We start from the raw sequence: 144,179 nt of genomic DNA, 5'->3' as shown, positions 1-144,179 counted from the left end.
ACTCTTAATTTCGTTAAAGGAGTAGTTCACTTTAAAATAAACATTATCCCATGATTTGCTCACCCTCAAGCCATCCTAGGTGTATATGACTTTCTCCTTTTTGATCAACACATTCAGAGTTATACTAATTAATATCTTGACGCTTCCACGCTTTATAATTGCAGTGCTGGGGTCCGTTGAGTTTGAAGCTCAAAAGTGTATCCATCCGTCATAAACAGACTCCACATGCCTCACAGAGAATAAAGGCCTTCTGAAGCGATGCATTTGTGTAAGAAAAATATAATTAACATGTTATGAAATAAAATATCCAGCTTCTGCCAGACCGACTTCCATATTCAACTTATGAAAAAAAACGAACTGGCATGATGTATGACGTCAGACGTAGCATAAGCGCTTTGAACTGCGAGAGGCATTACACTTTCTGCACAAGTTGAATATGGAAGATATTTTACTTTATAACGTGTTAAATATGGATATTTTTCTTACACAAACACGTCGTTTCACTTCAGAAGGCCTTCATTAATCCCCCAGAGCCGTTCGTTTATGATGGAGGGATGCACTTTTTTGAGCTTTAAACTTGAGCTTTGGCCCCATTCACTGCCATTATAAAGCTTGGAAGCGTCAGGATATTTATTAATATAGCTTCGACTGAGTTCATCAGAAAACAGAAAGTCAAATACACATAGGATGTCTTGAATTAAATTTCATTTGTGTGTGTGTGTGTGTGTGTGTGTGTGTGTGTGTGTGTGTGTGTGTGTGTGTGTGTGTGTGTGTGTGTGTGTGTGTGTGTGTGTGTGTGTGTGTGTGTGTGTGTGTGTGTGTGTGTGTGTGGCCTGGTAATCCCTTTGTTATGGGGACAAAATGTCCCCACAAAGATGGCAATATCTGAAATCCTTGTCCTTGTGGGGACATTTTTAGGTCCCCATGAAGAAAACATCTTATAAATCACACAGAAGGAGTTTTTTTGAGAAAGTAAAAATGCAGAATGTTTCCTGTGATGGGTAGGTTTAGGGGTAGGGGCAGTGTAAGGGGATAGAAAATACGGTTTGTATGGTATAAAAACCATTACGCCTATGGAGAGTCCCTGTAAACCACATAGACCAACATTTGTGTGTGTGTGTGTGTGTGTGTGTGTGTGTGTGTGTGTGTGTGTGTGTGTGTGTGTGCGTGCGTGCGTGCGTGCGTGCGTGCGTGCGTGCGTGCGTGCGTGCGTGCGCGCGTGCGTGTGTGCGCATGTGTGTGTGTGTGTGTGCATTCTGGTCTTATGGTCTGGTCAGTAACCTTGATCCTAAAGGTCATTAGGCAGCAGGGTGACCAGCTGTCCATTTTAAAGATGCTATCATAAGGGCAAAATTCATTTTATCTATACACACAAATATGCCACAGATAAAAATACACTAATAGGTAATTACATACACAAACATACCATCTATTAATTCATTAATTCATTTGTTCATTCATTCATTCATTGTATTCTGTTTTAATTTAAGTGCCTTTCTAATATTGTGGTGCATGTGTCTTATAATGGGCCCTATTGAGAAATGCTATAAGATTGTAAGTGTAATGGGAGGACATTTTATGTATAGAGATTTAGTAAAAGACTCTCATCTCTTGGGTCCCTCTGAGCAGGTGTGCATCTCACTCTCTCTCACCCTCTCTCTGTATCTCTCTTTTTCTCGCACTCTGATTGCAAATAATGTCTTCTCATTTCTCTCTGGGTCGCTGTAAATGCAGTAGATTACTGTATCACAGCCCTTGAGCGTCTCTGAGCGATGCGATGATTTAATTTCACTCTATGAGGACCAGAGAGAGTCAGTCATATAGACCCGATTCTTTTCACTCAAGCGTGCTTTCAAATGCTGTCCTTCTATAGCTTCACTTTCTTCTCATTCACTCATTCTGTTGCTTTTAAAGGCTCAGTGACCCTCAAGGAATTTTGGGAAGAAAAAAACTTGTTTAAAATGTGAACTTTTTATTTATTTATTTATTTCCTGTATTGGGAAATATCCTATATGTTGGTTACCTTTGTTTCTGAAAAAAAATTGACTCTGACAAATGGTGTTTCTATACACCTTGAATGCATAGTGCACACATCTTAATCATTAAGGTTTTTAACTTAATAAATAGAAAAATAGTTTTACAGTTTCACTTGTCTATTTGCCACTTGACCCTGCCATGTCTTAAAATGTCAGATTGCCATGAGGGTCTTTGTCTCAAATACCTTGTCTCTGTTTTCATGGACTCTTATTTTGATAGTCATTCGTCTTGCCTAAAATGTCCCTATGTTTAGTTCCTGTGTTTTCAGTTCCTGTTTTCTGTGTTTCCATTGCTATCTTGTTAGTTTTCATATGCCCTGTCCAAATACTGAAAAGGTGGTCTTGGCCACTTGAGAGCGCATGCACATGACAGGAAGTAAGTGTGCAATATTGTTTCATGTCTTAAAAATGCTAAAGTGCAGTGCCCTTAATGCACACTAAACCCACACTATCTCAAATACCAGTAGCAGAGGGTATGCATTGACATTACTTTCCTGCCGGAACACGCCCGGAACTCAGCCGGACTGAGTGGCAGAAAAGCTGCTGCATAAATGGATATAATACGATAAACTGTTAAAGCACAAGAAAAACATCACACACATCACATATCACATATCAATGTTATATATAGTTTAATATTGTCCAGCCCTAAAACTTGTATAGCATTTGTCAGTGTTTATTTAAAACATTCAGTTATATATATATATATATATATATATATATATATATATATATATATATATATATATATATATATATTTAACTGATGAGTTGTCAATACAATATACAAGTTATGATATATTCCACATTTTGCTTAGCCTGACAAGCCAGATCCACATAAAGATGTTTGGTCTGGAAACTCACCATTGACAGGGCTCAATCCGAGGGGCGGGATAAACGGTTGTCTTTCAAACTCCCTCTGTACGCGATAGGATAGCGCTACAACCAACCAGAGCAACGAAGGTGAAACGGAGCTCATTGATAGATTAAACGTTAGCCATATCCGGTCGGTAAAACTCAGAACACATCTTCCCTTCTAAAGAATGACTTCAGTGCTGTTATTTGTTCTTTTCTCAGAGAAAAGCTTAACTCCAAGTCTTCCAGAGTCGCGGTCAAAGCTGATTCAAAAGACCGCCGTTCTCCAGTTTCTGTGTTTACTAGAAGCACGCAAACGCAACTCGGCCGTCGTCATTATGTTAAGCCCCGCCCACCAACTCTATACACGATGTGATTGGCCCGGCAAGAGTTTGGCGTTTACAGCTCAGAAGAGTATTGAGAGTTGCTAGACGACACTCGCGGGCAGATTAGATTTGCTGCCGCTAGGGTGTGTCTAGATTTATAGGCTACGTTTTGCTGCCTAAGTCCAGTTGTTTCTGTGAATTGCAGCAGTCCTTTGCTTCTCTTTTCTGTAGCTTTTTAGCCGAGAAATCTAGACGCACCCTAGCAGCAGCATCTAATCTGCTGTGAGTGTAGCGTCTAGACATTTAGACGTTTATTTTAAAATACAAAGTATTTAAGAAAAAAGCTCTGTAAACACCTGTATTTTTATTTATTTTTTCAAACCTGTGGCCCTTACACACAGAGATGCAATTAGCTATATAGGCAACGTTAAACTTCTGTATCACATATGCATTTCGTCGAGACAGATCCGCCATTTTGGAAGCCTGAAACTGCTATTTTTTGAAACCATGTCCCAGAGTGGATAAATCTGAAAACGACACCCCTGCGTTTTCGTGTGTACAGCCAATCTATATATGTCTTGAAACGATGTTGTCATTACACCATGTATCGACCCTGGCCAGAAAGTCGTCTTCTGTGTTTTTGGTGTATCTCTGTGGAAGAATTACAGCGCCACACACAAGTCGGCATGACCACCATATCGTTTTGAGTCGGTTTCAGTGGTTTCGTGTGAACGCAGATATTTCTTGAGATGAGGAACAATTAATTGGATAGGTAATATAATAAAAAAATATGGAAAAATTTGGTGTTTTGTGAAGGTTAAAACTATTACAATACAAATAATTATCTCTAATGTTCAAGAATCCTGACATGCAAGCTAAATCCAGCAGTGTAGAGTCATCATTAATTGACGACGCTTTGAAGTGATGCTAAAGGGAGCGAGGATAGTATGGCTGGATCCCAAACTTATGTGTACTTTCGGTTTTGTGGACTTACAATGGCTGTCTGTTAAGTCCACGAGACCGTAGGGTGGTGACCCATTCATCATTTTAGGTTTCAGAAGGGTGCCCTTGATGCCTGCTTCAGCTGAGCACACGAGTTTGAGGGGCTACCTCCTCAAATGACCCCAAAAAAAGTCAAATAAAAATCAGAACTAGTTTAAATTCCAAAATTTGGTATACCGTTAACTTAAATTAAAACCTTAAAAGAACTTGAGATAAAGTTTTTTAAAAAATCTGCTAGCTTCTAAAAAAAATCATATGTAATTAAAAACACTCCATTATATGAATCTGCCCTTAAAAAAAACTGAGAGCCATAATAATAGACTCTCAAACTGATTTATCAGTGCAAGCACTGAATGCACACATGCTCTGAAATGCTTTAGATAGGGTATCCGAACTTGAATTGAGCTGAGTCAAGAGGTTCTCTACAGCTGGAGCTGTGAACACTGTGAACATGTTAACACTCTAGCTCGCTCTGTGGGAGGCGGAGCAAAGAGGTCGCAACCCTGATTTCAACGTCACACTACACTGATAAGAGCTTATCAGTACAGAGGTGGTAGAGGAGAAGAGAGGAGATGGGAACCTGCTCCTCGACACACCAACCTTTAATTGGACAGTTCCCAGGCACAAAACAGTGCATTTTTTTCTGTGAATGCGGTTTCTAATTTCTCCCTTTAATGTGAAGCTAAATAATGGCAAGTGCACAGTATGTGACTCCATCTTGTCACCTTTTGATGTTTTGAGTCATTGACTAGTATGACAGGTCCAGGATTGATGCACCCATTCTGCAGTAATGTAGTGTTTGTGCACCAACACGCCTGCAAAACAAGTCGATCAGTGTGTGCAGGGTAATATCTGTAATGTTCACTTGCCTTAAGTAAGACATACTCATACTTTACCAGTGACACATTGAAAGTGGGGTGAATCCATTACTGATGTGCGGAAGTTGAAGTTTGTATGTGACCAGATTGATCTGCTGCAGGTTGGTGAAGGGGCCAACGAATCTGGGACTCAACTTCTTGCACTGCAGACGCAGTCTGATGTCCCGGGTTAACAGCCAGACCTTCTGCCCGACCTGGAACGTGGGAGCCTCTGAGCGGCGAAGGTCTGCTGTCACCCTGCATCTGCGAACAGCCCGCTGAAGTTGATGGTTTGAAGAGTCCCAGACCCTCTCACTCTCCCGGAACCAGTAATCGACGGCAGGGACATCGGAGGGTTGTTTTGACCACGGGAAGAGGAGAGGTTGGTAGCCGAGTATGCACTGGAACGCGGTGAGGTCGGTGGCAGGCTGGCGGAGAGAGTTCTATGAGTACTCGGCTACCTGCCTGGGGTGCTTGTAACAAAAGTATAAATAGCATCTAATTACTATTTACACATATTGCAAAGAACTACTGTTACATGGTGTAAATTGAATAAATCACTGTTTTTTACATAGTATGTTATGGTAAATAGTTGACATTTACATATTTGAAAAAGAAAAAGGCGGGGGGGAAAGGGAGCTTAACACAAAAGAACCATTTCTGAATATAAAGGGTTCTTCAACAAAATACGGTCCTAAATAGAAGTTACTACGTGTAAAGAATCTTTAAAGAACCATTTATGTGAAATATTTACATAATAATATGCAACTGAATTATTACTCACAATAAGACAAATGTGTATTAAAAAGTAAAAAAAATCAATTATTATTAAAAGATCATATTTGTAACGCTGCATTCACACAAGGCGTGACAGAAGGCGTGTGTGAAGCTGGGTGCTGACATGATTGTTATTGTGACAACAGCTTATTACTTTTCTGATGTTGCATGAATGCAGTTGGCTAGCATTCACGCTGGGGTATTTGCATAGGCGATCTGATTGGCTGACACTTGCATTGGTGCTTGTAAAGTTGAAGACTTTTCAACTTCTGCTGTGAGCAACGGCAGTAACGTGACACAACAGAACCCACAATTCAGTTTGGCAACGCATGACTTTACCCATTTCAAATAAACGGGAAGTGTTGACGCCGTCGCCCCATGTGAATGCTGCGTAAGGGGAAATGATTTCTAAATATTAAATATAAATAAATGATTTCTTGTTTTGAAAGTGGCATATGAAGCCAAGTATGGTAACACTTGGAATTTGTCCTCTGCCTTAACCCATCCAAGTTAGTGCACACACATTAGGAGTAGTGTGTAATGAACACACAAAAACTTATATACACAGTTCCTGATGGTGAAAATTGAGAATCTAGGCTATAACCTTTGGTTACCAGTCTGACTCTCTAACCATTTGGCCAGTTAGGTAATGTGGAAAAATGCTGATGTATTACAGATACATATTGTGATTTAGTACAAAAATAAGATAACACTGGCACCAGGGTTAGTGTCGTTTTTAAACGTGACCATCTGCAACTACAACCTTTTCCTCTAATGCACATAGAAGGTCATCCCAAGACTTGATTTTAGAAGTGAAGACTTAACTGAATTGCTCTAGAACCTTCTGATATTAGCATTTCTGGAAATGCGGTCTTGAGTGCTGTTAGATGTGTAATTGTGTAATCGGAAGGAAGCGTTCCGCTGGCAGGAAGACAGAGCACCGATGGGACAGCAGGAAATAGATGGGCCACTTCCACCCGCTCAGCATTTCAGTGTGTGTTTTGCCTTTTTATTGGCCATGGCATCATGATGGATAATCACAAGGGGAGTTACATGGACTTTTTGTGAGAGATTTATTTGTTGTTTCTGGTGTAGTTGCATCAGGGCCACAATAAATGATGCTGCACTAACAAACAAACTAATGGGTTGGTAAAGAAATGCCACGGGTTTGTCATTCTGGTGATGAATACAGTTTCTCTGCAGATAGATATCTTTTCTCATTCTTTCTCAACTTCCTAACAATATTGTTAAAGCATAATGCCAAACACAACCCAATACTCACACCAAACGTTTCCCAAAACTATCACCAAAAAAAACGCTCTTAAACACTCTCAAACATTCCACCTAAAATTTCATCGATATTCCAAGGTGTTTAAAGGGGGGGTGAAATGCTGTTTCATGCATACTGATCTTTTTACACTGTTAAAGACTTGGAATCCCATACTAAACATAGACAAAGTTTCAAAAGTTAAGGTGGACGTTTGATGGGAGTATTTCTTTGTCAAAAATACTACTTCCGGTTAGTCATAAGTTTCGGCAAGTTTTTTGAGATCATGCGTCCCCTTTGACGTTAACGGGGGCGGAATTTCCTTGTATGGGCCTTACGGACAATTCTACCGGAAGCGCATGAGAGAGCGTGAGAGAGAGAGCGAAAGCAACAGGCTACGCCCATCAAAGCGCTGGCTCGTAGGCTGCGCTGCACAGGTAATGTGCACAATTAACAATGACATCAAAAAGTGCGTTTTTGGTTGCCAGACCAAGACAGTCCTGCACAGATTCCCCAAAACCCCGCGTTAAGGCAACAGTGGATGTAATTTGCTTTTCCGGATCAGCAACTGAGTTGCGCGAATGTTTATATCTGTTCGCTGCATTTCGGTGCCGACTGTTTCATAAACAAGGCCCAGCTCGACGCCGGATTTTCCCAATCGCCTAATGCTGAAGGATGGAGCAGTCCCAATGTTAGAAGGGTGAGTGAGACTGCTTCAAATGTCTGTGTTTTTGCCTATGCCCATCAAGTAGCCCAAACATGATCACGTATAGTTAATTGATCAATGGAGCATGCGATGTGTAGTGCGTGTACATTTGTTTAGCTGGCCACTATATGTGTAACTTTATGTTTGTGTATTGTAAAAGCACTCCAAACAACAATACACAAAGAGGGGGGAAATATGTTGAACTAAATAAGCGCGCTTATTCATTCAAATGCGCTACTATTCCGTGTCTTTCTATGTAAACACTAACTAATCCTGCTGTGCAAAACCGGTCCGCTTACTGTCTACACAAACCACGCGTAAACACACAAAACACACGTGCACAACTGCACTTCCCACATGTACACCTTCAAAGACAAAAATACGACGATATAATTCAAGTATAAATATGTAAATAACACAAGCCGCTAAGCATATTATATAGTTAGTGTATAACTTGTACCACATAGAGACGTCCTGCTCTAGTCGTTTTTGCTGCTGCTCCTGTTCAACTGCAGCCTCTGGGTCTGATTCCGGATCATAGATGTATGGCTGTATCTGATTAAAAGCCATATTTTTATTTTGAATAAAGTTTTTTTCCCGCTGTTAGGGATGACGCACTTGACTCAACCATAGACCGTAAAAAAATATGGACGACTCGACATCATCCGTTTCCGCTTGGCAGATTTGAAGCTTTCAGGCAGCCTTGCACGGCGCGGACATCTTGGGACCGAGTCTGCGCAGTAGCGATTTCGGGACCGGAGTTGCGCAGTAGAGCGCAGGAAGTAGAGCAGGAAGTACAGCCGCGATTTTAAAAGCCCGCCCACACTCTCGCAGATGCAAAACAATTAATTATGTTGGTGTGAAATAAACAGTTATGGAAATGTAGAAATTAAAGCTAAAGCTCTAATCTGCTCCCAAAAATGTCGAAAAAAGTCCGTTAGTGCCTCAGTGGCAACTTCACTCAGAGAAGCCGTCAGTCTCAGCTGTCAATCATGACGTCACACCCCCCGTTTTTATAGCATCAAATAACTAACTCAAAGTAAACTTATTTTTAAAACGAACACCTGAAATGAAATCATCGTGATGATAACTGCCTTCAGTGACATAAACTAACTTTGGGGGAAAATTTTTGAAGTGTAATTTTATTATTTAGTTTGCCTCGCGTCCATTAGAAAACACAGAGGGGCGGCTATACTGGGACCGGTCACCGGGGGGCGATCGAGGCGCGAAAGCTTCAGTAAATGAGAGGGAGACTGCAGGCTTGGACTCAACACACAGCGCGCTGCTGCACACGTCATTATTTAGCTCCGCTCACACGACACGCCCCCACCCGCTCGGCTTTTTTCGGAAAGACTCGGAACAGCGCATCTTTCTTATATAATTATAAAAAAAATAAAGACTTTTCGGAGATATGCAGGATGCAATGCTACTCTATAGGTACTCAAGATTGACATGACACTGACTGAAACTGAGTGTTTCACCCCCCCTTTAACTTCTAGGGTCGCGGGTACCCTTACAAGGAAAAAAGTATAATATTAATTTGATGTTCAAGTATATTTTTATGTATACTTTATGTATTAAGTATACTAATATCAATGTATTAGTAGTAAGTGTAATATTTACAATTCTGCTTGGGACTAAACTGACCCACTTTTTTGTATAGTTTACGTTTAAGTGTACTATAAGTAATAGTAGTACACTTTAAGTGCACAACTAGTTTACAACTACATTTCTCATTTGTACTCTATCTGTACTACAAGTTAAATTATAAGTATACTAGTTGTTTACTATCGCAATACTTATAGCTATTTTTTTGTTTTGTTAATGAAAGTACACTTTGAAGTGTACTCTTAGTAAGCTACTAGTTTAGTGGTTTATACTGCAAGTGTACTTGTAAGTTTTCTTTAAGTGAAAATTACGTCATACTTATTGTTTACTATTTATATATTGTTTTTGCACTTTAAAGGTGCCCTATGCAATTTTCCGTCCACTGGAGGGCACCTATTCAAAACAAATGCATAGTTTGATGGTGCAAAGTTTGAGCACAGCATCTTGGGATATGTGGTCTTCACCTCACAGCCGGTGGAAAATAGGACTCGGGCAGAAATCACGTTCATGCATGCGGTTATTAACGTTACTGTAGTGTAAAGCAGAGCAGGACCGAGTGTTGTGGAGCTGAGCACGGCCGCTGGAGCGATCGTTACACAAATACCCGCCTCGTGAGCACCGGGACTTTTATTATGACAGGACGGGACACAGTCGCCAGGCGCCTGCAGTATTTCCGCTCTTCCGGTTATGATTATGAGGTAATGCAGCTCTGTTTATCATATTAGATACATTTAAGTGTGTTGAAAATGGCGTTATGACGTTACTCCTTGCATTCACTTGTTCACACTGCTAAGAGTAAAGCGCTCCTGCCAAATAAAACCGAGGGTAGCGCAGATATGACCAATTGACAGGCGACTTCCTCAGACACTATGCTGACACCTTCCGTTCCTTGGTTAAAATTTTCTCACAATTTACAAATAGTTGGAAACATTTGTGATATTGTAAGTACTCAACTGAACAAAATATATAACACTGGCCTAGTGGTTTTTAAATATTTTACAGCAAAAATACTACATAGTGCACATTTAAAGATACTACTATTTGTGTATAACAAAATTGTAAACTTGAATTATACCTCTAACTGTACTTTAACTATTTTCATTTTAAAAACATTTTATTCTAGCTCCTTTTTATCAAGACTTGAATGTAAGTTTCAATAAATAAAAAAAATAAAAAAACAATTTAAAAAGTAAAATTTGAAAGAAAAATCTTAGAGATTCAGAGAAATTTTCATTTGGATCGGATTCAGAATAATGATCAAAACAGATGTAGTAAATCGAATCCATCATCACCTTCAAAGCTTAACAGTCGGTTCCTTTTCATGGGTTTGACATTTCACTCTGCGGTAACGTTAGGCAGTTTTGATTTACATGCTGTTTAATGTTTGATGATCGTGTTGATTTACATTTGTGTGAGCAATCTTCTATCACTTATTTCTGCTTCTTCTTCACTTGTGTTTTGATCCAGTGAGTCTGTACTAGAAGATGCATAATAGCTTCCCTACCGTATAACAGTGAAAACATAAATAGCTGGAAAAATCAGTTTAAAAAAACAGGCTGGGAAAGAGTGAAGTAGTTTTTAAGTAAATTCCTATGGTGTGTCGCAAAAGTAAGCTATAATTAATAGGCTACTCAATGAAAAGATTGACCACAACTACAAGCCAAGTAGGCTATACTTAGAATACATAATTATACTTTTAAGTATATCTTGATCAAAAGATTGAGTACATCTATAGTTCAAATATACATAGACCTGTCTGACAGTTTAAGTCAAGTATTTAAGTGCAATTTTAAGTATATTCTGAGAAGTACATAAAAGGGAGACTGAAAGTATACTTTTTTATTTTAAGTTTAAAAGACGTATAGCCAACGCCATCTCACGACTTTCACGGATATAGGGAAACGAAGACAGCTTCACAATAATTAACAAAGTTTAATGATAGGCAGGTGGAAACATAATGTACAACACAAGAATTTGAGTGTACATGAACAATAAATGAGAATGAACAGGAAACAGGCAGGAACTTAAATAAACAGAGAGTGAGGACATTAACCGGGAACAGCTGACAAGACTTAACTAATAATGACGGTTACTATGGTGACAGATGAGATATAATGCAGCAAGACAGAACTGAACAAAACTGAACATACATGTGACAATATTAGTACGTATTTTTACGAGGTGGCTAATTCGTACAAATTCGTATGATTCGTCTAAACTGACGGGTAGGTTTAGGAGTGGGGTTAGGGGGTAGATCATTCAAACTAAATCATATAAATTGGGCAACTTGTCAAATATATGCGATTAAGCAAAAATTAGAGTGAGGTTGTACAAATTTGTCCCAATTAGCCACCTCATAAAATACATATGAATTGCTGTGAGATCGGGTTGGTATAGCATATTAATAGCACACTTAAAAATGATCCCAAACGCACTCAAACTCACTCATCACAAACCTCTTACCAAAAACAGCTTGAATTCATAATTATAACGAAAATATCTTACATTCAATCCTATTGAATATTTCTTTGAAATATTTTTTATTTGAAACAATATTTTTCATTGAGTTCATTGAAATTACAAATTTGAGTTTATACAATGAACATTTTTGAGAATCGACAACCTTTATTCCAATATTTTTTAAAGATTTTATAAGAATATTGGGTAATAGTGTGTGTTTTGTTTCTGATGACGCAGTAAAGCATGCCAAATTGTGCTATTTTCATGATTTATCAAAAAAAAATAAGTGGTTCAGATGCAAAAATATTTTGAGTTTCTATTTATTAAAACAATTTCCTTCATTTTATCAACTCAAATTTTTAATTTCAATAAACTCAACTTTTTAAGGCAACCAGATTATTTACTTTTTTAAGTTAAACCAAAAAAATTGTTTACAATGTACGCTGTTTCATTTGCCAGGCTAGTCAGCTCCTGAGAAACTAGGCTTATTTCTAAAGAAGACTAAATTAAATTACTCGAAATGAAATGTTGCAGTCCAGCCATATCGAAGATTAAGTCAGCCGGGCTAAAATCAGAATCCTGCATAAAAAACAACACAGATCTCCAACATTCACTTTAATTCAATCATAATTGTAAGTCAACAAAAATGTTGCATGTTGTTGCTTATTGAATTATGTCAATCTTTGACATTATAAATATAGGATAATAAACGATTTCTGCTTTATGCTGTTGACTGTTTGTTTGTTTATAGAATCTTTCTTCATTAGAAGGTTTTCCAGACCTGCTTCTGTTACAGTGCTGATCCAGATGTGATGGTCCACCTCGATATTTCAGTGGACTCTAGACTGAATGCCTGAAGGCCGGTATGTGCGTATTGATCGGCTTTATCATCCCTTCTGGGAAAAATAACATCTCTGTGGCACAAAGACACACAAGCTGTGCATGTGTGCCTCAGTTTCACAGAGCGACATACATCTCTCTGTCTCACAGGAATGCAGAACCTACAGTATGCATTAAATTCTCTACATGCTCGCTATCATTTATTCTAAAGTGAGATGTAACATTTCATCTGTAATGGTATAATTTTAGATCTGTCTTTACTTATTTTCTATTTTCAGTGGAAAGGCAGTATATTCTGAAGAACATTTGGTATCACTTTACAATACGGGTGCGCTAATATGCATGAATTCATGCTTAAGTAATGCACAGATAATCATGAGTTAATGTATGACTCATGAAGAACTAACCCATTTATTAATGATTACTGCATCAACAACAAATAACGAGTCTGTATGATTAATAGATTAAGTAATCATTAAATTGTTATTAGTTAAATTTGTCATAATGTATTGATGCCCCAATTTACAAAGGTTTCATGACTACTTGTTGAGGCACATGACTATTAATTAATAGAAAATTTATTCAAAACCCATACGCACAATTACATATTACTTAATCAATAAGTTAATAGTCATGTGCCTCCAAATAAAGTCATAACATAATGATACCTTTTTAAATCATTAGATAATGATTAATTAAAGCAGACAACTGGAAGTTGAAATGCATGGCTTTGAACCACTGTGGTAATTAACACGTTAATTTACGTTATTAGTTAATATAATATGTTATTAAGGAATGAATACATGATGACACATTTCATTAAAAGAAAATCATATATTATTTAAATCATATATTAATCATATGAATACATGGAAGTCAATGGGGCCTACACTGTAAAAAATGTTTGTTTTTTGTTGGTTTAACTTTAAAAAGTAAGTAGCCTGGTTGCCTTAAAATTTCAAGTTTATTGAAATAAAAAAATTAAGTTGATATAATGAAGGACATTTGTTTAATAAATAGGAACTCAAAATATTATTGCATCTGAACTGAAGTGAAAATAGCACTATTTGGCATGTTTCACTGCGTCATGAGAAATAAAACACACAATTCCCCAATATGCTTACAAAATCTTTTAATAATATTTTAATAAAGGTTGTCGAATCTCAAAAAAATGTCATTGTATTAACTTAAATTTTTTATTTGAATAAACTATTTGTCATATTTGAATACTTTATATTCTGTTTTTGTTTTGTTTTTTTTTGTTTTCCTTGCAGTATATGACTTAAATTATAATTTGTCTACCTTGTACTTTTTGTGCCATCGCCTGGAATAAATGAATAAATAAAAATAAAAATAAAAATAAAATAAAATAACTCAAAATTTTAAGGCAACCAGGAAACTTTTTTTCTAAATAATTTTTTACAGTGTATCATCTGTTGGACCTGAGTTACCGATTGTAGCATCTGATGCAGACGGCTGGTCTCGTCTTGCTTTTCACAGTACTTGATGGCACACGTGATTGTGACCCGTGAGCGCCGCTAATCAAAGATGGACAAACTTTCTATAACCAGGATGCATTGCATTGTCAGACACCAATCAGTCTGCACGACGCTGCATACAATTGAACTCACCTAAAAATCCTCTCCAGTGACGGTGATGTGTTCTACTCCGCTTTTGGACATACACACTGTAAAAAAAGGTTTTAAAAAGTTTGTTTAACTTAAAAAAAGTCTGTGTTGCCTTAACATTTTTAGTTAATTGAAATTAAAAATTTGCTTTGATACAATGAAGGAAATTGGTTTAATAAAAATAAACTGAATATTTTTGCATCTGAACCACAAACAGGCTTTATTCAAAGAGCTCCATAGTGGTTTCCATGTGATCATGGCCTTAGTGCATTCAATTTAAATCCGAGTTCCACCAGTAGTGGGCACTCATGCAACATAAGCAATGATGCGCAATGAGTCTACGAGATGGATGCATAAAAAAGTAATTGTTACTTGGTATTGTATTGGTATTTTTCGCCTACTGTTTTATACCGTCTTGGTAAGTCTTTGGTTTGATTTTTCTAACCCTGAATAATCTGCTTGCACAAAACCTTTATTTTTCTTGCACAAATTAGTTGTTCCACAAGGTTGCAACACTTATTGCTAACATTACTACACTGTAAAAAATTATTTAGAAAAAAAGGGACCTGGTTGCCTTAAAATTTTGAGTTCATTGAAATTACAATTTTGAGTTAATACAATGACAATTTTTTGAGATTCGACCACCTTTATTAAAATATTATTAAATGATGTTGTACGCATATTGGGTAATTGTGTGTGTTTTATTTCTGATGATGCAGTGAAACATGCCAAATAGTGCTATTTTCATGATTTATCAAATTTTTTATGTGGTTCAGATACAAAAATATTTTGAGTTTCTATTTATTAAACAAATTTCCTTCATTGTATCTACTCAAATTTTTTATTTCAATAAACTCAAAATTTTAAGGCAACCAGGTTACTTACATTTTTAAGTTAAACCAACAAAAACAAACCAAATTTTTTTACAGTGTATCAGCAATACTAATTACTATCATGCGTTTAAGGGTCCTATTTTAATAATCTGAGCTCATGGTCTGAAGTGTATGACGCAGGTGCACTAAGAGCATGTCCGAATCCACTTTTGCTAGTTTAACGACAGAAAAAAATGTTCGGTACACAAGGCATATGGTCCAAAAGGATTGTACCTATTTCTCTTAATGAGTCGTGGGTGTGTTTTTGGCATAACACACAATAAACCAAACAGAGTCTCATCTACCATTCCGTTTAAAAGCCACTTGTGCTTGCACCATGGCGGATCCGCTACATGGCGGAATTTGCAAGCGGAAAGCTTTTTTTTAGGATTTAAAATGTTTGTTAAACAACGTGGCGGTGGATGTGAAAATGATAATTGAGTTGGGCTAAAACTAGCAAAAAAAAACAAAAAAAAACAGTATTGGCGCGCCTGGCGTCGCATTGCACCAGGTGTAAGATAGGCCCCTATATCACAACATACACTGATAAGGCATAACATTATGACCACCTTCCTAATATTGTGTTGGTCCCACTTATGATGCCAAAACAGCCCTGACCCGTCAAGGCATGGACTCCACTAGACCCGTGAAGTGTGCTGTGGTATGTGGCACCAAGATGTTAGCAGCAAATCATTTAAGTCATGTAAGATGCAAGGTGGGGCCTCCACAGATTTGACTTGTTTGTTCAGCACATCCCGCAGATTGGATTGAGATCTGGGGAATTTGGAGGCCAAGTCAACACCTCAAACTCATTGTTACGCTCCTCAAACCATTCCTGAACCATTTCTGCTTTGTGGCAGAGCTCATTATCCTGCTGAAAGAGGCCACAGCCACAAAGGAATACCGTTTTCATGAAAGGGTGTGTATGGTCAGCAACAATGTTTAGGTTGGTGGTACGTGTCAAAGTAACATCCACATGAATGGCAGGACAGAAGGTTTCCCAGCAGAACATTGCCCAAAGCATCACACTACCTCTGCTGGCTTGCCTTCTTCCCATAGTGCATCCTGGTGCCATGGTTTCCCCATGTAAGCCATGCACACGCACCCAGCCATTCAAGTAATGTAAAAGAAAATGTGATTCATCAGACCAAGCCACCTTCTTCCATTGCGCCGTGGTCCAGTTCTGATGCTTATGTGTCCACTGTTGGTGCTTTCAGCATTGGACAGGGGTCAACATGAGCATCCTGACTGGTCTGCGGCTATACCCATATGAAACAAATTGCGATGCATTGTGTATTCTGACAGCTTTCTACCAGAACCAGCATTAACTTGTGAGCAATCTGAGCTACAGTAGCTCATCAGTTTGATCCGACCACATGGGCCAGCCTTCACTCCCCACGTGTATCAATGAGGCTTGGACGCCCATGACCTTGTCACCGGTTCACCACTGTTCCTTCCTTGGACCACTTTAGTACTGACCACTGCAGACCAGGAACCCCTCAAAAGGGCTGCAGTTTTGGAGATGCTTTGACCCAGTCTTCTAGCCATCACAATTTGGCCCTTGTCAAACTCACTCAAATCCTTACGCTTGCCCATTTTTCCTGCTTCTAACTTCTTACTTTGAGGACAAAATATTCACTTGCTGCCTAATATATTCCACCCAGTAACAGGTGCTATGATGAAAAGATAACCCTTGTTATTCACTTGACCTGTCATTCTGTACTCTATTATATGCTATTAATTCTCAAAATAATTTATATATCATAAACTGCAGTTAAGTATAATCATCTGTGATGTCACCATCAAAATGAATTGTGGGATATAGAGCTGCTTGAAGTGTGCATCCGAGTAGAATTGCGTCCTCTGTCAAAATCAAGGGGACCAGGGCCTATCCACGTAAACTTCCCTTGCCCGTTTTATATTGGTGACTTTTAGCAAAGACTAAGACGGTTCACTCCTATACTTATGAATGAGTAAACTGCAACGCAACATGGCAGAATAGTCCTGCCTTCTAAAGTAAAAGAGCCTGATTGGCAAAGTCATTGCATCACTGCAGCATGCCATTAAAAGTTCTGGTTCCGATAGATCCCTAAAACTCGAGCTTAGGACTGTGCAGGTGCATTGGCTAATCTATCCTGAAAAATAAGCCTTTTTAACGCTATTTGATAATAGGAAACAACATTTATGGACAGTTCATGTTAGGTTTTCTTATTTCCAGGATTCCCCCATTCAGGACTTGGTCTTGTATGCCCGAAATAGCATTGCAAATATGGCCAACGAGTGAACAGACTTCCCTTAAAGGACAACTCAGATGAAAATTGAACCTAGGGGTAATTAACAGATGGTTACCAAATAGATCGTTCTCTGCGATGCGTTTTCATGAAAATCGAATGTAAAGAGTTTAGTGGCTCGACTTGTTGAGACTGTTTTCCAAGAGGGCTCTTGTTTGTATCCACGCAATGTACTGTCTTTATAAAGTATTTTTGTTTGTACACTTACAAAGTTCTCAGTGCTTCGGTTTGCATGTAGGGACATTAAGCTACCGTGTTAGTGTGAGGATTTTGAGCCTTGTTAGTGGTATTAACTAGCAATTTAATTTTACTTATCCTATGCCGCATACACTAGCAATATAAGCTAATCTGTTTTTAGAGATAAAACCCTTTACATGCAATTTTAATGAAAACGCATCCCAGAGAACAATCTACTCGGTAACCATGTGTTACGTATTTACCCCTGGGTCCATTTTTCACTGGATTTGTCCTTTAAAGGGACTTTGCTTTTTGGTCACACAAGAACCAATGTTGATCAGAGAACTCTGGCTAGGATTTTCAGTGAATAATGACTTAAATTTCAGTCTGTTCCTCATGCAAACCTTTTGTCTAATCATACACACACATATTATAATAAAATACATCTTAAGGAATATTTTTGGAGCTTCATGGAGCTAGTTACAAAACGAGTCTTCAAAATGTTTCATTTTGTATTACACACAACAATAAATAAATACATAAATAAAAAAATGTTTATTTAAGTGAACTATTCCTTCAAGAGAGCAACATTATATATAATATCATATATAATTATACATAATATATATATATATATATATATATATATATATATATGTGTATATAATCTTTTTTTTGTCTTTTTTCTGCATTTAGAAGAATTTGTATGAATGTGTGTATTTTGATATAACTTCCCATTTCAATCCTATATATTTCTTTATTTGTTTTTTGTTTTTGACTGAGATATAAGGAGTCTTTCTCAGACTTGGCAGCACACAAAAGCAGTTGCCCCCATGAGAGTGGGAAACTTTTACTTCTTGCAGTCTTCAGTGTGTTTACATGCCACTAGTTGTTTTAGTAATGTTTTAACCACCACACAGATTAGTTGAACAATGGAGAACAATGAGTGCTATGATAGCAGCATTTAACAGGGTTTGCTCAGAGACACCTGTGGGCAGAGCAGAACACTCACATAAATTTGAGGATGTGTGCTGCCGATGACAGATCCATCAGCGTCTCGTTTTCTCGGCAGTAAAGTTTCTGCATGCAGGCGAGCGGCCGAGTGATAATTTATCTCCAGGGCTTTGTAGGTAATTGTTTGGAAAGCTGATTTTCTAAACACTCTCAGCACACAGGAATGCTCTGTGGTTTTCGAGTGCTCAGCTCTGCTGTGAGAGGGAATGGAAAATAAAAATGCCCTCGCTCACTTTTTCAAACAGAATGAATTATTTCTCCTGCCCATCATTTCGTGACTTTTAATCACAGACTTTGGAATCCGGACAAATCTGAGCACAGATTGAGACGTTGATGAGATTTCTAAAGGTGACGTGAGAAAAAGAAGCAAAATTTAAGGATTTCATCTTGAAGGGATAGTCAACCCAAAAATACAAATTCTGTCATTAATTGCTCAACCTCATGTTGTTCCAAACCCGGTAAGACCTTCATTCATCTTCGGAACACAAATTAAGATATTTTTGATGAAATCTGAGAGCTTTTCCTCTCCATTACAACTTGTTCATAAAGAGATTGGAAAACTGATCCGTATGAATTGAGTGGTTAAGTCCACGTTCTGAAGAGACACGGTCGCTTTAAATTATGATTGAATTTATGCAGATTGAATTTATGCAGATTGAATTTATGCTTTTATTCACATATAAACATTCATCGACTCACACATCAGTTATGATAAAAGGAAGCTCAAGCATGTTCCCTTGACGTGCGAGATCTAATGAGGCTCTCGTGTTACACACAGCACGTTTGAACTTCAGCAAGAACCAATGAACCAAGAACCAATTGTTCTCTTGCATCAAGCAGGTTCGGTTGAGCTTCTGTTTATATTCGCTGTTCAGCATATAAAGCGATCAAGCAATTTGAACTAAACCGCTCAATTCATATAGATTTGTTTTATGATCTCTTTATGAACTTTTTAAAGCGTCAACGTGGTAGTTGCGTAGCTGTCAATGGAGAGTACAGAGAGCTCTCACATTTCATCAAAAAGATATGTATTTGTCTTCCGAAATGTCTTACGGGTAAGTTCACCCAAAAATGAAAATGCTGTCATTAATTACTCACCCTCATGTCGACACCCGTAAGACCTTCGTTCATCTTCGGAGCACTAATGAAGATATTTATGTTGAAATCTGATGGCTCAGAAAGGCCTTCATTGACACCGATGTCATTTCTTCTCTCAAGACCCATAAAGGCACTAAAGACGTCGTTACAAAGCCCATCTCACTACAGTGGCTCTACAATAAGTTTATGAAGCGACGAGAATAGTTTTTGTGCACAAAAAATAAATAAATAATGACATAGTGATGGCACGATTTCAAAACAAAGCTTCAAACGGTTATGAATCAGTGTATCGCCAAACTCACGTGATTTCAGCAGTTTGGTGGTTTGACATGCTATTCGATTCATGAATCGATACACTGATTCCTAAAGCTCTGAAGCTTTAGGAAGCTTTGTTTTGAAATCGGTTCATCACTATATAAGTCGTTATTTAGGGTTTTTTCTGCACACAAAAACTGTTCTCGTCGCGTCACAAAAAATGATTGTAAAGCTGCTGTAGTGAGATGGGCTTTGTAATGACGTCTTTAGTGTCTTTATGGGTCTTGAGAGAGGAAATGACATTGGTGTCAATGAAGGCCTTTCTGAGCCATCGGATTTCAACAAAAAAATCTTCATTTGTGCGCGGATGAACGGAGATCTGACGGGTGTCCAACGACATGAGGGTGAGTAATTAATAATAGAAGTTTAATTTTTGGGTGAACCAACCCTTTTTTTTCTTTTTTCTTTTTTTCGGTAGGTGAGGTGAACTATCCCTTTAATTCTCACTGGGAGCTGCTGTCCCTCCATTTGTTTTCTAGCTAATTTATGTCAGATTAGTACTGCCGTAATAACTGGTTGCAATTAATGCAGGAAATAACTCACATTCGTCCATATGTGTGTGCATGAGTAATGTGTGTGCATATACCTCTGGCACATTACGTGTAGCTCACAGCAGTGGCTGAGATAGTGTCTCCACTAATGAAGGTTATACTAAACAGAGATCTATACTCTGTGTGTCAATATGTCTATAAATGGCAGTCAGATGGCTTTGAAAACTCTTTAATCCCTTTCCAACAGAGACTGGGAGCTACTCAGCACCATATTCATTCTCCTGAGGCCATGCTTTTCAAAATAACCTTTCAAATGTTACCGAAATATTGTCCACACTAGTGACCCTCAGGTTTGTTGCAGTCGGCAGATCAATTAGTAAGTATCTATCTATCTATCTATCTATCTATCTATCTATCTATCTATCTATCTATCTATCTATCTATCTATCTATCTATCTATCTATCTATCTATCTATCTATCTATCTATCTATCTATCTATCCATCCATCCATCCATCCATCCATCCATCCATCCATCCATCCATCCATCAGTTAATTGAATTATTAATACATATTTCAGACATTTATGCTAATGTTCTTGAACAGGGCCAGTGCCTGTAAGGCTGGACGGAGTTGCTAAATTAAGTCTCTGTACAGCTCAGGCACCAAGCTGCCTCCTGTTAATTAAATATTAATGATGAAAGATTATCATGGCCAAAGCCTGATTTATCAACAAGCTCTGGTCTGCTCTGAAACCGCACTGTGGTTCAGAAACAGCACCGGTATCAGCTCTGTGACCAAATCTAAATAATTCAGATATTCCACTGTGTGTGTGTGTGTGCATATGCGTGCATGCGTGTGTGTGTGTCTGTGTGTGTGTGTGTGTGTGTGTGTGTGTGTGTGTGTGTGTGTGTGTGTGTGTGTGTGTGTGTGTGTGTGTGTGTGTGTGTGTGTGTGTGTGTGTGTGTGTGTGTGTGTGTGTGTGCATATGCGTGCATGCGTGTGTGTGTGTGGGGGCATGTTTTTGTGACATATGAGGACACAAATGTGTATAATGACATGGATATGACATAGGTATTACAAGGAGAGAGGAGAGGGTGTAATATGAGGACATCGGCCATGTCCCCCCTTTTCAAAATGCTTATAATTCAAACAGGATGAGTTTTTTTTTAAGTAAAAATTTAATTATTAAGTAAAAATGCTGAATGTTTCCTGTGATGGGTAGGTTTAGGGGCAGGGGCAGTGTAAGGGGATAGAAAATACGGTTTGTACAGTATAAAAACCATTACGCCTATGGAATGACCCCATATGTCACAAAAACAAATGTGTGTGTGTGTGTGTGTGTGTGTGTGTGTGTGTGTGTGTGTGTGTGTGTGTGTGTGTGTGTGTGTGTGTGTGTGTGTGTGTGTGTGTGTGTGTGAGCCTGTTTATGTGGTTTATGAGGACACAAATTTGTATAATTACATGGGTATTACACTGGTATTACACTATAAATGTGGTTTATGAGGACATATCAAATGTCCTCATAATTCAAATGGCCTTAAAAACATACTAAATTATGTTTTTTTTAGAAAGTAAAAATGCAGAATGTTTCCTGTGATTGGTAGGTTTAGGGGCAGGGGCAGGGGCAGTGTAAGGGGATAGAAAATCAGGTTTGTACAGTATAAAACCATTACGCCTATGGAGAGTCCCTGTAAACCACATAGACCAACATGTGTGTGTGTGTGTGTGTGTGTGTGTGTGTGTGTGTGTGTGTGTGTGTGTGTGTGTGTGTGTGTGTGTGTGTGTGTGTGTGTGTGTGTGTGTGTGTGTGTGTGTGTGTGTGTGTGTGTGTGTGTGTGTGTGTGTGTGTGCTATAAATTGACCCAAAGCCAAATTTGTATGCAACCGTAGCAATTCTCCATCCTTACAGTATGAATGGGAATGTGTGTAGTTGTTAAGGTAATATGCAGCATATCCATTTAAATGATTTGGTAAAAACAATCATGATTTTCAAGATAAATTAAGAAGAACTGAGACTGGGGTTCAATAGAGTGACCATTGCTTGCCATTTGAACCCTGAGTTAGTGACCCTTGACCCATCATCCTAAAGCCCATCTCAATGGCAGATGGCCTGCAATTTCAACATGAAGCTCAAATGCATGTAACAGTTCAATATTAGGGTTGTCTCTTTCTGTGATTGTTATTCTGGATGTACTGTCGCCATAGCAGTCCTCAAATGCAGTCACAGGCAAACAAATAAACACATACAAAAAAAAAAAAAAAAAAAAAAAAAGTACTTGCACTGATTTATTACAGAAATGCATTAGGCACACTATGGATCATGACCAGAGGCACTGCAGTTTTTTGTTTTTTTTCATAGGAATTTTAGATATATTTTAATACGTTAAAATGCATAAAATGCATGCATTACCATCCCATTTTTTGATAATAAAGAAATTGGAAAGGCATTATAGCTCTGACTCACTTATATAGTCTGTGTTTTATGCGGATTATTATTATGCTGTGGTTCAAATTTCGTTTTTATGGCTTTCTTACCGAATATTTTAACAGAAAAGGCAAAGAATATAATTACGATATTAGGGATACGGGATATTGTCTGTAATTATAAACAAGGTTTATTGTTTATATAAAGTTTATTGTGTTGTGTTCGTGTCTGCACTGTTTTACAATTATCAATGTGCATTATCATATTGGATCTTTTGCTTTAAGCCTCCTGATTTAAAAATATGCTGAATAATCTATTATGATTTAATCGTGTTTCCAAATACTTTGAACATATTCTGTTTTGTTCAAATTCAAGACCAGCATTTTTTTTTAAACAATACAAACAAACTAAAAATTATAACATGCATGTAATATTTAAAATGTTTATTAAAAAAAAAAAACACTTGAGTTTAGAGAAATGGGTTTTAAGAGGGCTATGAATTTGAAAGAGAGGGAGAGGGAGAGCGAGAGAGAGGCGAGTGCGCAGATCACAGATCGAACATTTCGATTGTTACTGAAATAATTTGCATACTGATTCCCTTTCAGCCCGCGCCGGATCCATAACTGCTCGCGCGGCTATTCAAATGCACGCGCATCTTTAAATGCACGGATAAGACAGAACCAAGAGCCGAGAGACAAGCAAACAACACCGACCGAAACGGAGTTTTTGCCCGTGGATGCTGTGTGATTCGATCGTGGAAATGGTGGAAAAGCGATTATCCTGCTGGACAAGACCCGCCGGATGGATGCAGAAAGCGCCCTAAACCACGGAGCACGCCGAACATATTATGCACTTTAACAAAATGACTGCTTTCCACGACAAACTGTGGATAATACACAAAACTTACAGGTACATGTCTGTGCATGATTTGGCAACGATAATATCTTTCGCGGTGGGACCGCTGTATAATATAGAGAGCGCGTCGTGTCGGTAAGCATGGGAAGGTGTGCGTGTGGAGAGAGGGTGAGCGAGAGAGATAGAGAGAGCGAGAGAAAGGAACGCTGCATGATGAGTGTATATGTTGTTTTACTGGATGCAGTGACATTTGGCGTCCTGCGGAGTTTCCTGAACTTGAAAACAAGGTTAAAGTCAGGGGTCACTTTTATGCACTGTCAAATTGCTCCAGTGCTGTAAATCATACGCCATGCCATGATTCCCATAAACCCGATTCAAAATAATCACAGTGTAATCATGTCAGCGCTGCATTCACGCATTGAATGGTGTTACTTGAAACAGGGTGTGTCTGCACATATATCTGAGCTTTAGGTTTATGTTTCACCGCCTCATTATAATTAGATCAAACTACATGATGGTGCCCTCAAAATATCTGGCGCGCTGAAGGTCACCTGTTATACTCATTAATTATGATAATTCATTATCAAGTGAAGGCTCGTGTGTTTATGTAGCTATATCTGATTGGATTAAGGGCTGGCTCGCCCGCCCATTTTACACTATAATCACACTGTAAGTTTCTTAAAGTAGAGGGAAAATGAAGGGAAATGTGAGGTGTAAGCATTATGAAATGTTGAGACAGATTGTTTGTTTGCTTGTCACTGCATTCATTCACTACATCATTACAGTTTACGCTTTCTAAATCTAATCGAATTTTGTCACATATCGAACAAAATATATCAAACCTATCAATATATCAAAACAGATCTTTCTACGACCTATAGGATACTCTTAATTAACATAATGTGTGTTCGTATTATTACATTCGTCACTCTAAAACACACATTCACGCGTATTGACTAAGATTTGTATTATTTCAAATAAAGATAATTACACTATAGTCCTACAAATAAAAGAAAAGTTTTTGAATTTAACAATAGTTTTGGAATTATATATATATATATATATATATATATATATATATATATATATATATATATATATATATATATATATATATATATATAAAGATAAGAGAATATAAACTTGTTGCATCAGCTGGGATGTTGATTTAAATTGACTTCTTATATAAACATGAATTATACTCTCTGGTGGTTGAAAATAATTATTAATTTATTTTATAAATGCTCAAGCAAGTGCACATGCAGGGCCAAGTTTTAAATCAGATTTGAGTCTTATTTATTTCTTAGGACAATGTCATGGAAAATGCAATAACGTTGAATTTTATCTATTTGGCTTTTTAAAAATAAACTCACATTCATCGTTTTTATTTATTTATTTATAGGTAATACATATTTTATTTATTATTAGGCTATTTAAAACGTGTGCCAAAATGAGTTGTAGCCTATGCAACATCCCCACTTCCTGTTGTACCGAACGAAACAGCTGTGAATGGGATACACATTTGTAATCGATTTATTGATTCCGCACGTGGAGAAAGGAAAAACAAAAACAAAAAACAAATATCTTAAATTAAAATCGGCATGCTGAATTTGTTGCTGCTTTGGTGGACACGCTAGTTTGAAATGATCTCCAACTGATCCTCTTAAAACAATCAATTAACACTTTCAGTTACTTATTCCATCCCGAGTGTTGTTGTAATTGTATCTTTTCGCTCTTCTTTCAATTGGAAGAAACTGATCCGCTAATGTAATCCACAATCGATTGTTGCATATTTCAATCATCCCCTGTCCAGAACACTCTGAGATCGGGAGTCTTCCAACAATAATCTGGAATTCTCAGAATATTTCAGAGGGCCTTTTTTTTCTGAGATCCTAAAATGGCCTACATCAATTCGTTTCCAATTTAATTAGACTTTTAATGTATAGGGTCATACATTAGGCTACTAAACACATCTATATCATAAAACAACGTTATGGTATTTGTATAGGCTACCCTATCATAAACGTTAAAGATCCAGTTTTAAATAGGCTAATAGGATAATAATAATAATAATAATAATAATAATAATAATAATAATAATAATAATATGCCTAATAATAAACATTTCACAATAAAATAATATTTAACGGGTTGTTTAAATAATGTGTGTTCAAACAGTTGCGTTTTTTTAATTCAACGAATATCTCCAAAATTAGCACTAAATTGTAAATATATTTATTAGATAAATATAATTGGATATATTTAAGAGCGCATAAAGATGTGGTTTATATTATTCATATTTTACAGTATTGGCTCATTTAAAACATCACACCTGATCCTAGATTATTTTTATTTTTTCCTGAATTGTTATTTGGATAAACATTTAAATTGCCGGTTTATTACTACAAATTTATGTCCTTGAAAAACAAATTGTAGTTCTGTTTATTTATAAACGTGTTAATATTTGACTCTGTATTGATTTGTGCTTCTGTATGTTTCATATAGCCTTCTGGCATTAGAGCTCAGGTTTTGCTTTAATTCACGTTTAAAGTAAATGGGCTCTAAATGTTCTCCACTTATGACGATTTGAGGAAAAGTTCAAGGGCAAAAGTCTTTAAATAATTGATTATTCTTTATGAGTGAACGCACCTATGTCCCATTAAGAAATGTTAAGCGGAGAAGCAATTTTTATCATCAATATTTGTTTCATTGGCACTGCCTTTCAGTCTTTGTTACTGTCTTTAAATATAATAAAACGTATTTGAGAATATTAATGACTTTTGATTTTATGATTTTTTTGTATAGTTTAATAATTTGAAGATTATCATGTAAGCTATAGCTACGGATCCATAGCCACGGATAACTGATCAATATTATTAGTCTCAGATATAAATCTAGATAAAACAATTATAACAAAATATAATTTAATATTAAATTTGTTTGGCCTGCGCCTTTTTGTGATATTGATTATTTTAAGACGCGTTTATGCGTTACTCTTCTAATAATATCCAAACTGCTCTTTCCGCCACTGCTGTATACAGTTAAAATATTTACAAACTCTGGTTTCAGATGCAAAGAGAGACGACTAGGTAGGCCTCAACAGAAGAAGAAAAAAAAACATCTCCCCCAAAGACACACACACACACACACACACACACACACACACACCGCTGCGCACGTCACGGAGACACGAGTGCGAATGAAAAATATCGACCACTATGAGAATGTGCGCAGATGTGGCTGGCTGCTAAATTTCGTGCTTGAATACGATCTTTTTCATCAAATTAATGGTCGATGGTGATAATGCAAAGTCTGTGACCTGCACTGTATGGCTTTCCATTTTTGTTTATGTGGAAAATAAATGATATCTTGAGCCGGAGAGTGTGTTACCACTGTAAATTCCTAAAAAGCGAGGGCCTAAAATGTTTTTAGCGCATTTATGTGGTGTTATATTTCAGCGGACAGTGTTGCTCTTTCATTGTAATTTCAGTCGTTGTTAATCATAATAACAATGCATGCATTTTTGTCGTTTTAATTATTATTATCAATCTCGTTACGTTAACCACTTGTCAAATCCTCACAAATGATCCGAGTTGACTTTTAATTTGTCGTAATTTACATTGTTCATTTTTGTCTGTTCTTCTTAACTCGTTAATCCGGACGGCATTGTTCTTGACCCTGACAGATGTATGTGTTTTGTCACTATAAGCAGGTCCCTAAGAAACAAGGAAAAGTCTAAAAAAAGTTAATCTCTCTCCCTCCCCCGCAGCTGTTAGCTTCAGGAGTCTTGAAGCGTCACCTTTGACATGTCCCCTATGCGCACGAGCGGGGCCCAGGGCTGGGGGCCCCAGGACTGACCACTGCAAGCTGTCACCCCACCCGGGCTTGGACGCTTTCGCCGGGCTCCAACTGTCCACTTATCCCATTCTTTCGCTTGACTGATTATGAAACTGACTTTTTGGAGTCGATTTTGACTATAAACAATGTGAAGTCGTGCAAAGTGATATCTCTGTAATGTGTGTGTGGGGTGGGGTGGGGCTCTATTAAGGGGCTTGTAACTGCCTTGGTCATTTTTGTTCTGCCAACTTTCAAAAACTTCAGCATGTCAAATATTTTTGGTATTATTTTGCCTTTTTTGATCTGTCTTTTACACAATCTGCAGTCACTGTATAGCTAGTTTTTTTTATTATATTTTTAAGATATGTCTGTTTACTATATTTTGCAAAGTTTTGTAATTAAAAAAATAAACATGACGCGTTTTTCAACACGTGAATTGTGTTAAACAATGCATTAACTGTAAAATACACGTATGTTTGTACATTGAATCTGGTATGGAAGTGCGTTTTGCCTATTCATTTGTGTGCAGAATGAAGTTCATCCATGAAACGTAATGTGCTGTGTCATTATACTGGCAGGCCACGGAAGCGGGACACACTCCTGATGGCTTGGTTCGTTACTCTTAATAGCGCAACAATAGAAACATCTGTCCAGCCTTTCTCTGCCTATTACCAATCCGTCTGTCCTTGATCCCCAAAACACTCCGACTCTGCATGGTACAGGATGACTAACATTCAGCAATCTGTATATTTGCACAATTTTCTGCAATTAAAAAAAAGACATTTATAAATTGTGTGTGTCGGTGTGGATACTTTCCTATTTCAGCTGAACGGCATGGCTGTTTATAGGCTATATTGATCATATCTGTTGTCATATGTAAAGATTGCTTTGAAGTTTGGAGAAGCAACTAATGAATATGCATATTAATGCAAGCAGAGGCCCCCAGGTGAACCCGGAAGTGTGTTTTCGGCGCCGATCGCATTAAGGAGGTTCTGCCAAACAAATTACCTTTATTCATGCATTATTCACGCGTCGCCTATACTGCGACTTCGTTTGGTCACCTGATTATTAATATTAAGCATAGGGTAATTGTCATAACACGAAGGGATCCATTCCATTCCACTGACTTAAAATAGTAGCCTATTATTATTATTAGATATAACAGCGTGAGGTGGATCACGCTATACATCCAGCAGGAGGCTTTCCTATTTAATAGCAATGGGGTGCATCGTCCTTAATAAGTGACGTCAAAGGAGCCGAGATCAGCGCGCATGCGCGGGAAAGCGGAGCGGCAGCCGCAGCACGGAGCAGTGCGCGAAACAACAGCAGACATGGCAAGAGATGGCGAGGGACGAGAGCACACCGACACCATGCACTGCTGAAGGGACGGGGGCCTTAACATTAAAAAAAAAATACAAAACTTTATAAAACACAGAAAAAGCGAAGGGGGAAAAATCAGAAAAGGAAGCAAAGGGGAAAAAAATATTCAAGATAAGAACAGAACTTTTCCAATGAGAGCACTTCTGGGGACACTGCTCCGCTATATCAGATAGATGATTTGTCCACACGCTTGCACGTATAATGAACGCCCAGCTGTCGATGGAGAGCATTGGCGATCTGCACGGAGTGAGCCATGAACCGGTCCCCAGCGCGGCGGATCTCATGACCGGAGACAGCGCTCATCACAGGAGCCATCGGAGCAGCCTGTCAGCCCATGCGCGCTCCATGGGCATGGCATCAATCCTGGACAGCGGCGACTATCATCACCACCGGCCCCCGGAGCACCCCGGGCTCGCCACGCACCTGCACCCGGCCATGAGCATGGCGTGCGAGGCTCCCCCCGGGATGAGCATGAGCAGCACCTACACCACTCTCACCCCGCTGCAGCCCTTACCGCCAATCTCCACCGTCTCCGACAAATTCCCGCACCACCACCATCATCACCACCATCACCCCCATCATCACCATCACCCGCACCAAAGGATCCCGGGGAACGTCAGCGGGAGCTTCACCTTGATGAGGGACGATAGGGGTCTAGCCCCGATGAACAACCTCTACTCTCCCTACCACAAGGATGTGGCCAGCATGGGACAGAGCCTGTCGCCTCTCTCTGGATCCGGACTGAGCGGCATTCACAACTCCCAGCAGGGGCTGCCGCCCTACGCGCACCCCGGGGCCACCATGCCCGCCGAGAAGATGCTCACACCCAACGGATTCGAGGCACACCACCCCGCGATGTTGGCTCGACACGGGGAGCAGCACATGAGCGCGTCTTCGGCGAGCATGGTGCCGATCAACGGCATCCACCATCACCCGCACGCCCATCTCAACGCCCAGGGCCACGGGCAGGTGCTGGGCTCCACGCGGGAGCAGAACCACTCCTCCGCGCCCGGATCGCAGCTCAACAACGGCAGCAATTCGGGCCAGATGGAAGAGGTCAATACCAAAGAAGTAGCCCAAAGGATCACCACGGAACTGAAAAGATACAGCATTCCGCAAGCCATCTTCGCCCAGAGGGTGCTGTGCCGCTCGCAAGGGACGCTCTCGGACCTGCTCCGGAACCCTAAGCCCTGGAGCAAGCTCAAGTCTGGTCGGGAAACCTTCCGCAGGATGTGGAAATGGTTGCAGGAGCCTGAGTTCCAGAGGATGTCAGCGCTCAGGCTCGCAGGTGAGAGAACAATAGGTAATACACACTTATTATCCTCTCCTCCACAGTATATCACTCTCATTTCATTTCCCTTCAAAATGCATTTCACGACAGGCCAGCATTCGTCGTTTTCGCGACGCTTTTTGGAGGTTTCATACGAAGCGTACTTTTTAGGTTGTGCGATTGTATTATGTGCTTGATGTGCCACCTTGATTTGTACTTCAACGCCTTCAAACTTGAGGTTGCGCTCTCGATGTAGACAATCGACCGCCTATAGGTAAAGTGATCCCGTGCGATGGGGTTGTTTTGGCTTTCTTGTTTGTTTTGAGCTAGAGAGTCCTCAGACTGAGTTGCTCGCAGATAACGGACGGGTCAATAGAAATAGTTTGATCAGAAACGCGCGTCTGGAAGCCTCGGTGGCCTCCGTCCATTGTCTCTATGTGAAAATGGATGCAGTCTCCCTGCGTCCACTCGTATTTGCAAAACGTTAATAACCACTGATCTACATTTTGTATTGTGGTGGAACGACATGTATATTGTATCGTAGTTGTTGAACTTCTCTGTGCGCGCTACTGAAATGAGCTCTGAGCGCGTGTCGCAGTGTGTGTGTTTGGGTTTGCAAGAAAAAGGACGTGTTTTTCTTCTTCTGGTTGGATCTCTTCATCTATTGTCCAGCTCCCGTGACGTGCTCTCTGTGTATGTTTTCATAATTAACTGATTGGGGCTCCATTAATTTGCCTCACGAGAATTAGAATCAATTGGCGTGCGGCTTTTGGGGGCCACTGATCCGTTCAAAGCCAGCAGTGAGGGGGAAAAGACAGCATCCTCCACCACTCCATCATAACTGTCATTACAGTTACTAGAGTAATTTATGTATGCATCTGAGAAAAAGCCACCTTGAGAAAAAAAATACAAAAAGAGAAAATAACAAATACCATGATATACCGTGGCAAACCAAATAATAATAAGTATAAGGATAGGTTGTTTATTTGAAATGTACGCTCTCTCTTTGTGTGTGTCTATCTTAGTCTTGAGCGAAAACACCATCAGTCTACTCTTTTATTTAAATGTCATTGTTTCCTTTCTCTACATCAAAGTTTCGCTTTTATTATAAATATCAATGTGAGGGTATTATGCAAACTGAGGTTGGGATGATGTTTGTTTGAATCAGGTTCGGCCTTGCTCTGTAATGGATTTTTGCCCCACGTTCGTAGTAAAATATGAATTTACATCATACTATAAAATGTGTATTACACACGTTTCTGCACAGGATTATACGTTTACATTAACGTAATGCATTTTCATGTGCGGTGTTTTTGTTTTTCTTGGGTCGATAAGCTTAGAAATCCAGTAATTTTGCATCTGATTTTGCATGAGTATTATTAAATAATAATAATAATAATAATAATAATAATAATAATAATAATAATAATAATAATAATAAACTACTGAACGTAATTCGAACGAGATTATTTTCATATTCCGTGAAATGATATTGAAATTAGTAAAGGTTTCCAGACACAGTGATGTATATTATTGATCGAGTACACATGGTTGAGGGTATGTGATCGGCCTACTGAGAGGTAAATATAGAATTGGTATATTGATTATTCAAATTCAGTTCCCTTCTCCTTTTCCTTAGTAATTTAAGACAGTAGGCCACTCAGCAGTCTTTCACATCACTGCTTTTACACCTTTTTCACACGCGGGATTTTTATTATGCTTTGAATTTCTCGTCCGCGCTTCTATATTCAACTGCATTTTGCCTCAGCTCTTTATATTTACATTTTGGCATGCAGTTGTTTATTATGAAGAATTACCGATTTATTCATTTTAAAAGGTCATCCTGGTCTAATTTTATTATTATCGACTATTATTATAGTGTTGTCATTATAGCGAACCTTAAATAATTAGCATTTGCGTATTTTGTTTAATAAATGACTATACATTTGATTAAAAAAACAACAACATTATAATCGTTAATCATTTTCTATCGATGTTATTTGTGAATACATAGAAAGAAAATTAAAAACTCAGGTCTTGCATGAAATAAATTATTGTAATAGCTATTATTTAAAAAAAGTTGGCCACTAGGCTAGTGAATATTAAAATGTATCAAATAATGTATTGCATTTTGTGTAAATTTACATCTACGTAAAAAGCTACGTAAAGGCACGAGCCATTTTATGAAGTCTATTTAAACTGTGAATGTCTGAACCCAATGCGCATGCGGCTTCGCTAATCTTCAACTAACTTTAAATCAAAAACTATAATAATAATTCATTATTACATTATAACATGTGCAACAGACCAATAGTTGATATAGGCTATATATAGCCCATATCTGAATTCTGCTTCTGTTATATATTAGGCCTATAATATTACACTTGCTATATATATAACGATATGCTATAATATTGATTTATTAGGCCTGAGCGTTAGATTAGGCTGGAGTTTTGTTTTGTTGCATGGAGCCACTGTGAAATGAGTGACCGTGGGCGCGCCCTCGCCCTCGTGTGCGCGCTTATCTGGCGCCTGTCTAATGATTTGCAGACAAACAGTACCTATATGTGATGATCAAATGGGCTGAAGGATAAAGAGAGGTTCGCTGTTATTTCCCTGAGAATCTGCTTGGGTCTCGTCACAGTGGCCTTGTGCATGGACACACTTTTGATTTATGACACATGATAGCGAGCTCATTTGCTTTTTGTTAATATTTACCCAAAGTTTCAAACTGCTTTCCTTGTGCATAGTTTCGTTCTTTTTTATGTGCACGACTCGAATGTAAAGTATCATTTAATGTGTACCTCTTATGAAAATGCATTATATCAACTTTTGGGATATTTATAGTTTTATTAATTATTTAAGAAACGATTTAACTACTATTAATATGTACTGTTAATTTATTTGAATATTAAATATTCAAATAAGAGTATGCCTATTACTTGTGTAAACTTTTGCACGTGTAGGAAATGTGCTTAGAATGAACATTATAGAAATGAGATGCAGATTTGTTTTACATATTAATGATTTGAGACGGTTATTTGTTTAAGGAAGCAGACTGCCTTTGACGAATCAAGTGTGTGTGTGTGTGTGTCTGTGTGTGTGTGATGGTTCAAGTAAATGCCTGCTCTGCGGTTTCGCGCCGTCTTTTAGCGCCCCCTTGTGGTTTGTTAAAACGTAACAGTTATGCCGCCAAATGGGAATTTACGCGCACAAAGAAGGAACACATCAGTTGGTTTCTTTATTCGAAATTACCGTTTAGTGTTGATTAGTGTTGTTTTTTTTTTATTAATATTGGCATTCAGTAAGTGATCATATTGGTTCTGATAGTGTATCTGACATGCACGTGGCTAGATTTAAGCACCACGGACAGCAACATACCTTGTTATAGTGTACGTGAAATCACCATACCCTCCAAAAAGCAACATTGTTTTTGTGTTGTTTTGTCTATTCCGTGTTTTTGACTTATTTTCGTTAAGAACCATTTTAGAAAAACTCATAGGCCTACATGACAAATGTGGGCCTGGACCACAACACCAGTCATAAGGGTCAATTTACATAATACATATAATATAATATACATCACATGGATGCTGAATAAATAAGCTTTCCATTGATGTATGGTTTGTTAGGACATGACAATATTTGACGTAGATACATTTGAAAATATATATACAATCTAGATGAATCGAAATACTGAGATTATTGCCTTTAAAGTTATCCAAAAGAAGTCTTTAGCACTGCATATAGCTACTAATAATACATTTTTAGATATATTAAAGGTAGGGAATTTACAAAATATCTTCATGGAAGATGATCTTCACTTAATATCCTTATGATTTTTGGCATAAAAGAAAAATAGATCATTTTAACCCATGGGCCCTTTTCACAGAATGTGTGATGATGCGTTTTAACGGTCATATCTTAAATTCTGCAAAGTTTTGTATTTTGTATTTTTTATTTAATGTATGTGCATTTATAACACTTATAGGTTTGTCAAAAAAAAACAAAACAAAAAACCACCGCTGGTGTAAGGGTGTTTATGATAGGCTACAGCGTCTATGCGAGTGATGATAAATTAGCCTAACATCTTTCTCTCTTTTTCCCTGCCGTTATCAATCTCACTCTATTTTCTCCCTCTTTTTGAAAGTTGCGAACTCACTATTCTAGAGTTTTTATTTGAGCAAATGGGGACACAAAAAAATATATTTAATGTATACTCTCATTCACCGCTATAAAAGTTAACCCAACTATGACGACTTCCGCTTCTGAGAAACCCGGAAATGTGAAAAGGGTCTATTGCCACAAATATGTCCATGCGACTTGTGACCGGTTTTGTGGTCCAATGTCACACTGCTTTAGAATGTCTGTAGGTTCTTGTACATGTTTGTCAATTTTGTCTGACTTTTGCGTGTCGACCTTTTGTTCTTTCAGCGTGCAAGAGAAAGGAGCAGGAGCACGGTAAAGGCGAGCGGGGGAGCATCTCCAAGAAGCCCCGGCTGGTCTTCACTGATGTCCAGCGTCGGACTTTACATGCAATATTCAAAGAGAACAAGCGCCCGTCCAAAGAGTTACAAATCACCATCTCTCAGCAGCTGGGCCTGGAGCTCGCCACCGTCAGCAACTTCTTCATGAACGCGCGTCGACGGAGCCTTGATAAGTGGCTGGACGACGGCAGCTCCAACTCGGCCAACTCCTCCTCCTCCAGCACTTGTACCAAAGCATGATGGAGTAATGGCTGCATTATGGAAAAAAAAAAAAAAACTTCGGTGGAAAAGCTTTAAACAAAGAAAACTTAAGAGACAATTTTAGACAGCGTTTGCCCTTAAAACTTGTACAGTACCGATATTTATAATATCCAAAGATAAACACCAAAGACTGCTTTGACCCCCATTTAGGACTTTGTTCGTTTATGTCTGACATTCTGCAAAAAAGAAAAAAGAAAAAAGATGTTACACTCCAATCACTGGCCGTTCCCCCATCTCAACACACTCCCCTCAAAGTCTTTCTTTTTTCATGTGATCGGTTGCTTTCGAGGACTTTTTCTCATCAATGATCATCTCAAAAGTGGAGTGATTGTTATTCACTCTGTCAGATTCGAGTTTTCGTGACATCTTAGGTGTAATGCCTAATGTCGCAGGCTCACCTCTGTGTTTTCAAATATGATCAGGTGGTGTAAAATCTTGACAAAGGTTGCCTGAATGTCACCCTCAGGATAGTGCTTTCTTCCTAATTGTTGGAAAAGCTACATAGGAACCTAAAATACATGTGAACTTGCCATCTTCTTATCAATCACAGATGGTAGAACCAAAGAAACATGTGTATTTTATCATGATCACTTTTTAAATCAGGCAAAACTATGTTGATTCCTCTTCTCAAGACACCTGTGACAGTTCCATTCAGGTGACTCCTGTATCCATTTAACATATAATTAAGTCTCTTATTTGTCCTATTGAACAAACTAGTAGTAGTCAAGCATGTCTCTGTGAGGACACGTCTGTGCCCGCACCCCATTCCTGCCTCGGTCCTTTCTTGTGATTATTTCAGGGAGATTTTTGCTAGCTTTAACCTGCCTTTTTTACCTGTATTTAAAATGTTTCAATGCCAGTTGCTGAAAACCAAAGATAAAGATACGCTAACTAGCACCTGTCGCCGTTTCATACCCACATCCATCAGTCGAACACAGCTTATAAGGAGATATGATTTCCGCAGACTCTCATTTAATGAGGTTGAAGAGACGTCTGGGTGACATAACTCAACTTGATCATAATTAGCTTTGTCTGGAGCAAATGCATGCATATGTTAATTGTCATTAGAGGAAGCAGGGGGAAACTCGGGTTGCTTTTGTGTTACATTTCATTTGAAACGTTTCACTTTCTCATTATTAGAACGTTAAGGCTGTCAGCATGCTTTCACAAACCCATAAGTCATGCGCCGTCCGTCATATTAGATTCATCGCTTTCATTTCCCATTAAGCTCAGTTAGATGCTGTTTTTATTTCTTGATAGAAGGCTGTTTCATTTGTTCTCATGGCATCGACCATCAACACCGCCGCAGTGTCCCCATCCGGGCCTGAACCCAGTACCCCAGTAAGAGAGAGAGGGAGCGCATTCTATGCATTTCACAACTAGGAAGAAAGCATTATTGAGACTGAAGCAGGGTGATGCGTTCGCTTCATAAAATAGACTCACTCAAACTCACAAGATATCTGGCCTTGTTGTCTCTTGTGGTGTGTTTTAGCTTTAAAATATATTTGGTATTTACGACTATTACAACATCGAAGCATAGCCTATATAAAAGAGTGCTGCTTCCTCATGTAGAAAAGCAGAAAAAAAATGACAAAAAAAAACCTGCTGATATTTATAGTGTGAACCAAAGATGCTACCTCAGTCCGTTTCCATTCGTGATTTCTATCAAAGTAATGATACCAAAGAATACCAAAGATTTGTTCTCTTTGCACGGCCTAAATGAATGAAAAGGTGGATGAATAGAAGGTGTGTTTCCAGTCTTTCCCCTGCCTCCCTTCCTCCTCCACTCCTTCGCTCTAATGCTCTCTATCACTCATCCGTGCTCATAACAGCGCCCTCGGCAGACATGTTTTAAACTCACAGGACGAGTGCCTTGCTTGAACCAAAGTGTTAAACCGCCGTTGACCTCTCGACACCCACCTTTTAACTCTCGGAATACCTCAGCCTGTGGAAGGGCCACTGACGAAGAAAAAATGGAATATTTCTTCTCTCTCACCGTGGTGCTTTTGCCAGTGCAACCATGCAATGAAAACATACCAAAGGAATTGCTCTTGCTTTCTCCAACTCTCGCTGACAAACCAAAGCTCCTGCCACCCCCCACCCCCCACCCCCCGCCAGATCTGCCGCTTGCCCCGCCTCCCCCCTCGCCACATCACCAGTGGGTGTGTCCACCGATTAGGCCGTGCACGTCTTTACCAATATCTGAATACCTCATAGTAATAAATTTTCACAGTTCTGTTGTATAGAGAGTTTATGTGATTAAGGCAGAACTAACTAGTTTGGTAATCGTTGATGTTACTTCGGGAAAAAAAGCTTTACGAGTATTTATTTTGACGGTTTTGGCTAAAGTGCTCAGTTTTAGTCACCAAAGGCGAGTGTCCGTGATAGCGGACTGAAACTTGCAGAAAGAAAAAGAAGCTTATTTTTTTTAAAGCCTTGTGTTGTTCTGATACTCTAAGGATGTTTGACTATTCTTTTTTACAGGGTAAAACCAACTGCTGTGATTCTGTGTCTATTCGTTCACTTTCTTCTACTACGGTGTTGTGATTTCCGTTTATTTAATTGCATTTTTGTATCGCTTAACCTCTGTTTTAATTTATGTATTTGTAGAAAATATAGATTTGTACATAGTAGGTTTTTTTGGAAAAAAAAACTAAAACAAAAAACAAAACAAAAAAAACGGACATTCATTTTATTTTACAGCCTTATGTCTGAAGTGTAGATATATCGATGAATTTCCATTCCTCTGTGTTTGTATGTTAGATGGCACTTTGGCCCTTGTATTAATACACTGCCAGACAGACAGCCGCGGAGGACTGACATCGTTGCGGCAAAAAAAAAAGCAGTGTATAATGTTTTTAGTTTATTTTTTTTATGTTATTTAAATGTCCAGAATGATTTGTCCTTTGTACTTCAAATCATTGTTTTATGGGTATTGCTGCACATCCAAAGATTTTCTAACCAAACCAAAAAGTGGAAGGGGGGAGGGGGGACGAAAGAACGAAAGTAGTGTAATTTTTGCATAAGCACTGGCGTTTGTGAGGTTATTTGCTGTCTGCACGGGTACGAACCAGGGCATAGTGGGACAATGTAGACAAGCTTAGTCAAACTTATTGGGGCATATACTGCTAAACAGTACAATCTGTGGCTTTCGGGACGGAGGGCTACAAGTCCTGCTCACTTTGCCGTGTCGGACACTGAGAGGGTGGAGCGTGGGCGGGGCAGCAGGTCTGCCGGGGGCGGGGTCACGTCGCTGGGTTGATTGTTAATTGACGTGGCACTGCTGCCTATCCATCTGATATGTCAATTTTGGTTCGAACGTGTGTAAGTGACATTGAGCAAAGTCTAATAAATCTGCAAAGAAAACAGGAATTGGTGTGTGCATGTTTGGGGAGGGCGGAAGTGTGTGTCTAATTTTGTTTGTTGAAGGTGACGTAATATCTCCTCCACTAGTGGCACCAAACAGGTTTCAAACAGACTTACATAGTTCGGATTAGCGTCTGATTGGGATAGAGCGGTCCATGTTAATGTTAAAGGAAGTGTATGTAAGATTGTGGCCAAAACTGGTACTGCAATCACTTTCAAATGACTAGAGCGGTGTATCCTCTCTCCCCCTGACTCGAGGTTGCCAGATAGGCAGCAGGATCCAGCAGGACCGTTTGTAGCTGCAGCTGTGGTAACTAGAGCAGAGCTGGCAACCGGATTCCCAAACACTATTGCCTTTGTGATTGGTCGATAGGTGGAGGGCGGAGCTTCAGGCCAAAACACAACATGTCAGCATCAGTTGAGGGCTGCAACAACAACTTTTAAATGACAATATCCTGGCTGAACTACTGTTGTCAGTATTTGTAATTAGCACGATTTCTCAACGTCTAGTGACATATCAGGGCCATTTTATGATTCATTGAAATACATTTCTTACATACAGTTCCTTTAAGATCCCTCCAAAATCCGGTTATTGGCTAAACGTGTTGTCAGAATACATGGCAACTCTTTAATAGACAAATGCTTTGTGCCTGCCTGATGGTAAACTGCAAAATCTAACAAGCCGAACTGGGACCCCTCAAAATCACAGCATTGGTTGAACCTGTATTGATATTTCAGCAGTTTCCATTTCTGTTTGATTCTGCTAGTGGTTCGGACATGATTTTGTACAGTTCACCTTTCAATTGGATGCATTGTGTGCATCTGCTTTGGATTGAGGACACCACTTGGAAACATCATGAAAAGAATGAAGCAGAACGATGTCCCTTATATTAGCAGGGCTGAAGAGAAACCCCATGATAGCAGCGCTTTTCGTCTCACTATGCTGTACAATCAGAATTGTTTCATTTGCTGCATTAGGTTTGCTGGCCATGGGTTTCCGGTGTCGCGTAAGGGATATCAGATAGATGACCCAGGTGCAGCGTTTAAGATTTGTTTTGTACAGAATAAAAGAGTGGTATAAATCAAGCCCAAATGTGAGTCAAGATCTACTCTGCCCACAACACAGTCAAAGACCCAGAAGCGTCACAGCAGCTGTCTGCATCAGAATACTCAACCCTTCTCCCAAACCCTACGCTCCGTCCCGACCCAATCCTCTAATGTAGTGTCTAGCTTAGATAGCTCGATGTATGTGAATGTTGGGATTGCTCTAATCATTAATTCCTATCCCAGTTGGTTGTCGTGGAAAAGGAGTTCCTATTTGATAGAAGGCTTGGCTCTGTGTGCCGTATAATACTGAGAGCGCCTAAGACAATCAGCTGGAAAACAAAATCATGTTTTTCATTTTTTTTAATATTTATTTTTTTGTAGGTCCAAGAGGGACTACTTCCAGCGATGATTATTATAAAGAAGGAGGAAGGTTTTGATAAACTGAAAAATAAACTTGCTGACATTTTCTTTCGCAAAAGTAGTGCTTGTTTCCATTTTGAACAGTGCATCTTGTATCAAGCTGGTTCTGTTTTTACACTTTTCTTTTTCTTCTCTCTTTCTCTCGGCCTGTTTTCTCTGTATGTCGTGTCTGTTTTTTCAGTGGAGGAATGCAGTAGGTATTACTCTCAGGTTGTAATGCGTCATGCTTTTCATTTGAAATCTATCCAATTGTTTTTTTTTTCTTCTTTCCTGTTAGCTACTGTTCTCTATATGCCGTGCAATATCATCTTCTGTGTTTGCTAAGCAAGAAAAAAAATAGACAAAAAAGATGCAAGTAATGATGTCACCATGCTTTTTTCAGTGTTAAAATGTTTCAGCATTTCTGTAGTCACAAAAATGTAGAAAATAAAAAGGTTGGGTTTTCCAGCGCATCACAACCAGACTTCTTGACTTTCTTGTCTTTTATTCAACATCTGAATAAAATTTAACACAATGTGGTTACAAATGTGGCTATTCTATATCCTTAAAGTCAACAGGAACTCAAAATATTATACTCAATATATACGTATTTCTGTGCCAAATACACTCCTTCAGGAATTTCCGAAGTTTCGGAAAGTGTATGATGTCATAAAGGCGGAATTGGAAGAATAAAAGCAAGAGCGTGCCCATCAACAAGCATCATTCAGGTTACAGAAGCCGTCGGCAGTGCTGTCATTTATTTTTTAGACCATGAATTCAACAATGTCACTAAAAAAGTGTGTTTATGGTTGTGAGGGAAAGATAACTTTGTTCTGCTTCCCAAATAACCCAGCATTAAGGAAACAGTGGATGCAGTTTGTTTTTCTGGAGTTCTGCAAGTGTGTTCCCGGTCCCAGTCGAAACCGCAGGTCAAATGTCTGTGTTTTGTTGGCAATCGGCACAAACATTTATAGTTAATTGACAGTGAGCCATAGATTATGCCATGCTGTATGTTGTGTGTGTGTGCCCGCTCATGAATCTTTAGCTTTGCCCACTGCACGCCTGCACAAGAATCGGTACAGTGTATGTGTCTCTTATAAATATGATAAAACTAAGTAACTTCATTTTTGGTCGAAAAAGAGTTACTGACATTCAAGACCAAATTTATCACGTGGATAAGTATCTTGTGTCAATTCTGTTGTTTTATTGATAAAATAATGGGTTGTCTTAACTGTAACTTCCAAAATCCCAGGACAATCCGAGACAGAACTCCTTAACACCAGTTACTGTTCTTTAGAAGTTACTGTGTCAGCCTCAAATTCACCCAAAAAATGAAAATTCTGTCAATAATTACCTACCCTAATGTTGTTCGACACCTGTAAGACCTCCGTTCATCTTCGGAATACAAATGAAGATATTTTTGTATTATTTTTATCGGACTTTTATTGACACCAATGTCATTTCCTCTTTCAAGACCCATAAAAGGCACTAAAGACGTCATCACAAAGCCCATCTCACTACAGTGCCTCTAAATTAATTTTATGAAGCGATGAGAATAGTTTTGTGTGCAAAAAACGACTTATATAGTGATGGGCCGATTTCAAAACAAAGTTTCGAACCGTTATGAATCAGCATATTGATTCATGATTTGGATCATGTGTCAAACCGCCAAACTGCTGAAATCAGGTGACAATGGCAATCCGAATCATGAATTGAATGATTCATGATTAGTTTAGTTTGAAATTGGCCTATTACTATATAAGTCTTATTTAGTTTTTTATTTTTATTTTTTTTGCACAAAAACGAATTCTCGTCGCTTCTACTCTATATGTAAAGAGTAACGAGATTTTTGGCAGAAACTGTGTGTGTTATGTACACTTTAAAACTTGCAAACAGTAAAAACAGTAAGTTTAGTCATTACTGTATTTGGTCACTACTTCTTCCATAGACCTATTTTTATATAGTATGTGAACATATGTTTAATATGCTACACTGTTCGGTTTAACATGCCATAAGGAAAGATGGATTCCAGTGGATTCTGCGCCAGCCGAGCAATTGCCCTTCAGATAAACAGGAATTCTAATGGATAGGTTTCCCAGGTATCTGCTTGTAAAATCTGACATCACGTGTCACTTGTCACGTGACAAAACATCACGTGTTTTCTGGTTCCAAACACTGTATCAAATCCAACAGTGCTAAAACATTCATATTGCGCTGTAATACTGAAAAATCGTGATCCTAACCTTCATCTCCGTACTGAAATCTCAGATGGTCCGACAGTGATTCATCTTTTCGGAATCGTTAAAATATTGGTGTCCATTACCAGACACCTCAACTTGTAGATGACCCTGCATAATTCTCTTCTTCTGAATCAAATGAATTAAATCAATATTTCCACTTGCCATTGTGTAGCTAAAAATGATTTTGTGAAGTAAATACTATAGAAAAAAACAAAAGCAATTTCTTCATGAAAAAGTTAGTTCAGGCAAGAATTAAAACAACAAAGTAAATTCTTAGTACTCAATTCAAGCTTGTAGAAATTAAAGCATAAATATCAACGTTATAAAATTAAGTAAAAACTACTCTACAGTAGCTTTGATACTACACTTTTCTGACACAGGTTTTTGCATCATGCACTGGGGCTTGAATAATATATATATATATATATATATATATATATATATATATATATATATAATAAAATCACTTAATAGGGTGATTTTGCAGATGTATTTACACTGTTTTATAATTTCTTTTTCGTTGTTAGGTTTACTATTTTTCATTTTTGCGACAAGGGTATGATGAGTAAGAATGGGTTTAACAAGAAGGTTCCTGTGTAAAAATCAGGGAATAGTGATTAAAATGGATGTTATGAACATGTTTGAGAAAGAAATGAATGAGAGGTGTTCTAATAAAGATGGTACATGTATGTAGGCTGTAAACTGAAGAATATTTTAATTTCATATCAGACCATTATTGTGGATCTGACCATTTTAATTTATTGTATCTTATTTTTTTTATATAATTATTATTATTATTTATTATTATTATTATCTTTACAACTGTTTTAACTATGCTTGTTTTAAAATTTTTATTCGTCCATATGGTATTCTTTTTTCTCATGCATTTGTTAACACTGTTTTAATTAATTTCTATGTAAAGCACTTTGAATTGCCATTGGGTATGAAATGTGCCATACAAATAAACTTGCCTTGCCTTGCCTTGCCTAAAAGTTGTAACTCATTCAATAAACGCATTCTCACAAAGTTCCGCAGTGATGTTGGTATACAATGAATCTCTTATTTTCACAAAGTCTGCACTTACAGAGGATTGCTGCGCGTGTTTAACTGAACTCAGCGCCTGGACAAATGCTCGAGCGGTGAGTGATTCCAAATTGAACACCGGTGATTGGTCAAATCCGTTGTAGAAGTCCACAAACATGTCTGTGATTGGCTACATTACTCACCGAAGCGAAAACATGTTGGAAATGTAATCATTTAACGAGTGCAAATACAGATACACACTGGATCTTTTGCTAGCTCCTTCGCTGAAAATATGCAGTTATTACGAATTCTTACAGAGGATTACATATCCTAGACAAGCAGTTATGTGCAGCGTTTCACTCTTAAAGCAGAAGCTGCAGCAGTTGGCAGTGGTTTGAGTGAGAAAATTCCACGCTATTATCAAGTCCGTCTCAAGCTCAGAACAGCGATGACTATGCGGTCCGTGGACAAGCCTCCCCCTACCCCCCTTCTGGCGCCGGGCCTGGTTTTGTGAGTTCCCTTTATCGAGGGAACTTGCACTGCGTCGTCGAGTGACGACACTCTGGGGAACGCCCCAGGCGTGACGTCTCTGAAGTATGAATGAAATCTGCCACCAATCCGATTGGTGCTACGTCATGACGTAGTAGGTGACGGCATACACGGAAGCTATAAGAAGGCGCCATCTCATACAACAGACAGTCTTTGCTCTTCAGCAAGGCGCTCTGTGTGATATTGTTTGTCATATTTACTGTTGTCTGTCACTAAAAGCAAGCGAAAGCATGGCAAGCGAGCAGTTTAGGAGGTGTGTGCAACCGTGCCCGCGTTTCATTACGGGCTCGGACACACACCAGCTGTGTGTGCAGTGTCTCGGGGCGCAGCACGCTCAGGCGGCGCAGCACGCTCAGGCGGCGCTTGAGGGTGCCGCCTGCAGCGAGTGTGAGAAGCTGCCGCTCCGGGTGCTGCGCTCATGGCTGGCCGTGTTTAATGAGAGCGGCCAGGCTCGCGAGCCCCAGGGATCCGGTCCCGCATCTGTTGAGGCAGAACGGCGGCGTAGATCATGGGGCTCACAACTGGATCTCGCGACGGGAGGCGGGCATTCTGAGGCATCTTCCCAATCCTCGTCCGATGATTCAGACGCTCTTCCGCCTCGTGAGGAAGCCCGCGCCGCGGCATCTTCCCACGAGATCGATAACCGAGTGCTGATGCTGTCCGATTCCGAGGGGTCAGACCAGTTCAGCCTGGAGGTGGGTGGAGTGCAGGTGAATTCACCTCTTCACTCCCCCGCTCAAGAAGAGCTTGTGGACGTGTTAACACGTGCTGTGGCCAAACTGAACATCGAGTGGCCACAGGAAGAAGTGGAAGTTCAGCCTGCGATCAAGCTGGACGGACGCTTCTTCAGGAAGCGTGCTCAACCGCCACGCAGGGGCTTGCCGTTTTTCCCTGAGCATGGGGAAAACCGTACTCGGCGCGCCTATCAAACCCCTCGGTGCCTGATTTCGGGTGTGTCGTGGGCGCGTCAGAGGCTGGTTATGGGACACTGCCTCACGTCGAGGAGGCACTAGCGAGATATTTGTCTCCCGAAGCAGCAGCGTCCCTGAAAGCCCCAGTTCTGCCCACCAAGCCATGCAGGGACACGTTGTCCCTGGTGGGCAGGGCTTATCGAGCGGCAGGCCTACCAAGCGGAGCTCTTAAAGGAGCTCGATGAGGGAGAGGGTCCGTCTCTGGACAATATCATGGAACTGCGAAAAGCTACCGACTTGTCTCTCCACGTCACCAAAGAGACGGCCCGTGCCATCGGCCGCGCTATGGCTGGCTTGGTGTGCGTGGAGAGACACCTCTGGCTTAACCTATCAGGGATGAGGGAGAAGGAGAAATCCTTCCTCCTAGATTCCCCGATAGCCCCTGCGGGTCTCTTCGGCGGCGCAGTCAACAGCGTCGTCGAGAGATTCCAGGAGATGAGGTAGCAGTCGGCAGCTTTTCGTAGTACCTCCCTTGCCGCTCGGGCCTCCTGATGCCAGCAGGGAGGCCTCGGGTGGCCAGTCCCGGCCCCCCTCCAGCGCCGCCTATCGGCAGGCGCAAAAAGAGAGCGTCGCTTCCCATGCCCCTCCTTGGCAAAGGAGGCGGTGTTCTCGCCAGAAGTCTTCCAAGCCTAAGGGCGATTTAAGGGATGTCCTTCAGGCGAAGAATGCTTCTGGCAAATGGTCCTAGCTGCGGCGGGACCGTTCAGAGCTGGCCCTCCCGGGGGCGGATGACCGAGGTCGTTCCGAACCCGCAGCTCTGTGGAAATCGATGCTGTGCTCCCGCCGTTAACAACGCTTCGGGCCTCTTCGATTTCCCGCGTACGTACGCCGCTCCAGCCGCCTCGAAATCGACCTGCGGCGGGGCAGCGAACGCATGCGCACACCGAAACTCCTCCCCGATTAAACTCTGCCGGGTGGCCGCTTCAGGGGGTCGGGCAGGAGGCTCAGTGGGTACCAGAGAACTTATTATTTTATGTTAGCCAAATACCAACAAAGCTATCATTATTTTTGTGCCCATTATTCTCTCTCATATGTTATCTATTAATTCTTACCATCACCAGGCAGGTTCTAGTCTGTAGTCTTTAAGAGGCTGGTTCCCCTAGTAGAATATATCGGCGCATAGTCATGCCTCCCGAATATCTCTGCTTGGGTCCTGCGTACAGAGGTAAGGGGGTACAGACTGCAGTTCAGGGCCCCACTACCAAGTTTCAATGGTGTGGTCTGGACCGTGGTCCCCCCGGCCCAGAGGCAGGTTATGGAGCAGGAAGTGCGCTCTCTGCTGGTCAAGGAGGCAATAGAACGAGTTCCTCCGCCAGACAGGGAGTCGGGGCTTTACAGCCGGTACTTCATTGTTCCCAAGAAGGGTGGAGGCTTGCGTCCAATATTAGATCTGAGGTACTTGAACCGGTCTCTGAGGAGATTCAGGTTCAAGATGCTCACCATTCAAGCTATAGTGACTCAGATCCAGTTCGAGGACTGATTCGTCACGATAGATCTGAAGGACGCATATTTTCCATTTCAGTCTCCATCCTCCCTGCCCACAGGAAGTTCCTGAGGTTCACTTTCGGGGCGAAGCATACCAATATTGGGTTCTTCCCTTCGGCCTAGCTCTTTCCCCTCGCACCTTTACTAAGTGCATGGCATCCGTGTACTCAATTACATTGACGACTGGCTCATATTGGCTCAGTAGCGCGAGATGGCAATTCGGCATCGAGATGTCGTTTTGTCCCATCTCAGGTGCTTGGGGCTGAGACTGAACACGTGCAAAAGCGTGTTAACACCCGCCCAGAGGACTACATTCCTGGGAGTAGTATGGGATTCGACCATGATGCTGGCGGGCATGTCTCCTGCGCGGGTCGAGACCATACGGGCGGAGGTTGTTGTAAATTGACCCATTTGTATCCTTTTCTCCCCTTTAATTTTCTTTTTATGTTTCACAAAGTAACTGACATTATCATATGGTGTACTACATTACCCATAATCCCCAATTAAGGTCTATAAATAGACCTCACTTCCTCCTTTTGTTCTTTTGCGTTGGTGAGGTGTGGGTGTTTGAAAGGACACCCAACCATGTCCTTTGAGTCCTTTCCTTAGGATGCGTTATGTAAGTTTGTTTGACAATTGTATGATTTGAATTTGTTTCTATTAATTGGGTTTAATAATTATTTGGATTGAATATATATATATTGTTTATTTATGAAGTCGTATGTTGTATGAGTCTGATCATCTTTTTGTATGGTTTATAGTGACTAAAGACCATCACATTCATCCTATCCCTCCTGTTTATTCCATCCTGATAATCTTGTCCTATTAACATCCGTCATGTGCACTTGCTCCCAGTATCTCCATGTGCTTTGGGTTGTTTAAGTAATTCCAGATTTAAGCATCATGAACATAATAAACTAAAGACTATAATGACAAGAACTTTTTCCAGTGTTTTAATCAGACACACCACCAAGTCTCTACAATTCTGACGAACTTTGGATACTCAACAACTGACATCCACCAGAGGTCTCAGTTATGAAGCTGGGCCACAGCCGCACTGTGAAGCAGTTTCAGAGACTGCTAGGCCTCATGGCAGCAGCGTCCAACGTGATTCCGTTCGGCCTGTTATACATGAGGCCCCTCCAGTGGTGGCTGGGGACCAGGGGGTTCTCCTCGAGGGTAAAACCTTTCCGTATGATCAGGATAACGCGCAAATGCCTTCGTTCCCTCGTCATATGGAAAAATCCCAGGTTCCTGTCCCAAGGGCCAGTGTTAGGAGCGTCATGTTGCAGGTAGATCCTTTCAACAGATGCCTCCCTCACGGGCTGGGGCGCGGTCATGGAAGGCCGGTTTACGAGAGGTCTGTGGGGGCCCCAGCATTTTTCCTGGCATATCAATTGCCTGGAAATGTTGGCGGTTTACAAAGCTCTGAGGAATCGAGGATGTCTGTGGTATCGTATCTGAATCATCAGGGGGGTCTGAGGTCTCGCCCACTATGCAGGTTGGCGCATCAGATCCTCCTGTGGTCCCAGGGGAAACTATCATCTCTCAGAGCGATGTATGTCCCAAGGGACAAAAATCAGGGAGCGGACGTCCTGTCGAGGCAGGGGCTGAGGCCCGGGGAGTGGTGACTCCACCCGAGGTGGTGGAGGCCATGTGCGAGAGGTTTGGCCCGGTGGAAGTGGATCTGTTTGAGTCTCAAGAAACGACCCACTGTCCACTGTGGTTTTCCCTCAGGCATCCGGCCCCTCTGATTTTTTTTCAGAGCTAGCTATAGCTTATATATAAGCTATATATATATATATATATATATATATATATATATATATATATATATATATATATATATATATATATATATATATATATATATATATATATATAGCTTATATATAAGCTATAGCTAGCTAGTATATATATATATATATATATATATATATATATATATATATATATATATATACTTTTTAATAAGAATATCACTATTAAAATAAAATAATGTGTCTTTAAAAAATAAAATAAAATAAAAAACATGCAAACTAAGTTTATTTTAACTTCAAAAATGCAATTTACTAAGATTTCCCCCCCTACATTTCACTGTGCCTACTTCAGAGATTACTTTTCCCACCTAATTTTGCCTACCATCAAATGCCTTACCTCTTTAGAAAGCTGAGACCCTGTAGTTTCTTAGGAAATGAGCAGAATAATTGTGTGAAGTAGTGGCACAGAGTTATAGCGGCTAGAATATATATATATTTTTTTCTTTTACACAAGCTGCACGATTAAACTTTTAATGTGAAGTTAAAGCATCCAGATTTGTAGACATGTTAATAACGTTAGTAAGAAACCAAACCATTTGTAAATCCGTCAAGATTTCAGCGAGATAAGAGTATTTATGTTCGTACAGATCACTCATCTTACATCAGGTTCCACAGAGCCCGACATAAAGCTTGCCTGTGACAAGATGGCCGCCGGTGATGACCATGGTGACTCCGCCGCAAGACATCTAGCCTTTCTAATGGATATCTATGGTTTGACACGCGATCCCAACTGCTGAAATCCCGTGACATTGGCAATTCGAATCATTGATCGATTCACTGATTCATGACCGTTTAAATCTTTATTTGAGGAACACGGAAGATAACCCAATGCTGAATAAAGTCAAAGTTTTTGTTTTTTTTGGACCAAAATGTATTTTCGATGCTTCAAGAGATCCTAATTAACCAACTGATGTCACATATGATGATGTTTTTATTCCCTTTCTGGACATGGGCAGCAAAGTGTGCATAGACTGCATATGCTCTGGGAATAAAATATAAAATATCTTAAACTGTGTTCTGAAGATGTGGAACGACTTTAGGGTGAGTCAATAATGACATCAATTAGATTTTTGGGTGAACTAACCCTTTAACTGAATGTAAGTTTTTATCACAACAATGTTAGTTAAAGCGGCGGATATCCACTTCTATAAAGTTGAGACTGGTGGTTAGTCAAAAATAGAGTGGATAAAATGTAGTTAGCCGCGTTCTTATAGAAAAAGTCACCCAGTCTGGTTAACGTCAAAAAAATTTAATGTTAGCTGGCCGTGATCATGTGCTGGCTGCCTGTGTGTGTGTTGTTAGCCTTATTTAAAAGTGTCTAATCGTTTTTATATCCACTTAAAATTTTGCAGCAATTAATTTAGCAAAATCACCAAAGAAGGAAAGTTTGGAAAAATGCAGTATCAGATGGCAGGTGACCTTGGATACCGATTAAACATTGATGTGTAACGTTAGCAGCAATTAAGTGTCTGTATGATGTCAGCCATTTTATTTTAGTGAGCTATTGATATGAAGGTTTTTAATGAAAAAAAAAAAAAAGTAATGTTTTTAAAACCTAATGTTAGACCACAGCCTTTCACGGCTATAGTGAGGTTAGCACTAATAGCTTCAGCCCTGTGCATCAGTCTAGGAGCTGAAGCAGGAACAATTAACTTTGGAATGCAATCAATGGGCGGCAAGCCCCTCTGCCTCGTTTTGTCAGGTCCAAACTCGTCACAAACTAAATGTGTTTTTGACAGGTCGTAAAACTATTGGATTGGTATATATATATATATATATATATATATATATATATATATATATATATATATATATAATCAAGGGGGTAATCTAGCACTCGGAAAGCGTTCCACCCATAGGGGCGGCCATTGCTAACCAAGCCATCACCTGCTGTTAGTATCCTATTGACTCCCATTCATTTTTGGATCACTTTGACAGTGAATAACTTTACATCTGAGGCATTTAAAGACTCCATTTGTCCATTGTTTATTTATAAAGAAACACGACAATGTTTAAAAGGCTCCATTACCTTGTAACTTAAACTATCGCCCTGTAGAAGCTGTTTTTGTAAAAATAGGCTAATGATTGCATCATAACCAACGCAACTCTGTTGCACAGTTGAGAAATTACCGTATAGACAGGAGGAGACGCTCATAAACAATCTTTTACTGTCTATGAGGCAGTCGGGGGGACGTGGAAACATAAAGTCTGATAAAGTCAAGGGGGAAGAATGGGGAGAAGCCGATAGTGATCCTAAAGCAAAGGGAGAAAATATTTAAACAACGTGATTCAGATTTTATTTCCACAACTACTAGAAGACCTACAACTGTCAGACAGGAGGCTCACATCTACGTCGTCAAGCTCAGTCTGAGCCTGCGCAGTACGCTCAGCCATCAGGAAGTGAGTGCTCATTTTCCGCCGTTGAAGTCAATGGGAACGCTCTGTCCATTTCTTTTACTGTCTATGTATATAATTTCTACTTGTAATCCACACAGTATTGACACATTATCAATCTGTTCACAGAACCAAAGCATTGAGATGAGACATGAAACTGTCACCTGCAGCCTTATTCTGTACCTCGGCAAGTAAGAAGAAGGGCTATTTGAAGATTGCCCGGTAAAGCATGATTTTCTTTTTGTGTCATAAAAACAATTTTTTAGTGCAAGTGAAAAAGTAAGACATAAACATGAAGATTTTACACTCAGCAATGGTCCAAATTATGTGCAGTCACAACTTAAACATAGTCTGGATATTACAAAGGCATTGGGTTTCCTGGCACTGTTAAGGTGCAGAGGTAAACAATGTTGTCACAGGGTGTTTGGGTATTGGGTTCATGTTTCATGTTTTTAGGTTTTCATGTTCACTAGCTGTGTCTCATTTCGTAAAATTTCGAAGGCTGCGTCCTTCCACACAGGCAGGAAGTATCACGTTGCTATGCCAACACGTTCATCCTCGTTGCTCTCACGCCAGTTTATATGAATGAAAATTATTTATAACTTGAAAATTACTACGAAATGTTTCTTGACTTGAGCAATGTACTGTTCTAAACTTTTAAACAGCACTAAAGCGTTGTAATCCTGTTAACCACAACTGTTTGAGGTAATAGAGCTTAAAAATAAAAACGAGCTTGAACTTACAATTTAAACACCACACCTACGTTCGCATGTATATCTGGCAGTGGTGCAGTTTTTTTATATAATATAAAAATATATATATGACGGTTGTTAACGGCGACGCAAAGAATTGTGGGTTATCTCCAGCCGCGAAGGCTACACCTCATTCAATCCTGTGAAAGAAGGACGCATTCGAAGGTCGCATTTGGAGTGTCCTTCTCACTTTTTTGAAATGAGACGGCCTTATGATGTATGCAGCCTTCAAATGAGACCTCCGGAGGACACAGCCTTCTGAAATGAGACACAGCTACTGTCATGTTCTGTCATGCACTTCCTGGTTTGTCATGTGATCCTGCCATGTGCTCCTTGTCTTGTGTTCTGATGTGTCATTGGTGTATTGATCATTGTTCACAGGTGTGTCTTGTCTAGTCCTCAGTTAAGCCCTCATATTTGCCATGTATCTTTGTCTGTTATTCTGAATGTATATGTACCCGCTTGTTGGTGAAGGTTTAAGTTTAAGGTTTAAGTTTAGATCCATGCCAAGCAAAGCTTTTTGTTTATGTTTGGATTTTAAGGGATAGTTCACTTTAAAATGAAAATTCTGTCATCCTTTACTCACCCTAAAGTTGTTTTGAAACCTGTATGAATTTCTTACCATTGACTTCCATAGTATTTTTTTTCCTACTATGGAAGTCAATGGCTCCAGTTAACTGTTTGGTAACTGACATTCTTCAAAATATCTTCCCCTTAAGTTCAGCTGAAGAAAGAAATTCATACAGGTTTGAAACAACTTGAGGGTGAGTAAAGGATAACAGAAATTTTATTTTAAAGTGAACTATCCTTTTTTGTTTGGATAACTAAAGAAACTGCACTTGGGTTCACTACAAATCGCCTCTCAGTGGATTGTGTTACAAATGTATGGTTTTGAACATTTATTTTATGAGTGCAATCTGTGAATTGCAGCTGTCTTCCACTCATTTGTTTTTGTTTTTTACTTATGTTGCCTCACTGTAAAACACATTACAGTGAATTTAACATAATGTGAGTTAGGTTTAGTCCTTTTTTAGCAAGCATGTTCGTTCTGCACTGATAATGAATCTATTTTGAATTTGTTTCTCAATGAAATTGTTCTTTCTTTCTTTATTATGCAGGAGGACAGTCGCTGTGATGCTGCTGAACCAACCCGATCACACATAAATGCGTATAAATAGTACGAGTGTGCAATGTCGTGGAATGTATACGCCAAAACTCACATCAAGAGGATCCAGTCAATGTGTGAATGAGCATGAAGGACAAGTGACCATTCTGTTTCTGCTGGACTATGCATGTGTTCGTCAATTTATGTTAGTTATGCCACTGTTGGCTGAGGTTAAGTTGAACCATACAAGGTTAATTCTACAGGTATTGTAAATTATACTGAATGTACCTAAATCAGTTGATGTGAAGATTACTGATTTAATGGTTCATTGTGAATGCTGGCATAATAAACTGTTCAACTTGATTGTATTTATTTGTGATTTGTGATAAAAATTTGATGCAGAGAAAACGATTACATTTATTTGGTAACACTTTTAAAAAGCAACATTTACATAATCATAGTGAGTAATATAAATTCATTAAACTAAGTCATTCAAAATGTGAAATAGACAGATATTATAAAATCGAATGAATTACTTAATAACAGTAAATATTACAGATTTATAAAATGTACTTGATATTTTCACAACAGTGATGTTCCATTTAAAATTACATTTACTTAACTACTTTTAATAAATACAACCTACTAAGGCAAATATAATTAAGTAACATTTACTTAATGTCTTTGCAAATGTTACATTTAAGGTTAAGTACATTTTACTTGATACTGGCAAGCAAGTTGTACTTGATATCACAGTAGTAAAATTTACTAAGAAAAGTGAGCTCTTTTTAGCTTATTGCGCTTAAATGATGAAATACTCAAAATGCTGAGTTTTCAGGTGAACATAGTCAGTTTTATCGATTTATTTTCTTGCACAAATGCTTTGCTTTAGAAAGCCTATTAACCCCCTGGAGTCATATGAATTACTTTTATGATGGATGGATGCGCTTTTTTGGACCGCCATTATAAGAGCAATGGTATTTTTTTTTAATGTAACATTGTCTTCGTCTGAAAAAAGAATGACTAAATCATGAGATATTTTTCATTTTTTGTTGAACGATCAATTAAAGTACAGTAACTAATTACATTTACTGAAATACTTTATGCCACAGTAAAAAAAAAATATTTTTTTTAAAGTAATTAAAATTATAAAAATAAGGTTAAATAATGTTTTTAATGTGGCTATATGTACAATGCTCTTAATGGGGGAAGGAGTCAATTAGGCCATGGAGGTACTGCGGATATTAGATTAAATTGATTAGCAAATTTAAATATAAAGCAAAAGACCCCAGACTTCAGACACATCTCAGAATAGCTCAGAGTATAACAACTGCCATTGTCCTCTTGTTATCTGTAATTGGTGAGTACTTTGGTGCCTTAAGCCCTTGATCTTTCACTCACGTTATAAATGTCAAATAATATAGATTTTAATACAAATGTTTTGCCTATTGTACACCCTAGCCTAGTAGTGATGAAAAAGAGTAAAGTGTGTTTTCGTTCTAAACACATAATACAAGTATATTAAACACGTTTTGACACAGCTTCATGGTTTTTAAAGCATTAGTTCACTGCAGTTTTAAATCTAATATTATCAGTTCCCTCCAGTAGGTGGGATTGTATAAATAAAACATAAATAAAATAATAAGACATAAATAAAAACACATTTTGTCAACAGGTTTCAATAAACCGTTATTTATTCAAAAAGGTTATACAGTAATAATAAAGATGTGATAAAATAATAACATATGCTTAATATCTATGCACACTTTAAAATGTGACCATTGTCAGTAACATTTTGATCAGTGGTGATAGTGGTTGACCAATCACAACAAGCTGGTAAAAGAGACCAATCAGAGCACATTGGACTTTTCAGAAGGTGGGAAGTTATAGAGAGTAATCTAAACAGAAATCGACATGTCCCAGAAGCATTGCCACTACCATTAACTTAGCTCACAATGCTGTTGAGGAACTTGCATTTTTATTCCAATTTTAAAGATGAAAATGATTGGTGGTGTTTTATATGCTATAATTTAATTGAGGATTCATGATAAATGATCATTTCTGTTGGCTAACTAAAAAAAAAAAAAAAACACGTTCCATGGCTTTTGGTTAAATTTAGATGTTAATTTAAAACAACAGTAAAAAGTGACCAAAAATATCAACCCAGGGTAAATATTTGGTTAAATGCTTTTTTATATATAGTCAAGACTTTAAGATGTTTGACTGTCATGCAAAAATAGTTTTCACCCTGAGAAGTATTAAGTGGAGTGTTACAATAGCCCCAGCATATCATAGTTACTGATCAGATTGATAGATTTTCCATTTATGTTTAGTTTTGCAATTATATATACACTGTAAAAAAAAAAATCAAGTCTCCAATTGAACATTTTCTAGTGACGGATCACATCTAAATTTTTCAGTTGACTGAACTGAAATTCTGTGAATTGATGCTATTTAATTCAATGAAGTTCAATTCGGCCAACTGAAACATTTAGAAACATAGTGATCATATATATATATAGTCTGTACTCTGCTTTGTTTTGGTTAATTTGGGTTTAATTGCTGCAACATTCACATAATAAATTATATTTGCAACTAACTTATGTTATCTTATCTATTTTTAAAAAAAACTAACACTGAATATTTTATAAGTTTTTAAATAAGGTTTTCTATTCTCTGAAACAATTACATGTATTTTCTGTATTGTATAGAAAACTTTAAAGTGGCATGCGATATATTTCTACAACCTCTCGAAGCTGTGATTCTACATAAGACCACTAGATGGCATAACACAACTGTTATTCTTGAGCCCGTGTCCCTTGTGTCAAACAAAGAGTCTCTACTCTCATTTGGCTAAGCAGGTTGGATCTCAACTGGCTACTTAATCTTCTTCTTGTTCATAATCCTACATCGTTATTTATGAATAGAAATAGAGTCACATTATGTTAAATATCATCATTTGATTGGTGGGCTCTTACTAAGGTAATATTTTTTATCATGAGTGTGTTAAAGTGAGTGTGTGAATTATATGACTTATAACAGTCTCTGTTTATATGATTTATGCTTAATATCTGTCAGTGGAAAAAATGGAAAATGAAGGTCAGTTTGATCCTCGGAGTATTCATTTGTTCTTGTATGCATTAATCCATCAATCACCTATGGCCTATGTGCTATTATCTAATAACAGGAAAAGACAGTCAAGAGATTTTAATGAGGCCTGAACCCCTGGGACAGATTAAATTTAATAGATTACACATGGTAACATTCAGATGACATTCACTTGTATTAAAAATGTAATATAGTCCTTACTAAATACTAGTGTAGAGTGGAAAGAATTAGGCGACCAGGTTATTAAGCTAACATCCAATAATTTGGTGTGTTGAGTTCACATGTCCAATGTCACACTTTTGCTTGTGTTTATAGCGCATAATTTAAAATATTTTCTCAGATTCTAAAAGCGATCTCTGTCTTTTGAACCCCACTGATATGCTTTATATAATATTTATATAACATTAAATGTATACAATTATTTGATATAATTTCATAATGTTATTCTAAAAATGTCTGCCTCCAGGTTGTACATCTATTATGTTTTGTACGTCCTTTAATGCTCTTTATTAACCCTCTATGGCATGACTTTTTATTTTTTGGGAAAAAAATATTTCACCCCATTGTTTTGGAAGCTTGGGGGTCCCAGATTACATATCCATCATAAAAAGTGTCGCCACGCAACCCCTGTACCAGATTTTGGTTTGTTGCCTCAGGGCAACACTGTGCTATAAGGGTACTAAAACTCCAAGGTTTTCTACATAGGTGGACACCTCATGTATTCTATTCATACACCAATCAGGGATAACATTATGACCACCAATAGTGGCACGTGAGTATCAGAACTGGACCACGGAGCAATGGAAGAAGGTTGCCTGGTCTGAGGAATCACGTTTTCTTTTACATCACGTGGATGGCTGGGTGCGTGTGTGTGGCTTACCTGGGGAACACATGGCACGAGGATGCACTATGGGAAGGCGGCATGAGGCAGTGTGATGCTTTGGGCAATGTTCAGCTGGGAAGCCTTGGGTTCTGCCATCCATATGGATGTTACTTTGACACGTACCACCAACCTAAACATTGTTGCTGACCAGACACACCCTTTCATGAAAACGGTATTTCCGTGGTGGCTGTGCCCTCCCTAACTCATTCACACTTTCACAAAGCACAAATGGTTCAGGAAGCGATTGAGGAGCACAACAACGAGTCTGAGGTGTTCATTTGGCCTCCAAATTCCCCAGATCTCAATCCAATCGAGCATCTGCGGGATGTGCTGAACAAACAACTCTGATCCATGGAGACCCCACCTCACAACTTACAGGACTTAAAGGATCTACTGCTAACATCTTGGTGCCAGATACCATAGCACACCTTCAGGGGTCTAGTGGAGTCCATGCCTCGAGGGCTGTTTTGGCAGGAAAAGGGGGATCAACACAATATTAGGGACGTGGTCATAATGTTTTCCTGATCAGTGTTAATAATAATTAATAATAAGATACACATAACGCACATTCTTTGAGTTTTCTAAACTTGGAAAAAAAACTAACTTTCCAGGAGAGCTTAAATGCACCATATGGCCCTAATAACCCTATGATATTGCCTGAAAGGGATCCCCTGGTGTTGAGACTTGTATGGCTTAATATAACATAAACGATGTCTCTTACTGAAATATGTAGTAGAAAACCCATGAAAGATCTACGGTATTTAAAAAAATCGATTTTATATTTGGACCACGGGCGGCGCCATCTTGTTTGCGTTCTAGGTTGATGACGTAGAATAGTTGCACTCGGCAATCAGCTGACGCTACCAGTAGCTATTTTTACCACAAGAGAACTCGAAAATTGTTTCAGAGTTAAACAAAACCAATGAATTGCTTTGTAATTGTACTTAAAACACACTCAAACATACATTTGGCTTTGCTTCATGAAAGGATGGCTCCACCCCCAAACAAAAAGTCACACCCACACGTCAGCCCCTCATTGAACAGACATGTCAGGTGATATTATATATAACAAATATATTTTTAAAAGGTAAAGGGGTGGTGTGAGGTCAGAAAAGGCAGCTTGTTGCCTCAGGGCAACACCATGCCATAGAGCAGTGGTTCTCAAACCTGCCCTACACATTTTGTATATCTCCCTCATCTAACACACCTGATTTAACTCATGAGCTCATTATAGAGACTTCAAGACCTGAAATGGGTGTGTCAGAAATAGGGAGACAAAATGTGCAGGGCTGGTGGTACTCCAGGACAGGTTTGAGGACCACTGCCATAGGGGTTAAATTTTTTAATATTACATATTAATATTTGATTTATCTAAGATTAGCATTTACTGGACTGAAGAAGCTTCGGTTTAGGCCTACGAGATTATACGTATATCCCTTTTTTTTTTTTTTTTTTTTACTTTTTTTTTTAAAACATGCAATAAGGCCTATGTCTATCAAATATCAACTCAGTCAATACGCATTGCATTGTGTGTTTTTATTATTATTATTCTGTACTGTAATGTTCATGTCGTGCAAAGAAATGTCATCATAGGCTAACCAGATTTATAGGCTATAGTCTAGTAAATGATGAATAAATAATAAATACACTTTATAAATTATGTATGTGTAATAGGCTATAGCTCATCTGTCGAAATGATGCCGGTGAATTGTGCAAACATATCCACATCGTATATGATCAAATATACTTTCTTACCTGCTTTCTCCCAGGTGTCATTTATGCGCAGCTCATATCTAAACGTCGCTCTCAGCACAAATGTACAAAGGTATTTTAAACTTGTTTTCAGTTCTAAGCAAAGAACGAAGAATAACTGAGTATTGGGCATTGAATCACGTGTGTACTCAGTTTTTAAAGTCTATCTATGGCACATGCTATCTCACGAGCAAGTTGCTGGCAGCAGTTCACGTTACAGCCACCATGGTGTCGCTAATAACTTCTACATTACCTCAGCCTAGGTGTTAGTTTAGTAGTTAACTACTACTAAAGCTACTAGCTTACTTAACCCAAGTTTTAGTGTATGAAAGGACACTTTGAAGAATACTGTCAGTAGTCAGGCATTTGTAAGTTTTCTTTAAGGAAAGATTATAATTTATTGTTATGCATATTCATTTTTGCCCATGAGGTTTTCTCGCGTGTTACATGTTTGTGCTTCTCTAAACACCAAGGTTTTTTCTCGCGCGTCAAGCGGATTCAGTTGAGCTTCTGTTTATGTTGGCTGATCAATGTTTATAAGTGAATAAAATACTAGACATTAAATCTGTTCACTATATAAAGTGATTGTTTCTCTCCAGAACATTTGGAATAAACCACTCAATTCATATGGATTAGTTTTAAGATCTCCTTATGACCTTTTTGAAGCATCACAGTCGTAGTTGTGAAGCTGTCAACAAAGGGGCAGAGCTAGAGCACTTTCACAAAAAAAGATCTTTATTTGTGTTCTAAAGATGAACAAAAGTCTTGTGGGTTTGGAACAACATGAGGATGAGTAAATGATGACAGAATTTACATATTTTGATGAACTAACACTGTAACTTTGTTGTTCACATTGCAAAAGAATACTAGATAAGTGCAAATATATATATATATATATATATATATATATATATATATATATATATATATATATATATATATATATATATATATATATATATACAGGTCCTTCTAAAAAAATTAGCATATTGTGATAAAGTTAATTATTTTCCATAATCTAATGATACAAATTTAACTTTCATATATTTTAGATTCATTGCACAGCAACTGAAATATGTCACGTCTTTTATTGTTTTAATACTGACGATTTTGGCATACAGCTCATGATAACCCAAAATTCCCATCTCAAAGAATTAGCATATCATGAAAAGGTTCTCTAAACGAGTTATTAACCTAATCATCTGAATCAACTAATTAACTCTAAACACCTGCAAAAAAATCCTGAGGCTTTTAAAAACTCTTTAAAAACTTTAAAAATGAAGGCACCAAATACAAAAATAATTTCACATTTCTACTATATTAATGACCCATATATTAATGATCTACTATATTTAAATACAGATTCATCTTCCAAGCGCTACCCCTTTAACATCACCACCACTGAGCTTCCATTAACTCTCTTTGTTGATCTTAAAACATTTCCCCCGACAGTTTAAGTTAGAATAGTTTATAAGAGCACAATTATGAGCATAACGAGGCTGTAAAATGGACTGAGTTTGCCTTTTCGGCGTGATGGTGTTTAATCTCTCCAAGAGCCTGTCCCATTTAGCCACTTGTTAGCAATGGCCTTTTTCAAGACACTTAACAGCTTTAAAGGAAGTGTATGTAAGATTGTGGCCAAAGCTGGTACTGCAATTACTATCCCCTCTCCCCCTCCACCCTGACTCAAGGTTGCCAGATAGGCTGCAGGATCAGCAGGAACGTTTGTAGAGCTGCAGTTGTGGTAACTAGAGCAGAGCTGGCAACCGGATGCTGAAACACTACTGACTTTGTGATTGGTACATAGGTGGAGGGCGGAGCTTCAGGCCAAAACACAAAATGTCAACATCAACATCAGTTGAGGGCTGCAACAACAACTTTTAAATGACATTATCCTGGCTGGACTACTGTTGTCAGTGATATAAGTATTTGAAATTAACATGATTTCTTAATGTCTAGTGACATATCAGGGCCATTTCATGATTAATTGAAATTATGAGAGAACCAGAAGTGTTCAAATGCTAACTCGCTTCCGCATTTAGGCCAAGCAGCAACCTCCCCCAGTTTCTGTTAAAGCCGATGCCAAAGTGACTTAAACCGCAGTTCGTCGAATGGCCACTAGGGATAGGCTCCAGAAGAGAGCAGAATCTCATTTAGCCCCATGTTAAAATGTCCAACTTTACAGCAGAAATAAAAACATGTTTACAGCCTGGTACAAATTGTGGTTTTGGTCTATACAGCTAATTTTGCCCTTGATGAAAACTGTGAGTCGGTAACATTTTTTATAACTCATTCGTTATTATTATATAAAGCCTTACAATTTTTCATAATTAAGGGCGTTGACACTTTGAGTGACGGGTGGATAGGCATTTAACCACTGTCTGCTAGTCGTCACCTCTGCTCCGCCCACATCCCGCCTCTTTGTCCATTGTCAGTTACCCGGGACTCTCTACTTTACGCTTCAGAACTGCTCTTCAGAATGCTATGGGGGACGTCATGGACACTACGTCCATTTTTTTCACAGTCTAGGGTTAAGGCCTAAAGTGATTTCACCTGCACCACTCTATGGGAACCATCAAATGTTTGGTTACCCTCATTCTTTAAACTATCTTTTGTGTTCAGTGGAAGAAAGAGACTCCAACAGGTTTGGAACAACTTGAGGGAGAGAATTTTGGTGACAGAATTTTCATTTTAGAGTGAATTATCCCTTTAAGTTAAGTGGGTTACGTTCGCTCGTTGCCGCAGCAACGAGTTCAAGCCAGTGCCGCGGGGCGGAAGTGACGTACAGCCTGGGGGCGGGACGAGCTGTTGTTGGGACACATGACTTAGAGGCTGTCCTCCTGCATTTGTTTTGACAAGCAGAGAGAGAGAGAGAGAGGAGGGGGAGAGAGAGAGAACATGAGCTTTGTCCCTGCTGATCATTTAATCTCCGAGATATCGTTTAGACAGCTCGAAAACTTCTATTTGGGGTTCGTCATCGCTGGGGTTTAGCAGTGGCTTTACATAGATAGTTGGTTGAACTAGTTGGCTCACTCCTCCGTCGCCAGTATTGTTCTGTTTTTATGGGGAGGGCTTATGATCAAGTGGTCGAGAAGGGGGTACTATGAGCCACTTCTTGTTGGCTGAAGTCAGAGTCATCACCGCAACGTAACGCTTCTCCAGCCTGGAGGAGATGATGCTGGTGATTCCTTAGTAGTGTCTCATCTACCTGTCCTGGGTCTGATCTAGCTGTTGGTGGTGATGATCCAGGGGATCCCGATGCGTCTCACATGGCTTTAATTTGAGCAGATCACTGGCACAGGAGAGACTGGTACTGGAGCTCGTTTGGCATCGGCAATGAGGCGACTGGCAGCAGCGGATGTTTGGGATATTTAGCTAGATAGAGACGAGAGATGATAATTGCATGCGTATTTAAGTAGAACGCTGGTGTTTTGGTGAACTAGTTCATCAGACCACTAGACACTTAACATACAGTGGCGTATAGATCTGCGTTTGATCTTACAGCTCAGATCATTGATATCCGAATGGCTGTGCGCCAGATCGATAGCTAACCGATGTCTAAAGGACGAGTTTTAAAGTCTAAACAAAGATCTGAAGACGGAAGACGGACCGCAGGCATCCTGGAGGGGATCACGGTGTCTGTGACCAACATGAAACCTGACAAAGGTAAAATCAACAGAAAACAGAAAATGCGTGATTACATTGAATGTCATCTGTCTGTGGTTCGTGACGTCACTGCGCTGCAGTGTGTTTGTTTCATTGTTTCATGCATGTGCTTTGATAATGTTCAGATGTTACACTGTAATGTTCTGTGTTTTCTGTCGCTGTTAATGCTATAGCCGCCGCTTTCCGAAGGGAACAAAGCGTCCTACATCAGCTGTGTGTGCTGCTGTATGTTGTGTTTGTGTTTTTTCCCCGCTGACGCACACACTCTACCCTTCACACTCTTCAGAATTGTCCACTCTGTTATACAAGAGCGTGGTCTATATTTACAAGTTACTGTAATCTGCACATACACATTAATGTATCTGTTAGATGCCGATGTTTTGTTTTGGTTAGGTACAGGTTGGTTTTTTGTGGAGTATGGGTATGTCTCTTTGTTGGGTTTGTTTTGGTCAGGTTTTTTTTCATTTTTTTTTCTTCAGAAAGACCTACATAAGTTTTGGTTGGCTATATAAGATTTGTTTTAGTTGGATATGGGCTTAGCCTACTTTAGTTTGGTGTTGGTTTGTTTTTTGGGGGTTAGGTTTGTCTTCTGTTGGGTATGGGTTTAAAACACAAACATTATGCGAGTAATTTCTTTCTGAAGAACTAATAAGTCCCTGAAGAATTAAAGGGACAGTTCACCCCAAAATTAAAATTGTCATTAGTCACTCACCTATATGTTGTTCCAAACCTGCAAGACCTTTGTTCATCTTCAACACAAATTACGATATTTTTGATGAAATCCGAGAGCCCTCTTACCCCTCCATAGACAGCTAATTAATTAACACTTTTACTGTTCAGAAAGGTAGTAAAAACATTGTTAAAATAGTCCATGTGACTCCAGTTGTTCAAACCTAATTTTATGATCCGTCAAGAATACTTTTTGTGCGCAAAAACAAACAAAAATAATGACTTAATTCAACGATTTTGTTCTAGCCTGTGCCATTGTCCTACACGGTTTAAATTGTAAATACCGTGCAGCTCCTGCGTCGTGGTGTTCACGTGAAGAGCATCCACTGCTGTAGAACTCGAAAACGGTTCACTGTTACGTAAACTGCGTAAAAGTCTGACACAGGCTAGAATGAAATTGTTGAATAAAGTCTTTATTTTTGTTTGTTTTTGCACACAAAAAGTATTCTTGTCTCTTTATAAAAATAATAAGGTTGAACAACATGGATTTAACGGACATGGATTTTAACAATGTGTTTACTACCTTTCTGGACCTTGAAATTGTTAATTAAATAGTTGTCTATGGAGTGGTCAGAGTGCTCTCGTATTTGATCAAAAATATCTTTATTTGTGTTTCCAAAATGAACGAAAGTCTTACGGGTTTGAAAAGACGTGAGGGTGAGTAATTAATGACAGAATTTTTAGGTGAACGGTCTCTTTAATAACAGCTGAAAAAGTGACTGGCATTACACAAGTGACCAGGCATTCAGCCTAGATTTGCATGACATTACCTGTCCTCAATCCCTCCCCCATGCATTTGTCAAGGCTTTGTCTCTCTACTTTCAGAGAAAATTGTGAGACATGTACCGCATACGGCACTCAAAGGGTTCACTACGTAATTAATTTTCTGAAATGTAACAATACATTGTTTGATAGCTACTATATCTGATGGACCATTTAACTGCTGTACTCTTCATTCTAAGCTTCCATGTTTGGACAGGCTGGAGTCATGTTTGGATGTAATTTGGCCCCTGTGACTGTGGTTTACCCTTACTGCCGCAGCCAAAGCTGCCAATTTACAAAAGCTAACAAACAAGCCTGAATAGCTAGATATATTTTTGTTGGATCACAATTTTCTTACATATAAATGGAATGAGCTGGCTGCTTCCTTTGGTGTCTTCAGAGTAATTTCCCTCTATTGGATTTCTCTTCATGGATTATAGAAATCTCTTGGTCTGTTTGACTCTTCGAATGAGGGCTGATTACCGTCAAAAGACTGTTTTGGAGTAGATATGACATCCCTTCTGTGCTATTGTTATTTGGAACATACTGTTCCGCTGATGAAAATAGCAGGTTGTTCACTTCCACCAGCACTCTCTCTGGCTTTCTTTTCTACTTTACACTAAAACTTAAAACAATGCTCCGAACTCTTTCCACATTTTTCGAAATCTCTCAAGAGATCCCTCTCTCTCATGGATTCTGTGGTTCTCTTGTTTCTGGCACTAGGGTGACACTCGCATTAAACTCAGACATGTAACAGGATCATGTGGCTTCCTTTGGACTCTATCGCGGCTGAAAATCAATTCGTCTGGAGCTGACACCAATAAACATCTCTTGTTTGGCATGTAAACAAACACGTTTTCTTTTCTTCTTTTTTTAATCTTTGCTCAGCATTATTGATCCAGCACTGGTTGCTTTGATCCGAATAGATTGCTAAAGGAATAACTGACTCAAACAATCTGTTATCACTTACTCACAACCATGTCGTCCCATTACACAGATCATTATTCTGCTACTATGAAAGTGGATTTACTCTTAGTAATAGATGACAGATTTTTTTAGTCTTTGGGTGAGTTATTATTTTCAAACTGTGAGCACTTTTTTAAAGAGATAACTGGTTCTTGACCGTGATTAAAAATCCATTCCATCTCATTTGAGAGCTTAATGGCAGCACACAGTACACCCATTAAAAGTGAGCATTTATCTTTGTCCATGATGTCATGAGGTGGAAAGCTAGTAGATCCAGGAACTTTGAGTTGTGAAGGCCATGTGGAAACATGTTCCGTGGAGAAATGCCGTCATATTATTGTCAGAGTTCTGGAATAACCAGTTGGAGCAGGCCTACTGCAGTCAGCTGGGAGAGTTTGGAGTGTCTCGCCTTGAAGTCGAACAGCTGTTGGCTATGACACAGTTTCCCTTGTGCAGGGTGGAGCGAGGATGTATACACCACGCAGTGGGGATTTAGGTGTGTTAATGGTTGCTAGTTTGCACATAGATTGCTTCTTTGTTTTGCTTTATCAGGGAGTCGATCATCACCATGGAAGAGCCCATTACCAAACATGTTTTAAATACTTCATTATTAGACATTGTTTGAAAAGTTAGGCAGTTTCTAGGTTTTGCCAGAAAGGACATACAACTAACTAATTTAAATTTAGAAAATGTTTCCAGGAAACTCAATTATAAAACGCACATACAGGTTTAATCCTAAATTGCACAGATTTTATTTATGTTGTTTCATAAATAAACAAATTGGGACAAAAAGGCATAGACTTAACACAAAAATGCTCTTATGTATACGCCAATTGAGCATGCACAAAAACTTTATGCACTCATTAAGTCAAACCAAAATTTATTCAGACACCTTCAACATTTTATCACATTATTACAGTTTATTCGCTATAGTTTTGAAAATGGTAATAATATGGCAACAACAATTAACTAGAGTTAATCTGTCGGAACAAATGAATCTGATGTAATGGATTACAATCAACCAATCAGCTGCTCAATTTAAGTACACAATTAGATAATACCAAGGGCAACCAAATACCAAGCAATGCTTAATTTTGTTCAGTCTATGATGTCAAAAGTTGCATTAGCAATTAAAGAAAAAAACACTTAAGCAGAACATGGTCAGGTCAAAGTCTGAATAATTTTGGTCCCAATCATATTTTACTGGTGGTCCACTGAAGAATTTTTGGGAATTGTCACAGTTTACTTTATTTTGCTATGCTCACTTACATAAATTAGCTGTAGTGTCCTGCACCCACTACTAAAAAAATGATAATGAATAATATTTGGTTTGTTTTTATATACCAGTAATTAAAAAACATTTCTAATGGTTTATTAAAATATAAAGATAGACAAACACATATGCAAATATATTATTATATGTACAAATTAGCGACTGCTTTGCGATAATTGTCTATGTATTTAATAATTCAATTTAAAGAAATGTACATATGGACGTGTTATAAATTGTTTGCAGGAACATTTCTGATATTATTATGTTCACATTTAGTATCATTCTATGCATGTTTTTATAAAAGATGGCCTGTAAAAATGTTGCTGCAATTAATTATAAAGACTTAAAATTTGTTGAGATAACTTAAATATCCAATTTTATTTAAAAAGTTTAGTTTGTTAACTAAACTTAAAATTTTAAGTCAAGCGCAAACACTTACTTTTTTTAAGTTGAATACATTACTGCTATTCTAATGTTGAATTCTGTGATAACTAATCACAGAAATATTTTTTTATTTCATCCAATTGTAATAATAAAATAGTTAATATTTTGATTAAATGTACTTTATTTTAAAAAATATCAAATCTTTTTATTTGAGCAGCACGACATGGCAACATTGCCTCAACCAATGGGTGAACATTGGGCTTATTTACGAATTACTGTAATTCAATAGTTAAAAAATCCAAATGATCATATATTAAAGGAAGTAGAACAGTACTTCTGTGATGTACAAATGTTACATTTTAAATACAGTTTAAATGTAATCTTTATTCACAGTGTAGTAAATTAATTGTGTAATAGGCTTTTTCTTTTAGAAAATAATATATATAAAAAACTAAATGCTTATCGTTTTTTGGGTGACATTTTGTTCGAACATGACCTTAACAGGTTTTATGAGCGTCACCCAAATGAGGCATATTTCTACTGTTCTCCACAGTCTCTGTCTTTGGAGTGTGGAGACTTACGTAACCTCTCTCTCACATGGCCATTTGCTTTTTCAGCTGGGGGGCAGGCAAGCGTGATGACATCAGTTCCTGTGTGGCTGTGATCTTTAGCGACGACCACCGTGGCTTGGTTCAGCATGATGAAGGGCAGGTTCAGGAAAGGCGAAACTGTTTCTAGACCAGCACTCTAACCCAAATAGCTGCACACACAGAAGACCCAGCGTGAAGCGAGGGGGCCATCTGGACCTGTAGCTCTTCTCTCTGTTGGTGTAAACACTCACCGTGGGCATTTCTATTATTGGAATAAGTACAAGCTGCATGCGTAAACACAACCCGACCACACCTGAGCACCTCGACTGTGCTATTAACACAGCTAGTAGGACCTGTATGGACAGAAGAGTAGCTATGCAAACAAAAATGAGTGGCATCTCATTTGCATTTGCATTGATCTGTCATCAAGTACATTCATTTGGCCCTTTTTGAGAACATGAATGCTTGTGGCACCGTCTGGCTGGCATGTGTAGCGCAGATACAATCATAAACCGTGATTCGTTTTCTCGCAATATTGCATCAATCTTTTAGATCCAAGAATGTCTGAATTCATACAGTGTGTACATAATGAAGAAGCAGAAACACAAAATCCGACATCTGCATTTCTCTTATGAGTCGCCACACTGGACAGTGAGTGAAACAAACACTACTAAAGTGACTGATTCCACCGATTGACTTTCTGTCGGACTTGCCGGATCACTTTTGTGTATTTGCTCCTATTATGTCCTATCACGATGCATTGCAGTATGAATCATAACATGCATCATGATTATCGTTCTGTAAGGTATAGCTGACAAAAACACAACCCTAATCTTTGTCATTTCAGCATTTTTAAGCATGTGATGGATATATTATTGATCCGTTGCCACCTTTTTAATGCTCTGGATAATTCGCCCAAAAATGTACTCGCCCTCATGTTGTTCCAAACCTGTATGAGTTTTTTTCTTCTTCTGTTGAATACTAAAGATGAATATAATTTTTAGAATGCTGGTAAACAAACAGTCGACGCCACCCATTGGCTTCCATGGTATTTTATTTCCTACTTTGAAAGTCAATGGGTGCCGTCAACTGTCTGGTTTACCAACATTTAAAAAAATATTTTTTTGTGTTCAACAGAAAAAAAATAAACTCATTAGGGTTTGGAACAACTTGAGGGTGAGTAATGGTAAAATTAATATTTTTGGGGTAAACTATCCCTTTAAATCACCAATAATGTAATAACTGGATTGTGTGAGATGAGTCAACTAGGCTGCTGGTCAGCATCATTTAATATTTCTGTATTTATTATAAATAATTTGGCCATTTGCATATGCCCTCATCATGTTAAATCAGAATCTCTTCAGATGATGTGTTCACTCACTGGTGTGAGGGCGGGAAAACCTTTCACTCAAATGAGATCAAAGCAATAGCAAACCACAATGATCCAATCAATTCTGATGGACAAAATCAATTTCAGTCCTACAAATTTTCTCTCTCGAATATACTTCACAATAATGAAGAAAAGACTACCACAACTTCTGTGTCATGCTGACTTCAAGCGAATGCAAAAGTTTCATGTACGATGATCATAATGCAAGGCAAGCATAGCACATGTATATGAGCTATTTTTCAGTGGCATTCAGTATGTGATTTGACTGTTTAATTCAGATTAGATTAAGTGGGCTATTTTAAATAGATAGCCTAAACTGTCTTCTAAAAGACCTAAAATGATTTATTGACATTTAGACAGAATAATATAGAATTTTAATATCAGTCATTTTTTTGTTATCTGACATGAAAATAATTAACTTATCAGTATTAGCGATATTTTAACATCAGTGCATGACTACTTTTTTCTCCTTAAAGACCCCAGTGAAATGTTTTTATGAGCTGTGGTTATGTATTTTCAAATAAACATTTAATGGCTTGTCTTTTTTATATCGTGTTAGCTTATATTACAATCATGAACTATGATTTTTTTTACTTGCTATTTATAAAGCAGGATGTATTGAAGGACATTGTTATTCTAGAGAGCATTTGATTGGACAAAAACTTAAACACCACAACGACCAAGATCATTAATATTGTTGGTCCATTTTGAGAAAAAGGCACGTATGCATACATATGTCTTAACTAAACATGTCTTAGAGGAACATGCCGACTTAAGCTTATTCACCGTATCCCCCAGAGCTAGATAAGTCCATACCATTCTTGTCTCAGTGTGTGCCATAACTCTGTCTGACGCACCCACCGCTAACCTAGCTTAGCACAAAGACTGGAGGTAGACGCTCCATTTAACATGCTGCTCAATAAGTGACAAAATAACACCAACATTTCACACGTGCACACCGCAATGATATTAAACAGCGCCTGAAAATAGGCTAACTTCTTTCGTCAACATAAGCAACGCAAAAACCTGCTTGCACAGGGAACGTACGCATGGAGATGAGAATGGTATTTATGGACCTATCTAACTCTGGGGGATACGGTCGGTGAATAAGCTAAAGTCCCAAAAAGTCACCGTGTTCCTTTAAAGGTGCACTATGCAACTTTCCGTCCACTGGAGGGCGCCTATTCAAAACAAATGCTTAGTTTGGTGATGCAAAGTTTGAGCGCAGCATCTTGGGACATGTGGTCTTCACCTCACAGCCGGTGGAAAATAGGACTCTGGCAGAAATCACGTTCATGCATGCGGTTATTAACGTTATGTAGTGTAAAGCAGAGCAGGACCGAGTGTTGTGGGGCTGAGCACGGCCGCTGGAGCGATTGTTAAATAAATACCCGCCTTGCGAATACCGGGACTTTTATTATGACGGGACGGGACACAGTCGCCTCCGCTCTTCCGGTTATGATTATGAGGTAATGCAGCTCTGTTTATCATATTAGATACATTTAAGTGTGTTGAAAATTGTTATGACGTTACTCCGTGCGTTCACTTGTTCACACTGCTAAGAGTAAAGCACTCCTGCCAAATAAAACCCGAAACCGAGGGTAGCGCAGATATGACAGGCGAATTTGGGATATTGTAGGCACTCAACTGAACTAAATATATAACACTGGCCTAGTGGTTTTTGGATGTTTTACTGCAAAAATACTGCATAGTGCACCTTTAACATATGTCTAAGCACAAGCATGTAGATGGTGTTTAATCTAATTGACATGGACTAAATGTTATTTTTCTGAAAAACATGGCAAAACCCGTGAACATACCATTTGTATTCAAATAAAGCAGTATTTTGAAAAGCTGTGCTGAGAATCAGTTTAATGTTCATTTTTCAGCTCAGTGAGCGCTTTTTGGTAAACATCTTTGGTTTACGACGAGATTTTCCACCGTCTGCTGCGCCTCTGTTGCTCTCATTTAAAATAAGCTAGCGTGAAGCAGCCGGGGGAGCATATTAAGAAAAAGTGTGTGGTTGTCTCTGAAGCATCCTGAAATTCATCTGTGATGAGCGTCTGTGAATTTAAAACTTCAGATCTGACGGATTAGATAACACTTAAGACTTACTAGCCTACTATTCATTATGATGTCTCCGAGCACAAAGCCACTCTGGACAACTGAAGTAGAAGGGACAGGCCTTTCTTTCTCATGGGCTGGGAATTCTGGGACACATGCATATGTGGAATTATGTGTTAACGTTGCACAACTGCAAGGACAAGTGCCTGAGAAAGCAAGTTGCCTAACAACCTGTAACATTACTTTTTCACACTCGATTTCTCTGGTAATTGGTAACCCATATCGGAATACATTAAACGAGTGCAGTTACAATTCATTTGCTCTCACTCTACTGCAGCAGTCTATTCCTTTGTGGTTACATTAATATATGATTTGAAAAGATCAATAAGCTTTTATCTCAGAGATAGACTTGGATCTTTTAGGATAAATCATGCCGTTGATGTTTTGTGTTTTGATATGATTGCGTATTCAGTTATTGGATTTTTTTTTCTTCTTGTGTTTACATTAAAAATTCCTCTTCAGAATTTACAACAAAAAAAAGTTCCATGGTATCACCATGATGTTTGTACATTGTACCATCATGATATTAGCATGGATTTTTATTCGACAGCAATCTCTAAACCCTAGGCCGAAGGAAATAGTCAGCATCTTAAAGCTGCTGTCCGTAACTTTTTTTGTGTAAAGATTTACAAAAATGATATAATGAGAATACAACATGAATCCATTTTCTAAACCGTGTTTTTACCTACCCTGAATCATTATGGATGCAATGTTCTTATGCGAGATGCATGCAGTTCTGTTTTTTTTAACCACTAGAGTGCAAAAAGTTACGGACTGCTGCTTTAAGCAATAGGTCAGTCATCAATTTTGTTTTTCCTTTTAATGTTTTTCTAGGTGTTATTACAGTTACAGTGTGTTTTCCTATTAAAATTAATATAAAAATCTGTGGGAATTTGTGTAAATTCCCATGTCACTCTAGTCAACACTATCAATGCCGAAAATAATCTGCAGCAGTTACCTGGTACAGGTAAGAGCTTGTAAGTTATTTATTTTGTTTTGAAGGAGGCATGGCTTTGGAGAGCGCTTTGAACGGAGGGTGGGATCTCATGCTTTGAAAGCTAGCTAGCTATTGCTAGCCTCTCCAAATTGCCTACCCTACCATTAAAGGAACACTCCACTTGGCTCATTTTCCAACTAGAGTTCCCCCTAGAGTCAAACAAAAAAAGGCTGAGTTTTGCCGTTTTCAAATCCATTCAGTTGATCTCCGGATCTAGCCCTTTTAACATAGCTTAGAATACATCATTGAATCGAATTAGACCATTAGCATCTTGTTCAAAAATTGGATATTTTTCCTATTTAAAACTTGACTCTTCTTTAGTTACACCGTGTACTAAGACCGACGGGAAATTACAAGCTGCAATTTTCTAGGCCGATATGGCTAGGAGCTATATTCTCATTCCTGCATAATAATTAAGGAATTTTGCTCAGGTTATTGACGATATTTTGCAGCGCCTGAACATAGTCCCCAGCTAGGTAACTTCTAACGTGACCGGCACTCAGGCTGAATCTAGAATCACCCACTATACCCTTAAGTAGAGGGGAAAACATACCATAGTGGACGTTATTAATTGTGCTCATTCAATCCCACGTTGCACCGCAATAACGAGTGCATAGACGATGTACACAGAGCGGCTGTCCGAATTCACTTTCGTTTTCATTTACTCCTTCAAGTGAACTGTATTAATGGACTAATGTAGGGAATAGTGACTGATTCAGCCTAAGTTTTTGTAGTTGCAGAGTTGCAGCCGAAAAATTAGTTAGTGGATATACCTGTGCGATTAGCCATGGTTCTGTGTGTTTTAAAGGTTTGAATCTGTTCTTCTCCTCCCTTCTGGCCCAGTCTGTTCAGTCTAATCAGGTTGAATGATCTATGCTAATCTATGCTAAAAGTTCTACCCCCAGGGGTGCCCAATCCTGTTCCTGAAGATCTACCTACTTGTAGAGTTCTGATCCAACCCTGATCCAAAACTCCTGGCTGTAATTATCAAATGCTCCTGAAGATCTTAATTAGGCCTGGGACACTAGATGATTTTTAAATCTTAATCGATTTTAAAACTGGGAAACCACAGACATAAGGGCAGTTTCAACCAGTTTTTAGCATTATAATCCTCCAAATGCAGACACTAGAAGATTCGTCCGCACCTTGAGACCATACACCTGTCAATTACGTTTCCACAGTAATGCGAAATCGCACAGAGACTCGCGAGATCAAACGTGACTTGACAAGAAAAACAAATGGAGTACGATCGATGTCGTCAGCTGGTTCTCCTTGTTTGAGTTTTTGTTGTGGCTGCCAAGTTTCAGCTATCGAAGCATGCAGCATACGGTTGGTGAACCTTGCTCACAAACTCATTGGCTATCGCATCAGAGGGAGCCCGATCAAGAGTTTTGGGGTTGTGTGGGCTCCGACGCGATCGGGAGCAATAAAATAATCGTAATGACACACCTCAAATGAGGATTTTTTTTTTGGACAAAAAGTAATTTGCAACAAGCATTAAATCAGGCCACAGACCCTCGATCGCTTAAAGGGGGGGTGAAATGCTGTTTCATGCATACTGATCTTTTTACACTGTTAAAGACTTGGAATCCCATACTAAACATAGACAAAGTTTCAAAAGTTAAGGTGGACGTTTGATGGGAGTATTTCTTTGTCAAAAATACTACTTCCGGTTAGTCATAAGTTTCGGCAAGTTTTTTGAGATCATGCGTCCCCTTTGACGTTAATGGGGGCGGAATTTCCTTGTATGGGCCTTACGGACAATTCTACCGGAAGCGCGTGAGAGAGAGAGAGGGAGAGAGCGAAAGCAACAGGCTACGCCCATCAAAGCGCTGGCTTGTAGGATGCTAAACAGGTGATGTGCACATAACAATGTCACCAAAAAAGTGCGTTTTTGGTTGCCAGACCAAGACAGTCCTGCACAGATTCCCCAAAACCCCCGCGTTAAGGCAACAGTGGATGGAATTTGCTTTTCCGGATCAGCAACTGAGTTGCGCGAATGTTTATATCTGTTCGCTGCATTTCGGTGCCGACTGTTTCATAAACAAGGCCCAGCTTGACGCCGGATTTTCCGATCGCCTAATGCTAAAGGATGGAGCAGTCCCAACGTTAGAAGGGTGAGTGAGACTGCTTCAAATGTCTGTGTCTTTGCCTATGCTCATCAAGTAGCCCAAACATGATCACGTATAGCTAATTGATCAATGGAGCATGCGATGTGTAGTGCGTGTACATTTGTTTAGCTGGCCACTATATGTGTAACTTTATGTTTGTGTATTGTAAAAGCACTCCAAACAACAATACACAAAGAGGGGGGAAATATGTTGAACTAAATAAGCGCGCTTCTTCATTCAAATGCGCTACTATTCCATGTCTTTCTATGTAAACACTAATCCTGTTGTGCAAAACCGGTCCGCTTACTGTCTACACAAACCACGCGTAAAAACACAAACACACGTGCACAACTGCACTTCCCACATGTACACCTTCAAAGACAAAAATACGACGATATAATTCAAGTATAAATATGTAAATAACACAAGTCGCTAAGCATATTATATAGTTAGTGTATAACTTGTACCACATAGAGACGTCCTGCTCTAGTAGTTTTTGCTGCTGCTCCTGTTCAACTGCAGCCTCTGGGTCTGATTCCGGATCATAGATGTATGGCTGTATCTGATTAAAAGCCATATTTTTATTTTGAATAAAGTTTTTTTCCCGCTGTTAGGGATGACGCACTCGACTCAACACAATAGCAGCGCGCTGCTGCACACGTCATTATTTAGCTCCGCTCACACGACACGCCCCCACCCGCTCGGCTTTTTTCGGAAAGACTCGGAACAGCGCATCTTTCTTATATAATTATAAAAAAAATAAAGACTTTTCGGAGATATGCAGGATGCAATGCTACTCTATAGGTACTCAAGATTGACATGACACTGACTGAAACTGAGTGTTTCACCCCCCCTTTAAGGGTGCAATTCCTGATCAATTGAAGAGCATTTGAATAATCCAAAGAATTTGAGTAACTTTAAAGAATCTTTTGTGCAATGGAAATCCTCCATGGACGTTAAAGGTCCTTCATGGAACCATCAATTCCAATAAAGAAGCTTTATTATTAAGAGTGTAGATAAATGTATTGCTTGTATGGGCCCCACTCTTTTTATGCTTTGCCCACGTGGGTGCTTTTCCCCAAACGCTTAAAACAGAATTTTTTTTATCTGCCCTAGAGTTTCGCTGAAAGCTTAAACCTCTTAACCTGTCCCATCACTGGACACAAGTTTTGAGTTGTGACCTTTTAGGGTGACAGGTTTTTTGCTCACATCTTCTTCATCCTTGATAATGTATGAGGTGTATTTCAAGTGTTTTTCTCTCATACTGTTACTGTGGGCCTGAGTGTGTATGTGTCCCGTCTGCCTCAAATTTCCAACAAATTATCATCATCTGGTTATCAGTACTGCAAAACACCTCAAAAGCAGGTCTGCATGACTCTGCTCACAGTCACAGTGTTTATATTTTTCTCTGTTGCTATTGACAACAGGGATCAGTTGCACCGATGGCCTGGTTTGTCCGCATCTCAAATACTCAGCTGAAATCAGCTGATCAAGGACTGTGGAAAATATACACACAGACTCGCTCCCTTGTGATAATGGGTCGCTTTAACCATGCCAAGTTATGGCAGGACGTTTCAACACAAAGCAGAACTGAAGACTGGCATCTTAGTTAATAGTGTTGATTGTACTTTTTGTTTTTGGCACGTACAAGATGGTTGTCTGACCCAGTGCTTTGTAGCTTTAATATTAGATAGGTTGTTAATTATTTGATGCACTGTTCTAGTTAACCTGAAGTCCTTCACTACCCAGCTTCGTATAAAGTCAACATGAAATAAGCATTGACTGTATTTACTTTCTTAAAGGGATCCCATGGTGTTGAGACTTGTATGGCTTAATATAACATAAATGATGTCTCTTACTGAATTATGTGGTAGAAAACCCATGAAAGATCTACGTTATTTAAAAAATCGATTTTATATTTGGACCATGGGCGGCGCCATTTTGTTTGCGTTCTAGGTTGATGACGTAGAGTGGTTGAACTCCTCAATCAGCTGGCGTTACCCGTTGCTATTTTTACCACAACGCAACTCGAAAATTGTTTCAGAGTTAAACAAAACAAATGAATTGCTTTGTAATTGTACTTAAAACACACTCAAACATACATGTGCACACAAACTCAACCTACACAAGTCACAAACAGATCGGCGGGCGCGCACACACACACCTGACTGCTCTGTCTCAATCGCATGCATCATCACCAAAACATCCTGCCTCTCTTCCTCACGTTACTTTATCCCATCGTCCTACCTAGATATTTCCCTCTGCTGGTCACATTAGGCATTATAGTTAATCTACTATCAACAGTCTATCTAGGGAACAGGATGTGTTGAACAGGATATACACAGGGAATAGATTGAGGGTTATGTATGCGCGCGCAGTGCGTGCGTGTGTGTGTGTGTGTTCGCGCCGATCTGTTGGGTTGTGTGTGTGTTCGCGCCGATCTGTTGGTGTGTGTGTGTGTTGCTGTGTTCGCGCCGATCTGTTGGGGTGTGAGTCTGTGTGAGAGAGAGAGTTTGTGTGCACATGTATGTTTGAGTGCGTGAAGTCGGACAGCTGTTTGTAAATCGGCTTTACTCGTTATTGCGGTGGAACGTGAGACTGAATGACTGCACTCGAACATGTCCACTATGGTGTCGGACAACACTACAAATGTCCGTCCCTTCAAATAATGCCCTATTTAAGGGTATAGGGTCGATTTCAGATTCAGCCCCTGTCGTGGAGACTGAGCAGCCCAACATCTCGATTGAGACAGAGCCTGTCGTGTGCGCGCCCGCCGATCTGTTTGTGACTTGTGTAGGTGAGTTTGTGTGCACATGTATGTTTGAGTGTGTTTTAAGTATAATTACAAAGGAATTCATTGGTTTTGTTTAACTCTGAAACAATTTTCGAGTTGCGTTGTGGTAAAAATAGCTACGGGTAATGCCAGCTGATTGAGGAGTTCAACCACTCTACGTCATCAACCTAGAACGCAAACAAAATGGCGCCGCCCATGGTCCAAATATAAAATCGATTTTTAAAATAACGTAGATCTTTCATGGGTTTTCTACTACATAATTCAGTAAGAGACATCATTTATGTTATATTAAGCCATACAAGTCTCAACACCATGGGATCCCTTTAATAAATGTTCCTGGTCTTGTTTCATCTGTGTGTTTTTCCAAATAATATAAAATCTTTTATCAATATTCTCCCCATCTAAACCAAGTTTGTTTTTTAGCTGATGTTAAGTAGGCCAAGCGAGCTAGTGGCTATGGTTGTGGGTAATGTTGTCTTTTTAAAAAAAATAATTGATACATTAACTGCTATTAAATATCAATAGATTTTAAAAGGGCTGTGCAATATTGAAGGAAAATGCTATATGCAATATTTTGTTAAATAATGCGATATTTAATATGCGATACGATATTGCTATTAGTGTGTAAAATCTATTTAAAATATTTATATATTTCTTTTATTTAAAAACTGAGAATGATACTATTTATGTTTCACATTCTTTCTAGGAAAATAAAGTACTACTAATCACTTTCACTACAACTTCTGAAAGTGATTAGTAGTGTTTTAGCAAAAAACAAATGTTACAAATGTGACAATATCATTTTAAAATCAATGTAAACAAACTAAAAATGTAATGCCAATATAAAAAAAAAACAAACAAAAAAACATTTGCTTGACTTGGTAATATATAGTTATATAAACCTAAAACTAAACATAAAGAGCATCCTGGTCACAAAAAAAAAAAACTCCTGAACTAGAGGTGGACGGTAATTTTTTTTAATTTTAATTTATCTTTGATATTAAAAATATGAACTAAAAACATTAGTCTTCACATTAATTAAATATACACTGTGTACAGACAGTGGCAGGTTTACTGTATCAGCCGCCTGTCACTTTAAGAGCTAATGCATGGATCCTATTGACACACACTCGGCTTCTTTCCCCAACTGATATTGCTCACTTAAAGCATAACCGACTTTGTTTACATGAATACTCATCAAGATTTTGACATAACTCTGTGTGTATATTCACAATGTTGAAGTAGTCTATTAAAATCATGCAGATATCGTGTGCCATTGCGATATGCATATTGCAATATGTACTTTTGCGATATGATAATTTCGATATATTGCACAGCCCTAAGCACTACCAATGGGGTATTTTGAAATGCTTTAACAATGAAAGCTTCCTTAAAAGTGGAAACTTTCCATGATCTCGTCAGTTCCCAATGGGATAACATGATTTAGTTTTTTTCTTCTATGAACATCCTGTTTTTATCATAAAATCTTAATAAAATAGGTCAAATGCTGTTTCAGGTTGTCTTAAAAGCCAAGACCTTTCAATGTGTTTGGTTTGATTTCCTTTTAATGTTGCTTAAAGGACAGATTTCACAAAGTCAATGTTAAGTTTTCTCTGTGACACTATGTTAGTGAGCTTCTGTTTTTTGCTAAGATTGCTCAACCTGCCCACATAGTTGCAGGAGCATGTGTCTGGGGACAGGTGTGTGTGTGTGCGTTTGCGTGTGCGTGATCTGCTGTGAAGCTCAATGCAAGGAGACAGGTGGCTGATGGGTCCTGCAGGCTGTTTGAGGGTTGAGTTCAGGCAGCTGATGCTTTTTGAGCTCAGACTGATTTGGGGCTGCAGGATATGGTAAACGTGATTTCACCAAGTCCAACATGTTCCTGGATCAAAATGTCTGTTGATCCTGGAACAACATTCCAATCAACCAATCATATTTGAGGGACAAGCTTGCAGTTTATGTCAAGCATAGGCTTAGGTACATCATTTTCCTCTGATTTTAGGGATAAGTTATGGGTAGGGTTAGGTTTAGGGGTAGGGACAGGGAAAGGACTGCACTTTCGAATAGGAATGCTGTCCCGGGATCAACAAAATATATTCATCAAGGAACATGTCTTACTTGATATACTTATACTTACTTATATATTGAAATATTGGATATGTACATTGCAACAGCTTGCGATAACTGCATGATTTTAATACTCTAAAATATTTTTTATTTTAGGGTACATTTACATGACAATGATATGCTTAAAGCTACCCTTTGTAATTTTTCCGTCCGCTAGATGGCGCCTATTCTAAACAAAGGTGTAGTTTGATGACGCCATGTTTGAGCTCAGAAGCTTGGGACGTGGTCTTTACCTCAATCGGGATAGGACTTGGGCAGAAATCATGTTCATAAAATGTGATTATTAAAGGATTAGTTTGCCCAAAAATGAAAATTCTGTCAATAATTACTTACCCTCATGTCGTTCGACACCCGTGAGACCTTCGTTCATCTTCGGAACACAAATGAAGATATTTTTGTTGACATCTAATGGCTCAGAAAGGCCTTCATTGACACCAATGTCATTTCCTCTCTAAAGACCCATAAAAGGCACTAAAGACGTCATAACAAAGCCCATCTCACTACAGCGGCTCTACAATTAGGGATGCACCGAATGTTCGGCAACCGAAATTAAAAAGTAAAAAGGCCGAATAATTTTTGCCGAACAATGGCGTTTTTAATGACGCGATCAAATAGTAACCCACGTAGAGTGAGAGGCGTGCACTTTATGCAGTAAACATGTCAGCAGTGTGGAAGCACTGTTTAGTGTTGCATCTCATGTCATCGATGAGAAGAGGAACCGACTTTCATGTGAGAAAGCAGAGAAGTTACTTTTCATAAAGAAGAACTTGCCACTTTTCCTGAAGAAGTAGGCTAAGTAGGCTTATGTCTAGGACAGTTATTTATTTGTTGTGGATTCATCGACATTTTTTGCACTATTCAATGCACATTTGTTGTAGACATACAGAGTTACATTCTTTCAGCATTCAGTTATAGGCCTAACATAGACTATTCAAGAACGGGGGCTTCAAAGATGGCCAAATAAAAATATATTTTTTATTTTACTAATTATTTATTTGTTAGTTATGTTGTGCTTAGTTTGTATAATATCTGCTGGAATGTTAAAAAAATGTTCAGTGTTAAATAAATATTTTAAAATTGTATTTTGGTTATTTGATTTATTTATCTGAAAAGCAACACAAAATAGTAAAAAGCAAATTTTTACTATTTAATTATTGTAATGGTAAAAAAATTGCCAAATAAATGGAAAAAATGCGAAACACCGCGTTCGGTATTCGGCCTTCGGCCAAGCATTTCATTATTATTCGGCTTCGGCCAAAAATTTCATTTCGGTGCATCCCTATCTACAATCATTTTATGAAGCGACGAGAATAGTTTTTGTGCGTGAAAAAAACCCTAAATAACGACTTATTTAGTGATGGGCCGATTTCAAAGATTCAAACGGTTATGAATTAGCGTATTGATTCAGGATTCATATCGCCAATGTCACGTGATTTCAGCAGTTTGACACTTGATCCGAATCCATCAGCCCCTATTAGAACTGCACTATTCTTTTGAGAAATCATGAGAAATGGGTGAGTAATGACTGAAAGTCAATGTTCAGAAATGATTCATTATTATTAGGTTTTGAACTATGTACCTGTGTCTGTTGTCAAACTCAAAAATGTGTATATTTTTATGATTTAAAAAATGCCATTATTTTATTTAAAAAAGTTAATAGTTGTATTCTATTGACAAAATATTTTAGCTTGTCTTGTCTCTTTGTAGCTTTAATAAGAAGCAATCAATATTTAATTCTTAAAGTGAAGACAAAGCAGTGTTTTATTTTTTCATTTGATTATTCAATTTTTTTGTTGTTACACAAACCTAATGTAGAACTACCTGAAACCCTAACTCTGGTTTATGTTCTGTTCACTTCCAAAGGATGCTTTCTTCTCACAAAAGAATATAATATGTGCGTGTGTGTGTATATATATATATATATATATATATATATATATTTCTTTTTTAGTTTTTAAATGTATTAAATAACATTATTTTATACACTTTTACAAGCATTATCGTATTGCTTTCGAATAGTGCATTATTTAACGAGTCATCGCATATCTTGTTTTTCTTCAGTATCGTGCAGCCATATTTTCACGTGTGTTGTAGAATCCTTGCTATAATCCGTGCTGATCAGCATTTGTTGGTCATTAAACGGGATCATCAAGCCTCATATGTTTACCAGGGTGGGGAAAAGTCTTCTTAATAACCATCACCAACAATCCAGGTAAATCCTCTTGGGTAAAAAATCCCACCCTGTATTGTTTTCTGTGGAATATTTCATGTTTCAATATCAAATACATCACATAACAGAAGTTAAACATGTTGTGAATACTGTTTAAATTGATGATTCTAAAATTAGTAAATCATAACTAAAGTAATCCAACAATTAGTAAATAGTATTGTAATAGTAAAAATAAAACCATAGAAGTGTTGAGAGAGAGAGAGAGAGAGAGAGAGAGAGAGAGAGAGAGCTTCCAAAATTTATTAAAGAAATGGTAAAAGTAATCCATATGTGAATGAAAAGTCTTCTGAAGAGGCATGATCACTTTATATAATGAAGACATTTAATAGTGAAGGCTTTTATTCACAAATGATCAATAATAACATTGATCAACATACAGTAATGCATATAAGAGTTCATTATATGGTCAACAGAAGCTCAAATGTGCTTGGTTAATCAATTAGGTTTGTTTTCATGTGCCACACAAGAATGGTTTAGCATTTTTATGTTTTAACATATTTGATGTGTGTTGATCAGTGTTGTGAAATAGACACATTTAAATCTGTTCATCATATAAAGCAATGGTCTCTCTTGGATTGAAGAGCTCAATTCATATCGATTGAGGATTGAATGGTTCGATGGAGGACAGAAATCTGTCAGGATTCTTTAAAAATATATGTATTTGTGTTCTGTAAAGTCTTAAAATTTTGTAATGACATGAGGGTTTGTAAATGATAGCAGAATTTTCATTTTTGGGTGAACTATCCCTTTAACTGTGAGAGATCCAAACCATATTTTAGTGAGCAGAATGTGATTGAAAGTTTTTCCTTTTGACTTGCACAGCCCTGAAAAAGCACCTAGAGCACAGTTCCGTCACCACTTATGTTTTGTTCAGAAAATTTCAAAATCTTGTGTTGTCTTTGGTTTAGGTTACTTAAGCCCAGCAAACTCAACTGAAATCAACCGTTTCATAACTCACTGTGCATTTATCAGTCACACAATGATGTCTGTGTCATTCTCCCCAAGCACTTCTCTTTGCCTCATACCCACAGCTTTTGTGTATTTTCTTTTGTCTGGGTTTTGTTGTTGCCAGTAAGTGTGTTGTCAGTTGATCCTGTTACATACCCAGCACATGAAAGACGTGATTCATTGTGGTATCTCACACAGGCCCTCAGACTGCGACGCTCGTCTCCAGTGTCTCTCTCACCTCACATTTTCACTCAATCGTTCATTCTTTTTAACATGACATGGTCACGCATTCACTCAAACTCTAAATGAGTTCTCGTGAAAGCACAACACAGTCAGCCTTACTGCCTCAAGGTCGCTCTCTGAGCAAAGATAAAAGAAGTGTTATATTTAATACAGTTAAAATGTAGTCAGATGGTGTTTTACATGTTTTACACATCACATATTGTGGTCCAGGGTTGTTTTTCAGATTCCTGCCTTTGTGGAGACTGTTATAGCCCTGGCAAAAGGCCATTACATGTGCTTACATTTTTGTGTGTACATGTCTTAAAGGGATAGTTCACCCCAAAAATAAATTGTGCTTACATTCATGGCATGACTTTCTTTTTTCTATGGAATACAAAAAATAAATAGTTTGAGCAATGTTTACGCTGCTTTTTTCCATACTGTCAAGCACCAACTACTTTTAGACTACTTTTTTGTCAGTTTGGTCATTTAAAACAAAGATTTTTTGAGTATGTCTTACAATAAAATACTATTTCAGTCTACTTCATAATTCCATGTTTAATTCAGTTTTACGCGCCACTTCTGAGTAATTATTTGATCATTTCAGAGTGAACATTTTTCCAAAGTATAGCTATTTTTTCAGTGTATAAGAAAGAGAGCAGTGCAAACATTTTGTTAAACATCTTCTTTTGTGCTCCATAGATCTGCTCAATGTAATGGGTTCAGAATAACCCAACAGTAAAGATAGAAGTGGAAGTCTTCATGTTTTATTTTGTGTAATGGCTGTTCTCTGATCCACAGAATTGTTCAATTATGTAAATGAAATTGTGCGGCCCTCAGAACCCTTTACGTAACATCCCTATCGACGGTTTGCGAACATGATTAAAAGCTCAGGTTAAATAGCTATGTTAGAGAACAAATTGTTTTCAGCTCACTAGAAGTATACAATAAATCTTAGTGTGTTTGTAGTCATGTGTTTTGATGTGTTTGTGTGAGTTTGTGGAGCTTTTTCGCTTTAGCCCACACCCAAGAGTTTTAACATATGTGCTCAAAAGTATATATCGAAAAGCCATTGGGTTTTGCAGTCATCTACACAAAGCCTCTGCATCTACCCAAAACAGAATGTGTGTTTGCTCTCTCTCACACACAGACACTCTGGCCCACAGGCAGGAAACTGTATTAACGGCTTGGCAGGAAGCCACCGTCCAATCACAGCACAGGGCTTGTTGCTATGTGAGTTTGGAGTCTGCCCCCACTGAACTCTGAGAGGAAAGTTTGCTGAGGTAAATCTGAGAGGTAAATGGTTCTCATGTGTGTGTTAAGGTAACTTTTAGTGTTTGTTTCCTAGAATAAAACAAGACAACTACAGATTTCTTAACTGACAAGTAGGACAATGCAGGAACTTTGTGGCAGACTGCAGCCATTCCACACAAAAAAAAAAAAAAAAAAAAAAAAAAAGGTTGCGACAACATTTTAGCTTCCATGAGAAATATGGCAAAGTAAATAGTGACCAGTTTTCTGATATTTGTGTTGGATTCATTAGGCATGCAGGGTGAATTAGTGAAAAGCAGACATGAAGAGTGTGCAGAAGCCTGAATGGATAAAGTCTCTTTGTATTTACAACAGAGAACAAAGACGCCATGGCAGCCCATGGGAAAAACTGCCCTGACAATTACAACACACTGACATTCACGTTGCACACACTAGCTTTGTCCCAAAACCTATTCAGCTGCCTACCTAGGCAGCAATTTAGCATATATTTATTCTAGCTTCTAAGATGCAGAACAAATTTTAAAAAAATTCTAAAGCAGCAGCCCCATAACGCAAAGTGCAGTGAAAAGAATCAATTCAGCATGGTGGACGGACAAATGTTGATTATAAATGGGTTTCATTTTAGCCACAGTATGTCATTTTTCAACACTAAAGGGTGCTTATGAAACACTTGTTGCACATGAAACACGTGTTAGAATGTTGCTAAGCTAACATAATTGACTTCTGTAGAGATGTTGATAGCTGAATTAAACTTATTTCGTAATTTATGAACTTTGTAAAGTTATGCACACTGAAATGACTTGAGGTGAATAATGACATTCTAACTAATAACTTTAGCCTAATACTTTCTTTCTTAATAAAATGTTTATAATAGAATTTTGAGAAACATATCATTGTTTTGTGTCCATACAAGGAAAAACAATGGCCACCAAAATGCTTTTTGCTTCCTTACCAACGTTCTTTTAAATAACTTCTTTTGTGTTTTCTAGAAGAAAGAGAGTCATATGGGTTTGGAATGACATGAGGGTGTGTAAATGATGACAGAAGTTTTGGGTAAACTATCCCTGTTATAACTGTGCTCAATATGCTGTTAGCTTAGTAACATGCTAACATAAAACTTGGAATCATTTTCCGCATGCTTCACAGTTCACACGAGTAGTGCTGTTTGTTTGGCACCCAGAGTTGTTGACCATGTAGACTGGAGCATTACAAATCAGTACTTTATGAGGTTCATGCTGTCTTTTAAAGATAGCAGCGCGTGTAGGCAGTAGACAGCAAGGCAGCTCACTAGGCTTTATAAAAGAGCTGCTGTCTCTCAGACTACTGTAAAGTACATCATGGTGTGGTCGGCTTCTATTCATGGTCTGTTATAGGAAGTAATTATAGGGATGCATTTAGATCAGCCAGTGAGGTTGACCTGTCTGTCTTCCATCTTGGCTCTCTTTCTCTTTCCATTTCTGTCTGGTCATTTGCCTAATGCCTCAGCCAAAATGTACCATGATACTACCATGATATTTTGGACGTATACCAAAATATCTCACAAAAACATGGTACCCAAAATCAAAATAAGCTTGTTTTGAAATTGAAGTATCATTAAAGGGTTATTTCAGCGATTAGCATATGGCTTCGTATCAGTAGAAACCCTGGAGTATATTCAAATGATTGCGCTTCTCCCCCTCATATCCCCCTGAGACAAGAGATTTATGCATTTTATTTCTGGAAAAATTCCTCCCATGACGCAAATATCGTCAATTTGCGCCATCGGAGGAATTGTTGGCAAGAGGCTAAAGACTACAGCCAGCAGAGGGAGCCATTTCCGCATGCTTTCAACTTGTGCGTGGGGGATGGAGATCACACTCGCAGCTGCAGGCATTCATGTTTAAATGGTGCGGCCAGCAGAGCAAAGTAAGTCTTTCAACTTCTCAAACTAATTCCAATGAAAGTTAAGCTTTCAAAGGCATGAACTGAAAACGCGCCAGACTGAACATGCGCTGTGAATCTATGCCGCGGACGCGTTTACCTCAGCTCTCATCACAAGCTCATCCATTACTGTCAATATATCTGACTCCTGCAGCGTTTTGGTCTGTGAGACTCCCTCGGCGGCTAAATCACATATTGAACAGACACGTTCAGTTTTTAATTGTAGTGTCTGTTCTCTAACTGAACTAATTTTATGAAAATGAGCGCGGTCGCGGTAGGAAAGTGATCAGTGATTCAGTAGTGGTGGCTTTGGGAGTGGCCTTGTAGGGCAGTGAAGCATTCTGGGAATTGTTGTCTTTCATCCCCTTGAGACAATAATACGTTTTCTGTCTTTTCTCAGTCTAGAAAGCACTAATTTAAAAAATAATTTCACATTTCTACTATATTAATGACCTAGTTTAAATACAGATTCATCTTCCCAGCACTGAAGTACTCCTTTAAGTTTCATGATAGTTGGAACACAATCTCATAGCAGTTCGTAACAGTTTTAGCTCTTGGTCAATTTGTGGCTAATTCCCATGAATTTGTTCAATATCATTCATATGTATCTGCTTACATCCCATTGACGGTTAAGTATAGGGGTGGACCTTTTTCTAAAAATGTTAGATTTACATACAATTCACACATGAATTTACCACCTTATAACAAGTTTCCCCATAAAATTGGGTTGGACAATTCAGCCCCCAGCACACCACATCCAAAACAATTTCACACACCATGTAAATACCATATACATTGTCAGAATCATTTAGTACCATTTTATATATGAAACTAAACTTTATATATATTACAATCTGATAGCTTCATTGTACTATAACAGTAAAACTGGCCATCTAAGGCTGAATGGTATAGCCATAGTTTTCCATCACAGCTGTGGGTTATGGAGCGATGATTTCTGTGTAACCTGATTGCCCTTTGGACCCTGGCATCTAGACTCTTAAAAAGCCCCCGCTGTCTGACTGCTCGTTTCAGTACATCTAGAACATTTATTAGCAATGGACTTCAGATAAATTACTTCATTTAAAATGTTCTTTTATGTCTAAAGGTCAGTGAAGTCTAAAGCAATGCCACTTTATGCCAATCAGATCAGTGCCAGCATCCTCTAACGTCCACCAGTGACACACACACACACACACACACACACACACACACACACACACACACACACACACACACACACACACACACACACACACACACTGCAGTACTGTTCATCTGTTCTCCACTCACACTAAACTGACATCATCCTCTTGTTCTGTCCCCTCCCTCCTTTTTTATCTCTACATGATGGATTCCTCTCTGTTCTGGCCAACAGATGAAGTAGTGACTAAAGTCACTTGGGTCACTGAGACATTTAGAAAGGCAAATATCAATGATGGTCTGATTTTCTTTTTAAGAACAACATGCTGAGACCAAAGTCGCAAATCTTATTGTGTTCTAGATCTAAGTTTTTTTTACAACTACCTTGTTTCAGTTTTAAAATTCAGCTTTGTTATTTTAAAGGCACTGGCAGTCAAAAAAAAGTACCTCATCTGACTACCCTGGGGTCCATTTCATAGTTGTTTGACTCTTGACTCTCCATATAGAGCTGTGGGCTTAGAGTCTGCAATTTGTGTTAGCAAATCAGGCAGTGAACTCCTCTTCACCCCCACCAATGTGTCCTGTAAGACAAATATAGACTCTTAACCCCCCAAAACCCAGATGTACAGGCCAACACCAGATCTCACCTCTGTGTGTTCATGTGAGACCATTTGGGTGCATGTTTTTTGTTCTTATTTGTGTCTTTGTGTATTTATGTCTTTGTTTGTGCATTTATAAAATGGTTAGAAAGGACTAGTCAACATAAAAGTTTATCCTGACGAACTTTACTTTCTAGTTGGTACTTATTATTATCAAGTTTTTGCTACTTAATATTTTTTTGGTAAACATGGTCATTTTTTAGGTTTTTTTGATGAATATAAATAAATAAAATGAAATGCCTTAATGCTTTATATATATATATATATATATATATATATATATATATATATATATATATATATATATATATATATATATATATATATATATATATATATATATATATATATATATATATATATATTAAGGCATTTAATTTAATTTAATTTATTTTTAATTTAATTTAATTTTTATTCATATTCAAATATTTTCCCAAACTTAAAATCCAAGTGTATTGCGGTATCTAATCATGGATATTAAGCCGCAGCAAAACTGATTTCTACATTGATAATGAGAAATATTTCTTAAGAACTAAATCAGCATATTATAATGATTTCAGATAGATCATGTGACACTGAATACTGAAGTATTGGTTCTGAAAATTCAGCTTTTGCATCACAGATGTTAAATTACTTTGTTTGTTACTTTTCAGATGTGTAAAAAATTGTGCTATAAAATCGGTGATTAATTGCGATTAATCACATCCAAATTAAACATTAATGTTTAGATAATGTACCCTGTGAAATTTACGGTAAAGCAAAATGGCAGCTGAAAATTGCCAGAACTTTACCGTAAAAAATATGGTAGCAACATTTTAGGTTTTACAGGACAGCATATATATAACAAAGTTTTCTTAAATATATACATGCATGTTTGTGTATTTACACATACACACACATGTTGGTCTATGTGGTTTACAGGGACTCTCCATAGGCGTTATTGATTTTACAGTATACTGTACAAACCGTATTTTCTATCCCCTTACACTGCCCCTACCCCTAAACCTAGCCATCACAGGAAACATTCTGCATTTTTGATTTCTCAAAAAAACATAATTTAGCATGTTTTTAAAGCTATTTGAATTATGAGGACATTTGATATGTCCTCAAAAAAAAACATTTATAGTGTAATACCAGTGTAATACCCATGTAGTTATACAAATTTGTGTCCTCATAAACCACATAAACAAGCACACACACACACACACACACACACACACACACACTTACACATACACATATATAATAATTATACATAGTACACATATAAATTATTTATTCATCGATTTGACAACATGGGTGAAAATGTACTTACTTAAGCATGTTACTTGTGACACGCTATCCACCAACACAGGACAGGAACAGAGCAAAGGTCAGGATCTTTGTGTCCCCAGTAGGACAGCACTTTGATGAGTAATGTCACCCCAATTTTAGAACGGCATACTTGCGTTGTGAGAGACCTTGGCTGAGGGGATGTCATGGAGACCTGCAGTAATCTTCATGACCTTCTCCCTGTGAATCTGTCTCTAGCAAGAGAAAATATTTGGCGAGCTTGTTGTGCTGTGTTTGTAGGTGCACAATACTGAAGTAAAACCACTTACAGCTGAGGGAGATGGAATTTGCTGCAGGCATTACTGGATAAAACCAATAAATGGTGTGACTATATTAATTAGACAACATGAGTGGTGTTTTTAGGTCACTGGGACGTGCGCTGGCCGTGTGTGGATTCGAGATTGAGTCACATTGTTTTTGTTGGTTTATATCGGTCTCAGTGGAAATGAGCTGGACAATATGGGATGGATGGATGGATGGATGGATGGATGGATGGATGGATGAATTGATTATTGGCACCCTTGGTAAAAATTAACAAAGAATCCTGTAAAAATAAATCTGCATTTATCCTTTTGATCTTCTATTCAAAACAATTCACAAAAACCTTTCATTGAAGTAAAAGAATTGAAATGTGAGGAAAATCATGAAATAAATGTTTTTCTCCAAAGGCCACAGTTATTAGCGCCCTTTTATTAAATACTTTTTGAATCCTCCTTTTGCCAACATAGCAGCTCTGATTCTTCTCCTTTAACGCCTGATGAGTTTGGAGAACACCTGACAAGAGATCAGAGACCATTCCTTCATACAGAATCTCTCCAGATTCCCATCTCATCTCTTCTCTTCAGTTCACTTATTCTCTATAAGGTTCAGGTCAGGGAACTCTGGCGGCCACGGTAGAAGCTTCATTTTGTGCTCAGTGACCCATTTTTATGTTAATTTTGATGTTTGTTTTTTTGGATCATTATCCAGCCCATTATAAGATTTCTAGCAGAGGCAGTGAGGTTTAGATATCAGTACAAAAGAATCCATGATAGCATGTATTTGAACAAGATGTTCAGGAACTCCACCGAAAATATAGGCCCACAACATTAAAGATCCAGCAGTATATTTGACCGTGGGCATGGTGTACTTTTTTTTTCTCTGTTTGTACCAAAGCCGTTTGAAGTTACAGCCATCTGAAAATACTGGAGTTTGTTATCGGATGAGCAAGGAGGATTTTTCTCATAACGCTCCGAAACAACATGTGGTGATGTAGGGGCTCTTTGATTTATTTATTTTTGACCCCAAGACTCAAGTAACCCCTGCAAATCTCCAGCTGTGACCCTTGGAGAGTCTTTGTCCACTCAGTCAGGACAATATAGACATACGTCCTCTTCCACTCATTTGTAACATTGTAGTTGGTTGTAACATCTTAATTATTGCCCTAATGGTAGAAATGGGAATTTTTAGTGCTTTAGGTTCTTTCTTTTCGCCACTTTCTATTTTGGGAAGCTCAACAATGTTTTGCTGCACATCAGAACTATATTATTTGGTTTTACTCTTTGGATGAATGATTGAGGGATTGGCCTACTCATATTTATACTCCTGTGGAACAGGAAGTCATTGTCAGTTTCATGCTTCTGCACTGTAAACAATTGTTTGTTGGTTTAACCTAAAAAAGTAAGTAACCTGCTTGCCTTAATTTTGAGTTTATTGAAATTAAAAATTTGAGTTGAAACAATGAAGGAAATTGTTTTCATAAATAGAAACTCAAAATATTATTGTATCTGAACCACATAAAAATTTGATAAATCATGACAATAGCACATTTTGCATGTTTCACTGCGTCACCACAAATAAAACACACACAATTACCCAATATGCTTACAAAATCTTTGAATAATATTTTAGTAAAGGTTGTTGATTCTCAAAAATGTTCATTAACTCAAAATTTGAAGGCAACCAGGTAACTTACTTTTTAAATATTTTTATACAGTGTAGTCACCCTGCAAAAACAAACAAACAAACAAAACGTAAATATGTATGGGAACATACTTCAGAGATATTTTACTCATAAGTGCCATAATTGTGGCCAACATAACCGTGCCATAATTGTGGCCAACTTTTCCCCCGACTTTCAATTTCCTTTACTTAAATGAAAGGTTAGATTTTTACAATTGTTTTGAATGAAATATTAAAAGGATAAACAATGCAGATTTAATTTTACAGCCTTCCTTGGTCATATTTATTCTGACCATGACTGTACCTAAAAATGTTTTACTGAATATGAGACGTGATGAATGAATTTTTGAATTGGTCTACTGAAACAGACATGAAAAGAACTGATTCGTTCAAATGAATCATACTTCTCTACTCTTTAAAGGTTTAAATCAGAGACTCTGTTCAGGCGCAGTGACATTTACCATTGCTCTGCGAAATCCTGTCATTCCAATGAGTTCGAAAAAAATCCCCAAGCAGATTTCGCTTATGTTCACTTTGGTCACCCGAAATTGCTGTGCTGACAGAAAGCTGCCTGATTTGAAAGTGATTTTTGTGTGAGCAGTGCTTCATAGATCTATGGACAAAGGACCTTTTTTGCACAAAATGTTTGCCACTTTGTGTGGAGCTGGTGTATTGAAAAAGTCTTTAGAAAAAGAGCATTAACATCATCATAAGATTAATGATATTTTTAATTTGTGTAATTACTGTAGGTCTATCTACTGGCACACTCTTTATGAAACTGAGGGCCGAAACACATTACAATATTAAAGGGTTAGTTCACCCAAACATGAAATTGATGTCATTAATGACTCACCCTAATGTCGTTCCACACCCGTAAGACCTCCGTTCATCTTCAGAACACAGTTTAAGATATTTTATATTTTAGAGCATATGCAGTCAATGCACACTATACTGTCCATGTCCAGAAAGCTAATAAAAACATCATCAACGTAGTCCATATGTGACATCAGTGGGTTAATTAGAATCTCTTGAAGCATTGAAAATACATTTTGGTCCAAAAATATCAAAAACTACGACTTTATTCAGCATTGTGTTCTCTTCCGTGTTCCTCACATAAAGATTCAAACGGCCATGAATCTGCTCAGCAGTTTGGCATTTTGACACGCGATCCAAACTGCTGAAATCACGTGGCGATCCGAATCATTGATCGATTCACTGATTCATGGCCATTTGAATCTTTATTGGAGGTTTAAAAACAAACGCGGAAGAGAAGACAATGCTGAATAAAGTCATAGTTTTTGTTATTTTTGGATCAAAATGTATTTTCGATGCTTAAAGAGATTCTAATTAACCTGTTAAGCTGACTTCCAAATTTTGAAAAAATCCTAAGAAATGTATACTCAGACTAAAACAAATACAGTTTGTGAATCCTTTGCACTAAAAGCATAATTATGGTCTCATTTGAAAGCAGACACCTAGCAGTTTACTGTAAAGTCAAAATGATAATATTTTTTATAATCAAAAAAAGCTATAATAAGCTTCAAAGTTTTGTAAAGTTATTAGAAATTTATTTGTATGAAATATCTTTATGAAAATAAAATTGAAGTGGGCCTTGGAGAAATCTAGAAATGCACTACAGCTAAAGCCACAAGTCTGACCATGTTATATTTCAGATCTGAAGATGATCAGTCTAAAACTCTGAATTTTATTAAACGTTTTACAAGATCGTTTCATGTGATTTTATTTTGAGATATTGCTGAAATATCAACTGATGTTTATTGCCACATCTTCTCAGCTTTCATTCTCTATTTTGCCTCTATTGTTTAGAGGTGCAAACTGCCCCATTCAGTTTGTCTCCCCGGCACACATTCACACTTCTGCGGACTAGTTATGGCTCTAATTATTATTCTTTTGTCTGCATTATAATTACTAACGATTCTCTATTCAAACTGTTCTATTCAAACCTCATTTCTAAATCAAACCTCTCACTTTACCCTCACTGAGACTCTATTGAATGCATTTCATCCAAATAAGCATTTCAGTAGTTTTACATTTAGAAAATGTTCATAAAAATAAGTATTAACTCAGTGGCAGGTGCATCTAGGGCAAGCTAACATGTTAGCTTAGCACACCAGCAAAACAACAATTTATACGATTAAAATCATGTTTTATTCAAAACTTGCTTCATATCACTTTATGCCGCGATTGTGTGTTTATGGTCTTAAAACGTGTCTATCTGCATAAAATAGCGATCTAACGATCTCTGGAAGCTGTTTTGGAAATGTCAGATACTTCCTGAATGTCACATGGCATGTCTGTTCTTCATGTGTTCCACATGGAAGTGAATTTTCAGTAGTGCAGCTTTCCCGCGCCCTCCGGCTGCCGGAAGGAATTGGAAACAGCATATCACAGTATACTGCGCTCATAATCATACATCCGCGGATTTTGGATAAAGATTTAATAAATAATACTTCTCTGTATAGAAATTTGACTCAAACATGTGAGAATCTATCAATATTTCTCCACATCTGCACACATTTGAAGTAAAAGCCCTGAGGAAAGTTGTTTTGTCGAGTGTATTCATGACAACCACAGAGGAGTTTTTTATGAATGGGAGCAAATGACGCGCATATTACAATCAAAAGGTAGCGACGCCCAAGATCATATTCATAACTCCTGGCACATAATTACACATTACGGTCACTATAAGACTTTGAGAATAAAACAGAGGAAAAAAAAAAAAACTTTAGTCTTAGATCTTTTTAATGATGTATAGTTTGTCAAGGTAATTACTTACATCTGATAGTAATTTTAAGCTAATTTAAGCAAAGAGAGCTTCAGCACGTCCTCGTCCTCGTGACGGTTAACAGGTTTTAACCAACTGATGTCACATATGATGATGTTTTTATTCCCTTTCTGGACATGGACAGTAGTGTGCATAGACTGCATATGCTCTGGGACTACATATAAAATATCTTAAACTGTGTTCCAATGATGAACGGAGGACTTACGGGTGTGGAATGACATTAGGGTGAGTCATTAATGACATGAATTTCATTTTTGGGTAAACTACTAACCCTTTAATGAATATATCATAAGCATCCGATATGTCACGTTGCTATACAGGTATATCTCAGTGGAGTGCAGTGAAAGGATAGTTTTTATATAAAGTTGATCTCGGCTCTCTTCCACAGAGGCCTTATTAATGCGCATAGCCTCATGCAGAGAAACGTGTCGGTCTAGAACTGTAGTGTTTAAACTGATCTCTTTGGTGCAGGCCGTAAGCAGATTTAACATGCTGGAGTCATCTATAATCTGCTATTGCGCCAGCCCTGCATGTGGACTGATAAAACCTCTTTTGCATACACACTTGTGCAGGTACAAGCTGTCACAATCAAATCCTTCATCCAGCAGTGCAAAACTGTGACCCCAAGTATTTTAATCATTATGTTGGTTTAACAAAAAATAACTTTTATTTTCAGCAAAAGTTTAAATTGAATAACTCAAAATATGACATGTAACCGTCAAGTAAACACATTTCTCTTGCACCCTGAATAAAAGTACGTTAAGAAAGTACCGTTTTTAAAATATATTTTCTAAAGGTTTCCATAGTAAAAAAAAAAAAGAAAAGAAAAAAAAGTATTTTAATAAATATTATGAGTTAAAAAATGTTTAATATGATTGATAGACTCATTTTACTACCCGAACTAACCTTATCTCATCATTAAAAAAAACTTACTGAGCACAGACTTCAGGAGTGCTCTAATGTCCTGCTTTATAGCATTTTATGGACATTTTTCAAAATAATTACATAAATTATAATACCTTAAATATTATTAATATACTTTATGTATAATGTGCTTTTAAAAAAGCTAAACATATATAAAAACTATATAAGAAGCTAAAAATATATAAATATTGAAAAATATATAAATACCTGCTTCACTACTTCAATACAATTTTATATAATTATAAACATATACTAAAAGGTAAATGAAAACAAAAGAGGTTTTATTTTTTAAGAGATATGACAATTGTTAATTCATTTTGTTAATTGATTTTGAGATTAAGACATGTTATTCGTAGAGGAGGTGCTTTCAAGTTCATAATTTTTATGTATTTTTATTAATAATTACAGTAGTAATGGTTAATACATCAAATTATTAAATCATGATGGTTGTCACACCCATGACCTCATTAACATTTAGGCCAGAAACATGACGTAAGTATTCGAACATACACAATGCACAGTCGACATGTTCACTGTCAGGGAAAAAGGTACATCGCTATCACTGGGGCGGTACTTTATAGGTACTAATACGGACTCTTAAAAGTATTGGTATGTACCATTTAGGGGTACAAAGGGGTACAGAGATGTACCTTTTGTACCTTAGGACCGCCCCAGTGACAGCACTTTTGTACCTTTTTTTCTTATGCTACCAATTTACCTTCATTACCTTCCTAATGAGAGAGAGAGAGAGAGAGAGAGAGAGAGAGAGAGAGAGAGAGAGAGAGAGAGAGAGAGAGAGAGAGAGAGAGAGAGAGAGAGAGAGAGAGAGAGAGAGAGAGAGAGAGAGAGAGAGAGAGAGAGAGAGAGAGAGAGAGAGAGAGAGAGAGAGAGCAGAATATAATAAGAGATCTTTTGAAGTGTACACCCAATATTGTGGAGGGAATTTCTCTCAGAAATGCTTCCCTCTCTGGTGTTTTCTTCTGCTATATGGACTGTTTTTAGCAAATACAACTTAAAAGATGATGGGAAAGAATTTTTGTCACCTGTAATGGACACCTTACACGTGTTAGCTGATCATTTCTTTATGACAGAAAGATAGACCTTTATTATTACCTCATAACAATCCCTCTCTCGCTCTCTGTCAGTCATCAGGATCGCTCTGAGGGGTGAGGAAACATGAAATTGTCCTCATAATTACAGATCACTGATCACTCTGATCCCAGCTGCCGTAGAGAGAAATTTCAGTACAGCGGCAAATTCCCAGAAATCGTTTTCTCCTCTGCTGCCGCTGGTTATATAAATGTACAGCTTAACTCTCTCCTGCAGTGTTGGGTTAATCTACAGCAGGAGAAACCAGGAGTCTGATTATGCAGACCTAGAGGAGAGTTTGTCGTAAATGTGGGTCAAAACTGGTGTTTTTGTAAGATATGAGGAGCTGAATATATCAGTGTTTCTTTTCTCACTTATTAGTGGTGTGCAGTGTGTAGTTTTGCCAGTTTGCCTCTTTTAGGTCATATCATGGAAAACAGGATTGATGTCTGGAAATTCTGTAACAGTCACAACTTAAAGGGTTACTTCAGCGATAAGCATATGGCCTTGTATCAGTAGAAACCCTGGAGTATATTCAAATAAATGTGCTTTCCCCCTCTCATATCCCCCTGAGACAAGAGATTTATGCATTTTATTTCTGGAAAAATTCCTCCTATGATGCAAATTGACGATATTTGCATCATAGGAGGAATGTTTGGCCAATGGCTAAAGACTACAGCCAGAAGAGGGAGCCATTTCTGCATGTTTTGAACCTGCGCATGGGGGATGGGAGATCACACTCAGAGCTCAGCTCGCAGCTACAGGCACTCATTTAAACTGAGCTATGGTGAGCAATGTAAGTCTTTTAACTTCTCAAATTAATTTCTATGAAAGTTAAGCTTGCAAAGGCATGAACTGAAACGCGCCAGACTGAACTTGCATTGTGAATGTATGCCGCGAGTGTAGTTGCGATCATCTCAGCTCTCATCACGAGAGCTCATCAGATCATTTATCTCACTCCTGCAGTTAGTGCTCAGTGCTCTGATACTCGCGCGGTGACTCACTCATTATATTGAACAGACACGTTCAGTTTTTAATTGTAGTGTCTTCTTCAACTCGGTCACAGACACAGTAATCGTTGGTGAAAAAAGTTGGGGGCTTTGGGAATGGCCTCAAAGGGCAGCGAAGCATTCTGGGAATTGTAGTCTTTCATCCCCATGAGACAAAAATACATTTTCTCTTTTCTCAGACTAGAAGGCACCAAATTCAAAAATAATTTCACATTTCTACTACATTAATGACCCAGTTTAAATACAGATTAATCTTCCCAGCGCTGAAGTAACCCTTTAAAGATTAATTCCCAGCTCATTCATACAATTGATTGATACTAACCATCAGTGTATCTGTTATGATGACACACCACCATGAGTTCATTAACATACACCTGCCCACGTTTACATATCAATGTAAACCCACGCTCATTCAAAAATGAAAATTAGGGCTGTCAAACGATTAATCACGATGAATCGGATCCAAAATAAAAGTTTGTGTTTACATATATGTGTGTACTGTGTATAATTATTATGCATATTTGAATGCAAAATCATGCATGTATTTATTTAAGAAATATTTGCATGAAAATACTGTATATAATGTAAATAAATATTCATATTTTATATAGAAATATAACATTGTTCTTAAATATATCCATGCATATGTGTGTATTTATAAATGCATATAATAATTATACACAGTACACATTTCACAAACTTTCATTTTGGATGTGATTAATCGCGATTAATTGTTTGACAGTCCTAATAAAAATGTGCCTGTGGTGACATTTCTGCAAAGTTATATTGTGTTTGCAAGTTTTTGCAAATCTTTTAAAATGTCCACTAAGTGAAACTAAAAGCTCGTCTAGTTTTATCAGAAAATAGATGTACATGAGTCTGGCACCGTCCATCTATGCATTTTGGCACTTAAAGGGATAGTTCACCCAAAAATGAAAATGTGATGTTTATCTGCTTACCCCCAGGGCATCCAAGATGTAGGTGTGTTTGTTTCTTCAGTAAAACACAAATGAAGATTTTTAATTCTAACCATTGCTCGTATAATGCATGTCAATGGGGTCTATTTTTATGAGAGTAAAAAACACACAGACATACGAATCCATATTAAACCCTGCGGCTCGTGACGACACATTGATGTCATAAGACACAAAATGATCGGTTTCTGCGAGAAACCCAACAGAATTTATTTTTTGTCTCATATTAGACGAATCTCGTATTCCCAGCGCCATTACTTCCGTCGAATAAGGTCAAAATCCCGGTGCGATTATAGATATATTTACATCGATGCATTGTTCGACTGATCCGCGCAGCCACTAATGAGGAATATATATATATATATATATATATATATATATATATATATATATATATATATATATATATATATATATATATATATATATATACATTTTTTTAACATAGAAATAAGTTATCCAGTGACAACAGGGGAAAAAAACAGCCATTTCATTCTAAGACTGAACAAAATTACTAAATGTTGATGTCAAACTTGGATAAGAATATGATCTTTTTATTTGGGTTTGAATATAGAGTGGGAACATGTTGTCTTGTGCTCATCTTGTGCGTGCGTGCGTGCGTGCGTGCGTGGTTCAGATAAACCCTATGATATTGGGACATAGTGTCCCCACAAAGATGCCAATATTTGAAATCCTTGTCCTTGTGAGGACATTTTGTGGTCCCCATGAGGAAAGAAGCTTATAAATCATACAGAATGATGTTTCTTGAAAATGTAAAAAGTAGAATGTTTTCTGTAATGCATATGTTAAAGGGCGGGGTTAGGTTTAGGGGCTAAAATATAACATTTTTACACTATAAAAATCATTGTATACTGATTGTCCCCATAAAACATGGACACTCAACGTGTGTGAATGAGTCGGTGTCCAGTTGCACTTTCTTATTGCACATGTACACATACTCTAATAATGCTAGCCTAGCACACAAGCGCCTGAAATAGCTCCATATTATATAAGAAACACTGGTCTGTCCTGTCCTAGATCCAACAATAGCAAACAGTAAACAAACTGCTGCTCACTCAAAATATGTGGCACGTGGAGGGTAAAAATATGCAAATGTTGGAATGCAGCAAGCACATGTGACAACACTTCCAGGTGTGTGTGTGTGTGTGTGCGACCTGGTAATCCCTACGTTATGGGGACAAAATGTCCCCACAAAGATGGCAATATCCGAAATCCTTGTCCTTGTGGGGACATTTTTAGGTCCCCATGAGGAAAACATCTTATAAATCACACAGAAGGAGTTTTTTTGAGAAAGTAAAAATGCAGAATGTTTCCTGTGATGGGTAGGTTTAGGGGCAGGGGCAGTGTAGGGGGATAGGATGTCCAGTTTGTACAGTATGAAATCCATTACGCCTATGGAAAGTCCCCATAAAATATGGAAACACGACTGTGCGTGTGCGCGTGCGCATGCGTGTGCGTGTGTGTGTGTGTGTGTGTTAGGAAAGGTCTAAAACTGACTGGATCGTTGAATTACTCAGGAGTGACCAACTACCTTCAAAGGGAGTATAGGTGAATTACAACCTTTGCAATGCTAGTCATGGACATTTATTGCAAGTGTAAAAATCACTACTAATTGACATGCTTCTATTGCTGTACTGTATACAGTATATTTCATAACCCACAATGTAAAAATGGCAGTTTTGAAATAAAGATTGCGTAGCTAGAAGCATTTGTGTTTCTGTAGGTCCAGCACTATGCAAGTTATGTTTTTTGTTTGTTTGTTGTTGTTGGTGGTAGTGTTTTTTGTTAGATCTTATTTAATTTTATTTTTATTTATTTATTTTTTTGCTTTTTGTTGTAATATGTTTAGTTTTTTTGTTTGTTTTTATGCTTGTTTTATTTAGGTTTTGTTTAGTTGTTTGTTTAGTTTTGGTTGGGTTGGGTTTGTTTTTGTTTTTGTTGGGTTTGGTATTGTTTGTTTGTTTGTTTTTTGTTTGTTTTTGTTGGGTTTGGTATTGTTTGTTTGTTTTTTGTTTGTTTTTGTTGGGTTTGGTATTGTTTGTTTGTTTGCTTTTTTGTTTTTGTTGGGTTTGGTTTGGTATTCTTTGGTTTTTGTTTGGTTTTGTTTTGCTTTTGTTGGGTTTGGTTTGGTATTGTTTGTTTTTTGTTTGTTTTTTTGGGTTTAGTTTGGTATTGTTTGGTATTGTTTTTGTTGGGTTTGGTATTGTTTGGTTTTGTTTTTGTTGGGTTTTGTTTGGTATTGTTTTGTTTTTGTTTTGTTTTTGTCGGGTTTGGTTTGGTATTGTTTGGGTTTGTTTGTTGTTTTGTTTGTTTTGTTTTTTGATTGGTATGGTTTTGTTATTTGTTGGTTTTGTTTGGTTTGGTTTTGTTTTGTTTTTTGTTGGGTTTTGTTTTGTTTGGCATTGTTTTGCTTTTTTTCACATTAGTCTGACTGATTTAAGATTGTTTTTTATAGTTGCCGCATGTGAGAGAGTAAGTTCAGGCATTTCATAACAACAAGAAAGAAATGTATGGGGTGCTGGTAATTTATTCTTCCTTTGTGTTGTATTTTTCTGCATCTCGTTTGCTCCTCCTCCCTGTCTGGACCCAATGTTCTGTCACTCCTCCCCTGCTGAAACTTTACCTTTAACCTACATGAGGCGAATACTCTTTCTCCTCATCTTTCTCTCCCCTTTTTTTACTCCTCCGTTTCAGCTGGCAGCTTAAACCCCATTATTTTTGACTCTGTTGTCTGCGGTTTCTCCACATGCAGTTAGCACGTGGGAGGTTTCCCACTGTAAGAATGTGTGTACACACACACGCATATGGAAATGCATACTGCAACAGACAACTTGTGTGTTAAAAACAGGCTTGACAAATACAACTCCCACTAAACAGAGATTTGAGATTTGAAGACTTGAGATTTGTCAGGCTCTTATAAGATTGTGTTTATGGAATACAGATGAGGTTATATGTAAACATGGCAGGAATAAACAGGAACAAACATCATTATCTGCTGTCATGGTATTTCCAGAATAGACTCTGTACAGATATCTGGCTCTTTGTTTAAGAAAGTCACGCGAGATTGACTATCAGCTGTTCGCTCGGGGTGACGCTAGCCCTGCACGTGGCTTTTCCCCACCCTCTGTGCTGCCTCTTGTGATTGGCAGGAGCTTGGATTGTGCTGATTGGACAGAAGTGTTCTGGGCCTCGCCTATTGACTCAGAGCTGTGTTTGTGCTGGAAATGTAGAACACCAAGAGAAGGATGATGTCATAAAGGAACTTAATAAATGAAAACACAATGTCCCTTTCCTTGCAAGAGTTCCAAATCTTAGAGCCTTGTTTTGGGTTTCTTTTGATACACATTGGAATGAGTATTTTAAATGTGATTAGTATTTTTTTGGAGGAAAAATAGAACTTCCTACTTGAAATCTTACTGTGATTTTAAGAATTTTTTTTATCATTTCATTTCTGACATGCCCACAATTCTATTGCACTTACACACATTCTTATGATCTAAATATCCTAAAGGAATATCCTGTAAATTTCAGAGCTGAAAACGTCTTTGTTAGTCAAAGAAAAGCTTTTTTTGACACTTGGCCCAGCAAACAATCGATCTGTGAATGTGCTTACCTGTGACGTCAGAAAGTATTGAAACAGAAGAACCCCTGATACTGTAGCCCCGCCCACTGACTCGTGCCTGGCATGTTATAGATAAATAACATAGGCCTACGTGGAGCTAAACCAGATCAAACTTCCAAGCAATAAACATGCCATTGAAAATTACAAATAGTGTGCAGTGTCTGGTTGTGGAAGAACACAGTCGCTACACAAACTTCCTTTAGATTCCATTCCAATATTAGGAATGCGGTTGAACTTTATTTGTAATGAAGCTCCAGCTCAAATGTGTAAGACATTGCAATGTGTTTGTTCGCTTTATTTCCCCACGGATTCGTTTGAAAACAAGAGACTGGATTTGCAGACAGAATGAGATTAAAATACGATGCTTTGCTTCTATATTGGATCCGACAGGAATAATGAAAAAAAATAATAATAATATGTGATAGTATTGCATTGTTACAGATAGGGTTGCACGATTTGGGGAAAATATATAATTGTGATTATTCTGGTTAAAATTACGATTGTGATTTAAAATGCGATTATTATTATTTTATTTATTTTACAAAAATGAAAAGAGTGTGTATATAACATTTTGTGTTTATTTTTTATGTTTATTTTTTTTACATTTTGTGTATATTAATATGACTAATAATAATTATTATTATTATTATTACTGATAAAAAAAAATGTTTTGCTCCGTGGCAGATATTTTAAGTCCACAAGACTTAAGGCAGCTTTGTTTCCATGTGGTCTGTAAACAATACACACATTTCCCAGAAACCCTGTACAGTTCAACTAATCAGATGCAAACTTCAAAACTCCTGAAGTGTTTTCCATTTTGTGTACCTTATGCATCAGATGTTGAGCCAATGTGATGTCTGAGGCTGGGACTAGCTATTTGGGTACCTTCTGCAAAAGAGCATTTGTGTTTGCCACCTGTTGCCAGATACTGGGTTTTCCTTTATGTTGTATGTTTGTGCCACGGAGCACTCATTCCATATCCAAGACAGCACAGCACTGCTGGCTCTACAATCACTCACCAAGCGTGACTGTACCCGCACAGCAGAGGCGTAGATTAGGGCAGAGTTGTTGTGCAGTGATGCCACTTATCTCTAAAAGCCTCATTAATTTAGCAGGCCTACATCATGTTCCAACAGATCTTGCTTTTCACAACACTCAAAACATATTGACATCAATTATCCGTAACAGATTTTATATATTTTCTAGATTTTAGGAATAGTTCTCCCCTCAGTTCTTCTATTTCGCAGAACACCGAGGTCCTGTGATAATATTAGTCCCATGCGACTCGGCTTCTCTTTGATTTGGCCAGGATTTGGCAGGGTCGTATATAATTTTTTCTATGTTTTTGTTTCCTGTGCGCTTTTTTATCCCTCTTTTGAAAAGCGAAAACAAAAAGGATGAATAGATGGAGATGGATGGCATGCATACAGCATGTGGAAAGGAAGATTCTTCTGTTTATGATATATCATGCAGCTAGACATATAACAACAAGACATTTCCAAAATAGCACAATCAAGCAAGGGGGTTCACATCATAATTCAAAGTTAATGTGTTACGAATACATCAAGCATAAATTGACATAATATTTAGGAGATAAGTCAGAAAATCGTCAGGGTCAGGGTCATTTATAAATTTCACGACTACCAAGATAATACTATTCCTGTGCGAATATGTCTTAAAGGTTAGTTCACCCAAAAATGAAAATTAGCCCCTCAAGTCAGCTTAGAGATGACATTCTTCTTTCAGACGAGAACAATCAGTTAAATTAAAAATGTCCTGGTTTTATAACAGCAGTGAATTGTTGCTGAAGCTAGATATTTTACTTTATACAGTTTTAAAAAATGGATAATTTTCTAACACAAATGCATTGCTTCACTTAACTTAGCTTCACTTAATAGATGCACTTTTATGGACTTCAGCAATGAAGCAACAATTCACTGCCTTTATAAAACATTTTTAATATACAGATCCATATTAAACCCTGTGGCTTGTGGCAACACATTGATGTCTTAAGACACAAAACATCAATTTCAACAAACAGTTTTTTATGTAAAAAAAATGTACCTCATATCAGACAAATCTCATCTAGTATTCCCCGGTGGCATTACTTCCGTTGAAGAAGGTCAAAATACTGGCGCGATCCTAGATATATTTACATAGATTCCTTATTTGACTGATCTGCGCGGACACTAATGAGTAATATATAAATATATATACTCACCTAAAGGATTATTAGGAACACCATACTAATACTGTGTTTGACCCTTTCACCTTCAAAACTGTCTTAATTCTACGTTGCATTGATTCAACAAGGTGCTGAAAGCATTCTTTAGAAATGTTGGCCCATATTAATAGGATAGCATCTTGCAGTGGATGGAGATTCGTGCAATGCACATCTAGGGCACGAAGCTCCCGTTCCACCACATCCCAAAGATGCTCTATTAGGTTGAGATCTGGTGACTGTGGGGGCCATTTTAGTACACTGAACTCACTGTCATGTTTAAGAAACCAATTTGAAATGATTCAAGCTTTGTGACATTGTGCATTATCCTGCTGGAAGTACCCATCAGAGGATGGGTACATGGTGGTCATAAAGGGATGGACATGGTCAGAAACCATGCTCAGGTAGGCCGCGGCATTTAAACAATGCCCAATTGGCACTAAGGGGCTTAAAGTGTGCCAAGAAAACATCCCCCACACCATTACACCACCACCAGCAGCCTGCACAGTTGTAACAAGGCATGATGGATCACTGCTCTCATTCTGTTCACACCAAATTCTGACGCTACCATCTGAATGTCTCAACAGTAATCGAGACTCATCAGACCAGGCAACATTTTTCCAGTATTCAACTGTCCAATTTTGGTGAGCTTGTGCAAATTGTAGCCTCTTTTTCCTTTTTGTAGTGGAGATGAGTGGTACCCGGTGGAGTCTTCTGCTGTTGTAGCCCATCGGCCTCAAGGTTGTGCGTGTTGTGGCTTCACAAATGCCTTGCTGCATACCTCGATTGTAACGAGTGGTTATTTCAGTCAAAGTTGCTCTTCTATCAGCTTGAATCAGTCGGCACATTCTCCTCTGACCTCTAGCATCAACAAGGCATTTTCTCCCATAGGACTGCTGCATACTGGATGTTTTTCCCTTTTCACATAATTCTTTGTAAACCCTAGAAATGGTTGTGTGTGAAAATCCCAGTAACTGATCAGATTGTGAAATACTCAGACCGGCCCGTGTGGCACCAACAACCATGCCACGCTCAAAATTGCTTAAATCACCTTTCTTTCCCATTCTGATATTCAGTTTGGATTTCAGAAGATTGTCTTGACCAGGACCACACCCCTAAATGCATTGAAGCAACTGCCATGTGATTGGTTGATTAGATAATTGCATTAATGAGAAATTGAACAGGTGCCGTGCTGGCCTATAGGCCTGTTTTTCAAACAAAACTTTTGATGTTTTCAGAAGACCTAGAATATTTTGGCCAAGCCATATGGACTTTTTGTGTACCTTTTGGTAAACTCTGCTTTTAATTTCTAAATCACAAACAAACAGTAGTTTATTTCCTTTCGTTTTGCAGATGTAAGAAAAAAAGAACATTAATTCCACACAAGTGGGTCATAGAACAGCTCTGCACAGTATGTTGTTGTCTAGAACAGCCATTTGGTGTCTCCACCCATTGGTTTTTCTGGATTGTATTTGGTTTGCTTAGTATTAATTTAACCACAAGGCGAGTACAGTATGTGTATTCACTTTGTGAACACCGCCTAAAATTATCACCAGTATGGAACTGGAAAAAAGGTTCATTCATGCATGCTCAGCCAGTTTCCCTATTTGAGCCCTGTTGTATAATGTGGTTTCCAAGCCAGTGACAGATTGGTGCAATGAAAAGTTTCCTGAAATAGACTTGAATGCATCAGGATTGTTTTGCCACAACCCACCAAGCACTAAGAGCATCAATAGGCTCTTTCTCATTACAAAATGTTGCGTGTACTCCACCCAATTGATCGTTCTGTCAGTTTTTAACCTAAAGTTCAGAACTTTCCACCACAAAGATCAGAACAATATAAAACAACACATTTCATTAGATAGTTTGAGAAATAATATTCGAATGTGGCATAACAGGGTGAAGTATCACCAACATTTCTTTTAAAAATACATTTCAATAAAATATTTTGTTAGAACATTATTTACTTGGAAGTAAATGACTGATAATTAAAACTTCATTGCAATAGTAGATATTTCCCTCTGTTAGACATTTAGAAGTTAACAGAATGAACATTTAAAGGTTAAATGTACTATATTCTGTGACATTATGAAATTTGTGACTCGTGAAGGTTGAGCTGTAGTAGATGGCTTCAGGAACTTATCAGCTTATATGAAATGTGATGTATTATAATGAAATATGGTGAAACAGAGTGAAAGTAAACGATTTAAAAAAAAGTCACATGTAGATTTGTTGGACAGCTTGCAAAAAGCTGCATTGGAATAGTGTATTTTCCCATCTGTTACACATTTCCAACCTATAACATGGTGGAACCTAACAGAGTAGAACTAAAACATGTTGTTCATCCAAACAAAAGTGAATAAAATGTGTTTAATATATTATGACATGATAGGCTGTTAAGTAAGCCATGTTAAAACCCATGTTTTTTTGTGTGTAATAATGTGATATAATTTTTGTGGAATGCTGTTTTGGTTCACAAACTTTATTTGACTAAGACAACACACACCTTTAGATGATAAAAGAGAGAGAAAGGGTGTGTGTGAGAGAGAGTCCAGGATGGCATACTCTCGGTTGGCCCTGTTGTCCTGGGAGTCTGACGCTGTCAGAACAATAGACCCATTGGCTGTCTATAACGAATCTCAACTGCCATCTAGACGCCTTTGTTTGCAGCTCAAAGTTGTGGGTGAACCTACTCTGCTCTTGTGAATCTCACTGCTATCTGCTTCTTCTCAGCAAACAAGGAATAACTACCAGCACATCTAATCTGTGTCGAACTTTAGTTGTCATCGTGGGCCTACTTCAATTGCGCAAAATCTAATTATGAGGATTGACCTGCAGTTCAGGTTTTAATTGGAATGATGATGACAGCAAATATTTGACCTATTATTATGAATTGAATTTTAATTTGCCAGATGTACTTTTTTAGACTTACTGTATACACAATGCATGCTATCCAACAGGTTTATCAGGTTGTGGTCAAATCCAGCTATGTTTTGGAATTTCTGACTCAGAATCTGGAGCACGTGTTTCTACATTCCATGTAAATATAGACAGCTGCTTTCTTATTAAGCTGTTGATCAGGTACAGTATAGGCCAAAAGTTTGGACACATTACTATTTGTAATGTTTTTGAAAGAAAATTTGATTTGATCAAAAATACAGAAAAAAATGTAATATTGTGATATAGTATTACAATTTAAAATAATTGCGTTTCAATTTATTATACTTTAAATTATCATTTATTTCTGTGATGCAAAGCTGAATTTTCAGGATCATTCCTCCCAGTTTTCAGTGTCACGTGACATCCAGTCTATCACAGGATCCTTCAGAAATCATTCTAATATTCTGATTTATTAAGAGTGTTAGAAACAGTTCTGCTGCCTAAAATATTTGATGAGTAAAAGGTTCAAAAGAACTGCATTTATTCAAAATAAAAACATATTTCAAATAATATCAATTTCCTTTACTATAATGTTTGTATCAATTTAACACATCCTTGCTGAATAAAATTATTGATTTATTTCAAATAAAGAAAGATATATTTGAATAAAATGACTTGAAAATGACTGACCCTAAATAACTGACCAATAGTGTATATTGTTGTTACAAAAGATTTATATTTTTAAAACATTTGCTTATTTTTTTATTATTATTATTATTATTATTATTATTATTATTATTATCATTATTATTATTATTATTATTTACTTTTTATTCATCAAAGTATTATAAAAAAGTATCACAGGTTGTGAAAAAATATTAAGCAGCAGAACTGTTTCCAACTTTGAAGATGAATCATCATATTAGAATGATTTCTGAAGGATCATGTGACTGAAGACTCGAGGAATGATCCTGAAAATTCAGCTTTTCATCACAGAAATAAATGATCATTTAAAGTGTAATAAATTGAAAACCAATTATTTTAAATTATAATAATATATCACAATATTTCATTTTTTTTCTGTATTTTTGATCAAATAAATGCTGGCTTGATGAGGCACTTCTTTCAAAAACATTACAAATAGTAATGTATCCAAACTTTTGGCCTGTGCTGTATGTTTTGCTGCTGGAGAAATGGTGTGTGTATGCTGTTCAGCCCAGTATTCACAGCTGAGAAAAGATTTGTTTGCGGTAGATAAACAGTGTTATCTTCTCTGGAGCTGTGAAACTTATTATGTGTGTCTAGTTTTATGAAAACAGAAGTTAAAGCTACTTCTATGTTTCAATAAGTATTTTTTGTCCATGTCTATTGGCTTTGTGGCTAATCTATAACTTTTGAAGATATATATGCTAGTGCACTCCTAAAACATGACAAAAACTTTATAGAAGATGATAATGTTCACAGGGACATTTTGTCCAATAAAATGCTCTTTAGAGTAAGTAGGTCTCTCCATCATTTGACACCGACTCAAATTAGCAAGTAGTATGTAAATGGTTTTGCCAAACTGTGAGGTGAAATGCTGACAAACCGAACAGTATTTCCTACCCCAAGGACAGAAAAAACATTTCCTGAAGACAAACTTGTCTTCTCAGGAACAAAAAATCTATTTAAACCTACTTCACCATCTGATAATCCAGACGCGAGAGTGTTACTCTGAGAGGATATGTCACAAATTATCTTTTTATATTGTTAAATGGCAGCATGTCAGTAATTCAATCCTTTTTTCATCTCTTCTATTTAGAAGCGGCAGAGGAGTTCTTTGAGTATGATGCTGAGGAGTTCCTGGTTTTCCTGACACTCCTGATCACAGAAGGACGGACTCCAGAATGTTCTGTAAAGGGCCGGACCGAGGGTGTTCACTGCCCACCCGCCCAGTCTGCTATGCCTGTCCTCACCAAACATGAATGCAGCGACAAAATACCACAGGTGGGTGACACCTTTTTTTATCCACCCGATGTGTAGGCCATTCACAATAATCAATATATCGATATATGACACTATATATGTGACCCGTCACGGAAACCAGGGACACAAGTCGGCAGCTCTACTATTGAGAAAAATGAGAAAGAAGAGTTTTTTTTTCAAATTATGTGATTTTTGCTTTTTTGCAGAATCTGTTATTTGAAATCACAAAGAAGCCTCTACGTGTTTGAGATGGCATTAATTGTATATTTAAAAGCGTATATTTTGAGGTTGAAATCGCCTTGTTTTGTCTGTGTATTTCCATACTGGCCTTTGTTATTGCCCAAGCAGCAACCTCCCGCGATCTCTCTTGAAGCCAATACGGAAGTAATGTAAACTGTAATTCCTTAGTTGGCCTCCCTTCTGGAGAGGCAGGCTCCAGAAGGGAGCAGAATCTCGTTGAGCCCCATGTTAAAATTCTCAACTTTAAAGCAGAAAAAAACATGTTTACAGCCTGGTACAAATTGTAGTTTTTGCCTATACGGCTAATTTTGATCTTCATGACAACTGTGAGGGGGGTGAAAGTCATTCATTTACGTTATATAAAGCCTTAAAGTACTGCATAATTAAGGGCGTGGTTACAAGTGGATAGCCATTTATTCGCCGTCTATAGTCATTGCGTCACCTCAGCTCAGCGCACATCCCGCCTTTTTGCCCATATTCTGTTATCCGGGATTGACACGCGATGACTCGATCACAAGATGGCATCGCCCAGCTCGCCCCTACTTTAAGCTTCAGAACGGCTTATCGGAATCCTACGGGTGACGTCACGGACACTACGTCCATATTTTTTTACAGTCTATGCTATTGCCCCGCCCTCCAAGGGACGCGTGGCTAATTATTTATGCAGCGCTCTGGCCGGCTGTAGAGATGATCTAAGCGACAATGAAAGCGGCATAATAAGACTGGATAATACCCTAATCTACAACTGAGCGAAGATGAAGAAGAGGAAGAATGTAACAGACAGGCGTCAGACGAGTTGGAGTTGGAGACGTAAGAAATCAGAGGCTATATCGATAGTAACATTTGACAGGGATAAAGGCAGAGAAATGGCTCTAATCTGTATCCGTGGCTATAGTGTAGTGATAAGACGCATGTCATCAAGTTTTGACGCAACTCGATCAGAGGATCGAATCTGCCTTTTGCCGCACTCTCTCTACTCCCTTTTCCCATCACATATGAGATCGGAAAGGCATTTATTTTCAAAAAGAATTGAGAAAATGTTAGTGGACATAAAGCATCTAACGTGTTTATTAATAAGTGTTTCTCGGTTAGAGTGTGTGGCAAAAGGCGGATTCGATCCTTTGATCCTCTGATCGCGTTGCGTCAAAACTTGATGACATGCGTCTTAACACTACACTATAGCCACGGTTGAGAACTCTACCCACATCTCTAAGAACACACACACGTTATCTCATGTTTAGACCATACCTGTCAACTTTCGGTTATCAAAATCCGGGATAGAGTGTGTGTGTGTGGGGGGGGGGATTTTTATTTCCCAATTTATGGGAAATATACATAAATTCTTATTAGTTTGCACTGCATAAGTTAAGAATTATATATAGATGAATCCTTCTTAAAGGTACTGAAGTTATTTACTCTTTAGTGAGCAATTACTTCTGTTCTTTATATTGTCATTATAAGTGAATACTGTCACTTTAAAAGATCTTCCCCTGTCGCACATGATGAAGTCGCAGTTACAAAACTTACAAAACGCGTGACTGTCCCCCATCTGCTCCTCTTCAGAAAATTAAATTCGCTGTCCCATTGATCACGGTATTTACACAGGGTTTGGGTTTGTTGGCAGGAGTGCCTTCCATCTCTATCGTTGGTTACTTCCATCATCCGTCTGTTTTGTTTTTTTCCCCGCGTTGTCACTCGTCGTCATCTGACCTCACACACTATAACCTCGCGACAACGGCCACCTGTAGGCTACTGCAGATGGCAGTTATCGCGAGGCTAGTTACAGAGCTCAGATTGGAAATATTTTTTTTGTTTTTTTTTACTCCGGTATTATTATTTTTTAATAACGCAGGTTAAAATACGGGAGATTTACGGGAAAATACGAATACGGGAGGACGGCGGGAAAGAAGGTTAAAATACGGGACTTTCCCGGCCAAAACGGGATACTTGACAGGTATGGTTTAGACCTTCCCATACCTACCTATTGTTCTTAAATGTCGTTTTAATTGTAATCGTTAGCATCGTAACACTTGCCAAAAAAAAAAACATTACTATAATGAGCTTTTAGATGGTAATGTTAGCATCTTTATTATTAGTATGCGGTCTGATTTTTCCCATTGCATCTGTCGTTACTAGCAACCATGCATCTTTACAGGGGGTATGGCTTATCTAAATGAGATGTAAATGAGCCCTATTGTCACTCCCAGCAGGTGAGAACAGGTGAGAACTACGAAACTTTAGAAGCTGTTTTCTCTCGTTTACACTTTTCTAAAGGCATACATTCAGATGGACACAACTTCTCCAAATATTATCAGATTTTCATGTGTTACACATAGTTGGAAAACTTGGAGACTACACTTTCAGAATCTGTGAATAACTCAAAATGCCCCAGAACCGACTTGTGTCCCTACTTTCCGTGACTGGTCAAATATGTACTGTTGGATGTCAGTTGTTAAGTATCCAAAGTTCGTCAGAATTGTAGAGACTTGGTGGTGTGTCTGATTAAAACACTGGAAAAAGTTCTTGTCATTATAGTCTTTAGTTTATTATGTTCAGGATGCTTAAATCTGGAATTACTTAAACAACCCAAAGCACATGGAGATACTGGGAGCAAGTTCACATGATGGATGTTAATAGGACAGGATTATCAGGGTGGAATAAACAGGAGGGATAGGATGAACGTGATGGTCTTTAGTCACTACAAACCATACAAAAAGATGATCAGACTCATACAACCAATTCATGAATAAACAATATATATATTCAATCCAAATTATTATTAAACCCAATTAATAGAAACAAATTCAAATCATACAATTGTCAAACAAACTTACATAACGCATCCTAAGGAAAGGACTCAAAGGACATGGTTGGGTGTCCTTTCAAACACCCACACCTCACCAACGCAAAAGAACAAAAGGAGGAAGTGAGGTCTATTTATAGACCTTGATTGGGGATTATGGGTAATGTAGTACACCATATGATAATGTCAGTTACTTTGTGAAAAACATAATAAAAAGAAAATTAAAGGGGAGAAAAGGATACAAATGGGTCAATTTACAACAATGTACATGACTTCAATAATTTTTTGTGATGCAGCAATATATCGGCCATTATGGTTACGTCATAATGAAAGTCTCCAACATTTTACTCGATTGGTCCGTCATCTTGTATGTTTTCCGTGACGGAGGAGGAAGTGTTTCTCGAGCAGTTCCTTCATACACAGAGCGGTTATATACAGGTGAAAATATATATATATAGTTAAAGTGTTTTCCTCAGAACTACTGACCGTTTGGAAGAATAATAAAATCCCCAAATGGACTCGCGATCCCATTCCAGTGCATATATAAACGTCAACACAGAATGATGAGTGTTAAAGACGTTTCACAAGGGAAAATGTTTATTTACTATTTATTAAAATTTTACAATTTTTATGTAGAATAATCTTAGCCTGACAAGCCAGACCCATATCAAGATGTTTGGTCTGGAAAATCACCATAGACAGGGCTCAATCCGAGGGGCGGGATAAACGGTTGTCTTTCAAACTCCCTCTGCACGCGATAGGATAGCGCTACACCAACCGGAGCAACGACGGTGAAGGGGAGCTCGCTGACTGATTAAACATTCGCCGTATCCGGTCGGCTAAACTCCGAACACATCTTCCCTTTTTAAGAATGACTTCAGTGCCGCTCTTTGTTCTTTTCTCTGAGGAAAGCTTAACTCCAAGTCTTCCGGAGGCGCGGGCAGAGCTGATTCGAAAGACCGCCGCCGTTCGCCAGTTTCTGTGTTACTAGAAGCACGCAAACGCAACTCGGCCGTCGTCATTATGGCCCCGCCCGCCGACTCTGTAGCCTACACGATGTGATTGGGTCGTCCAGATTCTGAGGAATACAGCTCAGATAGGAATTGAGAGTTGCTAGACCACACTTGCGGGCAAATTAAATTTGCTGCCGCTAGGGTGCGTCTAGATTTCTAGGCTAGGATAATCTATTATTTACCCTTAATTTCCATGATCTAAAGAATTAAAAGGTTGTCATTTGAAAGTCTGTAGGTCTACTTGCATTATTATACTGTTATTTTAGGATTATATATTCAGTGGCTTAAAAATGAAAATAATATCGTAACCGCAATTATTTATGGGACGATATATCGCAAAACAAAAAGTAGTTATCGTGACAGGCCTACCGATGTGGGGCATTTAATAGTTGCAATTTATAATGTGCTGCTAAGATGCATCCAATTATTATGTTGTCATCGGTATAACCACTGTACATCTCAGGAAATACTACACTTTAAACTCTTTATTAACAGGGACAGACAAACCATCATGTCTGGAAACCTGGTTGAAAACAGTATGAATGTTTGCAATGCCATTTTTTGCCACTAGTGGCAAGGAAAAAGCACGTCACCTTTCGGTTAGGTTCTGCATACTGTTTAGGATATTTTGCATCTTCTGTAATGTAGTAAAGAAAACAAAACAACATTTGTCCCCAATACAGTGTCGTCAGGCAAGGAGAACAAGGTCAGAGATCATGTTACTATGGCGCAATCACATCCCCATCATGATCGAGGTGATGCTGCTTCCTGACTGTTGCTATAGCGATGAAGGCCCGACCACTGACTGCACGGACCTAAATGACCCAGCAATAAAGCAAGATGCGCTTTTATTAGAGAGATGGACTTTACAGCCAGTGCCCAGACAGTAAGACAAACTCGTCACTTACAGTGCTTCTAATGTGCATTTTTTCACGCAGGTCTAGGGAGAATTAAGAAAGTGGTCTTGGTATTTGTTGCAGAAGTGGCGATCGATTTATTGAGGAGAAAACCTTGCTGTTGGCCGTGCGCTCCTACGTGTTTTTCTCGCAGCTCAGCGCGTGGCTCAGTGCCTCTCACGGACTTGTCCCTAGAAACATCCTTTACAGGTAACATACTCTACACATAAACTATTTCTTTCAAGGGTGAGAAAGAATGATGTTTTCCTGATGTGGACAAGAGCTGCGTTTGCTGTCTATCTCAATAACTGCTGAAACACAGTGAGCTGTTGATTCTAGCAAGGATTGACGTTAGTAGCACATTGCTAAGATAAAGCTGAAACAATCTTGTGGCATGTAGCACTGGTTTATCAATAATTGTTTGTATTGATTAAAATATAAATTTCATAGAATTCTCTTTAGATTTTGGAACACAGCCTATATGTATGTTGGTGATTCCATAATATTCCTTAAAGGAACACTTTTTTTGAAAATAGGCTTATTTTCCAAGTCCCTTAGAGTTAAACAGTTGAGTTTTACCGTTTTTTAATCCATTCAGCCAATCTCTGTATCTGGCGGTAGCACTTTTAGCATATCTTAGCATACATCATTGAATGGGATTAGACCATTAGCATTGCGCTAAAAAAAAAAGAAACACCAAAGACTTTCAATATTTTCCTATTTAAAACTTGACTCTTCTGTAGTTACATTGTGTTCTAAGACCAACGAAAAATGAAAAGTTGCACATTTTTTTTGAACGATATAGCTAGGAACTATTTTCTGCGTAATATCAGTGCGCCCCTGAACCCATGGTACGGCAGGAAAATTTCCTGATTATTATGCAGGTTTGAGAGAATAGTTCCAATCTATATCGGTCTAAAAATCACAACTTTTCATTTTCCGTTGGTCTTAGTACACGATGTAACTACAGAAGAGTCTATGCACACGATGTAACTACAGTTTTAAGCTGTAAGTTTACAGTTTTAACTAAAGTTTTAAATAAGAAAAATATTATCGTTGAAAAAAATAAAGTTTTTGGTCATTTTTGAGCATGATGCTAATGGTCTAATACGATTCAATGATGTATGCTAAGCTATGCTAAAAGTGCTACCGCAAGATACAGAGATCAGCTGAATGGATTCAAAAATGGTAAAACTCAAATGTTTAACTCTAAGGGACCTTGAAAATGAGCCTATTTTCAAAAAAGTGGAGTGTTCTTTTAATATAAAAATACTATGTAAAAAGACCACAAAACTATCCATAATATTTTGTATTTTGCTATATTTTGCAGAATAAGTGCAGCTGATGAAGAACTGATATGGAACTTCTCACAAACACCCTCTGAACATGCCTTCCCTGTCCCCAACGTGTCCCATAGTGTCGCTCTCAAAGTGCGGGTTCAGTCTTTGCCCCGCCAACCCAAATACCCCGTACTCAAATGTAGCATCCACTCAGGTCTAGCTTTTTTGGGCAAGAGAGGCCTGGAGCGTGGTGAGGGTGGCAACCATGCTGGAGAGAACCGTAGTTCCCTCCGTCTGCCAGGATCTCCACTCTTCTCCAGACCGCTACGCCCTTCTCCACCTCCCCACAGCCCTCTTAACACCCGTAAATGCCCCCCTCGTCCTGAGTCCCCTCTCCCACCAGGCAAAGCAGTCAAGTGGCTGTATTCCCGGCTTAATAGCGGTGTGGACGCCCCCCCTACGGAGGTGTATAACTTGTCTTCTAATGGGGCAGAAAGCCCAAAGACCTCAAGCATGGAGTCACCAATTCGTGGTTTTAAATCACTCTCCATCACTGACCCTTTAGTTACCCCCAGTCCGAGCCCCAGCTCCATCTCAGGTGAAACCAACCCCCTCATTGGATCCCTGCTTCAGGAGAGACAGGAAGTCATTGCTCGCATTGCTCAGCGACTGAATTTCTGCGACCCTACGGCTCCCCATCTCCCTGATGCTCTCTTTACTTCTCAAGAACCTCCAGGACACAAAACAACCTGGAACTCATCACAGGATAAGAAGAAACCCCTCTTCCCAATCCCCCAGCCTCAAAATCACAATGGAACCAGTCAAGAAATCCCTGAGAGGAGCCGGCCTTCTCTCTTTGACACCCCATTGAGTCCTAGAAGCAGAACACGGCTGGATGGAGTTGACCGCGAATCAAAAACTTCCCCAAAACTCTCAACATGTAGGCGCCTGGTACTCAGTGACCAGTCCGCTGAGGGTTCTCTGATTGCAGATGCCGTTCAGGACATTTCAAGGTTGATTCAGGAGCGACTGCAACATTCCTACAGTCTCCTGAATGGCACCTATAAATTGAAGACCCCTCACAACGAACAGGTTGGTGCAAACCACGGAGCTCAGACAAATGGCTTTGTATCACCACCAAGCCATAAGAAGTTTTCAAGTCCACCCAAGGGTGAGGCAAGCACAGATCCTAGTATGTCTCAAGCAACAAAATTGAAAAGTTGCACATCTCCTGACTCTATTCGCAGTAAGCGAGACTGTTCCCCTAAACCACTAAATGTGGGCAGCTCAAAACTTGAAGACCACAGCGTCACAAAATCACAGCCATTAGCGGCAAGTAATCACCAACATTATGCCAGTAGAGAGTCCTGGACCTCCTTGAAAAACAAGTCTAGCCATGCAAGTTCTCCTCAGGAGAATGGACTGACCCAGACTGGATGCCTCCAGTCCTCCAAGACCCAAGAGGCAATCTATGAGAAAGGAGCAGAGTGGCATGTCCGGGATGGGTCCACTTGTCCTGAAAAGGATGAGAACCAGGAGCCCTGGGCATCCCCCTCTAGCACACCAGCGAACCTTACCTTCAACACCTCTAGTCCTGCCCAATCCCCAGTCCAGAGCCATTATACAGTGAGTTGATATCTTACGATTTTTTAAGTTCAAGTGTTTATAGGATTGCATTTGTTTTGTTTTGTTTCATTTTGTTTGGTTTTAAATCCTCTTCATGCCAAGTCAAACCTATGCTAATAGTCTTTTAGTTAACATGGTGAGTTTTGAATCTAGTCCTTTGAAACGCAGTCTCATCAGAGCACTTACATTGCCATTTTACTTCATTTAATGCTCTCTTTTGAATTTCTCGTCTTTTCAATAACAGAGACGCTCCTCGTCCCCTCTGAAGCCATGCAGTAACTGGAAGAAACAGAATCGCCACTCCATAGACGGAACTGCAACAAAAGCCTTCCACCCCTGCACAGGCCTACCTCTCCTATCCAGCCCCGTAAGTGCACAGATCCCTCTGTTACCATCCAACCCATAGATGATAGAACACAACCTTTTTGAATGGGCCACAAAGTCTGTGTCTGTGACTCATTTAGACTCACATCTGAATCACTTCTTGTTTGCCTGAATGCTGTCCACAGAGTTTCTTTACTTCCTAGATGACACACTAATGTGTGGACCAGAGTCTCATGGACCAGAATAGTCCTATAATAAAAATAATAACTTCCTCACGTTTTTATTAATACTTTCCATTAATAGTCTTAGGAAATTAAGCCATGAAATTAAGCCATTCAAATCATACCAGTGTCAGTTTTGCTCCGTGGACTGGGTTCTGATTTGCGCCGTATGACTCAGGCACTTCGCTGTGTGTGGGAGTTTGGTGCTGTTACTCCAGATGAGTGGTGCTCTTGTTCTTTCAGATGAGATCCACTCAGATGTGATTCTCACTTTCTTTAGTTTTTTACTAAATGTTACATACATCTGAACTGTTTTGTTCAGCGTTTTCTCAAAGACATGAACAGACTAAAAAAAGATCAGAGCCATGCTTATTAACAAAGTACTATGTTTTACTCTTTTTTTGACACACTATGCTGACTTTCATTTTGCCATCCTTGTTTGCGCTGGAGCAACATTGCTATCAACCGGTCAGTCTTGGTTAGGTTTGATCTGGGATTGATGCACGGACAACATTTCATCAAACTATCATTACCCATGGATTTTATGATGATAAGGGTTAGGGATAAGGATAGGCAAAAATGAACACATGGCAATAACCACCATACTGCGTAAAGATTGAATTGCGATATTCTGACCATCACTGATGGGACAATATTTCCCCTATATTAGAGTCCCTCCGCTGCTTCCCATTAAATTCAGGGTTCATTTTAAAATTTGTATATTAGGTGTTTTCTGGTTCCAATTGGAATAGTCTCCCCCTCTCATGTGAGGTCTGCTTCTTTATTGGCCATTTTTTAATCTGTTAAGTCATATTGTACAGCACTTCAGATTAATTTATATTGTGTGTAAATGTGCTTTATGAGTAAATATTGTCGATATACCACTGTATTATCATCTGATGCCATATAGCACACAATATTTTCTGGTTTGCTAAAGCCTTAGGCTCTTGTCTATATAAAATGTTCATTGTTTTGTATCACAATTATCAGGATTTTAAGTACTTAAGGTCAACAGTCCAGAGCAATGGAGAGTGTGGAAAAGAGGTGAAGAAGAGTGTGCAGGCAGGTTGGAATGGGTGGAGAAAAGTGTCAGGTCTGTTGTGTGATAAAAGAGTACCAGCAAGAATGAAAGGAAATGTGTACAGGACAGTAGTGAGCCCAGCGATGTTGTATGGTTCGGAGACAGTTGCACTGAGGAAAAGACAGGAGGAAGAGCTAGAGGTAGCAGAGCTGAAGATGTTGAGGTTCTCTTTGGGAGTGACGAGGATGGATAGGATCAGGAATGAGTACATCAGAGGGACAGAACATGTGAGATGTTTTGGAGACAAAGTTAGAGAGGCCAGGTTGAGATGGTTTGGACATGTTCGGAGGAGGGAGAGTGAATATATTGGAAAAAGGATGCTGAGGTTAGAGCTGCCAGGCAGGAGGTCAAGAGAAAGACCAAAGAGGAGGTTTATGGATGTAGTGAAGGAGGACATGAAGGTAGTCGGTCTGAGAGAAGAGGATACAGATGATAGGACTAGATGGAGGCAGACGATTCGCTGTGGCAACCCCTGAAGTGAACAGCCGAAAGAAGAAATTTTGTATCACGTTTAAATATTTATATAATGTACATTTTGCAAGTGGTCACAAGCTTGCAAAACAAAGATGTAAATGTGTTCATCTGCTTCCTCCTTTTTCCCCTCAGGTTCCTCAAAGAAAAAGCCAGACAGGATATTTTGATATAGACACATCTCTGATTCATTACAGAGGTGTGCCATGGGCAGCCAATAAGAGGTATGACTTTCTCTGCTCACTTTATTTCCTGCTGAAGTGCCATTGTTCACAATTTTACTGACATTTTTTACACGCACTGCCATCTGCTGTGCACACACACACACTAGAGTTGTCACTAAATCTACAGACTACCCAAAATGGCTGACTGAACTTTGTGTGTGTGTGTTTGCAGGATTTTGAAAAGATCACACGACTGTGATGAGTCTCAGCAGCAGATCCTCAGTGCCAGCGCTCCACCCGCCAGCCTCAGTCTTTTGGGAAACTTTGAGGTAAATTAACAAACTATTTCACACACACACACACACACACACACACACACACACACACACACACACACACACACACACACACACACACACACTGACGTTAGGTTTTTATTAGGACTTTCCATAGGCGTAATGGATTTCATACTGTACAAACTGTACATTCTATCCCCCTACACTGCCCCTGCCCCTAAACCTACCCATCACAGGAAACATTCTGCATTTTTTTACATTTTCAATTCATTTAGTATGTTTATGAATCCATTAACAATGTGGATTTGAATTCCACAAAATGTAGCTGATCGTTTATATTACATTGTGGGGAAATTTGGTCCCCGCTATGTAATATAAACAAGTACACACATCACACACACATACACAATTGTGTTTTCATATACATTTTTATACTGTACAAACTGTATGTTCTCTCCCCTTACACTAACCCTGTGCCTAAACCTACCAATCACAGAAAACTTTCTGCATTTTAAAATTTTCAAAAAAACATCACTTAGTATGATTTATAAGCTGTTTTCCTCATGGGGACCAATGTCATCTTTGACATCTTTGTGGGGATTTTGTACCCAAAATGTAGGGTTTACAAGACACACTACAAGACACACTTCACACTAGCACTTTGAGATTTTTTCCAAATGTAAAGTGCAATCCAAATAAAATGTATTATTATTATTATTATTATCAGACACATTTATTTAGCTATCGAAATGTGGACATTGCATAGACTTCCATGTTGTTATACAGCTCAGCTAGTTATAAATAGTGTAACCTAACCCATACTATAACCCTAACAGAAACCATCCTAAATTTTTTCAATTTAAATAACTTTATTTTGTTTATTTTTATACGTTTTTTTTTTTTTTTTCAAATCAGGGCTTACCCAAAAGGCGCTTTTGGGAGATTTTTGTCCAGGTTTAAAATATGCTCAAGTAGTAATAAACAAATACACGTTTTTTTCACTATATTAGTCAGGATATCTCAGATATTTATATCAGGTTAAAGATATTTTCTACTCAACCCCTACCTCTAAACACAACTCTTACGAAGCCTGTGCTAGATTTAAATGAAAACATGATTTGGCTGATTTTAAGCATTTTCAAAAAAACAAAACAACATTTTAGTATGAGGTATAAGCCTTTCCCCTCATGGGGACCAAAGTATTATCACCACAAAGTCAAAAGGTCAGGTTTTACTATCCTTGTGGGGACATTCTGTATAAAGGAATACCTGGAACACACACACACTCACACACACATACAATTAGTGAACAATCTTTTGAGTGAACACCCTCTGTCTATATTTGACCTAATGATTGTCTGTATCCTACACAACATGCGTCTCTAATGGATGGATAAATGGATAGAAATATAGACATTGTGTGTTGATGTGTATGTCTGTTTTTTTTGTTGTTGTTGTTTTTGTGTAGGAGTGTGTTCTGAATTATCGTTTGGAGCCATTGGGCACTATTGAGGGTTTCACAGCAGAGGTGGGCGCCAGCGGAACCTTCTGCCCCAGTCACATGACCTTGCCTGTAGATGTGACATTCTACAGCGTCTCTGATGATAACGCACCTTCCCCCTACATGGTAATGCCCCAAGCTGAGTTTCTTACATATATTATGTACTTGTTTTTTAATATGTTAAATACAAGTTTCTTAGGCAGTATTTTTAAAGGCATGAATTTTAAAACAAACATATTTTAAGATGTCAATAATAATAATATTTAAATAATTTAAAAATGCTCATACTATATCTTGATTGAATTCTCTTGCTTCTCTTCAGGGTGTCATAAACTTGGAGTCCCTCGGTAAGAGGGGATATCGAGTACCTCCTTCAGGAACCATTCAAGTGGTAAGATTCATCAAATTATTTTAAAGGTGTACATAAATATCTGCTTACACACTATGTGTCATGGTAATGACACACATTTGTGAATGAGTAATAACTACTCACAAGTGTGTGTAATAACCATCTGACAGTACTGTGAGAACAAAGGAGAATTTCAACCATTAAATTTGTTTACAGATGCGCCCTCTACTGGTAGGTGTGTAGGAATTACATTTGCATGCAAACAACAATAGTAAAAAAAATGAATCACTTAAAGGGTTAGTTCACCTAAAAATGAAATTGATGTCATTAATGACTCACCCTAATGTCGTTCATCATCGAAACACAGTTTAAGATATTTTATATTTTAGTCCCAGAGCATATGCAGTTTATGCACACTTTACTGTCCATGTCCAGAAAGGGAATAAAAACATCATCAAAATAGTCCATATGTGACATCAGTCGGGTGATTAGAATCTCTTGAAGCATAGAAAATACATTTTGGTCCAAAAATATAAAAAACAATGACTTTATTCAGCATTGTGTTCTCTTCCGTGGCCCTCAAATAAAGATTCAAACGGTTCATGAATCAGTGAATCGATCAATGATTCGGGTCGCCAATGTCACATGATTTCAGGAGTTCGATCTGACTGTTGTCAAACAGCCAAACTGCTGAAATCATGTGACACTGGCGATCCGAATCATTGATCGATTCACTGATTCATGAACCGTTTGAATCTTTATTTGAGGGCCACGGAAGAGAACACAATGCTGAATAAAGTCGTAGTTTTTGATATTTTTGGACCAAAATGTATTTTCAATGCTTCAAGAGACTCTAATCAACCAACTGATGTCACATATGGACTACTTTGATGATGTTTTTATTCTCTTTCTGGACATGGACAGTAAAGTGTGCATAGACTGCAAATGCTCTGGGACTAAATATAAAATATCTTAAACTGTGTTCCAATAATGAACGGAGGACTTACAGGTGAGGAACGACATTAGGGTGAGTCATAAATTACATCAATTTCGTTTTTGGGTGAACTAACCCTTTAAAATGTTTTCAGTGTAGTCGTTTCATCTCTGGTGTAACTCTTAAAAAAAAGAAAAGACAGTCTTTTCCATGGTAACTGACCTTATGACCCAAATGTTGTCTTGTGCTTGGAATATTCCTTTAAATTCTTTGATTTACATTAGTCACAAACAAATTACTCTGATTCACTGTTTTTAATAAATGATTTTGGAGCATAGTGAAATAAAACAGTTATTTTATTAGATGTTTTGATGGTTTCCCTGCCCACTCAGATTATTAGCATGTGTTTCCGATGAAATGCTCACTGACTGTTCTTGTAAACATGGATTTGCATGCATGTTTTCTGCTTTTGGATTCTGTAGCTTTGATGCTCAGCGGATGTTTTGTTTTTTTGTCTCTCAATGTCAGACCTTATTTAACCCCAATAAGACAGTGGTGAAGATGTTTGTGGTGATGTATGATCTGAGAGAAATGCCCGCCAGCCATCAGACATTCCTGCGGCAGAGAACCTTCTCAGTCCCAGTCAAACGCGAGTTCAATGGACAGAACAACAAAAAGCCGTCCCCACTGGGGCAAGGACGAACCCTCCGCTACCTCGTCCATCTGAGGTCAGTACCACGGCGTGAAGCCGGTCACCCTGAGTGTACACTTATTTTTCATTCAGGCATACAGGGCTTAAAGGGTTAGTTCACCCAAAATGACTTTTTTTTGGGTGACTCCTCCATTCATCTTCAAAATGACTACTTCATTCATCTTCGGAATATATATATATATATATATATATATATATATATATATATATATATATATATATATATATATATATATATATATATATATATATATATATATATATATATATATATATATATATATATATATATATATATATATAGTCCACAAGATGAAAAAATAGCTGAATTTTTTTAAATGACCCCCCTTTAACAGTTTATGAAGCATTGATTCTCAATACTGTGTGTAGTTCTCTGGAGGGTCCACTGCTGTTTTTTTTTTTTTTTTGTCTTGTGATGGTTGTTCTTGAGTCCCTTGTTTGTTCTTCAGAAAAATCCTTCAGGTCCTGCAAATTCTTTCAGTTTTCAAGCATCTTTTGCATATTTGAACCCTTTGCAGCAGTGACTGTATGATTTTTAGATCCATCTTCTCACAGAGTTAGTAAAAATATACATATTTAAAAGTTTATAGACTAAAATAACTAACTTCCGGCGGACAACTGTCCAAAACCATCGATTTACGCAGAAAGAGTACGTAACCCCTGACGTGATGTATGATTCAGGATGTAGGAGAATCACAAGCTTTGACACCTCTTGTGGATAGTGCTGGGCAACAAACTCAAGACCTTCTTCTCTTATATCAAAATCCTCAGCCATTTCTCTTTAAAAAAAATCTTGTTTTAGACATCTAATTTTTGACCGGTGTTTTGCTCTATTCGACAATACGCATCAAGGCTTCAAGATATATATATATATATATATATATATATATATATATATATATATATATATATATATATATATATATATATATATATATATATATAATGCGTTCGATTTATATAGCGCTTTTCAAGGCACTCAAAGCGCTTTACATTGAAGGGGGGAATCTCCTCAACCACCACCAATGTTCAGCATCCACCTGGATGATGCGACGGCAGCCATATTGCGCCGGAACGCTCACCACACACCAGCTTATGGTGGAGAGGAGACGGAGTGATGAAGCCAATCAGGATAGGGGGATTATTAGGAGGCCATGATGGACAGGGGCCAATGGGCAAATTTGGCCAGGATGCCGGGGTTACACCCCTACTCTTTTTCCGAAAGACATCGTGGGATTTTTAATGACCACAAAGAGTCAGGACCTCGGTTTTAACGTCTCATCCGAAAGACGGTGCTCTTTGTCAGTATAGTGTCCCCATCACTATACTGGGGTGTTAGGACCCACACAGACCACAGGGTGAGCACCCCCTGCTGGCCTCACTAACACCTCTACCAGCAGCTACCTGGTTTTCCTAGTTGGTCTCCCATCCAGGTACTGACCAGGCTCAGCCCTGCTTAGCTTCAGTGGAAAACCAGTCTTGGGCTACAATACGCATCAAGATACACACACAGTACAGGCCAAACGTTTAGACACATTACTATTTGTAATGTTTTTGAAAGAAGTGTCTTCTGCTCATCAAGCCCGCATTTATTTGATCAAAAATACAGATTTTTTTAATATTGTGATATATTATTACAATTTAAAATGTTTGGGTATCATTTATTTCTATGATGCAAAGCTGAATTTTCAGGATCATTCCTCCAGTTTTCAGTGTCACGTGACATCCAGTCTATCACAGGATCCTTCAGAAATCATTCTAATATTCTGATTTATTAAGAGTGTTAGAAACAGTTCTGCTGCCTAAAATATTTGATGAGTAAAAGGTTCAAAAGAACTGCATTTATTTAAAATAAAAACAGATTTTCAAATAATATAAATCTACTTTACTATAATTTTTTATCAATTTAACACATCCTTGCTGAATAAAATTATTGATTTATTTCAAAAAAAGAAAGAAAACAAATTACTGACCCCAAATTACTGACCCCAAATTACTGACCAATAATTTATATTGTTGTTACAAAAGATTTCAATTTTTTTTTTTAAATTGCTTCTTTTTTATTTATTTATTTATTTTTACTTTTTATTCATCAAAGTATTATAAAAAAGTATCACAGGTTGTGAAAAAATATTAAGCAGCAGAACTGTTTCCAACTTTGAAGATGAATCATCATATTAGAATGATTTCTGAAGGATCCTGTGACTGAAGACTGGAGGAATGATCCTGAAAATTCAGCTTTTCATCACAGAAATAAATGATCATTTAAAGTATAATAAATTGAAAACCAATTATTTTAAATTGTAAAACAATATCACAATATTACGTTTTTTTTCTGTATTTTTGATCAAATAAATGCAGGCTTGATGAGCAGAAGAAACTTCTTTCAAAAACGTTACAAATAGTAATGTGTCCAAACTATTGGCCTGTACTGTATGCATGTATATGTCAAATATTTTATTCAGGACAGTACTAAATAAAAAAATAACATGTTATCATGGAGTGTATGATAGTAGTATATATGATGGTGCTTCTGTCACTTTGATTTATGACCCCCAATAAAACAGTGTTTTATTGCCCTTAATGAGCATATCAGATGTTTTGACATTTATGGCCGGAAGTAATAAATTTTTACAAACCATTTTATGAGAACAGGAAGGGAATCTGTTTACTTAGGGGTTCATGTGTTTTTATGAGAACAGGAAGGGAATCTGTTCACTTAGGGGTTCATGTGTTTTTATGAGAACAGGAAGGGAATCTGTTCACTTAGGGGGTTATATGTTTTTATGTGATCAGGAAAGGGGATGTTTTGGATTGTTTGTGTTTACGGGGTCCATATGTTTTTTATGTGATCAGGAAGTAATGTGCTGGACTGTTTTGATCTTTGTCACTGTAGATTCAAGCTCTGATTTCAGGACTCTAGCTGGTTCAAGCACAGCAGATCCTTGGGGTTTTGAGCATTTTGTCTGTGAATGAGACAAATCGGTTTAAGAAAAGCAGTAATAAAACATTGAGGATGAAATAAGCTTAAATAATATTTTAATATAGTGTCAAGAGAGCATACATGTCCTTAAAAAAGTGATTGAACTCAGTTGATTTCCCAATTCCCCAAAACGTGCATATATAAGTTCACTTGGCGTGATGCTAACGTTGACTGTTAGGTTCAACTATTTAAATGTTAAACTATTAGGTTCACCAAACTTGGTGTTTATATCCTTTACTTAAACTATTAAGATCACCAAACTTGGTGTTTATATACTTTACTTAAACTATTAGGTTCACCAAACTTGGTGTTTATATACTTTACTTAAACTATTAGGTTCACCAAACTTGGTGTTTATATACTTTACTTAAACTATTAAGATCACCAAACTTGGTGTTTATATACTTTACTTAAACTATTAGGTTCACCAAACTTGGTGTTTATATACTTTACTTAAACTATTAGGTTCACCAAACTTGGTGTTTATATACTTTACTTAAACTATTAAGATCACCAAACTTGGTGTTTATATACTTTACTTAAACTATTAGGTTCACCAAACTTGGTGTTTATATACTTTACTTAAACTTTTAAGTTCACCAAACTTGGTGTTTATATACTTTACTTAAACTATTAGGTTCACCAAACTTGGTGTTTATATACTTTACTTAAACTATTAAGTTTGATTTACTTAACTTTTTACATCAACAGGTTCCGCCAGTTTGCAGATATATAACCGTGAGACCTTTCCGACGATATGTGTTTTGTCAAGATTAGAAAAGGTTTTTATTATAAAGTAGTTAAATAAATATGAAACATGACGAAGCCACTTGGGGAGGAGTCCACTGGAATAATTTAGGGCACCGTTACTATGGTAACCCAAGGTCCGATATCAAAACGGTTTTGCACAGGTTGAATCTAGAGTTTGTAAGCTTTCGAATGATATATAGTTTGTCAACATTAGATCAGGATAAATATAGGATATAATTGTTTTAAACATGCAGAGGCAAATGGGGCCCACCGGTGGGCCAGTGACAGTTAACAGGTTAAACTATTAAGTTTACCAAACTTGGTGTTTTGTATACTCTACTTAAACTATTAATTTCACCAAACTTGGTGTTATATACTTTACTTAAACTATTAAGTTTGATTTACTTAACTTTTTACATCAACAGGTTCCGCGTAACTTGGTTTTTATTTCAGTAAACTAGCTTTTTTGTTCATCTTTTTTATTTTTATTTTTTTTTATACATAACCAAAGATTAATTCAATACCATTAAGTTAAATCAGGATAACATTCTTAATTTTGTACAAACCTATTAAGCTCAATTATTCTAATATGATTAAATTATATTTTAATGTTAGGTTTAAGAGAGCATGCATGTCCTTAGTAAGTCGATTGAACTCAAATAATTTAAGTAAACTTGTATATTTATACTTGTACATGTTTCCCAAAACTTGTATATTTAAATTCACCAAAAAAATTGGCATTTATGTAACGTATTTAAATTAAGTTCACCAAACTATCTCTTTATATACTGTACTTAAACTAGTTGGTTTTACTTCTAACTGGGTTATGTTGAAATTAATTAACATGGTTTGTTTCAGTAAACTTAAACTCCAGTAAGTTAAATCAGGTTAACATTCTTAATTTTATACAAAACTATTAAGTTCAATTATTCAAAAATGAATATCAAACAAAAACCAAAACAAGTAATCTGGTTTAATTTATTATTTTTATTTAGTGAAATACAATTTTTGCAAATGAAATCTAACATTAAAACCTTTTACAAAATCGTATTGGCTAGCCAGGATATAGTCACATGCCCCAAAGTAGATGTTTTTATTATCAAAACAACTTTATTTGTTATTAGCAGGTCCTTACTCTAAGCGCATCCTCTACACTACACCACGACGGTAACCTGCAAAACATTAACATAATACAACCTTTTAAATAACATCACAAAACATTAAAATCTCCATTTTCTCAGTGTGTTAAAAAATGCATAAATAACACAAAACTCACCAAACTCAGTCCCTCTGCTGTGCGTAATGAACAGCATCAGCATCTTTAGTATACTTACATATTTAACTCAACATGGAAATTAAACTGAAATTAGAAATTATTGAGAATTACAAAGTGCTTATTTTTGAATGTAATTTTTTTGTGTGTGCAAACATACCAACCAGAAAGGGGAAAAACCCACTTAACAGCATATTGAATGTCTTTATACACACTGCTGTAATGGAATTGAGTCACAACCACACAGTACAGCACTGTAAAGGTAGTATAGCAATATCCCAGCATCAACTAATGCATTGCATAAATTGTGGATCTCTGGGCACTTTATTTAAATATTACACCTTTAGCTTGACAATTTTGCTAATATAGTAAGCATTTAAATGCAATGATAACTATGTTTGACTGTTTAAGCTTTGTGGAGCCATACTGGGCTGAAATAAAACATACTGAACAACATATTCTATGTCTCTGACAAAAAAAATTCCCAATACTAATGAAATAACAGTGACTTACACACTATACTGTAATGGCAATGTAACTCTGTTACAACCACAACTACTAGCCTACCTATGTCAATTGTACACTTAATTTAAACATGCGTTTATCCTTTATTAATGACTGCAAGTCTGCAACAATTTGTCTAGGCCAAAAAGCTGGTTTGCCAAAGACTGTAGCTTCGTTTCTAGGGCATTCTGCCCTATTGACATCAAGGCTACACACTGAGTTCTCAATCACACGGTCAGCAAATTTATGAAAATATTGTTATTGAAGTGAAGGGACAACATCCCTAACTGGCCTCAGAAATAGTTGAATGTTGTTTTGTTTTGTTTTCACACAGAAACGCCCGATTACACTATCTTTAAGTGTATTAACTATTATGTTACAAAATCAAATAAAGAATAATTTGCTCAGTTATCCTACCATCACAACCCTTCAATATTTTACTATAGCAACGTACCATTAGGATTTAAAAAAAAAAAACATTTCACTATTCATATAAAAATCGCACCAAAATAACTTTATATCTACAGATTTTTACTTACCGAGTTTAAGATGCACTCGATGGAAAAGCCCCGTACTAGTTTGAATTAGCCGCAGCAGCAGAGGAGGAGGCGACAAGACAGCCTTTTGCAAATATCCACCAATCAGTGCAATGATTTTCTTGTCGCCAGGCAGAACGCCTTGCACGGCCAATCACATCAAAGGAAGGCCAGAGTGTCAAAAAGCGTATTTTGTTTTATGGGGAGTTGGCGCATATCAAACAATTAAAAGTTAGCCATATGTCCTCCTCTTTTATTATCATGTAATCTGAGCTAAAAAGCTTCCTTCCTTATTTCCTTCCTGCCTTCCTTCCATCCTTCATGTATTCCTTCCTGTCTTTCTGTGAGGAAGGATGTGATAGACCTATTCATTGTTTTCAGGGGAAATTACGTCTGTATTATATTGTAGGGCCAACACCTCTACACTGCCTGTACTTGTAAAAGATCAATTGGCTACACGTTAGTCTCCCAGTCTTGAGTAAGCGGAAACTGTCTGTGACCCGTGCTGCAAAACTACAAAATAGTTTTCTACATCACTCAAAGCTATAGCAGCAGCACTTGACGTTCATTTAGAAAACAGCCCTTTAAATTCCACAATCTTTTACTGATTACTGTTTTAGAAAACACTTTTAGATTACATGACCACTCAGAAAATAAAAACTCTGTGTTTACAGAAAGAAATACATTTATTTTTAACCCTCTTGCATTTCTGTTTATAGTATCAATACCTAATTTGATGACTTGGAAATCAAAAGCCAATGTTTTGAGGAACAAATACAATTTTCACCCATGCCTTTCTGTTTAGTTCTGTAAATATATACTGGACATACATAAGCCGTCACCTTTATTCCTGTAACATTTATATAATACAACTAGTTGAACATATTCAATTTCTGCTCTAATGCAGCTCTAACATTTTTCAGCTCAAGTCAGTTCAGTCTGCGTTGATAACTGTAAAGTACATCAATTGGCCATGCATACTGCACTCACACTGTATTTGTGTGCACATACATGTACACCATGCACTCAACAAACAAAAGACACAATAATGTTGTACATTTTCCACATCCCTGGGCTTTATCGTGTATTTGACTAATCATTTGAGGTTTATGTCTAGGCACAAAAACAATTTTACGAGAGTTTTGAATGAAGCGGTTGCATTTGTATGACATGTTTGACTATTGTCTTTAGACAAAACTTTTGTTTTATTCTTTAATTTATTTAAAACAGCCTGGTAACTAATTTTGGTGTATTTTTCGCACCTGAAACAACATCTAGGCTACTCATACCAAACACATTTGGGCTATTTGACTATTTTTCTAGAAGGATTTACTCAAATAATAAATGCACCAGAATCACAATGGTTATGATTTATTCATATTTAGTCAGATTTCTTATGGCCATTTTGTCTGTTGGATTTTTTATTTTTATTTTTTGACAGATTCTTCTTTGAGAGCTATCAACATTATAGGAATAAATTAAGAAATCAAGTGATAGTCTTTCTATTTGACAGTGTTTGACTAAATTGATATTTCTTTTAAAGTTCCATCTGTGTACGAAAAACATTCAACAGCAATTGTGAAAGTATGTCAAATTTGGACTTCTTAGTACAATTGTACTAAGAAAAGGCCCTGGTGTACATCACACCAGTTGTAATAAACATTTTACAAAGCTATAATCATAATAAGCACAACATCAGTCTGATGTTACCATACATTAACACAATCAGAGCGTTGCGTGTTCACACAATATGCAGTCTGTTAAAACGATTCTAAAATGCGTCATTTTTCTTTTCATTCAGGCTTATCCAATGCCAAAATCATGGATTCTTATCTACAAATGCTTAAACACAGTATGTCACAAATGAAGACCTAATGTTCCTTTCTTTTAATATAGTATAAAGCCTCTACTTCCGCAAAATCCCCAGCAGCTCAAACTTGTTGAACAATATATATAAAAGAAAGACTGAAACAACGAATAAGCATTTCAAGTAGTAGATCTCTGAAATATTTGATACTTATTTAAAATAAATATTTTAACATATTTTTATTTTATTGTTTTTACTTGCTTTTGCAACTGGAGAACTGTAACCTTGAGAAACGTCCAAAATGTTCATTATGTTGCATATTCAAAATATGCAAATATGACTTTGGACAGAGGCTTAACTATGATGTATAATTCTGTTGCAGTGTTAAGAGTTTAGAAAAGGTACTTTAAAGGGTTAGGTCCCCCCAAAAATCAAGATTCTGTCACACCCCGCAAGACTTCCGTTCATCTTCGGAACACAAATTAAGATATTTTTGTTGAAATCCGATGGCTCAGAATTGTTTGTATGAAAATTTGTGTATGAGAATTGTCTTGTTATGAAATGATAACTGATAACTTGAAAAATGATAACTTCTCTCTGGTGACATATGTAGGACTTTTGCATACGGATACTTCCGTCACATCGTGACTTTAAAGTTCGTTTTTGCTATCATCCCTTTGTCCAATCTGTAGTTACATTTTCAAAAAGCACTATACACAATAAACACAACTTTTGTCTGTTGTGTATAAAAGAAGACAGAAACAATCAGTAAGCGTTTTTAAGTAGCAGATCTCTGAAATATCTTGCAGTGCTTGAAAGCATTTAAGATTATTGTACTATTGTTATTTACCTCCTAAAGTATCAGAGTTGCAAGCCGTGTATTACTGTTTGTAGACATGTCCATAAAATAACAAATGATTCAACAAGTGATTTACATATATTTATTTATTTCAACAATGTATTGTTGTATATACAATCATTAATTGAAGTATTGAAGAAGTGTATTGCATTACATACATAAAGTAATACATTAATAATGACATTAGAGGTGATCTAGCCAGAAAAGAAAATCTCTGCACACTATCATGTTTTGCTCTAGGGTATAGTTGACCAGCGTTTCCACTATTTCATCAATGTCGGTTTTCTCATTTTTTGACATCAGTGACACACACAGATCTGTTACAAATGTATACATACAAAGAACCTCAGTAACTCCTAACTCATCGCTATAATCAGCCAACACATTCAGAACTGTTCTGAGGATCTCCGAGATAGGCTCTTTGGTGTAAATAAACAAACTTGTAACGTCAGGCCATGAATTTTTCAGATCTCTTACGACATCCATTTCATTTTTTAGATTTTTCACACGTATGGGATCCCCAGCACAATCATCATTTGAATCACATGCATCGTCGATGATTTTACGCATCAAGTGGACCATCTGGCCTCTAAAATAATCTTTAAACATGCCGCCTAACATAGCTTTTACATGACACTCGTTCCCAATGGCACATTCGCACTCCTCAGGTTGCTTGTGCACGGCATGGTCAGAACTCAGCAGGCAGTCGCTCTCCATCAGCTTCTGTGTAGCCATTCCAGAAATATGTAGCGTTGAAGATGTCTTCTTCTTCAGAACTCAAATTTGTGCACGGTAAAAATGTTCTTCCAGTCCAGAAAGACTATAATAGCTCCTGGCATAAGAGTCCTTTTGTCCTGGCATAAGTTAGGGTCAATCCCCCAAAGTGTGCGTCGCAGAAGAGATGTCAGGCTCAGACAAACAGGAATGCTAAAGCTGGCTTTGAGGGTCCACACGACAACCGTACAATGCTCTGACTCGAGGCCTTCAACTTTTTGATCAATGAGTTGTTGTACAGCAGTCTTTGCGTTGAAGCGGATGTCAAATCCAGTACTGGTTTGTTAGTAGAGTTAGGAAACCCCAGTTTGCAACGCAAGAACTGAGTGAGCACTGTAGAGTTTATCAGGATCGAGAGATTGGGGACGCCCTCACCCTGTTGTGATGGGTTGTCGCCAGGAAGTCATAAAAAACTATTATGTAATTTATTATTTAGCAAAGCTGATTGGACCATTAGGTCTTTATTTGTGACATACTGTCTTTAAGCATATGTAAATGAGAATCCATGATTTTCATACGAGATCTCGTATGAAAAGAAAAATGCAGGCATTTTTGATTAATTTTAACAGACTGCATATTGTGTAAAACAGCATGAACATTTGTTCATGTATGGTAACAACAGACAAAAGTTGTGTTTATTGTGTATAGTGCTTTTTGAAAATGTAACTACAGATTGGACAAAGGGATGATAGCAAAAACGAACTTTAAAGTCACGATGTGACGGAAGTATCCGTATGCAAAAGTCCTACATATGTCACCAGAGAGAAGTTATCATTTTTCAAGTTATCAGTTATCATTTCATAACAAGACAATTCTCATACACAAATTTTCATACAAACAATTCTGAGCCATCGGATTTCAACAAAAATATCTTAATTTGTGTTCCGAAGATGAACGGAAGTCTTGCGGGGTGTGACAGAATCTTGATTTTTGGGGGGACCTAACCCTTTAAAGTACCTTTTCTAAACTCTTAACACTGCAACAGAATTATACATCATAGTTAAGCCTCTGTCCAAAGTCATATTTGCATATTTTGAATATGCAACATAATGAACATTTTGGACGTTTCTCAAGGTTACAGTTCTCCAGTTGCAAAAGCAAGTAAAAACAATAAAATAAAAATATGTTAAAATATTTATTTTAAATAAGTATCAAATATTTCAGAGATCTACTACTTGAAATGCTTATTCGTTGTTTCAGTCTTTCTTTTATATATATTGTTCAACAAGTTTGAGCTGCTGGGGATTTTGCGGAAGTAGAGGCTTTATACTATATTAAAAGAAAGGAACATTAGGTCTTCATTTGTGACATACTGTGTTTAAGCATTTGTAGATAAGAATCCATGATTTTGGCATTGGATAAGCCTGAATGAAAAGAAAAACGACGCATTTTAGAATCGTTTTAACAGACTGCATATTGTGTGAACACGCAACGCTCTGATTGTGTTAATGTATGGTAACATCAGACTGATGTTGTGCTTATTATGATTATAGCTTTGTAAAATGTTTATTACAACTGGTGTGATGTACACCAGGGCCTTTTCTTAGTACAATTGTACTAAGAAGTCCAAATTTGACATACTTTCACAATTGCTGTTGAATGTTTTTCGTACACAGATGGAACTTTAAAAGAAATATCAATTTAGTCAAACACTGTCAAATAGAAAGACTATCACTTGATTTCTTAATTTATTCCTATAATGTTGATAGCTCTCAAAGAAGAATCTGTCAAAAAATAAAAATAAAAAATCCAACAGACAAAATGGCCATAAGAAATCTGACTAAATATGAATAAATCATAACCATTGTGATTCTGGTGCATTTATTATTTGAGTAAATCCTTCTAGAAAAATAGTCAAATAGCCCAAATGTGTTTGGTATGAGTAGCCTAGATGTTGTTTCAGGTGCGAAAAATACACCAAAATTAGTTACCAGGCTGTTTTAAATAAATTAAAGAATAAAACAAAAGTTTTGTCTAAAGACAATAGTCAAACATGTCATACAAATGCAACCGCTTCATTCAAAACTCTCGTAAAATTGTTTTTGTGCCTAGACATAAACCTCAAATGATTAGTCAAATACACGATAAAGCCCAGGGATGTGGAAAATGTACAACATTATTGTGTCTTTTGTTTGTTGAGTGCATGGTGTACATGTATGTGCACACAAATACAGTGTGAGTGCAGTATGCATGGCCAATTGATGTACTTTACAGTTATCAACGCAGACTGAACTGACTTGAGCTGAAAAATGTTAGAGCTGCATTAGAGCAGAAATTGAATATGTTCAACTAGTTGTATTATATAAATGTTACAGGAATAAAGGTGACGGCTTATGTATGTCCAGTATATATTTACAGAACTAAACAGAAAGGCATGGGTGAAAATTGTATTTGTTCCTCAAAACATTGGCTTTTGATTTCCAAGTCATCAAATTAGGTATTGATACTATAAACAGAAATGCAAGAGGGTTAAAAATAAATGTATTTCTTTCTGTAAACACAGAGTTTTTATTTTCTGAGTGGTCATGTAATCTAAAAGTGTTTTCTAAAACAGTAATCAGTAAAAGATTGTGGAATTTAAAGGGCTGTTTTCTAAATGAACGTCAAGTGCTGCTGCTATAGCTTTGAGTGATGTAGAAAACTATTTTGTAGTTTTGCAGCACGGGTCACAGACAGTTTCCGCTTACTCAAGACTGGGAGACTAACGTGTAGCCAATTGATCTTTTACAAGTACAGGCAGTGTAGAGGTGTTGGCCCTACAATATAATACAGACGTAATTTCCCCTGAAAACAATGAATAGGTCTATCACATCCTTCCTCACAGAAAGACAGGAAGGAATACATGAAGGATGGAAGGAAGGCAGGAAGGAAATAAGGAAGGAAGCTTTTTAGCTCAGATTACATGATAATAAAAGAGGAGGACATATGGCTAACTTTTAATTGTTTGATATGCGCCAACTCCCCATAAAACAAAATACGCTTTTTGACACTCTGGCCTTCCTTTGATGTGATTGGCCGTGCAAGGCGTTCTGCCTGGCGACAAGAAAATCATTGCACTGATTGGTGGATATTTGCAAAAGGCTGTCTTGTCGCCTCCTCCTCTGCTGCTGCGGCTAATTCAAACTAGTACGGGGCTTTTCCATCGAGTGCATCTTAAACTCGGTAAGTAAAAATCTGTAGATATAAAGTTATTTTGGTGCGATTTTTATATGAATAGTGAAATGTTTTTTTTTTTTAAATCCTAATGGTACGTTGCTATAGTAAAATATTGAAGGGTTGTGATGGTAGGATAACTGAGCAAATTATTCTTTATTTGATTTTGTAACATAATAGTTAATACACTTAAAGATAGTGTAATCGGGCGTTTCTGTGTGAAAACAAAACAAAACAACATTCAACTATTTCTGAGGCCAGTTAGGGATGTTGTCCCTTCACTTCAATAACAATATTTTCATAAATTTGCTGACCGTGTGATTGAGAACTCAGTGTGTAGCCTTGATGTCAATAGGGCAGAATGCCCTAGAAACGAAGCTACAGTCTTTGGCAAACCAGCTTTTTGGCCTAGACAAATTGTTGCAGACTTGCAGTCATTAATAAAGGATAAACGCATGTTTAAATTAAGTGTACAATTGACATAGGTAGGCTAGTAGTTGTGGTTGTAACAGAGTTACATTGCCATTACAGTATAGTGTGTAAGTCACTGTTATTTCATTAGTATTGGGAATTTTTTTTGTCAGAGACATAGAATATGTTGTTCAGTATGTTTTATTTCAGCCCAGTATGGCTCCACAAAGCTTAAACAGTCAAACATAGTTATCATTGCATTTAAATGCTTACTATATTAGCATAATTGTCAAGCTAAAGGTGTAATATTTAAATAAAGTGCCCAGAGATCCACAATTTATGCAATGCATTAGTTGATGCTGGGATATTGCTATACTACCTTTACAGTGCTGTACTGTGTGGTTGTGACTCAATTCCATTACAGCAGTGTGTATAAAGACATTCAATATGCTGTTAAGTGGGTTTTTCCCCTTTCTGGTTGGTATGTTTGCACACACAAAAAAATTACATTCAAAAATAAGCACTTTGTAATTCTCAATAATTTCTAATTTCAGTTTAATTTCCATGTTGAGTTAAATATGTAAGTATACTAAAGATGCTGATGCTGTTCATTACGCACAGCAGAGGGACTGAGTTTGGAGAGTTTTGTGTTATTTATGCATTTTTTAACACACTGAGAAAATGGAGATTTTAATGTTTTGTGATGTTATTTAAAAGGTTGTATTATGTTAATGTTTTGCAGGTTACCGTCGTGGTGTAGTGTAGAGGATGCGCTTAGAGTAAGGACCTGCTAATAACAAATAAAGTTGTTTTAATAATAAAAACATCTACTTTGGGGCATGTGACTATATCCTGGCTAGCCAATACGATTTTGTAAAAGGTTTTAATGTTAGATTTCATTTGCAAAAATTGTATTTCACTAAATAAAAATAATAAATTAAACCAGATTACTTGTTTTGGTTTTTGTTTGATATTCATTTTTGAATAATTGAACTTAATAGTTTTGTATAAAATTAAGAATGTTAACCTGATTTAACTTACTGGAGTTTAAGTTTACTGAAACAAACCATGTTAATTAATTTCAACATAACCCAGTTAGAAGTAAAACCAACTAGTTTAAGTACAGTATATAAAGAGATAGTTTGGTGAACTTAATTTAAATACGTTACATAAATGCCAATTTTTTTGGTGAGTTTTGTGTTATTTATGCATTTTTTAACACACTGAGAAAATGGAGATTTTAATGTTTTGTGATGTTATTTAAAAGGTTGTATTATGTTAATGTTTTGCAGGTTACCGTCGTGGTGTAGTGTAGAGGATGCGCTTAGAGTAAGGACCTGCTAATAACAAATAAAGTTGTTTTAATAATAAAAACATCTACTTTGGGGCATGTGACTATATCCTGGCTAGCCAATACGATTTTGTAAAAGGTTTTAATGTTAGATTTCATTTGCAAAAATTGTATTTCACTAAATAAAAATAATAAATTAAACCAGATTACTTGTTTTGGTTTTTGTTTGATATTCATTTTTGAATAATTGAACTTAATAGTTTTGTATAAAATTAAGAATGTTAACCTGATTTAACTTACTGGAGTTTAAGTTTACTGAAACAAACCATGTTAATTAATTTCAACATAACCCAGTTAGAAGTAAAACCAACTAGTTTAAGTACAGTATATAAAGAGATAGTTTGGTGAACTTAATTTAAATACGTTACATAAATGCCAATTTTTTTGGTGAATTTAAATATACAAGTTTTGGGAAACATGTACAAGTATAAATATACAAGTTTACTTAAATTATTTGAGTTCAATCGACTTACTAAGGACATGCATGCTCTCTTAAACCTAACATTAAAATATAATTTAATCATATTAGAATAATTGAGCTTAATAGGTTTGTACAAAATTAAGAATGTTATCCTGATTTAACTTAATGGTATTGAATTAATCTTTGGTTATGTATAAAAAAAAATAAAAATAAAAAAGATGAACAAAAAAGCTAGTTTACTGAAATAAAAACCAAGTTACGCGGAACCTGTTGATGTAAAAAGTTAAGTAAATCAAACTTAATAGTTTAAGTAAAGTATATAACACCAAGTTTGGTGAAATTAATAGTTTAAGTAGAGTATACAAAACACCAAGTTTGGTAAACTTAATAGTTTAACCTGTTAACTGTCACTGGCCCACCGGTGGGCCCCATTTGCCTCTGCATGTTTAAAACAATTATATCCTATATTTATCCTGATCTAATGTTGACAAACTATATATCATTCGAAAGCTTACAAACTCTAGATTCAACCTGTGCAAAACCGTTTTGATATCGGACCTTGGGTTACCATAGTAACGGTGCCCTAAATTATTCCAGTGGACTCCTCCCCAAGTGGCTTCGTCATGTTTCATATTTATTTAACTACTTTATAATAAAAACCTTTTCTAATCTTGACAAAACACATATCGTCGGAAAGGTCTCACGGTTATATATCTGCAAACTGGCGGAACCTGTTGATGTAAAAAGTTAAGTAAATCAAACTTAATAGTTTAAGTAAAGTATATAACACCAAGTTTGGTGAACCTAATAGTTTAAGTAAAGTATATAAACACCAAGTTTGGTGAACCTAATAGTTTAAGTAAAGTATATAAACACCAAGTTTGGTGAACCTAATAGTTTAAGTAAAGTATATAAACACCAAGTTTGGTGAACCTAATAGTTTAAGTAAAGTATATAAACACCAAGTTTGGTGAACTTAAAAGTTTAAGTAAAGTATATAAACACCAAGTTTGGTGAACCTAATAGTTTAAGTAAAGTATATAAACACCAAGTTTGGTGATCTTAATAGTTTAAGTAAAGTATATAAACACCAAGTTTGGTGAACCTAATAGTTTAAGTAAAGTATATAACACCAAGTTTGGTGAACCTAATAGTTTAAGTAAAGTATATAAACACCAAGTTTGGTGAACCTAATAGTTTAAGTAAAGTATATAAACACCAAGTTTGGTGAACCTAATAGTTTAAGTAAAGTATATAAACACCAAGTTTGGTGAACCTAATAGTTTAAGTAAAGTATATAAACACCAAGTTTGGTGAACTTAAAAGTTTAAGTAAAGTATATAAACACCAAGTTTGGTGAACCTAATAGTTTAAGTAAAGTATATAAACACCAAGTTTGGTGAACCTAATAGTTTAAGTAAAGTATATAAACACCAAGTTTGGTGAGCTTAATAGTTTAAGTAAAGTATATAAACACCAAGTTTGGTGAACCTAATAGTTTAAGTAAAGAATATAAACACCAAGTTTGGTGAACCTAATAGTTTAAGTAAAGTATATAAACACCAAGTTTGGTGATCTTAATAGTTTAAGTAAAGTATATAAACACCAAGTTTGGTGAACCTAATAGTTTAAGTAAAGTATATAAACACCAAGTTTGGTGATCTTAATAGTTTAAGTAAAGGATATAAACACCAAGTTTGGTGAACCTAATAGTTTAACATTTAAATAGTTGAACCTAACAGTCAACGTTAGCATCACGCCAAGTGAACTTATATATGCACGTTTTGGGGAATTGGGAAATCAACTGAGTTCAATCACTTTTTTAAGGACATGTATGCTCTCTTGACACTATATTAAAATATTATTTAAGCTTATTTCATCCTCAATGTTTTATTACTGCTTTTCTTAAACCGATTTGTCTCATTCACAGACAAAATGCTCAAAACCCCAAGGATCTGCTGTGCTTGAACCAGCTAGAGTCCTGAAATCAGAGCTTGAATCTACAGTGACAAAGATCAAAACAGTCCAGCACATTACTTCCTGATCACATAAAAAACATATGGACCCCGTAAACACAAACAATCCAAAACATCCCCTTTCCTGATCACATAAAATCATATAACCCCCTAAGTGAACAGATTCCCTTCCTGTTCTCATAAAAACACATGAACCCCTAAGTGAACAGATTCCCTTCCTGTTCTCATAAAAACACATGAACCCCTAAGTAAACAGATTCCCTTCCTGTTCTCATAAAATGGTTTGTAAAAATTTATTACTTCCGGCCATAAATGTCAAAACATCTGATATGCTCATTAAGGGCAATAAAACACTGTTTTATTGGGGGTCATAAATCAAAGTGACAGAAGCACCATCATATATACTACTTATGATCTCCCTTATTTTGTTAAAATTATTCACATTTTCACAGATTCTGCAAGCGGTTCACTTACTTTTTCTTGCAACTGTATTTAGCCAGCCGCATGATAAGGTGTGAAAATGCAGTACAGCTTTTATATTAAACGATGATGAATGTATATATAATGAATTCAAGTCTCCAAAGCTGTTTGTCAGGCTTACCTTTCATAAAATCCATTATAACTCATAAAGAGAAAATGATCTGAACACAAACCGCAATGTACAAAACCAAAAACCTTTTACATGTATAGAACAGCATATGAATGAAATAGGTATTATTATATTTAATGTAAATGTTGACTGACGGTGATATCTAACCAAAACACGCTTGAATTTATAGTACATGTCAAATGCGAAGCAGTTTTGATTTTTAGTTTCAGAAGGTGATACCAGTTTTCCTAATACATGGATCCAATTCATTTAATTGAAACAATATAAAACATATTGTTGGAGCCTGCATACACACTATTTTATGGTAGTGTGATGACTTTTGGGGGAAAAAAAACTTAATGTAGTAATAATAATAATGTAACTATAAATTAATGTAATTCATAGTTATTCGATATTAAAATGAGCATCAGGGTTTCAGCTTTAAGCCTAGTGAACCCCTCATGCTGTTTTTTTTTTCCTCATGTTTAAACCATATTAATAAAATAAGTTAGCATGAAATTAGTGTGGAAAATGTCCCTGGATAGGGCAGCCTGGGCATTGTCTTTAATTTTTAAATAAATGTATAATTAAAAATAATTATTAATAATTCAATTACTATTTAGACCACTGCTGCATAAATAGCGTGATGTTTTTCAGTGCTGATTAAGATGGACAGTCCTTTTTGAATTTGAACAGCGTGTCTATTTACATTAACTGTGAATAGCCTGCCTTGTTGGCAGAGGGTATTTACTCTGCCCACCACTGTTGGGACAAACAAGATTACAAAATAAACCCGCCAAATAACAGGATCAGTGGCGTGGAGAGTAAGACTCTCCAACTTTTGATGCGATCGATTTTCCCATCGCATATCAAATCAGAAATTTGTTTAATTTTATTTTAAAATGAAGAAAATATTTGAAAAGTAGAATTAAAGTGTCTAATGGGTATTTAATATTATGAATAAAGCCCATGGGCATGCTGATCTGAAAACAGCCCTTGGACCCTTGACCAACAAAAACCTGGTCTAAAGTCTATATTGCAGTTTATATGTGTAATTTTTATTTTTAAGTTTGGGCTGTTTCCACTAAATTCCAGAAAATAGAGGATAAATAGAAGTTTGTCTGTGTCATGTTGTATGCAAGATTTATTCAAATAGATCTGAAGGGATGAACCCCCCTTTTCACCCCCTCCCCTTCCCCTGCTACCCCCCTCCACCACCCCCTCCCACCATCATATACAGTGATATAAATGCAATATCCCAGTGACATTCAATTAATTGTATAATGCTGGAAGCAGCCCAAACTGTCTGCAGGGTCCTAGAGCACACAGGGCCTGAGTTACACACTTTCAAAAATGAATTTATAACAAAAAATACTACAAGTGTTATTACAGCTTAGACAACATGTACTTACATGTTTATCACTTTTAGCAGTGTTTTATGTAACTTTAAAGGGTTTCCTGTAAAATGACACCAACATTTTGAACTTAGACCACTGTTTGTGTGTATGGGAAGCTTTTTAATTTGGGTAGACCAAATCCAGGCGTTAATGGTACCAAAGTAATTTAGTGTTAATACATTGCTTTGTCTAAAACAAATGCCAAAGTGATGATTATCTCCAGAAAGTAGAGACTCTTATGCTTTCAAATGGTACCAAATATCATCATAGCTCCTCCATCTAAAATTGAAAGTATATACATGACAATGTCATTCTGGACCCTGTAAAGGGCATGTTAGTAATATGCCTACGCTTATTACACACACAGAGACCTGCAGCAGCACCATAGACTGTAAAAAAATATGGATGTAGTGTCCGTGACGTCACCCATAGGATTCCAATAAGCCATTCTGAAGCTTAAAGTAGGGGCGAGCTGGGTGTTACCATCTTGTGAGCGAGTCATCCCGTGTCACTCCTGGATAACAGAAAATGGGTAAAAAGGTGGGATGTGGGCGGAGTTTAGGTGACGCAATGACTATAGACGGAGGATAAATGGCATTATGGCATCAACATAACCACGCCCTTAATTATGCAAAACTTTAAGGCTTTATATAACGTAAACAAATGAGTTATAAAAAAAATTCACCCCCTCACAGTTGTCATGAGGGTCCAAATTAGCCATATAGGCCAAAACCACAATTTGTACCAGGCTGTAAACATAGAAAATACTGTTATTTTTACGTGGTGCTTCACTTTGTGCAAATAGACTTTGCCATTGTTTAAAGGAAGTGTATGTAAGATTGTGGCCAAAACTGGTACTGCAATCACTTTCAAATGACTAGAGTGGTGTATCCCTCTCTCCCTCCCCCCTGACTCGAGGTTGCCAGATAGGCTGCAGGATCAGCAGGACCGTTTGTAGCAGCAGCTGTGGTAACTAGAGCAGATCTGGCAACCCGGATGCTGAAACACTACTGACTTTGTGATTGGTCGATAGGTGGAGGGCGGAGCTTCAGGCCAAAACACAACATGTCAACATCAGCATCAGTTGAGGGCTGCAACAACAACTTTTAAATGACAATATCCTGGCCGGACTACTGTTGTCAGTGATATAAGTATTTGAAATTAACATGATTTCTTAATGTCTAGTGACATATCAGGGCAATTTTATGATTAATTGAAATACATTTCTTACATACAGTTCCTTTAAATATTTTTAATTGTATGTCAGGCACCAACTCTTTTAATAAACACATTAAATTATACTTTTAAAGTATAATGATTAAGTATAGTATCTATAATATCTCCCCCCAAAAATGGCCCTTTTGAAATAAGACTTCTCCAAGGATTTAACATTCTTAGCCACCAAACGCCCCCATGAGGAAGACAAATAAACTGTTGTTAGCTTGCTGTATTTGCCACCTTGGGGTTTTGACACTTGTCTGATGAGTTGTTGTATGTAGTTACTTTTATTAACTTTTTGCCCTTTCTTTCTCTCATCCATCTGTCTCTCAGGTTCCAGAGCTCCAAATCTGGAAAGATCTACCTCCATCGGGACATCCGGCTCCTTTTCTCCCGTAAATCCATGGAAGTGGACAGTGGTGCTGCCTATGAGCTCAAGTCATTCACAGAATCACCTGCCGACCCCCCTTTCTCTCCCAGATGCTAATTCAATCTAGTCTAGTCTATTCTGATCTTAATCCAGCATAGGGGCCTTACTAAATCAAAAATCTGTCATCTGCTTGTTTGGGAATTAAAAATAGAGAAGCCTACTAACGCACACCCACATGCACAGAAGGACTGTTCACATTTATGCCCCTTTCCTAAAAAATACACAATGAAATTGCCAGTGCTTTGGTTTAAAACAATAGATGGTTGAGAATTGATTTGGCGTATTTCCAGATGTTTGGCATGGCGTGAGCAGACATGATGCAGAAAAACTAAATCCATGGACCATTTCTTTTTTTAAACAAAAGTCAAGTAACTGAATAACTGCAAGGATGTTTGAAAAGCACTGTGTTTTTCCACCACAACTGGAAGAAAATGAGTTTTGTTCTATGACTTCTTTCTTTGTACTGTTACCAAACCACTTTAATCGGAAGTGTTGCAATAGAAAAACAAATATCTTACTAGCTTAGTGTTTACATATTTACTTTTTTTTTTGTCATCAGTTATTTAATATTTAAATTGAACTTTCATTTACTGCACATGTGATGCCTGTTGTGCAAAACATTATGATGTAGTGCAAGATATGTTTCAATCATACCATGTATTTTTGTCTTTCAAATTCAGATATTAAATAAAAGAATTATATATTGTATCTATAAAATGACCTTTAAGCATGCATATGTTTGTGATTTGTTTAAGATTTCTTAAAACATGCAAACACCCATTGTGTGTGTGTGCGCGGGTGTGTGTACCTACAGTCCTTAACCATATTTTTGGAACAAATTGAGCAAAACCTGACAAACTCTTCAAAAACCTCCCTTTGGGGACACTCATTCTTAAAGCTGGTATAAAAAAATTATAATTTAAGGTTTGTTAAAGGACAGTTATCTGTATATAAAAACAATAATCTATGCAATGTTCCCATTTAGGCCCCATCCACATGGAGACGCATTTATCTGTATACGTAAACATTTTGTATCAAATCACCGTTTCATCCAGACGGATCCTGTGTTTTAGGAGCCTGAAACCGGTATTTTTTGAAACAGTGTCTCAGAGTGGATAAATCTCAAACCGACACCCTTGCGTTTTTGTGTGTACAGCCAATATGAATATTTTGTCAAACGGTGGTGTCATCACCATAGACTGTAAAAAATATGGATGTAGTGTCCGATAAGCCTTTCTGAGGCGAGCTGGGTGTTGCCATCTTGCGAGCGAGTCATTGCGTGTGACTCTCGAATAACAGAAAATGGGCAAAAATATGGGATGTGGGTGGAGCTTAGGTGACACAATGACTATAGACGGCAGATAAATGGCTATCCACCTGTAACCAAAGGAACTTAAAGGGTTAGTCACCCAAAAAATATATATTTTTTGTCATTATTTACTCACCCTCATGTCGTTCCAAACCCATAAGACCTTCGTTCATCTTTGGAACATAAATAAAAATATTTTTTTTATAAAATCCGAGAGCTCTCTGACCCCTCCATAGACAACGATTTAATTAACACTTTCACGGTCCAGAAAGGTTGTAAAACCATTACAGACTGGTCTCATGAAATGGCGTATGTATGATACGCCAATTCATATGCAATTTTGGCGTGCTATCAAGACGCATAATCGCTTTTTAGCGTGATTATCAACTCCGTTTCATTCTATTCCCTTACCCTGCTGCTATCCCTAAACCTACCCATCACACACACACACACACTGCCCCTAAACCTACACATCACAATTCCCCTAAACCTACCCATCACAAGAAACATTCAGCATTTTTACATTTTCAAAAAAAAACTTAATTTAGGATGTTTATAAATCCATTGACCTTGTGGACACACACACACATAATGGTTCGTTTCGGCATAGACATTCACGCGGACTCATACGGCGTAGACATACACGCGGAGATGATGGTTCGTTTCGCAGTAGACATACAAGCGAAATCACACGGCGTAGACATTCACGTGGAATCACATGGCGTAGACATACACGTGGAGATAATGGTTCGTTGCGCCGTAGACATTCACGCGGATTCACACGGTGTAGACATACATGCGGAGATGATGGTTCGTTGTGCCGTAGACATTCACGTGGAATCACATGGCGTAGACATACACGTGGAGATAATGGTTCGTTGCGCCGTAGACATTCACGCGGAATCACGTGGCGTTGACATACATGCGGAGATGATGGTTCGTTGCGCTATAGATATTCACGCAGAATCACACGGCGTAGACATTCACGCGGATTCACATGGCGTAGACATACACGCGGAATCACACGGCGTAGACATTCACGCGGAATCACACAGCGTAGACATTCACGCGGATTCACACGGCGTAGACATTCACGCAGAATCACACGGCGTAGACATTCACGCGGAATCACACGGCGTAGACATTCACGCGGAATCACACGGCGTAGACATTCACGCGGAATCACACAGCGTAGACATTCACGCGGATTCACACGGCGTAGACATTGACGCGGAATCACACGGCGTAGACTTTGACGCGGAATCACACGGCGTAGACATTGACGCGGAATCACACAGCGTAGACATTGACGCGGAATCACACGGCGTAGACATTGACGCGGAATCACACGGCGTAGACATTGACGCGGAATCACACGGCGTAGAC

At 37.6% G+C, this 144,179-nt stretch overlaps 2 protein-coding genes across 3 annotated transcripts; both read left to right on the top strand.

Annotated features, from left to right (window-relative positions):
* The first annotated feature begins 29,071 nt into the window (after positions 1–29,071).
* On the top strand, positions 29,072–40,433 carry onecut1 (one cut homeobox 1). Of its 2 annotated transcripts, none has more exons than XM_067419664.1 (2): positions 29,072–30,407; positions 34,824–40,433. In XM_067419664.1, the coding sequence occupies exons 1-2, from the start codon at positions 29,321–29,323 to the stop codon at positions 35,114–35,116; spliced, it is 1,380 nt and encodes a 459-aa protein (XP_067275765.1). In that variant the 5' UTR covers positions 29,072–29,320; the 3' UTR covers positions 35,117–40,433. The 2 variants fall into 2 exon arrangements, with proteins under 2 accessions (XP_067275765.1, XP_067275764.1); XM_067419663.1 differs by having other exon boundaries at positions 29,072–30,422.
* A 20,462-nt stretch (positions 40,434–60,895) lies between these two features.
* Positions 60,896–142,216, top strand: atosa (atos homolog A). The gene is made up of 12 exons (XM_067419662.1): positions 60,896–61,697; positions 106,957–107,141; positions 111,860–112,062; positions 112,157–112,282; positions 113,403–114,978; positions 115,223–115,345; positions 117,211–117,299; positions 117,472–117,568; positions 119,004–119,162; positions 119,359–119,427; positions 120,848–121,047; positions 141,388–142,216. Exons 1-12 carry the CDS (start codon positions 61,586–61,588, stop codon positions 141,539–141,541), a joined length of 3,093 nt encoding a protein of 1,030 aa, XP_067275763.1. The 5' UTR covers positions 60,896–61,585; the 3' UTR covers positions 141,542–142,216.
* The last annotated feature ends 1,963 nt before the right edge of the window (positions 142,217–144,179 follow it).

Source organism: Pseudorasbora parva, chromosome 16, assembly GCF_024679245.1.
Source record: "Pseudorasbora parva isolate DD20220531a chromosome 16, ASM2467924v1, whole genome shotgun sequence".
Taxonomy (NCBI): Eukaryota; Metazoa; Chordata; class Actinopteri; order Cypriniformes; family Gobionidae; genus Pseudorasbora; species Pseudorasbora parva.
This window is presented reverse-complemented; position numbering and strand designations above follow the sequence as displayed.

Bases quoted from the DNA above. Each gene is read 5' to 3' on its own strand.
- atosa (XM_067419662.1), top strand. From the start codon at position 61,586: ATGTCTAAAGGACGAGTTTTAAAGTCTAAACAAAGATCTGAAGACGGA. The intron at 112,063-112,156 runs GTAAGACAAACT...TATTTGTTGCAG, and splicing joins TTACAGCCAGTGCCCAGACA to AAGTGGCGATCGATTTATTG. The intron at 119,163-119,358 runs GTAATGCCCCAA...GCTTCTCTTCAG, and splicing joins ACGCACCTTCCCCCTACATG to GGTGTCATAAACTTGGAGTC.
- onecut1 (XM_067419663.1), top strand. From the start codon at position 29,321: ATGAACGCCCAGCTGTCGATGGAGAGCATTGGCGATCTGCACGGAGTG. The intron at 30,423-34,823 runs GTAATACACACT...TTGTTCTTTCAG, and splicing joins CGCAGGTGAGAGAACAATAG to CGTGCAAGAGAAAGGAGCAG.